The sequence below is a fragment of the Oncorhynchus kisutch genome, unplaced genomic scaffold (genome assembly GCF_002021735.2).
Source record: "Oncorhynchus kisutch isolate 150728-3 unplaced genomic scaffold, Okis_V2 scaffold780, whole genome shotgun sequence".
In the NCBI taxonomy this organism is placed as follows: domain Eukaryota; kingdom Metazoa; phylum Chordata; class Actinopteri; order Salmoniformes; family Salmonidae; genus Oncorhynchus; species Oncorhynchus kisutch.
Genome location: NW_022262725.1, coordinates 1 through 129,896, shown reverse-complemented (window position 1 = coordinate 129,896; position 129,896 = coordinate 1). Strand labels below are relative to the sequence as shown.

General features: G+C 42.1%; 2 protein-coding genes, 1 long non-coding RNA gene, 92 other non-coding genes and 3 pseudogenes across 97 annotated transcripts; 4 read left to right on the top strand and 94 right to left on the bottom strand.

Annotated features, from left to right (window-relative positions):
• Positions 1–17,184: 17,184 nt before the first annotated feature.
• LOC116361921 (uncharacterized) lies at positions 17,185–19,587 on the bottom strand. Its single transcript, XR_004207683.1, has 2 exons — positions 19,262–19,587; positions 17,185–18,500 (listed from the first exon to the last, which is right to left on the bottom strand). It is a non-coding gene; the product is annotated as an uncharacterized LOC116361921 (long non-coding RNA).
• A 28,655-nt stretch (positions 19,588–48,242) lies between these two features.
• On the bottom strand, positions 48,243–48,361 carry LOC116361925 (uncharacterized; annotated as a pseudogene).
• Positions 48,362–48,972: 611 nt separating this feature from the next.
• LOC116361922 (uncharacterized) lies at positions 48,973–49,091 on the bottom strand (annotated as a pseudogene).
• Positions 49,092–49,340: 249 nt separating this feature from the next.
• On the bottom strand, positions 49,341–49,459 carry LOC116361923 (uncharacterized; annotated as a pseudogene).
• A 1,043-nt stretch (positions 49,460–50,502) lies between these two features.
• LOC116361919 (equistatin-like) lies at positions 50,503–52,693 on the top strand. The gene is made up of 5 exons (XM_031816317.1): positions 50,503–50,628; positions 51,142–51,207; positions 51,885–52,016; positions 52,139–52,226; positions 52,303–52,693. The coding sequence occupies exons 2-5, from the start codon at positions 51,156–51,158 to the stop codon at positions 52,316–52,318; spliced, it is 288 nt and encodes a 95-aa protein (XP_031672177.1). The 5' UTR covers positions 50,503–50,628; positions 51,142–51,155; the 3' UTR covers positions 52,319–52,693.
• Positions 52,694–59,574: 6,881 nt separating this feature from the next.
• On the top strand, positions 59,575–70,916 carry LOC116361920 (uncharacterized). Of its 3 annotated transcripts, none has more exons than XM_031816319.1 (21): positions 59,575–59,819; positions 59,918–59,976; positions 60,067–60,147; positions 60,247–60,371; positions 60,970–61,110; positions 61,404–61,502; positions 61,607–61,768; positions 61,908–62,007; positions 62,186–62,406; positions 63,038–63,194; positions 63,380–63,603; positions 63,891–64,011; positions 64,332–64,528; positions 64,643–64,757; positions 64,968–65,137; positions 65,233–65,330; positions 65,498–65,628; positions 65,959–66,148; positions 70,373–70,514; positions 70,624–70,720; positions 70,798–70,916. In XM_031816319.1, the coding sequence occupies exons 1-21, from the start codon at positions 59,797–59,799 to the stop codon at positions 70,887–70,889; spliced, it is 2,745 nt and encodes a 914-aa protein (XP_031672179.1). In that variant the 5' UTR covers positions 59,575–59,796; the 3' UTR covers positions 70,890–70,916. The 3 variants fall into 3 exon arrangements, with proteins under 3 accessions (XP_031672179.1, XP_031672180.1, XP_031672178.1); XM_031816318.1 differs by having other exon boundaries at positions 59,584–59,819; positions 60,967–61,110; XM_031816320.1 differs by lacking the exons at positions 61,607–61,768; positions 61,908–62,007; positions 62,186–62,406 and having other exon boundaries at positions 59,578–59,819; positions 60,967–61,110.
• Positions 70,917–76,503: 5,587 nt separating this feature from the next.
• On the top strand, positions 76,504–76,577 carry trnai-aau (transfer RNA isoleucine (anticodon AAU)). The gene has a single exon. It is a non-coding gene; the product is annotated as a tRNA-Ile (tRNA).
• An 82-nt stretch (positions 76,578–76,659) lies between these two features.
• Positions 76,660–76,732, top strand: trnaf-gaa (transfer RNA phenylalanine (anticodon GAA)). Its single transcript has one exon. It is a non-coding gene; the product is annotated as a tRNA-Phe (tRNA).
• Positions 76,733–77,098: 366 nt separating this feature from the next.
• trnal-cag (transfer RNA leucine (anticodon CAG)) lies at positions 77,099–77,181 on the bottom strand. The gene has a single exon. It is a non-coding gene; the product is annotated as a tRNA-Leu (tRNA).
• Positions 77,182–78,062: 881 nt separating this feature from the next.
• On the bottom strand, positions 78,063–78,144 carry trnas-aga (transfer RNA serine (anticodon AGA)). Its single transcript has one exon. It is a non-coding gene; the product is annotated as a tRNA-Ser (tRNA).
• Positions 78,145–78,415: 271 nt separating this feature from the next.
• trnal-cag (transfer RNA leucine (anticodon CAG)) lies at positions 78,416–78,498 on the bottom strand. The gene has a single exon. It is a non-coding gene; the product is annotated as a tRNA-Leu (tRNA).
• An 890-nt stretch (positions 78,499–79,388) lies between these two features.
• On the bottom strand, positions 79,389–79,470 carry trnas-aga (transfer RNA serine (anticodon AGA)). Its single transcript has one exon. It is a non-coding gene; the product is annotated as a tRNA-Ser (tRNA).
• A 271-nt stretch (positions 79,471–79,741) lies between these two features.
• Positions 79,742–79,824, bottom strand: trnal-cag (transfer RNA leucine (anticodon CAG)). Its single transcript has one exon. It is a non-coding gene; the product is annotated as a tRNA-Leu (tRNA).
• Positions 79,825–80,718: 894 nt separating this feature from the next.
• On the bottom strand, positions 80,719–80,800 carry trnas-aga (transfer RNA serine (anticodon AGA)). The gene has a single exon. It is a non-coding gene; the product is annotated as a tRNA-Ser (tRNA).
• Positions 80,801–81,071: 271 nt separating this feature from the next.
• On the bottom strand, positions 81,072–81,154 carry trnal-cag (transfer RNA leucine (anticodon CAG)). The gene has a single exon. It is a non-coding gene; the product is annotated as a tRNA-Leu (tRNA).
• Positions 81,155–81,787: 633 nt separating this feature from the next.
• On the bottom strand, positions 81,788–81,869 carry trnas-aga (transfer RNA serine (anticodon AGA)). Its single transcript has one exon. It is a non-coding gene; the product is annotated as a tRNA-Ser (tRNA).
• Positions 81,870–82,140: 271 nt separating this feature from the next.
• trnal-cag (transfer RNA leucine (anticodon CAG)) lies at positions 82,141–82,223 on the bottom strand. The gene has a single exon. It is a non-coding gene; the product is annotated as a tRNA-Leu (tRNA).
• A 633-nt stretch (positions 82,224–82,856) lies between these two features.
• Positions 82,857–82,938, bottom strand: trnas-aga (transfer RNA serine (anticodon AGA)). Its single transcript has one exon. It is a non-coding gene; the product is annotated as a tRNA-Ser (tRNA).
• A 271-nt stretch (positions 82,939–83,209) lies between these two features.
• trnal-cag (transfer RNA leucine (anticodon CAG)) lies at positions 83,210–83,292 on the bottom strand. Its single transcript has one exon. It is a non-coding gene; the product is annotated as a tRNA-Leu (tRNA).
• A 633-nt stretch (positions 83,293–83,925) lies between these two features.
• trnas-aga (transfer RNA serine (anticodon AGA)) lies at positions 83,926–84,007 on the bottom strand. Its single transcript has one exon. It is a non-coding gene; the product is annotated as a tRNA-Ser (tRNA).
• A 271-nt stretch (positions 84,008–84,278) lies between these two features.
• On the bottom strand, positions 84,279–84,361 carry trnal-cag (transfer RNA leucine (anticodon CAG)). Its single transcript has one exon. It is a non-coding gene; the product is annotated as a tRNA-Leu (tRNA).
• A 633-nt stretch (positions 84,362–84,994) lies between these two features.
• On the bottom strand, positions 84,995–85,076 carry trnas-aga (transfer RNA serine (anticodon AGA)). Its single transcript has one exon. It is a non-coding gene; the product is annotated as a tRNA-Ser (tRNA).
• Positions 85,077–85,347: 271 nt separating this feature from the next.
• Positions 85,348–85,430, bottom strand: trnal-cag (transfer RNA leucine (anticodon CAG)). Its single transcript has one exon. It is a non-coding gene; the product is annotated as a tRNA-Leu (tRNA).
• A 633-nt stretch (positions 85,431–86,063) lies between these two features.
• On the bottom strand, positions 86,064–86,145 carry trnas-aga (transfer RNA serine (anticodon AGA)). Its single transcript has one exon. It is a non-coding gene; the product is annotated as a tRNA-Ser (tRNA).
• Positions 86,146–86,416: 271 nt separating this feature from the next.
• Positions 86,417–86,499, bottom strand: trnal-cag (transfer RNA leucine (anticodon CAG)). The gene has a single exon. It is a non-coding gene; the product is annotated as a tRNA-Leu (tRNA).
• A 633-nt stretch (positions 86,500–87,132) lies between these two features.
• trnas-aga (transfer RNA serine (anticodon AGA)) lies at positions 87,133–87,214 on the bottom strand. The gene has a single exon. It is a non-coding gene; the product is annotated as a tRNA-Ser (tRNA).
• Positions 87,215–87,485: 271 nt separating this feature from the next.
• Positions 87,486–87,568, bottom strand: trnal-cag (transfer RNA leucine (anticodon CAG)). Its single transcript has one exon. It is a non-coding gene; the product is annotated as a tRNA-Leu (tRNA).
• Positions 87,569–88,201: 633 nt separating this feature from the next.
• trnas-aga (transfer RNA serine (anticodon AGA)) lies at positions 88,202–88,283 on the bottom strand. The gene has a single exon. It is a non-coding gene; the product is annotated as a tRNA-Ser (tRNA).
• Positions 88,284–88,554: 271 nt separating this feature from the next.
• trnal-cag (transfer RNA leucine (anticodon CAG)) lies at positions 88,555–88,637 on the bottom strand. Its single transcript has one exon. It is a non-coding gene; the product is annotated as a tRNA-Leu (tRNA).
• Positions 88,638–89,270: 633 nt separating this feature from the next.
• trnas-aga (transfer RNA serine (anticodon AGA)) lies at positions 89,271–89,352 on the bottom strand. The gene has a single exon. It is a non-coding gene; the product is annotated as a tRNA-Ser (tRNA).
• Positions 89,353–89,623: 271 nt separating this feature from the next.
• Positions 89,624–89,706, bottom strand: trnal-cag (transfer RNA leucine (anticodon CAG)). Its single transcript has one exon. It is a non-coding gene; the product is annotated as a tRNA-Leu (tRNA).
• A 633-nt stretch (positions 89,707–90,339) lies between these two features.
• On the bottom strand, positions 90,340–90,421 carry trnas-aga (transfer RNA serine (anticodon AGA)). The gene has a single exon. It is a non-coding gene; the product is annotated as a tRNA-Ser (tRNA).
• Positions 90,422–90,692: 271 nt separating this feature from the next.
• trnal-cag (transfer RNA leucine (anticodon CAG)) lies at positions 90,693–90,775 on the bottom strand. The gene has a single exon. It is a non-coding gene; the product is annotated as a tRNA-Leu (tRNA).
• Positions 90,776–91,408: 633 nt separating this feature from the next.
• Positions 91,409–91,490, bottom strand: trnas-aga (transfer RNA serine (anticodon AGA)). The gene has a single exon. It is a non-coding gene; the product is annotated as a tRNA-Ser (tRNA).
• A 271-nt stretch (positions 91,491–91,761) lies between these two features.
• trnal-cag (transfer RNA leucine (anticodon CAG)) lies at positions 91,762–91,844 on the bottom strand. Its single transcript has one exon. It is a non-coding gene; the product is annotated as a tRNA-Leu (tRNA).
• Positions 91,845–92,477: 633 nt separating this feature from the next.
• trnas-aga (transfer RNA serine (anticodon AGA)) lies at positions 92,478–92,559 on the bottom strand. The gene has a single exon. It is a non-coding gene; the product is annotated as a tRNA-Ser (tRNA).
• Positions 92,560–92,830: 271 nt separating this feature from the next.
• Positions 92,831–92,913, bottom strand: trnal-cag (transfer RNA leucine (anticodon CAG)). Its single transcript has one exon. It is a non-coding gene; the product is annotated as a tRNA-Leu (tRNA).
• Positions 92,914–93,546: 633 nt separating this feature from the next.
• Positions 93,547–93,628, bottom strand: trnas-aga (transfer RNA serine (anticodon AGA)). The gene has a single exon. It is a non-coding gene; the product is annotated as a tRNA-Ser (tRNA).
• A 270-nt stretch (positions 93,629–93,898) lies between these two features.
• Positions 93,899–93,981, bottom strand: trnal-cag (transfer RNA leucine (anticodon CAG)). The gene has a single exon. It is a non-coding gene; the product is annotated as a tRNA-Leu (tRNA).
• A 633-nt stretch (positions 93,982–94,614) lies between these two features.
• On the bottom strand, positions 94,615–94,696 carry trnas-aga (transfer RNA serine (anticodon AGA)). Its single transcript has one exon. It is a non-coding gene; the product is annotated as a tRNA-Ser (tRNA).
• Positions 94,697–94,967: 271 nt separating this feature from the next.
• Positions 94,968–95,050, bottom strand: trnal-cag (transfer RNA leucine (anticodon CAG)). The gene has a single exon. It is a non-coding gene; the product is annotated as a tRNA-Leu (tRNA).
• A 633-nt stretch (positions 95,051–95,683) lies between these two features.
• Positions 95,684–95,765, bottom strand: trnas-aga (transfer RNA serine (anticodon AGA)). The gene has a single exon. It is a non-coding gene; the product is annotated as a tRNA-Ser (tRNA).
• Positions 95,766–96,036: 271 nt separating this feature from the next.
• On the bottom strand, positions 96,037–96,119 carry trnal-cag (transfer RNA leucine (anticodon CAG)). The gene has a single exon. It is a non-coding gene; the product is annotated as a tRNA-Leu (tRNA).
• A 633-nt stretch (positions 96,120–96,752) lies between these two features.
• trnas-aga (transfer RNA serine (anticodon AGA)) lies at positions 96,753–96,834 on the bottom strand. The gene has a single exon. It is a non-coding gene; the product is annotated as a tRNA-Ser (tRNA).
• Positions 96,835–97,104: 270 nt separating this feature from the next.
• Positions 97,105–97,187, bottom strand: trnal-cag (transfer RNA leucine (anticodon CAG)). Its single transcript has one exon. It is a non-coding gene; the product is annotated as a tRNA-Leu (tRNA).
• Positions 97,188–97,820: 633 nt separating this feature from the next.
• Positions 97,821–97,902, bottom strand: trnas-aga (transfer RNA serine (anticodon AGA)). The gene has a single exon. It is a non-coding gene; the product is annotated as a tRNA-Ser (tRNA).
• Positions 97,903–98,172: 270 nt separating this feature from the next.
• trnal-cag (transfer RNA leucine (anticodon CAG)) lies at positions 98,173–98,255 on the bottom strand. The gene has a single exon. It is a non-coding gene; the product is annotated as a tRNA-Leu (tRNA).
• Positions 98,256–98,888: 633 nt separating this feature from the next.
• trnas-aga (transfer RNA serine (anticodon AGA)) lies at positions 98,889–98,970 on the bottom strand. The gene has a single exon. It is a non-coding gene; the product is annotated as a tRNA-Ser (tRNA).
• Positions 98,971–99,241: 271 nt separating this feature from the next.
• On the bottom strand, positions 99,242–99,324 carry trnal-cag (transfer RNA leucine (anticodon CAG)). Its single transcript has one exon. It is a non-coding gene; the product is annotated as a tRNA-Leu (tRNA).
• Positions 99,325–99,957: 633 nt separating this feature from the next.
• trnas-aga (transfer RNA serine (anticodon AGA)) lies at positions 99,958–100,039 on the bottom strand. Its single transcript has one exon. It is a non-coding gene; the product is annotated as a tRNA-Ser (tRNA).
• Positions 100,040–100,310: 271 nt separating this feature from the next.
• On the bottom strand, positions 100,311–100,393 carry trnal-cag (transfer RNA leucine (anticodon CAG)). The gene has a single exon. It is a non-coding gene; the product is annotated as a tRNA-Leu (tRNA).
• Positions 100,394–101,026: 633 nt separating this feature from the next.
• Positions 101,027–101,108, bottom strand: trnas-aga (transfer RNA serine (anticodon AGA)). The gene has a single exon. It is a non-coding gene; the product is annotated as a tRNA-Ser (tRNA).
• Positions 101,109–101,379: 271 nt separating this feature from the next.
• trnal-cag (transfer RNA leucine (anticodon CAG)) lies at positions 101,380–101,462 on the bottom strand. Its single transcript has one exon. It is a non-coding gene; the product is annotated as a tRNA-Leu (tRNA).
• Positions 101,463–102,095: 633 nt separating this feature from the next.
• On the bottom strand, positions 102,096–102,177 carry trnas-aga (transfer RNA serine (anticodon AGA)). The gene has a single exon. It is a non-coding gene; the product is annotated as a tRNA-Ser (tRNA).
• Positions 102,178–102,448: 271 nt separating this feature from the next.
• trnal-cag (transfer RNA leucine (anticodon CAG)) lies at positions 102,449–102,531 on the bottom strand. Its single transcript has one exon. It is a non-coding gene; the product is annotated as a tRNA-Leu (tRNA).
• Positions 102,532–103,164: 633 nt separating this feature from the next.
• On the bottom strand, positions 103,165–103,246 carry trnas-aga (transfer RNA serine (anticodon AGA)). The gene has a single exon. It is a non-coding gene; the product is annotated as a tRNA-Ser (tRNA).
• A 271-nt stretch (positions 103,247–103,517) lies between these two features.
• trnal-cag (transfer RNA leucine (anticodon CAG)) lies at positions 103,518–103,600 on the bottom strand. The gene has a single exon. It is a non-coding gene; the product is annotated as a tRNA-Leu (tRNA).
• Positions 103,601–104,233: 633 nt separating this feature from the next.
• trnas-aga (transfer RNA serine (anticodon AGA)) lies at positions 104,234–104,315 on the bottom strand. The gene has a single exon. It is a non-coding gene; the product is annotated as a tRNA-Ser (tRNA).
• A 271-nt stretch (positions 104,316–104,586) lies between these two features.
• trnal-cag (transfer RNA leucine (anticodon CAG)) lies at positions 104,587–104,669 on the bottom strand. Its single transcript has one exon. It is a non-coding gene; the product is annotated as a tRNA-Leu (tRNA).
• A 633-nt stretch (positions 104,670–105,302) lies between these two features.
• trnas-aga (transfer RNA serine (anticodon AGA)) lies at positions 105,303–105,384 on the bottom strand. Its single transcript has one exon. It is a non-coding gene; the product is annotated as a tRNA-Ser (tRNA).
• A 271-nt stretch (positions 105,385–105,655) lies between these two features.
• trnal-cag (transfer RNA leucine (anticodon CAG)) lies at positions 105,656–105,738 on the bottom strand. The gene has a single exon. It is a non-coding gene; the product is annotated as a tRNA-Leu (tRNA).
• A 633-nt stretch (positions 105,739–106,371) lies between these two features.
• On the bottom strand, positions 106,372–106,453 carry trnas-aga (transfer RNA serine (anticodon AGA)). Its single transcript has one exon. It is a non-coding gene; the product is annotated as a tRNA-Ser (tRNA).
• A 271-nt stretch (positions 106,454–106,724) lies between these two features.
• trnal-cag (transfer RNA leucine (anticodon CAG)) lies at positions 106,725–106,807 on the bottom strand. The gene has a single exon. It is a non-coding gene; the product is annotated as a tRNA-Leu (tRNA).
• A 633-nt stretch (positions 106,808–107,440) lies between these two features.
• trnas-aga (transfer RNA serine (anticodon AGA)) lies at positions 107,441–107,522 on the bottom strand. Its single transcript has one exon. It is a non-coding gene; the product is annotated as a tRNA-Ser (tRNA).
• A 271-nt stretch (positions 107,523–107,793) lies between these two features.
• Positions 107,794–107,876, bottom strand: trnal-cag (transfer RNA leucine (anticodon CAG)). The gene has a single exon. It is a non-coding gene; the product is annotated as a tRNA-Leu (tRNA).
• Positions 107,877–108,509: 633 nt separating this feature from the next.
• On the bottom strand, positions 108,510–108,591 carry trnas-aga (transfer RNA serine (anticodon AGA)). The gene has a single exon. It is a non-coding gene; the product is annotated as a tRNA-Ser (tRNA).
• A 271-nt stretch (positions 108,592–108,862) lies between these two features.
• On the bottom strand, positions 108,863–108,945 carry trnal-cag (transfer RNA leucine (anticodon CAG)). Its single transcript has one exon. It is a non-coding gene; the product is annotated as a tRNA-Leu (tRNA).
• Positions 108,946–109,578: 633 nt separating this feature from the next.
• trnas-aga (transfer RNA serine (anticodon AGA)) lies at positions 109,579–109,660 on the bottom strand. The gene has a single exon. It is a non-coding gene; the product is annotated as a tRNA-Ser (tRNA).
• A 271-nt stretch (positions 109,661–109,931) lies between these two features.
• On the bottom strand, positions 109,932–110,014 carry trnal-cag (transfer RNA leucine (anticodon CAG)). Its single transcript has one exon. It is a non-coding gene; the product is annotated as a tRNA-Leu (tRNA).
• Positions 110,015–110,647: 633 nt separating this feature from the next.
• On the bottom strand, positions 110,648–110,729 carry trnas-aga (transfer RNA serine (anticodon AGA)). The gene has a single exon. It is a non-coding gene; the product is annotated as a tRNA-Ser (tRNA).
• A 271-nt stretch (positions 110,730–111,000) lies between these two features.
• Positions 111,001–111,083, bottom strand: trnal-cag (transfer RNA leucine (anticodon CAG)). Its single transcript has one exon. It is a non-coding gene; the product is annotated as a tRNA-Leu (tRNA).
• Positions 111,084–111,716: 633 nt separating this feature from the next.
• On the bottom strand, positions 111,717–111,798 carry trnas-aga (transfer RNA serine (anticodon AGA)). Its single transcript has one exon. It is a non-coding gene; the product is annotated as a tRNA-Ser (tRNA).
• A 271-nt stretch (positions 111,799–112,069) lies between these two features.
• On the bottom strand, positions 112,070–112,152 carry trnal-cag (transfer RNA leucine (anticodon CAG)). The gene has a single exon. It is a non-coding gene; the product is annotated as a tRNA-Leu (tRNA).
• Positions 112,153–112,785: 633 nt separating this feature from the next.
• trnas-aga (transfer RNA serine (anticodon AGA)) lies at positions 112,786–112,867 on the bottom strand. Its single transcript has one exon. It is a non-coding gene; the product is annotated as a tRNA-Ser (tRNA).
• Positions 112,868–113,138: 271 nt separating this feature from the next.
• Positions 113,139–113,221, bottom strand: trnal-cag (transfer RNA leucine (anticodon CAG)). Its single transcript has one exon. It is a non-coding gene; the product is annotated as a tRNA-Leu (tRNA).
• A 633-nt stretch (positions 113,222–113,854) lies between these two features.
• trnas-aga (transfer RNA serine (anticodon AGA)) lies at positions 113,855–113,936 on the bottom strand. Its single transcript has one exon. It is a non-coding gene; the product is annotated as a tRNA-Ser (tRNA).
• Positions 113,937–114,207: 271 nt separating this feature from the next.
• Positions 114,208–114,290, bottom strand: trnal-cag (transfer RNA leucine (anticodon CAG)). Its single transcript has one exon. It is a non-coding gene; the product is annotated as a tRNA-Leu (tRNA).
• Positions 114,291–114,923: 633 nt separating this feature from the next.
• On the bottom strand, positions 114,924–115,005 carry trnas-aga (transfer RNA serine (anticodon AGA)). Its single transcript has one exon. It is a non-coding gene; the product is annotated as a tRNA-Ser (tRNA).
• A 271-nt stretch (positions 115,006–115,276) lies between these two features.
• On the bottom strand, positions 115,277–115,359 carry trnal-cag (transfer RNA leucine (anticodon CAG)). The gene has a single exon. It is a non-coding gene; the product is annotated as a tRNA-Leu (tRNA).
• Positions 115,360–115,992: 633 nt separating this feature from the next.
• trnas-aga (transfer RNA serine (anticodon AGA)) lies at positions 115,993–116,074 on the bottom strand. Its single transcript has one exon. It is a non-coding gene; the product is annotated as a tRNA-Ser (tRNA).
• A 271-nt stretch (positions 116,075–116,345) lies between these two features.
• Positions 116,346–116,428, bottom strand: trnal-cag (transfer RNA leucine (anticodon CAG)). Its single transcript has one exon. It is a non-coding gene; the product is annotated as a tRNA-Leu (tRNA).
• A 633-nt stretch (positions 116,429–117,061) lies between these two features.
• Positions 117,062–117,143, bottom strand: trnas-aga (transfer RNA serine (anticodon AGA)). The gene has a single exon. It is a non-coding gene; the product is annotated as a tRNA-Ser (tRNA).
• Positions 117,144–117,414: 271 nt separating this feature from the next.
• trnal-cag (transfer RNA leucine (anticodon CAG)) lies at positions 117,415–117,497 on the bottom strand. Its single transcript has one exon. It is a non-coding gene; the product is annotated as a tRNA-Leu (tRNA).
• A 633-nt stretch (positions 117,498–118,130) lies between these two features.
• Positions 118,131–118,212, bottom strand: trnas-aga (transfer RNA serine (anticodon AGA)). The gene has a single exon. It is a non-coding gene; the product is annotated as a tRNA-Ser (tRNA).
• Positions 118,213–118,483: 271 nt separating this feature from the next.
• Positions 118,484–118,566, bottom strand: trnal-cag (transfer RNA leucine (anticodon CAG)). Its single transcript has one exon. It is a non-coding gene; the product is annotated as a tRNA-Leu (tRNA).
• Positions 118,567–119,199: 633 nt separating this feature from the next.
• Positions 119,200–119,281, bottom strand: trnas-aga (transfer RNA serine (anticodon AGA)). Its single transcript has one exon. It is a non-coding gene; the product is annotated as a tRNA-Ser (tRNA).
• Positions 119,282–119,552: 271 nt separating this feature from the next.
• On the bottom strand, positions 119,553–119,635 carry trnal-cag (transfer RNA leucine (anticodon CAG)). Its single transcript has one exon. It is a non-coding gene; the product is annotated as a tRNA-Leu (tRNA).
• Positions 119,636–120,268: 633 nt separating this feature from the next.
• On the bottom strand, positions 120,269–120,350 carry trnas-aga (transfer RNA serine (anticodon AGA)). The gene has a single exon. It is a non-coding gene; the product is annotated as a tRNA-Ser (tRNA).
• Positions 120,351–120,621: 271 nt separating this feature from the next.
• Positions 120,622–120,704, bottom strand: trnal-cag (transfer RNA leucine (anticodon CAG)). Its single transcript has one exon. It is a non-coding gene; the product is annotated as a tRNA-Leu (tRNA).
• A 633-nt stretch (positions 120,705–121,337) lies between these two features.
• trnas-aga (transfer RNA serine (anticodon AGA)) lies at positions 121,338–121,419 on the bottom strand. Its single transcript has one exon. It is a non-coding gene; the product is annotated as a tRNA-Ser (tRNA).
• A 271-nt stretch (positions 121,420–121,690) lies between these two features.
• On the bottom strand, positions 121,691–121,773 carry trnal-cag (transfer RNA leucine (anticodon CAG)). The gene has a single exon. It is a non-coding gene; the product is annotated as a tRNA-Leu (tRNA).
• A 633-nt stretch (positions 121,774–122,406) lies between these two features.
• trnas-aga (transfer RNA serine (anticodon AGA)) lies at positions 122,407–122,488 on the bottom strand. The gene has a single exon. It is a non-coding gene; the product is annotated as a tRNA-Ser (tRNA).
• A 270-nt stretch (positions 122,489–122,758) lies between these two features.
• Positions 122,759–122,841, bottom strand: trnal-cag (transfer RNA leucine (anticodon CAG)). Its single transcript has one exon. It is a non-coding gene; the product is annotated as a tRNA-Leu (tRNA).
• A 632-nt stretch (positions 122,842–123,473) lies between these two features.
• trnas-aga (transfer RNA serine (anticodon AGA)) lies at positions 123,474–123,555 on the bottom strand. The gene has a single exon. It is a non-coding gene; the product is annotated as a tRNA-Ser (tRNA).
• A 271-nt stretch (positions 123,556–123,826) lies between these two features.
• On the bottom strand, positions 123,827–123,909 carry trnal-cag (transfer RNA leucine (anticodon CAG)). Its single transcript has one exon. It is a non-coding gene; the product is annotated as a tRNA-Leu (tRNA).
• A 2,066-nt stretch (positions 123,910–125,975) lies between these two features.
• On the bottom strand, positions 125,976–126,057 carry trnal-cag (transfer RNA leucine (anticodon CAG)). The gene has a single exon. It is a non-coding gene; the product is annotated as a tRNA-Leu (tRNA).
• A 1,717-nt stretch (positions 126,058–127,774) lies between these two features.
• On the bottom strand, positions 127,775–127,856 carry trnal-uag (transfer RNA leucine (anticodon UAG)). The gene has a single exon. It is a non-coding gene; the product is annotated as a tRNA-Leu (tRNA).
• A 1,010-nt stretch (positions 127,857–128,866) lies between these two features.
• On the bottom strand, positions 128,867–128,947 carry trnas-aga (transfer RNA serine (anticodon AGA)). The gene has a single exon. It is a non-coding gene; the product is annotated as a tRNA-Ser (tRNA).
• Between the last annotated feature and the right edge of the window lie 949 nt (positions 128,948–129,896).

Sequence of the window (129,896 nt, the reverse complement as noted above, 5' to 3'; positions counted from 1 at the left end):
ATTGGAGTGGCCATCACAAAGCCCTGACTTCAATCCTATAGAAAATGTGTGGGCAGAACTTATTGTGGGAAGCTTGTGGAAGACCAACTGAAACGTTTGACCCAAGTTAAACAATTTAAAGGCAATGCTACCAAATACTAATTGAGTGTATGTAAACTTCTGACCCACTGGGAACGTGATGAAAGAAATAAAAGCTGAAATAAATAATTATCTCTAGTATTATTCTGACATTTCACATTCTTAAAATAAAGTGATGATTCTAACTGACCTAAGACAGGGATTTTTTACTAGGATTAAATATCAGGAATTGTGAAAAACTGAGTTTAAGTGTATTTGGCTAAGGTGTATGTAAACATCATACTTCAACTGTATCTAGAAGTGCACACTATTCTTATTATTTTTTAATGTATGTATATAGTCAACTATACAACTTCCACTACTACTACACTTTATATCATCCAATAATATATAATGAAAAACACTCAACATGAAGAATTAATGCAATTATGTTGATTTCAAATATTTATTTTGAAATATAGATTAGGTGCTCTTCTTTTTATAGCAGGAAGTAAAGGGACTGGACAAGGCTTTGCCTATAGCTGAAAACATCCTGGAAATGAGCGAACGCTTCCTTGGTTTCTTCTTGGTGGAGCACACACTCTCTGTTCGGCAGGATTGTTGATCATTGACAATTGCTGGAAAAAATTTAAACATAACATTTTCTTTAACTGACCCTAGTTAGTGTGAAGAATTAGTATTGCATTATTATTATTTAAATTGTAATATTCTACATAATTTACAAATGTCGGGCGGCAGGTAGCCTAGCAGTCTCAATCCGCCTATTTAACGCAGAAGTGTTACATAGGCCCCCCCAGGGCTTAGACTGTTTAGTGCCAAAAAGAAGGGGATAAAACCATGCAAAAAAAAAATATATATATATATATATATATATATTTCGTCAAATTTCTTATATCTCTCAGATTTAGGACAGACACTTCAGTTCCATGTAGTGAATCTGTTATTCAATGCGTTTGTATGGGCAAATAGCAGTAAGGCCGATACAAACCCCTCGGCCCAGACAGGGCGTAGACTCTTGTGGGTTAAAAAGCATGATCATTACAAAGGTGCAACTCGTGCTGGAGGCAATAAAAGGCCACGCTAAAATGTGCAGTTTTGTCACACCACACAACGCCACAGATGTCTCAGAGACAGAGACTGAGAAAAATAGGAGCAAGGAAAAACGCTGGTTGACTTGTTTTGAGGGAGCGTGCAATTGGCATGCTGACTGTAGGAATGTCCACCAGAGCTGTGGCCAGAGAATTTAATGTTTATTTCTTTACCATAAGCCGCCTTCAATGTCGTTTTAGAGAATTTGGCAGTATGTCCAACAGGCCTCACAACCACAGACCAAGTATATGGCGTCGTGTTGGCTGTAGGGTTATGGTGTGGGCAGGCATAATCTACGGACAACGAATACAATTGCATTTTATCAATGGCAATTTGAATGCACAGAGATACCGTCACGAGATCCTTAGGCCCATTGTCGTGCCATTCATCCGCCACCATCACCTCATGTTTCAGCATGGTAATGCATGGCCCCATGTCGAAAGGCCTGCATACTCACCAGACATGTCACCCATTTAGCATGTTTGTGATGCTCTGGATTGACGTGTACAACAGCGTGTTCCAGTTCCCACCAATATTCAACAACTTCGCACAGCATTTGAAGAGGAGTGGGACAACATTCCATAGGCCACAATCAACAGCCTGATCAACTCTATGCGAAGGAGAAGTGTCACGCTGCATGAGGCAAATGGTGGTCACACCAGATACTGACTGGTATTCTGATCCACGCCCCTACCTTTTTTTAAGGTATCTGTGACGAACAGATGCATATCTGTATTCCCAGTCATGTGAAATCCATAGATAAGGGCCTAATGAACGTATTTCAATTGACTGATTTCCATATATGAACTGTAACTCAATAAAATCTTTGAAATTGTTGCATGTTGCGTTTATATTTTTGTTCAGTACACATTTGAGTGTATTGACTTACCTGTTTCACAGACGGCAGGGGTCTGGTTCTGGGAAGGTGTTGGAGTGCAGTGGTTCTTCTTGTTGACCTTCTTTGTACACTGGGTAACAAACAGTCATTTATACAGTAGGAGAAATTGCACACAAAGGGTATCAGTGTTTACCATCATACTGTACGTAATGAATAAAAATAATCTCAAAAATGTGTATTTTGATGACATATACCTTTTGGTTGAGTCCACAGAGAGCGCTGAATCTTCCTCTCTTCTTTTCCTTTCTACAAGTTGTTGGAAGCCCAGAATTACCTACCTTGTCACTGCCAAGTACATTGTGTGATGACAACTGTGTCATGGAGGGAGGTGAAGAGCTAGCCTCATTGCATTTAGCTAGTAGTTCCCTAGTTAATGATTTGACCAGGGCATCGTCAAATGCATAATCCGTTGACTTCATTGCAACCTGGAGCATCTTCTCTGACCCAAATTCTTGAAGAAGCCCCTTGTAGACAGCCTTGAAAATCTTTTTTATTTTCAGATTCTGGGGGTAGGCTTGAGTTGGTTCAAGGCCTGAGGTGCCACAGAACTCAGACAGAATCCTCTTTGTGAGAACTCTTGATGTTTCACCAATGTCAGAGGATTCCAGTAATGTGAAAGGGGTGATCATTGACAGCAATCTAACAATCAGTAAAAGTACCAAAGAGGTGTCATCATTGCTAGTGTCAAATGATGCATGTGTATCAGAGTCCATGGCTGATGGAGTTGATGGATGCACAGAGACACTAGACATCTCCAGATCTTTGTTGTCCATCTTAAATTCCACCTCTCCTAAAACTTGAATATCCACAGTTCCACCGTTGTGTGTGCTGCTGCCAGACAGAGAGGGTCTAGGCAATGATTTGGAACTAGACTGACGGCAAGTGGTCATGAGAGCCGGTCTGTCAGAGTCAAGTGTTCCAGCATCAGTTGGGGACAACCCATTGATTATGTTCATCAACTCTGATAATTCTTCTGATGAATTGGAGGCCACAGAACAGGTATCCATGACCTGATCGACCATTATATTGGTGAAAAGGCTCTTTGTGTCAAAGTAAACCTGTGAGGAACTAACGGAGATGGCAGAAGAGCTCGGCATAAGCCAACTTGTTTCCTGCAGAGAATCATCAGAGATGATAGTTTGGCAGAAATCGGATCCTTGTGATGGTGGAGGAAGCCAGAAGACAATCTGCTGTAGCAGACGTTTTATTGACTCCGTAGCAAAGGAGTATACAAGGTCAGATGGAAACTCCCTGGATTCTTCAGAAGCATTCAATCCTGTCTTCAGCTTCAAAAGAATAGAGTCAGACACGCTCTTGCCAGCTGGCACAAAAAGAGCCTGGGGGGTGTTGTGACTTTTTATGAGCTCATAAACTTTGTCAGTGAGCTCATGTGAGAAGTTCTGAAGACCGTCCCTGGGGCTGAGTCTCGCAAGTCTTCTTGTAAAAGAAGTGACATCATCTGCAGTGGCTATGTGTTCCGTATCTTCTCTTGGAATGACCTCCATAACAGTGTCAACTATGGCAGAGATGGTTTGCCTTGTGTAATTTGTTGACCCTTGTAAATGAGTTGAGGAGTCACTCATATCAATGACCGAACTCCTAATGATAGGACAATAGATTTCAACAGGCCACTCATTGGGGACTGGAGTGCCTGGAAGAGAATTTGTAAAATCACTCTGGGACCCTCTGGTCATGGCAGAGGTGATGGACAGGGAGGACTTTGAGGAGGATGGCCGGTGTATCTCGTGTCCATCAGTTCTCACCATGTCAACATCCTCCAACATGGAGCCCACGATGGAACGAGTCAAGAGGCCTTTCTCTGAGGTGCTCATCCTCTCTGACATAGACACTCTCCTCTGGATTGTCATCAGAGTCTGACTAATTAAGGCTTTGGAATAATTTACCATGCTGGTCTGGCTGCCTTCATGTTCACTGTAAGTCATTTGTGTAGAAGTAGCTGTTCTGCATATGGATTCGGCATGTTTGGGGTCCTCAACCACATTGTCTAGGAGGACCGGTTGTTGCTGGGCAAAAAAAATCCTTAACCTTGATGAACACATTGTTGAACAGGTTTACAGTGCCTGGCCAAATGATCTTTCCTTTCACATTGGCCCCATTCTGAACACTGACAGGAAGGGTTGAAGCTGACAGGGATCTCTCTAATTGGCCAGACTCTGAAGCATCAGACATTTTAGTGATCTGGGTGAAGCTATTAAGGTCTTTAGTGATGCTTATGACGATGTTGGATGCTGCAGAATTGGTGTGCAGAGAAGAGGTGAACAAAGGTGGAGTTCCACTCTTCTGAAGGATTTTGACATCTCTATCATCACCATCGTTACTGGACTCTGCACAAATGTCTGCACTTCTACCATCAAGGCTGGTATTTACAATGCCAATTAACCCTGATTGAAGGATCCCACCAGCCATATGTGAGGCTTTCGTTTGAAACTCATCAGTACATAGTTTGTCAAAGGCTGTGGATTTAAGACTTCTAGAGGATGCCACCTCCTCATCATTGTTGATCTCACCATGCAAATTGTCCTGTGTATTGACAGCATAGTCATCAACAGATAAATATGATTTGGAGGCGGCAAGGACGTCAATCTGAGAAACAACGGCATCCAAAAGCTTGGACAGGTCTTCTGTATCTCCTTTTAGGCTAGAGAGGCATTCCTCCATGGATTCCTCAGAGTGATACACAGTGAGGATCTGACTAATGACCTCCTTGGTACAGGTTTGAAGGTCCGCTTGGATTTCAAGAGAATCCCTATTACATGTCACCTGAGAATCTAAACTTTCCCTAGGAGCCTGTTTGAGAGTCTCATCATGTATTGGTGTAACACCATCGATGACCTTTACAGAGTCTTGGCAGGGAGTGAGGAAACGCCTCAGCATTTCTCGAAATCTATGATATATAATACGAGCAGCATGAAGGGTGCTCACTTTTGAAATTCTGAAATGTTCAGAGTGATGTGCCTGCATGGACTGAACAATAGTCTCCACATCTGTTACAAAAGTGTCCAGCAATTTAGATGCTTCAGAGTCTCCCAGTAAGCTGTTTGTAAAGGGGTTGACAGATCTCAGAGCTTCGCTCACTGCCTTTCCAGCCTTTGTCTGGAAAGACACACTGGAGAGTTTCTTCATATTTATAACTGGAAGACTCAGGGTAGATTCACTGTTGGTGGTGCTGTCCTGCAGACCAAGTGGAAAAGTGAGATGGGAGAGACATTGTTCACTGTCTAACAACTCAGATGGTGAGGGGGAACACGAACTGGTGAAATCATTCAAGTCAGACATGATGCCATCCACAAATAGAATGGCCTCCAGAGACTCTTCAGAATCACACTCTCCAACAGAAGATGAGAACTTCTCCATTACCTCAGTCTTACACAAGACAAGAACCTGGCTGGCAATCGCTTTTGTGGTGTCAAGGAGGACTTGGTCTTGCAAATACTTTTTGAGAGCCAAGAGAGGTTTTGGGGTCTCACTTTGTCCTTTTTGTTCATTCATAGATGAGGGGGTTATTAAAAGTGGTTTACAAGAAATGGAGTCCGATGTGTCAGCCTCACCATTACTGGAATGACCGATGTCTAGGCACAAAGTTGGAACCATTGTGAAATAATCTTTTGTGCTCTCCACAAATGTACTTGCGAGATACCCTTTTTCTGGACAGGTAAGAATCCTCTTCAGCGTATTTTTCATGTCGTAGTAACAGCCAACAGTGTAAGACCAGATCTTATTCTGATGGTTTTCAAGAAGGATCTGCTCACTCTGTGCAGGAGAGCAGGATGCCCTGATAGACTGGGTAAGATTGTCCATGTCTGAAACAAAGGTACTTACCAACTCAGAGGCCTCAGGGTCAATCATAAGGTCACTGATCTCACCTATCCGGGGAGTTGGACAAGATGATCTAGTGCCAGAACAACATGATGTACAACCCCTGAATCTTTTAACAATCTCCCGGATCGTTTCAGTTGCCTTGGTCTGAAACTCCTCAGTGAGTAGTCTATCCATACTTTGTGTTGACAGACGAAGACTAGATTTGGCACCTTTGATATTGAGGTTGCTCTCTCCTTGTTTTAGCATCTCCTCAGGACTTTTACAAGCTTCAAGCATCTTCATATGGTCAGCAACAACACAAAGCAGTTCCCTCTTGTCGGGGTCATTTTCCTCCTTAATGCTGAAGTTCAAAACAGTGCCACTGAGGGCTGTCATGACCTGTCCTGTTAAATGTGTCATATCCACCTCAACACCATCCTCTCTGAGAACAACAATCTGCTCAACACTCTTCCCATTAATATACATCTGAAGTATGTTGGAAACGCCAGACACCATCTCCTCAACAACCTTGGTTCTGGAGACACCACCACTGGCAAAAATAACAGGGGACATTCGGCCAGAGATGGGAGTTTGGATGGCCACAGAGATTATGGAATTGACCTTCTTTGACACTTCTCCAACAATAACCCGGGATAGACTTTGAGTGTCTACCTGGTCCTCTCTTTGGATACAGAGGACATTGTTCAGCAACTCTTTGAAGGAATCCTGGACACCAGTGAGGAGACTGTCCTCAGTAATCCCAAAAAAGTCCCTGAGTGGCTCAGATGATATAGACTCACCATCTCCCTGAGTATTTGGCAACACTGTCTGAGACCTTTGAGAATACAAAGCAAACAATACAGCATTCCATATTCAATAGTAGACACGGTAGTGACATTAATACATCATTCAGTAATCAGTTAAACTGGTCATTAAGAGTAAACTGTTATACAGATAACAAAACATATTTTCACAAAATGGGTTATGAATAGTTAGGTGAAACCGGTTTCTTTAGGAATGACTGAACATACCCATTACGTGAGGAGCTTGATTTGGCCGTGCAACACCTTGAGGATTTGCTGCTGCCTCTCTTGCGATCCTTCAGGTTTGTGCTAGAGGATCTCTCTGATTCTGTCAGAGACTTGCCGGATACTGGAGACACATGGCTGTATATCCGTACAAAACGGAAAATTGCAGGGATGATGACCTCCAGGATGGCCTCAGATACAAACCGCACAATCTCCAGGCACATCTCTGCAAGCAATGCCCTCATCACCTGTAGGACCGAAACAGTGTAGGTAGATTACTCATAGCCGGGCTCTGAAACCAGGCTCCTCGAAGAGATACCAACAATCTCACATATGTTCATGAGAATCATGAAAGTGGCATACATTGGAAAGCATGAAAAGCAGTAGGCTACTAAAAAGCTCTTTGAATGAAACTGTTTGTGATAATGTGGATGATACTGTAGATAGATAAAAGGTTTGTATCTAATATTCTTGAAACATCTATTAATATATCTATGAATCATTTTCAGGGTTAAGGGACTTACAGGGTCCATCCTGCCAATGCTTAACTGCCTCCATTGCCTATAGGAGATAATTAGATGTTTTTAGCACCAAAAAGCACACCAACACACATACAATTTATAAAATCCTCCAGATGACATTGCATTCAAATACTACAATAGAAGTTTGGACATACTCCTCAGTAAGTTTTTCCAGAAACCGGATGATAATCGGGTTGAAAGCATCCGGATCGATTGGCGGGAGGTCAAGAGCCCTGGTCTGACAGGCCCTGGAGACACACTCACTTAGGATCTTCTCATTAGATTGTCCCTGGTGAGATGTCCCCTGAACTGCCATCCCAGAGAATTCCACAGATGTAGAGGGACCTGTGTGCAAAGCAGCATTCACCAAGGTAAAGAAGTCAGAAAACATGTAACCTTCTGAGGCAAATATGTATTAGCCAACTTTGTGTACTTTATGAAGTTAAGTAGCCAAGAAAGTATAACATGTGCACTCTGCTATTAGTCCTCTGCTCAATAGATGTCCATACTAAATTACATTTACATGCAAAAGGATTATATTCAGTGAAATTAGAGTTTCATTTATGACCTGCATCAGTGATCTGCTCCACTTTGTTTCTCTTGGTCCTCTTGGCCTAAAAAGACAATACAGTCAATGATATACACGTAGATACTGTATGAAGCCATTCCAATACAGCCCTTTGAGTAGAGCAAGGGTAAGACAGATTGCAGGGCTGTCCCCGACAAAAAAAAAATTTGTCGACCGAGAGTCATCCTGTTCTAATGTTAAAATGTATTTTTCCATATCAGACACAGCCTATGTGTTTGAATACAATCACCTACATAGGCACTGAGCTTGGCTGATGCTTTAAGCACACTGTCTAATTAAATAATTAAGACACACAAATGACCAATTCATCCCAAAACATCTCAATTGGGTTGAGGTTGGGTGATTGTGGATGTCAGGTCATCTGATGCAGCCCTCCATCACTCCTTCTTGGTCAAATAGCCCTTACACAGCCTGGAGACGCAAACCAGATGGGATGGCGTATCACTGCAGAATACTATGGTAGCCATGCTGGTTAAGTGTGCCTTGAATTCTAAATAAATCACAGACAGTGTCACCAACAAAGCGCCCCCACATTATCACACCTCCTCCATGCTTCATGGTCGGAACCACACATGCGGAGATCATCTGTACGCCTACTCTCACAAAGACATTGTTGGAATTTGGACTTATCAGACCAAAGGACAGATTTCCACCAGTCTAATGTCCATTGCTTGTGTTTCTTGGCCCAAGCAAGTCTCTTCTTCTTATTGGTGTCCTTTAGTAGTGCTTTCTTCGCAGCAATTTGACCACGAAGGCCTGATTCACGCAGTCTCCTCTGAACAGTTGATGTTGAGATGTGTCTGTGACTTGAACTCTGTGAAGCATTTATTTGGGCTGCAATGTGAGGTGCAGTTAACTCTAAAGAACGTATCCTCTGCAGCCGAGTTAACTCTGTCTTCCTTTCCTGTGGCGGTCCTCATGAGAGCCTGTTTCATCATTGTGCTTGATGGTTTTTGCGCTTGATGAAAAGTTCAAAGTTCTTTAAATTTTCCGGATTGACTGAACTTCATGTCTTAAAGTAATGACGGACTGTTGTTTCTCTTTGCTTATTTGAGCTGTTCTTGCCATAATATGGACTTGGTCTTTTACCAAATAGGGCTATCTTATGTATACCAACACTACCTTGTCACAACACAACTGATTGGCTCAAATGCATTAAGAAGGAAAGAAATTCCTTTACTTAATTTTTAACAAGGCACACATGTTAATTTATGAAATGCATTCCAGGTGACTACCTCATGAAGCTGGTTGAGAGAATGCCAAGCGTGTGCAAAGCTGTCATCAAGGCAAAGGGCTACTTTGAAGAATCTCAAATGTAAAATATATTTTGATTTGTTTAACATTTTTTTGATACCTACATGATTCCATATGTGTTATTTCATAGTTTTGATGTCTTCACTATTATTCTACAATGTAGAAAATAGTAAAAATAAAGAAAAGCCCTTTCGACTGGTAATATATACACTGCTCAAAAAAATAAAGGGAACACTAAAAAAACACATCCTAGATCTGAATGAATGAAATATTCTTATTAAATACTTTTTTCTTTACATAGTTGAATGTGCTGACAACAAAATCACACAAAAATTATCAATGGAAATCAAATTTATCAACCCATGGAGGTCTGGATTTGGAGTCACACTCAAAATTAAAGTGGAAAACCACACTACAGGCTGATCCAACTTTGATGTCATGTCCTTAAAACAAGTCAAAATGAGGCACAGTAGTGTGTGTGGCCTCCACGTGCCTGTATGACCTACCTACAACACCTGGGCATGCTCCTGATGAGGTGGCGGATGGTTTCCTGAGGGATCTCCTCCCAGACCTTGACTAAAGCATCCTCCAACACCTGGACAGTCTGTGGTGCAACTGTTGGTGGATGGTGCGAGACATGATGTCCCAGATGTGCTCAATTTCCATAGCAACAATGCCTTCCTTTTGCAGGAACTGCTGACACACTCCAGCCACATGAGGTCTAGCATTGTCTAGCATTAGGAGGAACCCAGGGCCAACCGCACCAGCATATGGTCTCACAAGGGGTCTGAGGATCTCATCTCGGTACCTAATGGCAGTCAGGCTACCTCTGGCGAGCACATGGAGGGCTGTGCGGCCCCCCAAAGAAATGCCACCCCACACCATAACTGACCCTCCGCCAAACCGGTCATGCTGGAGGATGTTGCAGGCAGCAGAACGTTCTCCACGGCGTCTCCAGACTGTCACGTCTGTCACATGTGCTCAGTGTGAACCTGCTTTCATCTGTGAAGAGCACAGGGCGCCAGTGGCGAATTTGCCAATCTTGGTGTTCTCTGGCAAATGAAAAACGTCCTGCACGGTGTTGGGCTGTAAGCACAACCCCCACCTGAGGACGTCGGGCCCTCATACCACCCTCATGGAGTCTGTTTCTGACCGTTTGAGCAGACACATGCCTGCTGGTGGTCATTTTGCAGTGCTCTGGCAGTGCTCCTCCTGCTACTCCTTGCACAAAGGCGGAGGTAGCGGTCCTGCTGCTGGGTTGTTGCCCTCCTACGGCCTCCTCCACGTCTCCTGATGTACTGGCCTGTCTCCTGGTAGCGCCTCCATGCTCTGGACACTATGCTGACAGACACAGCAAACCTTCTTGCCACAGCTCGCATTGATGTTTCATCCTGGATGAGCTGCACTACCTGAGACACTTGTGTGGGTTGTAGACTCCGTCTCATGCTACCACTAGAGTGAAAGCACCGCCAGCATTCAAAAGTGACCAAAACATCAGCCAGGAAGCATAGGAACTGAGAAGTGGTCTGTGGTCCCCACCTGCAGAACCACTCCTTTATTGGGGGTTTCTTGCTAATTGCCTGTTGTCTATTCCATTTGCACAACAGCATGTGAAATGTATTGTCAATCAGTGTTGCTTCCTAAGTGGACAGTTTGATTTCACAGAAGTGTGATTGACTTGGAGTTACATTGTGTTGTTTAAGTGTTCCCTTTATTTGAGCAGTGTATATGGATGATTTACAAAGCCAGGCACATTTAACAATTATGCTTTTGATTATACACCTAATTTAGTTGGGTTTTCCTCTCTCCTCAATTGTCTTAGACAATTAGGCTAAGGCCAGGGCTGTTTCCCCGTCTCTGCTACTGCTGCTGCCTCTGCAGCATTGTTCTCAATCCCAATATGCTGGTTAACTTTGTTATTATGCACATAGCAACATAGGAAAGGGCGGCAATTCTACGGAGCACTGAAGATTATGTTTCAGAACCATGGACAGCGACCGTATCCAATGCAGGAGAAAGCGTATTTGTTATAAAATTATATTTGATTTATTAGTGTTGCACCATTATTTTTACATGATATAACCATATACAATGTCAGTATCACGTCTTAGCGTGATGGACTGTGCCATCCCTGTGGCCTCGGCAATGGATTAGTCAACTGAGACAGGCGCGAATCAGACAGGTGTCCATGTGCACCATGAAGAAAACAAACTTTTGCGGCTGCTCGACTTAAGAAATCCCAGTCAACCAACAGCCTATCGACCAAACTGTCGACCAAATGGGGTCAGCCCTAGATTTACTATTAGGAGATAAAAGGGTATTGCATGGGCAATTTACCTTCCTCGGAACAACATGCTGTAGGGGCAGGTTATAGATATGAAAGATATCACAAATATCCACATCTCTGCTCAATCTATTCCCTTACCTTGACTTTATTTATTTTCACGGCATCCTGCTGCATCTGAGGCAGGGGATCCTTCTTCACCTTTTCCTCATCTTCATCATTCTGATTATCAACAAAATCTCTCTCAGCCGCATCACTATCAGTGCTCTGTTCAACTGTGGACCTGTTGGCACTGGTCCTCCTCTTGGTCTAAAAAGACAATACAGTCAATGACATACTGTATGTTGCCGTTGCTATACAGACCTTTGAGAAGAGCTACAGTAAACAATTGGTGATTGAATATTAAGAGATGGAAGTCTGTTGTAAGGACAATTTACCCTCCAACCTCACAACAACATGTTATATGGCATATTGGACAGGTTTAAAGTGTGGACATGTAAGACCCCAGATTTCCCTTTCTCTCCTCAGTCTATTCTCTCACCTTAACTTTTCTCCTTGTCACAGCCTTCAGCTCGATCTGAGGCAGGGGATCCTTCACTTCACTATCTTCTGGATAGTTTAAACCCAGGATATCATTCTTCATTTTCTGGACTTGACCTTCCAAACTTTGATGATCATGTGGATCATCTTCATTTAAACTCTGATTGGAAGAAATTAGACCATTCTTTAAATGCTCATGGATATGGACAATATACCACAGCTAAGAGCTGTTCTTACACGTGACACAACGCACAGTTATTATAAACTGTTTACCAACTTAATTAGAAGAGGACAAATAAATGTTTTACGCTCTGATATACCATAGCTTTCAGCCAATCAGCATTCAGGGCTCAAAACACCCAGTTTATAATGGCCAATATATAAAAAAAATTAACAGAACAGGTTTTCGCTATAAATATACATAGATTCTATTGCCGCCACACCGCCACCCAGCTGCCACTACTTGCGGCACCCCTACGGTCATGTCCTGTAAACCCTGTGGGTTTACAGCGGTTCCTGCACCACTGCATGGGGCTTCTCTGTTAGCAATTCATAGGCTTACCTTATTATCCTCCATGGTTAAAGTCTATGGCTGGAGCCTATGTTCCCATCATGTAAAACTTTACCAAGTGATTACCAAAGAGATAAACTATCGCATTTTATACGGTAACTCAGCCAACGTCATAATGTGAATGCACTTTGACGTAATAAAACAACTTCAGGGATGATCTGTCAATCAATGCAATCAGCGACGCAATACTGGATCCCCATACCACTAAAAAGACCATTCGAAACAATAAATACTGGTGTATTAGCTACGTTTCTGTTTTTTTGTACAATAATGTTATGAGACAACAAATAAATAAGTAAACACCAGCCGTCACCAATGATGAGCAATACATAACATTGTAAATAACAATGCGTTCTTAACTGACTTGCCTCGTTAAATAAGGTTAAATCATTTAAATCATTTTTTTTTTTAAATCAAATGCAGTAATTTGAGAAGAACGCTTGAGGGCGACTACAAACCAGTTTTGAATAAACGAGGACAGAAGCATTACATGTGTTGTTGGGTCAGAGGCGAAGGGTCATAGTTGAAATGAGAAAAAATGGTGGCGCACGCAGAAATACACGTGGTTCACCGTGGTGGCAACAAAATAAACTTCAGAGAGACAGTTATTACAAATGATTCCAACTACATTGTAGCTGACATCAGCTAAACCTGAATTAACTGTATGACACAAGTATGTCATGGATGCAAACTGTAGCCCTGGCTAGCTACTGTGGCTAGCACGTTACCTAACGTGTTACTGTGTAGCTACAACACAAGTATTCTAATCTTGAGAGAAACGTAACGTTGACTATTGTTGTCTGTGGTCCTGCAAGAATTATGGGTTCGATTCCCGGGAGCACCCATACGTAAAATGTATACGTGCATGGTCATTGCTTTGTCCCGCAACGAACTATTGTTGATACAGACGACTCTTTTGCAGAAGCTTCCGTACGTGTCCTTGGATCAACCAACTCAAACGAAAATAACGTTTCCACTTAACAGCGACATATTCAGTGTCTCTAGGAACAATACTTTGGGGGACGAAGCAAACATGATCTTAGCAAAGTCGCTTTGGGTAAAAGTTATTATTAATGGCTTATACACAGAACCAGTGCAGTGGTGGGAAAAGTACCCAATTGTCATACATGACTGAGTCATTTTCTATTAAGGTATCTTTACTTTTACTCAAGTTAAAGTCACCCAGTAAAATACTAGAGTAATAGTCTAAAAGTATTTGGTTTTAAATATACTTAAGTATCAAAAATGTAATTGGATAAAATATACTTATAAACCTATAAATAATTTCAAATTCCTTATATTAATAAGCAAACCAGATGGCACCATATGCTTGTTTTTTTTCATTTATGGATAGCTAGGGGCTCCAACACTGACATAATTTACAAATTAAGCAGATATAGATTAGAATGTTAGATTAGAACATTGTGCAAGGTTATTGTCCATTGTGCCAATGAAGCTGTTCTTATGCTACACCCTCGGGAGTGTGGTGTCAGGAAAATAACCTCACGCTCAACGTCAACAAAACAAAGGAGATGATCGTGGACTTCAGGAAACAGCAGAGGGAGCAACCCCCCCTATCCACATCAATAGGACAGTAGTGGAGAAGTTGAACGTTTTAAATTCCTCAGCGTACACATCACGGACAAATTGAAATGGTCCACCCACACAGACCGCATGGTGAAGGAGGCACAACAGCGCCTCTTCAACCTCAGGAGGCTGAAGAAATTTGGCTTGTCAACAAAAACGGTCACAAACTTTTACAGATGCACAATCGAGAGCATCCTGTCAGGCTGTATCACCGCCTGGTACAGCAACTGCACAACGCATCACCGGGGTAAAACTACCTGCCCTCCAGGACACTTACACCACCCGATGTCACAGGAAGGCAAAAAAGACCATCAAGGACAACAACCACCCGAGCCACTGCCTGTTCACCCTGCTATCATCCAGAAGGCGAGGTCAGTACAGGTGCATCAAAGCTGGGACCGAGAGACTGAAAAACAGCTTCTATCTCAAGGTCATCAGACTGTTAACCAGCCATCACTAACATTGAGTGGCTGCTGCCAACATACTGACTCAATCTCTAGCCACTTTAATAATTACAAATATGATGTAATAAATACATCACTAGTCACTTTAAACAATGCCACTTTATATAATGTTTACATACCCTATATTACTCATCTCATATGTATATACTGTACTCTATACCATCTACTGCATCTTGCCTATGCCGTTTGGCCATCGCTCATCCATATATTTATATCTACATATTCTTATTCATTCCTTTACACTTGTGTGTATAAGGTAGTTGTGAAATTGTTAGATTACTTGTTCGATATTACTGCACGGTCGGAACTAGAAGCACAAGCATTTCGCTACACTCGCATTAACATCTGCTAACCATGTGTATGTGATTTGATTGAATGTTTTCCCCATAAAACCTATTTGATCATTATTGGTTTATGCTGTGTTAAAATTTGTGTTTAAGCAATAAACACGTTTAAAAAAGAAAAACTCCTGGTTGTAAACTGACTGCAGTAGCTATGTTTTTGGTATCGCTCATGTCATACTGCGTGTCATTCCTCAACTGTCTGGATTTTACATTCATTTTGGACCTCCACAAAACTGACACACTAAATCAACAAACTGTTTTTGTACATATTCAAGTAGCGATTCATAACTTACAAATACAATCAGTACATGGCTTTCCATTAATTTCTTAAACTCATTGGAAATGAAATGGAATTCAACTATGCTATAATCCCACTGATTTTAAATGGTCCTTTACACACCAGCTCCGTGGGAAAATTGGATCCTGGCCAAAGGCACAAGTTCATTCAAAAAGTGTGAGACATCTAGGATGAGTTTTTGACTATATTAATGTCAACTGCCATATGTTGATGTACATGTCCAACTGGTTTCCTCCTATTTTCAGACTACTGATGCCAGACTAGTGTTTTATCATGTGGCCACAGATACTCCCCTATTCTGTCAGTGGTTCCAGATCTACAACAGACAACTGTGTGCGAATAGCATACAGTATTGAGCAACAGAGAAGTAAAATTCCATTGTTATGAGAAAATCATAATAATTTTTTTAAGTGTCTTGTGCCGTCCCAAACAAAGTACAATAAAATGAAATTGAAATGAAAGCTAAAGGGCATATGCAGTAGGGTTGATAAAGGTCAAAATAAGTTTGACTGGGACTAATGGAAGCGTAGGATGTTTGGTAACATTTGGCATCCTAAACTTGTTTACATGTGACAAAGTAGGCTACAGGACCATATAGTGCTTCTACCCAAGTGGTGGCCCATCATGTCTTTAGGAGCTACAGTCTTTTTCATTTTTTCCAACCAGGCATTAACCAAGACATATAGCTAGAATGTTATGGAGTGATATTAGTGCCAACATAAACTGAATTTCAGATTCAACATCATATCGCTCCATAGACTCTAGTGTGCCTGGTTTGGCCAAAGATTACTACACATTGTGGCCCTCCAGAAAAAATAGTAAACACTCTTGAAGTCTATGACTTCCTCCCTATAGGCTGTCTCATCGTCGTTGGTGATCAGGCCCTACCACAGTCGTGTCATTGGCAAACTTAATGATGGTGTTGGAGTCGCAGGTGAACATGGAGTACAGGAAGGGACTAAGCAGGCACCCCTGAGGGGTCCCCGTGCTGAGGGTCAGCATGGAGGATATGATGTTGCCTACCCTCACCACCTGGGACGGCCTGTCAGGAAGTCCAGGATCCAGTTACAAATTGTTGCCTACCCTCACCACCTGGGGGCGGCTCGTTAGGAAATGACAGGATCCAGACGCAACTGGTTTCAAGTGGCCAAGAGAACTCATGTGATCTCCGACTGCTAGCGAGTGGACGAACTGGGAATCAGACAAGGGAATGTTTACATCAATGTATGGATAGAGACTTCAGCTTTCTTCTCATGTGTATATCCTGTCAAACGATAAACGTTGCACAAACCCCGCACTTTTAAAATGGCTCTGTTCCTATGGAAATGTGCACATGTTTAGAGAGAGTAATTGGTTACATATTTCATGTCAAACCTAGACTTTCAAATCTCTTATTCCCCAACAACTGACAATTGGGACCTCCCCCCTATCTCGGGCTCTGTAATAGTCACATTGTTTCTGACGCTTATCAGAATCCCACAGTTCTTAGCTTTCTAACAGTACTTAACTGTCGTTCTGCCCCTGAGCAAGGGAGTTAACCCACTGTTCCCCGGGCGCCGATGACGTGAATGTCGATTAAGGCAGACCCCGCACATCTCTGATTCAGAGTGGTTGGGTTAAATGCGTAAGACACATTTTAGTTGAATACATTCAGTTGTACAACTGACTAGGTATTCCCCTTTCCCTAAGCATGTTTCTGTAAGGACCGAAATGTACTTTATGAGGGCAGTATACAATATTATGCATCGTTTATAAAATGCCACCAGAGGGCGTCAGAGTTGAACAGGTTAAGAACAGCTATGGCTACAGACAAACAGGTATTCGTTGGTATAAGTACTTTAAGGAATGAGCAGCAAGGCAGCATGATTTCAACAAGCACTTCACCTGTCATTGCAATACAATTCTAACTAGGCCTCTACATAGACAGCAGTAGAGCTAAGTATTGCTTTCCCCCCCAAAAAACACAAAGTTCTACGTAACAAATACCCAGTGTTTTTAATCCAAACCATGAAACAGTGTTTTTACTATGAGGAGAAAACAACCTTTTGTGTCTAAGACACCAAAACCAGTTTGACTTAGGGTAATATATTAACATTCCAGTTTGATCCGGTTAAGATCTGAAGAGTTCAAAAGAGGTTTGAATGTTAAATACAATGATATACATTCTCAATAAGTTAACACTGTAGGCTGCTGTTGTGTATAGCGTATTAGACTTGGAGGGCTATAGTTGTTTTCTCCAAGGCACAGGTATGGAACAAAACATGCAAGGAGGAGGACTAAAATTAACTTAAAAATATCAAGGAAGTGGGATTCAAACATGTGTTAAATCATACAGAAATATGCATGCCAGAGGGACCATTTGAAACAAAATAGTAAAATAATTTCTTTGTGGGAAGCATTACATACATTTTTTTTGTGTGAAATCATACAAATCTGCCATTTCAATGAAAATACAGTACTGCATTCAAAAACCCATCTCGTAGAATTTGATTAGGGTTATTAGTCATAATTTGCAGGAGTAGAAAGGTTCATGTTCCCTTAAAGAGTTCAAGTATGCCCCATAACTTCCTCCAGTAGCCTCTAACATCAACCTAACTCCAAACTGCAGTAGTGAGTGAAACTCGTCTATAGTTGATGCCTGATAGTTGTGCTGGTTTGCAGCATATGCATTCTCCATCTTGTGTCAACATGCGCCAGACTGTAGAAAACCCACTCAAACGTGTTTCTGTAAAACACGAGTAGCAGCAGAGAAAAAAAAAGATCAAATTTCAGTACAAATAAATAGGATCGATTGAGCATGTCACACCTGAAGAAAGGACTCTCACGATGGCCGTCTTCGACACTCTGCCAGCTGACATCCAAGCAGGTGAGTAACACTTAGAGAGCACTCTGACAGGTGCCGTTTGTCATGACATCTTAGCAGAACCTTTCAACTGGCCAGTGTTTAGAAGCTACGGTTTGCATTTGTTTACATCCTGATCCTCTTTTTTCCCTTTCCAGAGGATGTTGCTGTGGTCATCCCGGATGTCACCCCACACGTCACCAAGGACGTGACACTGGATGTTCCATGCAGAGCTAGGAAAGGGGCAGTCCAGCGATTATTTTGCAGGCTTTGGAGGGCAGTGTGCTGCTGCGCCTGCCACAAGGAAGAGGAGGAACAATATTAATTATTCATCAGACCTTCAGAAATGGGATTGAACCATAGACCATTAAATTATTTGCATTATAATTGGACTCAATTCTGCTTTTCTTCTGTTTACTACTTAATTTCAGAATTTCTATAAACTTTCACTTTGTAAGTGTGGATTAGGTTGTGTAAATAAGTGGGAAACATCACAATTTTAATGCTTTGAATAATTTACTTTGTACATTAAAAAATATATGTATTATTTGACAACAAAAAAACAGAGGGCGCTCAACCAACGTTGAGTTGAGGTGCAACCAAAAATATGATCATCATCATAGAAAAGGAAAAAGCGCAACTCTTGCTCACTATAAAAAAAATGCATTGTTTTATTCAGGCAAGGTTAAAAGATTAACGTTTCGGCCTAGTCTATGATGATATGCAAGTTGTGTTTGCCCAGTAAAAGGGTGACCCAGACTAACCCTGGTTCCTAAGGGTTGAAGACAGTGAAAAATGATCATTAAGTAAATGGGACTTTTCTATTCCTGATTAAAAATCTTTAATGAACATGAATTTAAATACAATTGACTTGAGGATCAGAGCAGGCAGGCTGACTGGCTAGCGCTGAAAGCCCTCTGCCTCTAACGCTGTGTGGTTCATCTCAACCAAGAGGTTGTGTGGGTTGTCTTTCTCTCTGTGGGTGTGAATCACTATGACCTCTCCCTCTGCCTGCCATTTGGCTGACCAGAAGCCTTCTGCTTTTTCTTGCTCACATCCTCTATCTAACACCTCTTCCACCTCCTCTTTCTGGCTGTGTTCGACTGAGGTCACTCGTTCTCTCTCCCTGGGTGTTGGATAGTTCCTCCTCCTCTGTGTCTTTGTGATGGTGGAGGGAGTTATCCTGTTCCGGCTCCCTCTAAGGGGGTATATCGTAATCTCTTTCGGTGTGTTGAGGGGTTCAGTGGTTTTGGAGGGAGTCTGAAGTTCGATCTCTAGCGATGAGTGTGGGGTCTGTCAAATCAAATCAAATGTATTTTTATAGCCCTTCGTACATCAGCTGATATCTCAAAGTGCTGCACAGAAACCCAGCCTAAAACCCCAAACAGCAAGCAATGCAGGTGTAGAAGCACGGTGGCTCGGAAAAACTCCCTAGAAAGGCCAAAACCTAGGAAGAAACCTAGAGAGGAACCAGGCTATGAGGGGTGGCCAGTCCTCTTCTGGCTGTGCCGGGTGGAGATTATAACAGAACATGGCCAAGATGTTCAAATGTTCATAAATGACCAGCATGGTCAAATAATAATAAACACAATAGTTGTCGGGGGTGAAGCAAGTCAGCACCTCAGGAGTAAATGTCAGTTGGCTTTTCATAGCCGATTATTAAGAGTATCTCTACCATCCTGCTGTCTCTAGAGAGTTGAAAACAGCAGGTCTGGGACAGGTAGGACGTCCGGTGAACAGGTCAGGGTTCCATAGCCACAGGCAAAACAGCTGAAACTGGAGAAGCAGCACGGCCAGGTGGACTGGGGACAGCAAGGAGTCATCATGCCAGGTAGTACTGAGGGATGGTCCTAGGGCTCAGGTCCTCCGAGAGAGAGAAAGAAAGAGAGAATTAGAGAGAGCATACTTAAATTCACACAGGACACCGGATAAGACAGGAGAAGTACTCCAGATATAACAAACTGACCCTAGCCCCCCGACACATAAACTACTGCAGCATAAATACTGGAGGCTGAGACAGGAGGGGTCAGGAGACACTGTGGCCCCATCCGATGATACCCTCGGACAGGGCCAAACAGGAATGATATAACCCCACCCACTTTGCCAAAGCACAGACCCACATCACTAGAGGGATATCTTCAACCACCAACTTACTGAGACAAGGCCGAGTATAACCCACAAAGATCTCCGCCACGGCACAACCCAAGGGGGGGCGCCAACCCAGACAGGAAGATCTCATCGGTGACTCAACCCACTCAAGTGACGCACCCCTCCTAGGGACGGCATGAAAGAGCACCAGTAAGCCAGTGACTCAGCCCCTGTAATAGGGTTAGAGGCAGAGAATCCCAGTGGAAAGAGGGGAACCGGCCAGGCAGAGACACCAAGGGCGGTGCGGTTCGTTGCTCCAGAGCCTTTCCGTTCACCTTCACACTCCTGGGCCAGACTACACTTAATCATATGACCCACTGAAGAGATGAGTCTTCAGTAAAGACTAAAAGGTTAAGACCGAGTCTGCGTCTCTCACATGGGTAGGCAGACCATTCCATAAAAATGTAGCTCTATAGGAGAAAGCCCTGCCTCCAGCTGTTTGCTTAGAAATTCTAGGGACAATTAGGAGGCCTGTGTCTTGTGACCGTAGCATATGGGTAGGTATGTACGGCAGGACCAAATCAGAGAGATCGGTAGGAGCAAGCCCATGTAATGCTTTGTAGGCTAGCAGTAAAACCTTGAAATCAGCCCATAGTGGTGTCCCCATCCCTCCTAAGGAGGAGCCACTGAGACATGTGATGAGGCCAAGGAAGATCACTCTGAATAGGACACATCACAACACTGCTGCTCATTCATATTCAAACACACCTCAGAGTACGGACACAAACATGGATGCCCCCCCCCCCCCCCACACACACACACACAATGAACTTACCTGTACATATCAGAATCATACATTCGACAGCCACCTCTTCCCACACATGTATTGATCCCCCACCTCAAACATGATGAGTCAATTCCAGATGCTGGAATGGTGCTGGAATGCAGGTGCAGTAGGGCCTAGTATGTAATGATGTGATACCATGTGTACCCCATATCCTGTGTTTGTGTTGATGTTTTTTTATTTTATTTAAACAGGGAGTCACACTGAGATTAAACATCCATTTTACCACAGTGCCCTGTAAAAGCTGTAAAAGTTGTAGTCATATTGAACAACTACCAGAGAGAACCTTCTCTACATAGGAATTGACATATGCTGACCAGGTGAATCCAGGTTAACGCTATAATCCCTTATGGATGTCACTAGTTAAATCCACTTAAATCAGTATAGATAAAGAGGAGGGGAAAGGTTTAAAAAATATATTGTAAAGCTTGAGACAATTGAGACATGGATTGTGTGTGTGCCATTCAGAGGGTGAATGGGCTAGACAAAATATTTACGTGCCTTTCAACGGGGCATGGTAGTCGGTGCCAGGGGTACCAGTTTGTATCAAGAACTGCAACGCTGCTGTTTTTTTAATGCTCAACAGTTTCCCGTGTGTATCAAGAATGGTCCACCACTCAAAAGACATATAGCCAACTTGACACAACTGTGGGAAGCACTGAAGTCAACATGGGCCAGCATCCCTGTGAATGTTTTGTACACTCAGTACATTAATAGGATTGGTACGTGTTCTTGCCGTAACCTGTAAAGCTGGAGGAGCCTGCGAGGCAGGGGGAGGTGTAGGTGATGCCGTTGTCTGAACACTCAGGGTGCCACTCCCCAGCCAAGCAGGAGCATTCTCTGTTACACTCTGACAACAGGCTGCCATCGTACACCAGGGGACCTGGGGGACAGAGAAAATGGCTGGTAATAATGATGTTTAAATAATTGTTGCTGAACTATCATTGACACAGGCACAGTGACAAAACAGCCAGGAATCCTGGATCAGTAACAACCATACTGTATATTCCCACAAGAGGGAGCCCCGGCACAAGCCCATGTGTGTTTTGGTCAAACGCTCCCTCATATTCCACTGATCAAAACTTTTGTTTTTATCAACCCACCAACCAACCAACCAATCAGATGTCATATTTTCCCGTTGTAGGACACGGTCAGACCAGCCACCTGAACGTTGTCACACTTAGTGCCAGACTGCAGAGGGAGGAGGAGGTAGGGCATGAAGGAGGTGACGAAAGACAGCTGGACTCCAGACACAACGCCAAGCTTATACCTCTTCATCAGTAGACCTCCCAGGAACATCCCCACTGCACCCACAGGCAGGTTCAACTCACCTGGTAAAGTTATACTCACACGTCTTTAGTGCTACCAGTGTGCTGGAGTTTCATTTCCACTCATGTTCAACAAACCTACAGGGGATGGGAGAGAACAAAAAAAGTGTATTTAATGCCATTCAACATCAGTGCTGACAGGAGCGAACATTTCAGTTGGAGCATGTCCAGGTTTCTATGGCTTCGTTGAGACAGGCAGCCCAATTCAGTCATTGTTTTGAGTAATTGTTGTAACTTTAATGTGTTCATGTTTAAGTTAATTCATTGAGCTGTAATTAAAGATATTTCTTTCCAGTTATTTACATATGTAATTGTATTGGTTAGTATTGAATTACGCTTTTGACTGCAAGTTCCAGAATGCCTTGCGACAGGAATGAGAGTGAGAACGCGTCAAGTTATGTGCTGGTGCAAAGTGATTAGGCTGACCTTTCCGCTAGCATCTTACCTGCATTGCTCTGTAGAATCTAAAGTTCTTAAATGTAACGTGAACAAGTAATATTACTAAAAGAAGCGTTCATATCCACCCCAACGTCCCGAGTCATTACTTTGAAGACAGTTATTCTAAAAGTAATTGCTCTTTTGACCAATCAGATATGCTCTGAAAAAGAGCTGATGCGAAAATATCTAACGTGATAATTTCCATCATTATTCAACAGGCTAATGGGTCTCCAGTTGTCTATATAAAGAGTATCCTTATTAAGTTTGGGAATCAAAGTAATCACACCTTGTTTTAAGGAAGCCGGAAACTCCCCATTTTCTATTGATTCGTGAAACATAGCAAGAATGAAAGGAATCAATTTATCATTGAATGCTTTATAAAACCCGCTTATTAAACCATCATTTCCAGGGGACCTATTGTCCTTAAGGCTTTTAATACAGTCTTTTATCTCAATTTCAGATAACTCATCATCACAAAAATCCCTGAAATCATTATCTATCTTCTTAGCAATGTTTGCAACACGTCATGCTCTTATCTTTTTTTTTTTAAATATTTTTTATTAACAACAAATCAATACATAAAGCACATGAGAGAACACAAGCATACATAGATTGTATGTATGCTGTATATGTATATGGATTGTATATACATGTATATGTATATATGTGTATATGAAATTTGGCCAAAAGAATAATGAAATTAATTACATAAAAATGATTCCGCTTATTTCTATTGTATGTAAAGAATCCAAACAGTACATCTCTCCACAATAGTGTCAAATCTTCATAAATGTGTTCAATTATAAACCTACTGATGTCTTGCCACAGTTTTCTTACATGCATACAATGCCAAAAAAGATGCACAACTGTTTCTGGGTGGTCATTACAAAAGGAGCAATTTGAGTTGATGTTTTCCTTAAACTTCTTCATATAGTGGTTGGCAGGATAATATTTATGAATAATTTTAAAGGAAACTTCCTTAATTTTGTTAACAAGTAGGTATGTGTGTGGCAACATCCAAACTTTTTTCCAACAGCTTATTAAACCATAATTTTGTCTTGTTTTCCCACACACCTGGTTTACATTAACCCTCTGTTCCCCCCATGTCTCTGTGTGGAATTGTTTGTTGTAAAGTGTATGTGCACTTCACACTGGTTTGCGATGGGTTATTCCATCCCATATTTTGTGCACAGGGTGCTGTTGGTTTTCTCCTCATTAAACTGCTCCCGTTATAACCCAGTTCTGCTCTCCTACGCCTGACTTCCCTGCAGCCCATTACGCACCTCCTAAAATATCAATATCTTAGGTCTTGTACCATTGATTTTTCCAAGCGCTGGGATGCGCAGAACTTAGAACGTGGAGTTAATGAAATGCCCAGGAAATGGCACAGAAAATGTGGGGCGGCCTCTCCATAAAAGTCAATGGCCACACACCAATACATGGATTTGACAGTCAAATGATTACTTAAATAGCAGTCAACTGTTGTCACTGTTGTTATTCTATAGAGGGTCGTGATTCGTTTAGGTTAACTAACAAAAAAAGTGGTCTGGTCCCTTTTCCATGATGAAAGCCTCCCGAAATTAAAATCCAATATTCCAAAATATAGATATAAGCCTTCAAGTACTCATCTAACCAACTTCTTCAGGGCCAGCCAGGCCCCCTGTCGCCCTGAAACCCAAACCCCATAAGAAGAAGCCCAAATACGATCTGCCCTTGCCCAGTATACATACAAGGTCAGGGGACAACACTGGTTTTTCATCTTGTAGTTCAACTTGTTTTATACACAGTTTAAAGGGATAATTCATCCAAATTACAAAATGACTTAAGTTACGTTTACATTTAATTTGAAATCCAATGCATCCAAAGTGTACATGAGTCTTTTCTGGTTCATAACATATTTTTTGGTCCCTTTCAGATCACAGTCATGTCAACAGTGGGCGTCAGGCTTGTAAGAGACATGAATTATCTGTGAGATTCAGTGAACAAGGCTAGAAGGTGAGATTCTGTCTCTCTTAACTACTCATTGTACTGAATAGATAATCATGAGCTAACATTGTACCACCTTATTTGCTGTAACAGACAGTTCGTATTTTAGGGAAGCAAGGCATTTGTGTAGAATGTGCATTGTAGAGTATGTTCTTTGCATTCTTTATCATGTATTTCTCATAGAAAGAGTCTGTTCTAGTCATTCATCTAATCTTGTCATTCGATTTCTATGGTATTTCTCTCCATTAGGACTGGGTATTGGCTCCTACAGGTTACTCTGCCTTCTACTGTGATGGAGAATGCCTCTACCCTCTGTGTTCCTGCATAAACTCCACCACCCACACTATGATCCAACTAGTGGTCAGTATGCACTACTACACCCTCTCTCACATGAACGCTCACATTACTGGTTTCAGTGGGAAAGACGGGAAATGGTTCAGACATTAATGGCAAATATAAAAAACTAAGATACCGAAGTTACCGGAGTCTACAATGGCAGACTTTTAATGTAGGGATAGTGAGAAGTAACATTCAAGACTGAAGCAATTATCCCCTCTAGTGGTATACTTTATACTGTACCAGGTTACTACACACACTGATAATACAAAACATTGAGGACACCTGCTCTTTCCATGACATAGACTGACCAAGTTAAAGCTATGACCCCTTATTGATGTCACTTGAATCTACTTCAATCAGTGTAGATGAAGGGGAGTTAAAGAAAGATTTTAAAACCTTGAGAAAATTGAGACATGGATTGTGTGTGTCATTCAGAGGGTGATTCAGCAAGAGAAAAGATTTAACTGTCTTTGAACGGGGTATGGTAGTAGGTGCCAGGTGCACCGGGTTAAGTGTGTCAAGAACTGCAACACTGCTGTTTTTTTTCATGCTCAACAGTTTCCCATGTGTCTCAAGAATGGTCCACCACCCAAAGGACGTCCAGCCAACACAACATGGGCCAGCACCCTTGTGGAACGCTTAGGGCAGCTTGTCGAGTCCATGCCCAGAGGAAATTAGGCTGTTCTGAGGGGAAAAAGAGTGTGCAACTCAATATTAGGAAGATGTTCCTAGTCTATTGTGGACTCAGTGTATGTCATCCTACATGTTTTTAAATAGTACAGTATTTTTTTATTTAACTAGGCAAGTCAGTTAAGAACAAATTCTTATTTTCAATGATGGCCAAGGAACAGTGGGTTAACTGCCTGTTCAGGGGCAGAACTACAGATGTGTACCTTGTCAGCTCGGGGGTTTGAACATGCAACCTTCCGGTTACTAGTCCAACACTCTAACCACTAGGCTACCCTGCCGCCCCAGTATCACAAACCACTGTACAAAACCATATAAAGTGTGGGCCTGTAGTATCTGTCAATCAACTAAACGTTGTTTTTTATTTCCATATGCAGATAATAAAGCATCATTGTTCATGTAATATTCTAATATATGCATTATACCTCCAGGAAGAGGAAATGGTCATAAAATCAAATAGATGAAAAGACAGAAACATTTATTTTTTTTGAACTACAACTTATTTTATTTAAAAAATGTCAAATTCAGTGCAAAGTAATGTAGTGCATTGGTGTCTAGATCCCTGTTGGGTGGCAAAGTGTCACAAGAATCCTGTGGGGAGAGAAAACAAGAGAATACATTAAATTAATGGGTGTTAACTAATCAGGGTTCAACAAAGCACTTCAAGTCCTCAATTCCTTCAAAAGAGAGAGAGAAGGAGAAAGGAGTATGGTCCCTGCAGTAGGACTACATGCTGGCCATGAGGTTCTCCAAGTGGTACTCCAGGAGGCTGGAGAGCTCAGTGACCAGAGACTCTGGGTTAAAGTACCAGGCCAGCTGCTGGCCAAACATGTCATCTAGCAGAGCCATCAGCCCGCCCTGAAGAGAACACCACACAACACATAGAAAATGGCTCTGAGTTACTAGCTTATCAAGAGGAGAGAGACAATTAGAAATACTCCCCCTAAAATGGCATTGAAACCTGGTTAACCATGAATAAGGAAGTCAAAAGGAAGTACACTAAGAATATGGAAGTAAACAGGAAGTAACCTCTTGACTCTTACATTGAGCAGCAGTAGGATTCTATCAGCCTCTGGCTCCATGTTGGCAGCAGTGGGCAGGAAGGAGTACAGGAGAGCGTACAGACGCTCCACGAACCCACCAGGGTGCTAAAGGAAACAAAGGAGGAGAAAAGAGAAGAGATGAGGAATTTAAGTGAAACTGCTAATAGAGAGATATCAAAACATGTTCCAGTGAGATGCTACTTACCACCATCAGGGACTTCTGAGCTGTCATCAACCCAAACAGCACCAGCTCAAAGAGGACATCTATCATGTTCACATGATGGATCTAGGACAAGAAAACACGTTTGGAGAAAATAGGAATGATTTCATATAGATCAGCTACTGTGATGTATAAAAGACATGCATGTGGAAGAACTCAGTGAGACTTGAAAGAGTTAATGAACTCACCTTTGCCTCAGCCAGCTCCCTCTCAATGTCATTCCGCTTGGAGGGGTCACTCAGGTAGTCCACAAAGTCATTATAGGTACGGATGAATTTGGCCTCGTCCTATGACAAAGAAAAGAGCATCTTAGTGAACAGAACACATTTCCCCTCAGGGACGCTCTCTTTCCCTTGAAAGAGAATGAGTTAGTGAGTTACCATGTGGTTGGCCTGAACAAGGCCGCCCAGGAGGACCTTTCCCGCCACAAACAGATGGTTCCTGCTCAGGGTGGAACCAAGCAGGGTCTAGGGAAGAGGGAAGAGTTAGGGTGAGACCTCTTCCTCTTGGAGACAGAACAAGAAGTCACAGAGACAAAAAGAACAGTGGGTCCACTCACAGTGAAGGCCTGGCGCAAGGAGACGAGCCTCAGGGCGATGTCCTCCACTCTCTTGGTGGTAAGGTAGAGGCTGTGAAAGGGAGGGAATGAAGCATGTCAACCATTAGAGTCAATGGGGGATAACAGCATTATGACCACTATCCTTCAGCATTTGACAAGCTCAGACTACACAGACATTTAGAGGAACTCACTTTAGCAGAGGAAGCTCCCTCTCCTCAGGCAGCAGGTCCTCCTCCCAGCCCTACGACAACAAAACAAGCATTCAAAATCAGTGACCAGTGCAATGACATAACAAACAATCGGTCAATGGAAGGATCTTAATGCTCCTAGTCAATAGTATGTGTGTGTAACGTCTGACCTCATAGCAGTTGTGGCCCTCAGGCTCTGGGTCAGTGAACTGCTGAGTGGTGGGAGTAGAGAAGGAGGCAGCCTCCGACCACGCTGAAGAGGAGAGAAGCCCGTCCAGCCCCATGTGGAGAGTGGCGTACACCACTGAGACATCAGTCTGCTGCTCAAAACACACACAGCACACCGGTTTACCACACACACACACACGTTATTAGAAAACACACCAAATCGAATGCAAAAATGCCCAGTAATGTCTAGTCTATATACATAGGAAATCGTTTATTTACCTGGTAGCAGCCAAGCGTCACGTCCACAGACGTCTCGTGGCGGAGGTGAGACGCATAGTGGGTCACCCTGCCAGCCACACGCTGACAAAGAGAGAATACATATTAAGGCCAAATGGAATAAGTGAAGAAAAGCCTAATCTACTACTGTTTCAGTAGTATTTACATCTTACCTGGATCCAAGTGATGGACTGCACTTTGGTGGCACAGTAGGGGATGCCCTCTGGACTAAGCCTGGCTGTCTCCTTGGAGATGGCCCACACCAGTTGAGTCTCCAGGTCTCTCACCCTACTCACGTGGTGCATCCTCACCACCACCTGCTGTTGAGATAAACAACAAGACAACATCAACAAAACCACTTCAGCAATTGCTGTGACACATTTCCATCAAGATCAAATGACTGACAATATAGATTATGATTAGGTTGTTACAAAGACACATACCTGGGATCCCCCACGCATGTAGGTGATGATGGGGCCGATGAACTGGAAAGTTTTCCAAGCTTTAACCACCGGACCGGCATTGTTCTGCACATTACAATACATTCATGTTGGAAACAGTAAACATTGTAACCGTGATGTGACTGTGTGTGTGTGTGTGTGTGGGGGGGGGGGGGTCTCTTAACCTGATCACAACAGGCCCACAGTACTGGGGGCTGAACCTAATCGGAATCAACTGCCAAATGCCAGTGGCCTCCTAAAGCAGAAAGCAGACAAGAGATGTGTTTCATGTTAAAGAGACACAACTTGAATATCTGGGATATTTTTCAAACATAAAACCCCAAACTTTCAGAAAATTGTACCTCAAGGATAGTCTGCACATCTGGCACATCCTCAAGGATGATAGCAGCATTCTGGACATCAAGGAGGACTGGCAGCTGTGGAACATCTAGCACATCATCCAATGGCACATCCAACTGGACCTCATCCAGGACAGTTGTTTCTAAAATGAGGAACATTGGAATATAAAACAAACTATTGTTAGGACATTAAAACATAGCAAGATTGCTAATATTAGCTAGCTAGGTAGCAAAAGTTGATTGCTTAGCAACAGTTACTAAAGTTAATGTTAGCTAGCAAGCTACAACATCTCGAGCACAAGCATTTTTGCCAAGTCTGAATGATAGAAATACACAACATTTCGCAAATTATAATGAAATTGTTAAATGTAGTAAAATAAGAGTTGTAAACTCCACATACCCTCTTCGAAGTCGCTGTCCCCCTGTCGACGATCACGAACCCTGCAAAACAGAAAAAGACAAGAAAAACAAGCCACAAATGAATTTGAACAACCTGTCGACGCAGTAGGCCGCCGACGTCCACGCACTCTCTCCGCCAGTCTTGAAAAGCACCCAGGCATTTTCCAGTCGATTGTTCTCAGGTCTCAAAAATCAAACAAGTTTGTTGTCAGCAGCAAAGTTGTTGTTTTCGCACAGAAAACGTTCCATAGAACGTCGGTTAGATGTCTCTTGGCAACACACGTTCGAAAATGATTGTTTACAAAATTGACAACTGTGTTGCCATAGAAATTAGTTTGGAATTCTGATTCCCTTTAGAATCCCTTAAAATTGCTTGTCATCATTCTAGTGACTTCGACGTGCTCCTTCGTAGCTCAGTTGATAAGAGCATGACGTGTTGCAAACATTGCTAAGATAGATAATGATTTCAGGGATTTTTGTGATGATGAGTTACCTGAAATTGAGATAAAAGACTGTATTAAAAGCCTTAAGGACAATAGGTCAACTGGAAATGATGGTTTAATAAGCGAGTTTTATAAAGAATTCAATGATAAATTGATTCCTTTCATTCTTGCTATGTTTCACGAATCAATAGAAAATGGGGAGTTACCGGCTTCCTTAAAACAAGGTGTAATTACTTTGATTCCCAAACTTAATAAGGATACTCTTTATATAGACAACTGGAGACCCATTAGCCTGTTGAATAATGATGGGAAATTATCACGTTAGATATTTTCGCATCAGCTCTTTTTCAGAGCATATCTGATTGGTCAAAAGAGCAATTACTTTTAGAATAACTGTCTTCAAAGTAATGACTCGGGACGTCGGGGTGGATATGAACGCTTCTTTTAGTAATATTACTTGTTCACGTTACATTTAAGAACTTTAGATTCTACAGAGCAATGCAGGTAAGATGCTAGCGGAAAGGTCAGCCTAATCACTTTGCACCAGCACATAACTTGCGCGTTCTCACTCTCATTCCTGTCGCAAGGCATTCTGGAACTTGCAGTCAAAAGCGTAATTCAATACTAACCAATACAATTACGTATGTAAATAACTGTAAAGAAATATCTTTAATTACAGCTCAATGAATTAACTTAAACATGAACACATTAAAGTTACAACAATTACTCAAAACAATGACTGAATTGGGCTGCCTGTCTCAACGAAGCCATAGAAACCTGGACATGCTCCAACTGAAATGTTCCCTCCTGTCAGCACTGATGTTGAATGGCATTAAATACACTTTTTTTGTTCTCTCCCATCCCCTGTAGGTTTGTTGAACATGAGTGGAAATGAAACTCCAGCACACTGGTAGCACTAAAGACGTGTGAGTATAACTTTTCCAGGTGAGTTGAACCTGCCTGTGGGTGCAGTGGGGATATTCCTGGGAGATCTACTGATGAAGAGGTATAAGCTTGGCGTTGTGTCTGGAGCCCAGCTGTCTTTCGTCACCTCCTTCATGGCCTACCTCCTCCTCCCTCTGCAGTCTGGCACTAAGTGTGACAACGTTCAGGTGGCTGGTCTGACCGTGTCCTACAAGCGTAAATATGATATCTGATTGGTTGGTTGGTTGGTGGGTTGATAAAAACAAAAGTTTTGATCAGTGGAATATGAGGGAGAGCTTGACCAAAACACACATGGGCTTGTGCCGGGGCTCCCTCTTGTGGGAATATACAGTATGGTTGTTACTGAGCCAGGATTCCTGGCTGTTTTGTCACTGTGCCTGTGTCAATGATAGTTCAGCAACAATTATTTAAACATCATTATTACCAGCCATTTTCTCTGTCCCCCAGGTCCCCTGGTGTACGATGGCAGCCTGTTGTCAGAGTGTAACAGAGACTGCTACTGCTTGGCTGGGGAGTGGGACCCTGAGTGTTCAGACACCGGCATCACCTACACCTCCCCCTGCCTCGCAGGCTGCTCCAGCTTTACAGGTTATGGCAAGAACACGTACCAATACTATTAATGTACTGAGTGTACAAAACATTCACAGGGATGCTGGCCCATGTTGACTCCAATGCTTCCCACAGTTGTGTCAAGTTGGCCGTATGTCTTTTGAGTGGTGGACCATTCTTGATACACACAGGAAACTGTTGACCGTAAAAAAACAGCAGCGTTGCAGTTCTTGACACAAACTGGTACCACTGGCACCTATTACCATAACCTGTTTAAAGGCACTTAAATATTTTGTCTTGCCCATTCACCCTCTGAATGGCGCACATACACAATCCATGTCTCAATTGTCTCAAGCTTTTACAATATATTTTTAAACCTTTCCCCTCCTCTTTATCTATACTGATTTAAGTGGATTTAACTAGTAACATCCATAAGGGATTATAGCGTTAACCTGGATTCACCTGGTCAGCATATGTCATGGAAAGAGCAGGTGTTCTTAATGTTTTATACACTCAGTGTAAATAAGTTATTTTCAACCATTAACTGGGGCCTTGTTGAGGCCTTATCTAAGTAAGTAATGGCTGATTGACAATAAAGTATTATTTTGATGTATGGAAAAAAATATGGTATGCAATTCCTATGTAGAGAAGGTTCTCTCTGGTAGTTGTTCAATATGACTACAACTTTTACAGCTTTTACAGGGCACTGTGGTAAAATGGATGTTTAATCTCAGTGTGACTCCCTGTTTAAATAAAATTAAAAAAACATCAACACAAACACAAGTATGCTCTCTCTAATTCTCTCTTTCTTTCTCTCTCTCGGAGGACCTGAGCCCTAGGACCATCCCTCAGTACTACCTGGCATGATGACTCCTTGCTGTCCCCTGTCCACCTGGCCGTGCTGCTTCTCCAGTTTCAGCTGTTTTGCCTGTGGCTATGGAACCCTGACCTGTTCACCAGACGTCCTACCTGTCCCAGACCTGCTGTTTTCAACTCTCTAGAGACAGCAGTATGGTAGAGATACTCTTAATAATCGGATATGAAAAGCCAACTGACATTTACTCCTGTGGTGCTGACTTGCTGCACCCCCGACAACTACTGTGACTATTATTATTTGACCATGCTGGTCATTTATGAACATTTGAACATCTTGGCCATGTTCTGTTATAATTTCCACCCGGCACAGCCAGAAGAGGACTGGCCACCCCTCATAGCATGGCTCCTCTCTAGGTTTCTTCCTAGGTTTTGGCCTTTCTAGGGAGTCTTTCCTAGCATTGCTTGCTGTTTGGGGTTTTAGGCTGGGTTTCTGTACAGCACTTTGAGATATCAGCGGATAAAAATACATTTGATTTGACAGACCCCACACTCATCTCTAGAGATCGAACTTCAGACTCCCTCCAAAACCACTGAACCCCTCAACACACCGAAAGAGATTACGGTGCACACCCTTAGAGGAAGCCGGAACAGGATAACTCCCTCCACCATCACAAAGACACAGAGGAGGAGGAACTATCCAACACCCAAGGAGAGAGAACGAGTGACCTCAGTCGAACACAGTCAGAAAGAGGAGGTGGAAGAGGCATTAGATAGAGGAGGAGGTTACCCCAGAGGCCATTCCTCCTGTTCATGTGAGTAAGAAAGAGCAGAAGGCTTCTGATCAGCCAAATGGCAGGCAGAGGGAGAGCTCATAGTGATTCACACCCACAGAGAGAAAGACAACCCACACAACCTCTTGGTTGAGATGAACCGCAGAGGTAGAGGCACAGGGCTAGCCTGCCTGCTCTGATCCTCAAGTCAATTGTATTTAAATTCATGTTCATTAAAGATTTGTATTCAAGAATTGAAAAGTCCCATTTACTTAATGATCATTTTTCACTGTCTTCAACCCTCAAGAACCAGGGTGAGTCTGGGTCACCCTTTTACTGAGCAAACAGAACTTGCATATCGTCAAAGATCTTTTAACCTTGCTTGAATAAAACAATGCATTTTTTATAGTGAGCAAGAGTTGGGCTTTTTCCTTTTCTACGATGATTGCAAATATTTGGTTGCACCTCAACTCAACGTTGGTTGAGCGCCCTCCGTTTTTTGTTGTCAAATAAGACATGTTTTTTTTTAAATGTACAAAGTAAATTATTCAAAGCATCAAAATTGGGATGTGTCCCACTTATTTACACAACCTAATCCACACTTGCAAAGTGAAAGTTTATAGAAAAGTTCTGAAATTAAGTAGTAAACAGAAGAAAAGCAGAATTGAGTTCAATTATAATGTGAATAATTTAATGCTCTATGGTTCAATCCCTTTTCTGCAGGTGTAATGAATAATTCATATTGTTCGTCCTCTTCCTTGTGGCAGGCGCAGCAGCACACTGCCCTCCAAAGTCTGCAAAATAATCGCCGGACTGCCCCTTTTCTAGCTCTGCATGGAACATCCAGTGTCACATCCTTGGTGACGTGTGGGGTGACATCCGGGATGACCACAGCAACATCCTCTGGAAAGGGAAAAAAGAGAATCAGAATGTAAACTAATGCAAACCGTAGCTTTGGAGAAGGACTGACTGGCCAGTTGAAAGGTTCTACTAAGATGTCATGACAAACGACACCTGTCAGAGTGCTCTCTAAGTGTTACTCACCTGCTTGGATGTCAGCTGGCAGAGTGGCGAAGGCATCCATCGTGAGAGTCCTTTCTTCAGGTGTGACGTCCACAACCTCCAAGAGGGAAGAGATGGGCTCTGCCTCAGTAGAAGGGGTGATGTCCACCACATTCAGGTGGGAAGAAGCCGGATCTGCCTCTGTATTAGGGGTGATGTCCACCACATTCAGGTGGAAAGAAGCCGGATCTGCCTCTGTGTTAGTGGTGATGTCTTGAACCTCCAGGTGGGAAGAAGCCGGATCTGCCTCTGTGTTAGTGGTGATGTCTTGAACCTCCAGGTGGGAAGAACCCGGATCTGCCTCTGTGTTAGTGGTGATGTCCACAACCTCCAGGTGGGAAGAAGCCGGATCTGCCTCTGTCTTAGGGGTGATGTCCTCAACCTCCAGGTGGGAAGAAGCCGGGTCTGTATTGTGGGTGAAAACAACAATCCTGATGAGCTCTACTACTACAAGGCACCAAGATGTCATCAGAACAGGCATCTGTCAGAGTGCTCTCTATCATTTCTACTCACCTGCTTGGATGCCAGCTGGTAGTGTGGTGGAAACGGCCACCGCGAGCACAGGGGGGACTGGTAGGGTGGCTGCAGGGGGCTGGAAGCAGCTCTGCACCTTGTCAGCCACAAAGCCACAGACAGAGCTCATATAAAAAGGGCTCTGCAGGTCATCTGTGGAGAAGGACTGACTGATTCTCCCGAGGATCGACCGCACAGAGTCAAAAGCAGCAGCCCGGGAGAAAGGGATGTGAGGGGAAGGGTCCTTTAACATGCAGGAGAGCTTCTCCACTACGGCCGCCACCATGCCCACGGCCATCCCGCTTATTAGGATTGGGTGCTCTGAATGGCCTTCCTCTGGCTGAAGCCACAGGGCCAGGAGGAGCCTGGGCACCACCTCCACCACCACCTGAGATGGGCTGAGCAGGTTGCTACGGGGCTCATTGAACTGCTCGCCCGGAATGCTTCTCACAGCTTTTGCCACGATGCTGTGGACCTTAGGATCGCTGAAATCAACAAAAAGGAGAAGACAACGCTAAACGATGTGCAATGTGCTCACAGAGAACACTGTCTTAGTCTGTTTCTGCGTAGTTCCAGATGTGTAGATAAATGGATCAAGTCATATGCAGGGCAGTACATGGAACTCACATGTCAGCTGGCGAGGTGGGGTGCATGGAGCGGCGGAGCTTGCAGAAAGCCTCGTGCTCTATGTTCATCATTTTTAGGCAAGTGTTTACTTCCCAGGCCTGCAGTATGAAACAGGAAGTCCCATTGGTGTAATTTCACAACAGATCTATTCTGCTGTGCTAACTCGTTGTTGAAAGGCTAGTAAAGAGCTCACTAACTTGTAGTATGTCTCTAACTCTCATTCTCTTACCAGCCGAGCGAGGTCGTTTCCTTCCTCCAGGGTTTCCTTCCACACCCTTCAAATAAAACACAGAGCAATTCAACTTTCCTGGCTTCTGATTTTTCTGTTGTTTATTTTACCCACACCTCCTGGAGTGCTGCTGGTGGCAGGGAATGGCAGTGAATGTGAGTGCTGACGTGGTACTCACCTCTCCCTAAGAGATTTTTTGCCCTGAGACACCAGCCAGTTGCTCATGTGCTCCGTGGTGACATGGGGAGGGACCTGGCCTTGACTCTGGAGCAGCAGATAGTGGACCATGAGCTTCTTCTGCAAGATGAGGTAAGGTGTGAGTCCGTGCCACGAAATACCATATCATGTGCTTTCAGAATGGCCTCTCGCAACATTTCACAACTGCTCATGCCTCACAATTTGCAAGTGATATTAAGAACTCTTATGACCACCTTCTCTAAACTGTCTTGAAATACAACTCTCTTTCTGTTGTTTATGTTTTTGTGGGATGAATCTTACCTGTTTATTGTAATATGTTTCCTCCCAGCAGGCCTGGCAGAGTCTGAAAATAAAGGCTGCTTCTACAGAATCCTTTGAAGATCATGAAAATAATGATGCTTTGTTATGCACATTATGCACAGGCATTTACAGTGTGCTAAAATGAATTTATCCTAAGATTACCTTTGTGGGACCATAAGTGAACTCCGGAATGCACCAAACCCTATCCATGGTAAGATGAGGAAGAAATGCAGCGCTATAGATATACGGGATGCTCTAGAGTTAACAGGAATGACTTAAAGTCGCGAATGATCAATGACTGTGGAGTCGTCCAATATGCTGCACTTAGAATTGAGTTGTAGGGATGTTTGGCGCAAAATAGAATGTTTACATTCTATTGCCATGGAGAAATGGAATGTGTAGAACCTGTATAAATGGGTATGCTTCTATGTCTTTATTTCGTGAAAGATTAAACTCCTTATTATGTCATAATGTGTATATGAGGATGTAGGACCCCGTCCCGATTCATGACGCGATTATCCAGGTGCATGTTGTTTAGACCAACTAACCCAACCTTGCCTTACAAGTTAAATACATTGTTTATATATGCCTATGTAGCGTGGTTAGTTCTGCATTGTGTACTTTTAATTGGGACGCTGCCACAACTGGAGGTCTGCTTAGTTGAATTATTTTTTATTTGCCCTGCACACGAAGAGACAACACACATTATGTTAACCCTTGGCGCAGTCCTGGCTCTCAGGCACCTGCGCAAGCACATGGACACTCACTCAAACACTGTCCCAAGTACTCACAAGTTACAATAGATACCCTAGTTAGCGAGCTTTGTGAACCTTGTTAACATAAATCTTTATATTACCCACATTGTAACAAATGTATGGTGCATAACAGTACCTTGTGTAACATTACCACGGTTTTATATTGAACAATTTCGGAGCAAAGGGCAACATACCTTGCAAGCCGAAGGTCAGGCAAAAGAGAACAATAAGGGGGTATGGAAATACAGATAACCAGCGATGGACCAAACCAAAATATACAATCACATGTATGTACAATATTGATATGAAAAAGTGTTTTTACACCAAAGAAAAACATTAGCTATGCAGCTGTAATTCAAGAAAAAAAATACACTGAATTATTATTATTATCAAATTATTAACATCCCCTCTTGACCTGGCCTATTTGAATTGGTCCTTGTTTGCAATTTGGTGCATAATCTAGGGGAACAACATCACACTGCTCCACCTATACAAATCTATCGACCACATCCATTTAAAGCAATGATTGTCAATTGAAAATGTGGTTGTTGTGTTATCCTGTTATCCTCTTAAGCACATTATTACAATATTTCCAAGCTCTGAATTGACACAAGGAACACCTTTGCAAAGATATTCGGTTAAAAATAAGAGTATGAATGACAATAAACGTATGATTTGGATTGTATGCATAATAGTGTAGTAAACAGTATCGCTCAGCGCGGGAACTTTTGGTGTTTGGAAAGTATCCGTTATAAGTCTCCATGACACGTATCACTTCGTTGTCTTGTTGGTAATAGTAAAAATGCATGACAGTCCACATTGTAATGATCTAACAGGTGTTTTTCATGTTGTTTCTCACATTAAACAGACATTTGAGATCGGAATTGCTTACAGTTGTACCTACGACCTCAACACCCAATCTACTCACACGCGAAAATACTCACATTCAGACTCATACATACAGCTGTCCTTCTCTCCCCTTACATTCTTTGGTCTCAATTTTTTTTTACATTTGTCAGAGAAAATGACCATTTTGTGTATATTGCACCTTGCACTGACTTTACTGAACTCTGGAGAAAACGAACATTGCTGCTGGGTGAGGACATCTGACAATGTGCTCTCCCGTCCATTAGACATTTTGTCTGCAGGAACTCGCTCTTTTTCACTCGGTCCACTCGTCCAAGTGCCGATGTATTTGTGGCATGATGTGAACAGTACACATTTGTTGCACTACCAAGGTCTAATGGTTTTAAATGACTGTTTTGTATTGTCTGGAAACTCACTTGTAGAATTCGCTTGCGGTAGGTCTCTTAAAAAAGAGAAGCCGTACAATGTTATTAAACCGAGGTGCCTAGTTATTCTTCTTTTGTTGATATCAGGTAACGTGCAACCTAACCCTGGCCCTGATATACAATGTCTCCAAACCCCCTCTGATTTTAAATCAAGATCTGGTTTTGGTATTTTTCATTTAAATGTACGCAGCCTGTTGTCAAAAATTGATGGGGTTAGGATTTGGGCTAAATCAACTGATGCTGATGTAATTGTGTTTTCTGAAACCTGGCTCAGCAAGTCTGTTTTTGTGGTTACAATGTTTATCGCACTGATCGTTTTAAGAAAGGTGGGGGTGTGGCTATATGTGTAAATACTGTGACGACCCTCCCACTCTGTCTGCCGTATTCTGTCTTTGTTCTTGTTCCTTATTAGGATGCCGGTGGGTGGAGTTGGGAGGGTCGTCATCTTCATGGGAAACACCTGGGCCAGGTGTCTCCCAGGATAAATAGACCTCTTCCACATTCATGGAGGAGACTCTCTCCATGCAGACACCTTTGTAGATTGTGTTGGGGTTCTTGGTGGCCTTTTGTTTGTTTGCTTTGGCACCTTTCAACACCCTGCAGTATCACATTCATGCATACAAAACACTCACTTACACTACTGATTACTGCTTACACACACCATTGTATATTTTCCTTAGTTGCTTTAGTTAATAAATATATATTTTGTTACTCCTTATCTCCACGTTGTCTCCCTTTGTTACGGGCTTTGAGCCGGTTTGTGACAATACTAAAATTCCCTGTAAGTGTGGCAAAGTCTGAAACTATATGTAAACAGTTGGAATTTCTTTCTTTGAATATTGACGTTTCAAAGGGTCTCTCTAACTCTCTATAACTGTGATTGGCTGTTATAGACCCCCCTGTGTTCTCGATGATGCATTTTCTTCTTTGACACACCTTATGTCTGAACTTCTTTACAGTGAAATGATCTTGATTGGTACTTGTCATGTCCTGACCTTAGTTCATTTTTTAATGTCTCTATTTTAGTTTGGTCAGGGCGTGAGTTGGGGTGGGCATTCTATGTTTTGTTCTGTGTTAGATTTCTGTGTTTGGCCTGGTATGGTTCCCAATCAGAGGCAGCTGTCAATCGTTGTCTCTGATTGAGAACCATACTTAGGCAGCCTGTTTTCCCACTATGGGTTGTGGGTAGTTTTCTGTTTTGTGTGTATTGCACGTTGCAGAACTGTTCGTTTGTTGTGTTGTTGTTTTGTTCAAGTATTCGTATTTATTAAAAGTATTATGAATACTTACCACGCTGCACCTTGGTCCTCTTCTCCTTCTCCCGACGACAATCGTTACAGACCCTAGAAAGTTTTGGAAGGCTATTAAGTCTATGTCTGGTAACAGTAATGTTAATGAATTACCGTCATGTGTTTTGAAGGACTCTGTTGCTGAATATGACAAAACTAAAATGCTGAATTGTTTCAATGAGTTACTTTGTATCATCTGGTAGGCTGTTTGATTCAGTGTCCTCTGTCTCTGTACAACCCTGTGTGGATGAACCAGTGAGAGCTGGTCAAACTTTTAGCTTTTTGCCATTCTCAGTGCAGGTGGTACATAAACCCCAGAAATCCTTAGATCAGAGAAAGCCTGCAGGTCCTGATCTTTTGGATCCCTGCTTTTTAAATTTGGCAGCTGATTTCATAGCTGAACCACTTACATATCTGTTCAATCTAACCCTGGAATGTAATGAAATTCCAAAGATCTGGAAATCAGCATTTGTCCTACCACTTTTAAAAGGGGGAGATCCAACTATTTTAAATAATTATAGGCCAATCTCAAAGCTGTCACCCCTGGTGAAAATACTTGAACCCCTTGAGTGAACAGCTAAATGAGTTTTTATTTACTAACTCTATTTTATTAATGTACCAATCGGGCTTCAGGAAGAAGCATACCACAATTACAGCAGCCATGAAGGTTGTAAATGATATCACTGAAGCCCTTGACAAAAAACAGCACTGTGTCTCACTTTTTATTTATTTCTGTAAGGCTTTTGATACAGTTGATCATGCTATACTAAGGCAGAGATTGTCGAGTGTAGGTCTTTCAGAGCATGCAGTTGCATGGTTTGCTATCTGTCTGATAGAACTCAGTGCACTCAATTTGATGGGCTTATGTCTGTTAAATAGTCTGTCTTTAATGGTGTGCCCCAAGGTTCTGTACTTGGTCCTCTCTTATTCACTATTTATATAAATAATTTAGACAAAAATGTCCAAAATGCGCAACTTCATTTTTATGCTGACGATACTGTTATTTACTGTTGTGCCTTGTCTCTTACAAAAGCTTTCCAGAACTTGCAAACTGCTTTTTATACTGTTCAACATACCTTGTGTCAATGGAAGCTTATCCTCAATACTGACAAAACTAAACAAATGGTGTTTTCTAAAGCAAGAAGTAGACCTCTAAATCTTTCACCTATTACCACCTGTCAGGGCAAAGAGATTGAGGTTGTAACCTCATATAAATATCTTGCAATTTTAATTGATGACGGCCTCTCTTAAATTGCATATTCAACAACTTACAAAATAATTGAAGCTGAAATTGGGATTTTATTTTAGGAATAAGGCCTGTTTTTCTTTTGAAGCCAGAAGGAGGCTAGTAGTATCATCTACATTTATGCCTTTACTAGACTATGGGGATATTTTATATATGAATGCTTCCGCTCAGTGTTTGAGATCAATTGACACCCTTTACCATGGCACTTTGAGATTTATTTGCAAAACCCTTACGCACCACTACACTTTGTATACCAGGGTTGGCTGGCCTTCTCTAGTAACTCGTAGGCTCAGTCACTGGTATACTTTTATTTACAAAGCCAGTTTGGGTTTACTACCCTTTTATTTGGGCATTTTTATTGTTCAGAAATGTGGTGGGTACTCTCTTCGTTCGCTGGACTTTATCCTGCTAACTGTTCCAAATGTCTGAAATGAATTTGGTAAAAGGGCTTTTGTGTATAAATAATGCACAGACACGCTAAAGCTGTACAGTGTAGTTTGAGTAGTCCGTTCCGTTTCAATTATTTGCAGATGTATTCCCTATTATTTACAAATCTAAAGATGTAACATTTGAAATGAATGTGGCAGAACAGTTTAGCATAGAGTTCCTGTGGGAGTCTTCTCCTTCAGTCTTTTTTCCTCCTTGGCCTCGTTTCTCATTACATGGGATTTCCCCAGTGCCAACTTCACATGAGATGGCCGCTGTCTACTGTCATGTAGTGCTGGATGACAGATATCGCTATGTCGCTGCTGTCCATGGTCCTGAAATATACAAACAAGGCTATTTGCATATGTACGACGGTCCAAACTTGACCCCACACACAAACACACACATTGATGCTAATTTTTCACACACTTTTGAACATTGCACAACCTGCAACAAAACACTGAAAGAGCATTTTATTCCAAATGTGTTTGTGTTTGAATAAAGAGCCGAAGAATGAAATCAATGTGTGGATGTTGATTGGACAATGTATATGTGCTTTGCGGAAGCCATTTTTTTTGCATTCCCTGTAGCGTGTATTTTACTGGAGTATGATCAGATTGCTTTGTTTAAATCAGAAAAGTCTGGACACACCTACTCATTTAAGGGTTTTTCTTTCTTTTAAATTTTTTTACATTTTAGAATAATAGCGAAGACATCAAAACTATGAAATAGCACAATTGGAATCATGTAGTAAGCAAAAAAGTAGCCATCCTTCTCCTTGACCACGTTGCACACTCTTGGCATTCTCTCAAACCTGTTCATGAGCTAGTCACCTGGAATGCATTTCAATTAACAGGTGTACCTTCTTAAAAGTTAATTTGTGGAATTTCTTTCCTTCTTAAAGCGTTTGAGCCAATAGGTTGTGTTGAGACAAGGAAGGGATGGTTTACAGAAGATATCCCTATTTGGTAAAAGACCAAGTCTCAAATAAGCAAAGAGAAACAACCGTCCATCGTTACTTAAGACATGAAGGTCAGTCAATAAGGAACATTTCAAGAACTTTGAAAGATTCTTCTAGTGCAGTCGCAAAAACCATGAAGCGTTATGATGAATCTGGCTCTCACGAGGAAGACCCCAGAGTAACCTCTGCTCCAGAGGATACGTTTAGTAGAGTTAACTGCACCTCAGATGGGAGCCCAAATAAATGCTTCACAGAGTTCAAGAAACACACAACTCAACATGCACTGTTCAGAGGAGAATGTGTGAATCAGGCCTTCATAGTCGAATTGCTCCATTGAAACCACAACTAAAGGACGGACACCAAAAATAAGAAGAGACTTCTTGGGCCAAGAAACAAGAGCAATGGACCTTAGACTGGTGGAAATCTGTACTTTGGTTTGATGAGTCCAAATTTGCGATTGTTGCCTTTCACTGTTTGTGTAAAGAATCCAGGGTGTTTAGTTGTGTCACGACTTCTGCCGAAGTTGGTGCCTCTCCTTGTTCCGGCGGCGTTCGGCGGTCATTGTCACCGGCTTTCTAGCTACCACCGATCTATGCTTCTTTTTCCATTTGTTTTGTCTTGATTGTACACACCTGGTTCCCATTACGTTATAATTATTTCCCTATTTAACCCTCTGGTTCCCATGATGTTTTGTGCGTGATTGTTCCTTGTTGAGTGTTAGTCTTCTGTGTCATTGTGTGTTTTTCCCTGCGTGGAATTTATGATTGTTTATTTTTCGAGTAAACTACGTTATTTTACTCAGTTCTGTGTCCTGCGCCTGACTCCGTGCTCACCTCTGCACACGGACACTTGACAGAATCACGCACCAAAAATATGGAATCAGCAGGTGCACCCAGTCCTCCTGTACCAGTAGAGGAACGCGTCCAGCAGCACGCGACTATGCTCCAACATCTTGGCACAGCCATGGATTGCGTGCTGCTCACCATGAAACGATGGGAGAGAGGGGGTTTTCCCACACCTCCATCAACTTCACCCCAACCAACACCACAACCCACACCACTGTCCACCCCTCCGTCACCTGGACTTCAGGACCCTGGCTGCCAGCGTGGGATGGAATGAGAGGGCCCTGATCAACCATTACCGGTGTAGTCTATGTGGGGACATTCGTCGGGAGCTGGCCTGCAGGGACACCACCCTTACCCTCGACCAGCTGGATAACCTGTTGGCCACCACCGGACGTCCGGATCAGGGTCCGTCCATTCCATCCCCCAGTACCTCCGATCCTACACTGTACTTTTGGTAATACTTTGTGAGTAGGCAACAAATACAATCATCTTAAATTGACATGTTGAATTTCTTTGCCATAGTAAATTGTATATTGCGCAAATTTCCCTAATGCGGACAGTGTGTGTTACTACCTTACACAAGCTTGCATTTTCACCCTATAAATCTAAGTGGAATTACACAAAATGTTAACCTCAGATTGGTGATGTTAGTCTAAACGTTTATAGACATCACAATGACAAGATTGATTGTTTTAAACAGATCTGTCACGACTTCCACTGCTTTCGGCGGTCGACATCACCGATCTTCTAGCCATCGCCGATCCACCTTTAATTTTCCATTTGTTTTGTCTTGTTTTCCCACACACCTGGTTTACATTCCCTCATTACTAGACCGGGTCTGGCTCTCGACCCGAAACCTGCCCCTCCGCCTGCCCTGCCGAAAGTTGGGTCCGCGGTTTGTGGGGTCGTTTAATGTCCTGAGGAGACTGAACGAGGTGTGTTACAGGTTACAGCTCCCACCCGATTACCGTATTAACCCCTCAATCATGTGTGTCACTTCAGGCTGGTGGTGGCTGGTCCGCTCCAGGAGTCTGAGGTGCGGGAGGTTCCTCTGCCCCCTCTGGACATCGAGGATTCGAGGCATCGGGCGAGGGGCCTTCAGTAACTTGTGGAGTGGGAGGGGCACGGTCCATAGGAGGCATGCTGGGTTCTGGTGGAGGACGTGTTGGACAATTCAATTCTGCGGGATTTCCACCGTCTCCGTTCGGATCGCCCTGCACCTCGCCCTCTGGGTGGTCCCCGAGGTTGGTGTCGGTGCGCTGCTGGAGCCCCACGTCAAGGGGGGGGGGGGGGGGGGGTACTGTCACGACTTCCCCGGAAGTCAGTTCCTCTCCTTGTTCAGGCATCGTTCGGCGGTAGACTTCACCGGTCTTCTAGCAATCGCCGATCCACCTTTCATTTTCCATTTGTTTTGTCTTGTTTTCCCACACACCTGGTTTACATTTCCTCATTGCTTGACGTGTATATAACCCTCTGTTCCCCCCATGTCTGTGTGTGGAATTGTTTGTTGGAAAGTGTATGTGCACTTCAGACTGGTTTGCGATGGGTTATTTCAACCCATATTTTGTTGTTCTGGGTGCTGTTGGTTTTCTCCTCATTAAAATGCTCCGGTTTTAACCCAGTTCTGCTCTCCTACACCTGACTTCCCTGCAGCCCATTACGCACCTCCTAAAAGATCAATATCTTAGGTCTTGTACCATTGATTTTTCCAAGCGCTGGGATGCGCAGAACTTAGAACGTGGAGTTAATGAAATGCCCAGGAAATGGCACAGAAAATGTGGGGCGGCCTCTCCATAAAAGTCAATGGCCACACACCAATACATGGATTTGACAGTCAAATTATTACTTAAATAGCAGTCAACTGTTGTCACTGTTGTTATTCTATAGAGGGTCGTGATTCGTTTAGGTTAACTAACAAAAAAAGTGGTCTGGTCCCTTTTCCATGATGAAAGCCTCCCGAAATTAAAATCCAATATTCCAAAATATAGATATAAGCCTTCAAGTACTCATCTAACCAACTTCTTCAGGGCCAACCAGTCCCCCTGTCGCCCTGAAACCCAAACCCCATAAGAAGAAGCCCAAATATGACCTGCCCTTGCCCAGTATACATACAAGGTCAGGGGACAACACTGGTTTTTCATCTTGTAGTTAAACTTGTTTTATACACAGTCTCAATGTCATTCCGCTTGGAGGGGTCACTCAGGTAGTCCACAAAGTCGTTATAGGTACGGATGAATTTGGCCTCGTCCTATGACAAAGAAAAGAGCATCTTAGTGAACGGAACACATTTCCCCTCAGGGACGCTCTCTTTCCCTTGAAAGAGAATGAGTTAGTGAGTTACCATGTGGTTGGCCTGAACAAGGCCCAGGAGGACCTTTCCTGCCACAAACAGATGGTTCCTGCTCAGGGTGGAACCAAGCAGGGTCTAGGGAAGAGGGAAGAGTTAGGGTGAGACATCTTCCTCTTGTAGAACAAGAAGTCACAGAGACAAAAATAACAGTGGGTCCACTCACAGTGAAGGCCTGGCGCAGGGAGACGAGCCTCAGGACGATGTCCTCCACTCTCTTGGTGGTAAGGAAGAGGCTGTGAAAGGGAGGGAATGAAGCATGTCAACCATTAGAGTCAATTGGGGATAACAGCATTATGACCACTATCCTTCAGCATTTGACAAGCTCAGACTACACAGACATTTAGAGGAACTCACTTTAGCAGAGGAACCTCCCTCTCCTCAGGCAGCAGGTCCTCCTCCCAGCCCTACGACAACAAAACAAGCATTCAAAATCAGTGACCAGTGCAATGACATAACAAATAATCGGTCAATGGAAGGATCTTAATGCTCCTAGTCAATAGTATGTGTGTGTAACGTCTGACCTCATAGCAGTTGTGGCCCTCAGGCTCTGGGTCAGTGAACTGCTGAGTGGTGGGAGTAGAGAAGGAGGCAGCCTCCGACCACGCTGAAGAGGAGAGAAGCCCGTCCAGCCCCATGTGGAGAGTGGCGTACACCACTGAGACATCAGTCTGCTGCTCAAAACACACACACCTGTTTACCACACACACACACACACGTTATTAGAAAACACACCAAATCGAATGCCAAAATGCCCAGTAATGTCTAGTCTATATACATAGGAAATCGTTTATTTACCTGGTAGCAGCCAAGCGTCACGTCCACAGACATCTCGTGGCGGAGGTGAGACGCATAGTGGGTCACCCTGCCAGCCACACGCTGACAAAGAGAGAATACATATTAAGGCCAAATGGAATAAGTGAAGAAAAGCCTAATCTAATACTATTACAGTAGTATTTATGTCTTACCTGGATCCAAGTGATGGACTGCACTTTGGTGGCACAGTAGGGGATTCCCTCTGGACTAAGCCTGGCTGTCTCCTTGGAGATGGCCCACACCAGTTGAGTCTCCAGGCCTCTCACCCTACTCACGTGGTGCATCCTCACCACCACCTGCTGTTGAGATAAACAACAAGACAACATCAACAAAACCACTTCGGCAATTGCTGTGACACATTTCCATCAAGATCAAATGACTGACAATATAGATTATGATTAGGTTGTTACAAAGACACATACCTGGGATCCCCCACGCATGTAGGTGATGATGGGGCTGATGAACTGGAAAGTTCTCCAAGCTTTAACCACCGGACCGGCATTGTTCTGCACATTACAATACATTCATGTTGGAAACAGTAAACATTGTAACAGTGATGTGACTGTGTGTGTGTGTGAACCTAATCGGAATCAACTGCCAATTGCCAGTGACCTCCTAAAGCAGAAAGCAGACAAGAGATTTGTTTCATGTTAAAGAGACACAACTTGAATATCTGGGATATTTTTCAAACATAAAACCCCAAACTTTCAGAAAATTGTACCAGACAGGACTGCCAAAATTGGACCAGACAGGACTGCCAAAAAGTGCTCTTCACTGACGAGTCGCGGTGTTGTCTCACCAGGGGTGATGGTCGGATTTACGTTTATCGTTGAAGGAATGAGCATTACACCGAGGCCTGTACTCTGGAGCGAGATCGATTTGGAGGTGGAGTCATGGTCTGGCGCAGTGTGTCACAGCATCATCAGACTAAGCTTGTTGTCATTGCAGGCAGTCTCAACGCTGTGTATTACAGGGAAGACATCCTCCTCCCTCATGTGGTACCCTGCCTGCAGGCTCATCCTGACATGACCCTCCAGCATGACAATGACACCTGCCATACTGCTCGTTCTGTGCATGATTTCCTGCAAGACAGGGATATCAGTGTTCTGCCATGGTCAGTGAAGAGCCCGGATCTCAATCCCATTGAGCACATCTGGGACCTGTTGTATTGGAGGGTGAGAGCTAGGGCCATTCCCCACAGAAATGTCTGAGTACTTGCAGGTGCCTTGGTGGAAGAGTGGGGTATTTGTCTGTGAGTATAACAGAACTGATATTGCAGGCGAAACCCTGAGGAAAATCAAAACAGGAAGTGGCTTCTATTTTGAAAACTCCATGTTCCATAGCCTCCCTTTGCACCATTTAAAGGGATATCAAGCAGATTCCTTTTCCTATCGCTTCCTCAGGGTGTCAAGTCTTCAGACATAGTTTCAGGCTTTTATTTTGAAAAATGAGCCAGAAAGATAACATTGCGGCAAGTGGTCACATGAGTTTTGCTTGCGCAACAGAGTTTGGACAGCTATTGCTTTTCCCTCTCCTACTGTGAAAGACATTTGCGGTTGATATATTATCGATTATATATATTTTTTAAAACCTGAGGATTGATTATAAAAAACGTTTGACATGTTTCTGTGGACATTATGGAAACTATTTGGAATTTGTCCACGTTGTCGTGACCGCTCTTTCCTGTGAATTTCTGAACATAACGCGCCAAACAAACAGAGTTATTTTGGATATAAAAATAACCGAGCTACTTGATGCTAAGTGTACTTAATGTTTTGTCGAGCGATCGATAAACTTACACAAACGCTTGGATTGCTTTCGCTGTAAAGCATAATGTCCTGACCTTAGTATTCTTTGTTTTCTTTATTATTTTGGTTAGGTCAGGGTGTGACATGGGGGATATGTGTGTTTTACTTATTCTAGGGTGTTTGTAGATTCCGAGATCAGACGAGATCAGGCGTACTCAGGCCGGTGTGGTCGTAAGCGAGAAATGATCTCTTGGTGCACTCTATAAAGTCAAAGTGAGTCTGATTAACAGCTGTTGCATTTTCACCATTTAGATAAGCATCTTTGTGTCACTCAAAAAGTGGAAGAAATTGCATATACTGTAGACATAATTTGTAGCACAGATTGTTGGATGACATACAAACTAACCTTGCTTACTTATTTCAAAGCAAGGGCACATGTTTCAGCCTTGTGGGAAAAAACGGACAAAGAGTTGAAATTCCACAAGGCAGTGACAAAAAGTAAACAGCACCTGGTATTACCAGGTGGTCTCCCAACCAAGTACTAACCAGGCCCGACCCTGCTTGGCTTCCGAGATCAGACGAGATCAGGCGTTCTCAGGCCGGGGTGGTCGTAAGCGAGACATTATCTCTTGGTGCACTCTATAAAGTCAAAGTGAGTCTGATTAACAGCTGTTGCATTTTCACCATTTAGATAAGCATCTTTGTGTCACTCAAAAAGTGGAAGAAATTGCATATACTGTAGCCATAATTTGTAGCACAGATTGTTGGATGACATACAAACTAACCTTGCTTACTTATTTCAAAGCAAGGGCACATATTTCAGCCTTGTGGGAAAAAACGGACAAAGAGTTGAAATTCCACAAGGCAGTGACAAAAAGCTTACAGCACCTGGTATTCCTAGGCGGTCTCCCATCCAAGTACTAACCAGGCCCGACACTGATTAGCTTCCGAGATCAGGCGTACTCAGGCCGGTGTGGTCATAAGCAAGAAACTCTCTATTGGTGCACTATATAAAGTCAAAGTGAGTCTGATTAACAGCTGTTGCATTTTCACCATTTAGATAAGCATCTTTGTGTCACTCAAAAAGTGGAAGAAATTGCATATACTGTAGCCATAATTTGTAGCACAGATTGTTGGATGAAATACAAACTAACCTTGCTTACTTATTTCAAAGCGAGGGCACATATTTCAGCCTTGTGGGAAAAAACGGACAAAGAGTTGACAAAAAGCTTACAGCACCTGGTATTCCCAGGCGGTCTCCCATCCAAGTACTAACCAGGCACGACCCTGCTTAGCTTCCGAGATCAGACGAGATCAGGTGTACTCAGACCGGTGTGGTCGTAAGCGAGACATTATCTCTTGGTGCACTATATAAAGTCAAAGTGAGTCTGATTAACAGCTGTTGCATTTTCACCATTTAGATAAGCATCTTTGTGTCACTCAAAAAGTGGAAGAAATTGCATATACTGTAGCCATAATTTGTAGCACAGATTGTTGGATGAAATACAAACTAACCTTGCTTACTTATTTCAAAGCAAGGGCACATATGGGAAAAAACTGACAAAGAGTTGAAATTCCACAAGGCAGTGACAAAAAGTAAACAGCACCTGGTATTACCAGGTGGTCTCCCAACCAAGTACTAACCAGGCCCGACCCTGCTTGGCTTCCGAGATCAGACGAGATCAGGCGTTCTCAGGCCGGGGTGGTCGTAAGCGAGATATTATCTCTTGGTGCACTCTATAAAGTCAAAGTGAGTCTGATTAACAGCTGTTGCATTTTCACCATTTAGATAAGCATCTTTGTGTCACTCAAAAAGTGGAAGAAATTGCATATACTGTAGACATAATTTGTAGCACAGATTGTTGGATGACATACAAACTAACCTTGCTTACTTATTTCAAAGCAAGGGCACATGTTTCAGCCTTGTGGGAAAAAACGGACAAAGAGTTGAAATTCCACAAGGCAGTGACAAAAAGCTTACAGCACCTGGTATTCCTAGGCGGTCTCCCATCCAAGTACTAACCAGGCCCGACACTGATTAGCTTCCGAGATCAGGCGTACTCAGGCCGGTGTGGTCATAAGCAAGAAACTCTCTATTGGTGCACTATATAAAGTCAAAGTGAGGCTGATTAACAGCTGTTGCATTTTCACCATTTAGAAAAGCATCTTTGTGTCACTCAAAAAGTGGAAGAAATTGCAGCACAGATTGTTGGATGAAATACAAACTAACCTTGCTTACTTATTTCAAAGCATATACTGAAATACTGAAGTATTAAAATTAATACAGGTAATTTATCAAATATACTTAAATATCAAAAGTAAAATCATATATAATTTCAAATTCCTTATATAAAAAAAACAGACGGCACCATTTTCGTGTTTTTGTTGTTGTTGTTGATATGATTACAGATAGCCAGTGCCACAGCAACTCTCAGACATAATTTGCAAAGGAAGAATCTGTGTTTAGTGAGTCTGCCAGATTAAAGGCAGTAGGGTTGACCAAGGACGTTCTCTTGATAAGTGCGTGAATTGGACATTTTTCTGTCCTGCTAAACATTCAACATGAGTACTTTTGGGTGTCAGGGGAAATGTGTGGAGTAAAAAGTACAATATAATCTTTGGGAATGTAGTTCAGTGAAAGTTGTCAAACATATAAATAGTAAAGTAAAGATACCCCCAAAAACTACTTTAGTAGTACTTTCAAATATTTTTACTTTAGTACTTTACACCACTGGCTAATGGCCGACATCGGCAACTCTCGTTGGGTTAATGAGGCAACTAGTCACACCTGTGAAAGGTCCTTTAAAAGGAGAGGTGGAAGAAGTAAACCATAACTCACAGACAACAGAGACACCCAGTGAATCCCTTGGAAGAGTGCTGAAGGTGAGATTGTGTCATTATCTAATAGACTATCTGCATCTCAAATGGCAACTTAATTTTATGTGACCCTGGTCAAATGTAGTGCACTATATAGGGTGCCATTTTGTGGAGTGACCCCCTGAATTTAAGAGCATAGACTAATAGTTACCTTTGCAGTAAAGAGGTAATCTATGACTCGCTCTAGGATGCTTCCCCTTCCCTATCTAGTGCACTGTGGGCCTTTGTCAAAGCTGGTTCACTACAACAGGAATGAGGAGCCATTTGGGAAGGATAGATTTTCCTGTGTGCCATGCTCTTCAACCACATACAATAGATTAGATGATACCTGAATTTTGGCGGAAGAATCGTAGCGCCGTGTTGCCAATACTCTGTTCTTGAGGTCCTCAGGACTGGGTTTAGCAATTGTTGCTTAAGTTTTGTACTTAACACAGGGTTTCCTTAACCTCTCCTCTAGTACCCACAGCCATTCCAAATGTTTTAAAATGCTCAGCTAATCTCACTCTCGTTCTCTCTCAGGAGACTATATCACCATGGCGACATTAACCATCATTCTGCTTTTCAGCATGGGTTTTGCTCTGGGAGGTAAGAGTGATGTACCTCACACTTACTCACCAACATTTTAATAAACATTAGTGGGTGTTGATCTGTCCTCCACAAACACATGTACGTATTAATGTTTTGTTTCATAACCAGTTGTCCCATGGACACCCTCGGAGGCCAGCCATTAGTGACATTTGAGAGAAGATCGTCTTGCTCAAGGGCACAGACAGATATTTCAACTTGTCATCTCAGGGATAAAAACTAGCAACCATTCAGTTACTGGCCCAACTCTAACTTCTAGGCTACCTGCCACTCCTCTAGTTCCAGAGATGTATATTTGTGTCTAGATGCTGGCCTGAATGGTTGGATCATTCAACTGGATGTATGATTGGATTGTTTACCAACTATCAGGAAAGAACACTGATACCCCCACTTTCAGTCTTAGTTTCATCAGCTGTTATAAAAAAGACAGAATCTGAATTGACTGCACAGGGCTTTTAAACAAGTAGGAGAATTTCAATATTTAGCTAGCAAGTACCTAGGTTACATCTGAAATGGAACCCTATTCCGTATAAACTACTTCTGACCAGGTGGAGTAGGTTCCAATATGGGACGCAACCCAAGATTCTGGGCTCTTGGCTGTCCAGTCATGTATATTCTGTCCATATATTGTCCTGAGATGTTATGTCCACATTACAATCCATGTTACCTGTGTCCAGATGATACGATACAACCCAAGACCCCCTGTGAGAGTGCTAGAGATGCTGCGATAAATGGCCCAATTGGAGCTTACATCCCAACGTGTGACGCCGCTGGACAATACACCCCTAAGCAATGTTCGGGCTCTACAGGTTAACACGGTGGCACATACACACACACACACACACACAATGCACCAATTCAGTTGAGTGTGACAATTCGATGTGATGGGGTAATATGTGTATTGTTTATGCAACATGTCTATTTCTGATAGGTTACTGTTGGTGTGTGACCAGTACTGGACAGAAGATTCCGGGCACTGAGACTCCTCCAGGCACTGCTCCAATCAAATGTCCATGCAGGTACACACTCATTCACTACATGTTTGATCTTTACAGTTGGTTCTGAATGTTAATATTTGTGTTTGTCTCATTGTAGTGGTCCTCGCAGATGAAAGATGTTGGAATGAAGACGTTGAGAAGACTTTGCTAATACTTTGACAGTTGTCTTTACTGTACTGAAGGAGATGCCTCTCGCCATACACATAATGAAGAAATGTATTTACTTTGTTGGTTTTACATGTTGAACAATGTATCTGAACTGTCCATTTCTGGGAACTGGAGGAAGGGATTTTACTGTATTACCTCCACACGGGTGTTCATAAAGGTAGTCAAATGGTAATTAGGCTCTCCAAGCTATGATGCTGCTGATGGTCATTAGTAGCCTACTACGCTTGCTAACTGCCTGGTACTCAGCTCTTTATTGCCCTGTAATCACTATCAATGTAATTGCAAATAAACTATTGGTCACAAATGTGCTTAGCCGAGGATATTGCGGGTGTAGTGAAATGCTTGTGCTTCTAGCTCCGACAGCGCAGTAATATTGAACAAATCCACAACGTGTGTACACACACTCAGTATGCATGAATTAACTATATACATATTGAAGACCGCCGTCAGAACAGACTAGGATACAGAATATACACTCGTGGCCAAAATATTTGATGGACCCAAATATTAATTTAGATAAAGTTTGCTGCATCAGTGTCTTCAGATATTTTTGTCAGATGTCACTACGGAATTCTGAAGTATAATTAAGTTGATGTAAAGAGTCTATTTGCAGTGTTGACCTGTTTTCAAGACCTCTGAAATCTGCCCTGACATGCTGTCCATTAACTTCTGGGCCACATCCTGACTGATGGCAGGCCATTCTTGCCTTACCAATGCTTGGAGTTTGTCAGAATTTGTGGGGTTTTTGTTTGTCCACCTGCCTCTTGAGGATTGACCAAGTTCTCAATGGGATTAAGGTCTGGGGAGTGTCCTGGCCATGGACCCAAAATATCAGTGTTTTGTTCCCCGAGCCACTTAGTTATCACTTATGCCTTATGGCAAGGTGCTCCATCATGCTGGTAAAAGCATTTGTCACAACTGTTCCTGGATGGTTGGTCGAAGTTGGTCTTTGAGGATGTGTTTGTACCATTCTTTATTCATGGCTGTGTTAAGCAAAATTGCGAGTGAGCCCACTACCATGGCTGAGAAGCAACCCCACACATGAATTGTCTCAGGATGCTTTACTGTTGGCATGACACAGGACTGATGGTAGTGCTCACCTTGTCTTCTCCGCACAAGCTCTATTCCGGATGCCCCAAACAATCGGAAAGGGGATTCATCAGAGATAATGACTTTTCAGCAGTCTAATCCCTGTACCTTTTGCAGAATATCAGTCTATCCCTGATTGTCCTGGAGAAAAGTGGCTTCTTTGCTGCCCTTCTGACACCAGGCCATCAAAGTCTTTGCTGCACTGTGTGTGCAGATGCACTCCCACCTGCCTGCTGCCATTCCTGAGCAAGCTTTGTACTGGTGGTGCCCCGATCTCGCAGCTGAATCAACTTTAGGAGATGGTCCTGGTGCTTGCTGGACTTTGCAATTCAACTGATCACTCTTCATAACATTCTGGGAGTATATGCAAATTGCCATCATACAAACTGAGGCATGAGACTTGGTGAAAATTTATATTTGTGTAATTCTCAACTTTTAGCGAAAACTGTACATATGAGATGAGTAAATGAAAAAAAAGTGACTGGTTTTCAATTCTGGTGGCCAATGATTCCTATTATATGCCTGTAGGCAGCAGCCTCCATGCTCGTGATGGCTGTTCAACAGTCTGATGGCCTTGAGTGAGAGAAGCTGTTCTCAGTCTCTCTGTCCCAGCTTTGATGCTCCTGTACTGACCTTGCCTTTTGGATGATAGCGGGGTGAACAGGCAGTGGCTTGGGTGGTTGTCCTTGATCTTTTTTGCCTTCCTGTGACATTGGGTGCTGTAGGTGTCCTGGAGGGAGGTAGTTTGCCCTCGGTAATGCGTTGGGCAGACCGCACCACCGTCTGGAGAGTTGTTGCGGGAGGCGTAGTTGCCGTACCAGGCGGTGATACAGCCCGACATGATGCTATCAACCCCCACCCGGGGGTGGCCCGGGTAAGCACCGTGCTGGGTTCAGAGCCTCAAGCTTAATGATGAGCTTGGAGGGTACTATGGTGTTGAATGTTGAGCTAGAGTCAATAAACAGCATTCTTACATTCAGTTGCAACTCCTTTAAAAGTTGTGGGACACCTTTCGTGCTACCGCAGAATTCTGTGGCACGTCATTTAATTCTCAGCCATTTTTTCTGTTACCGCTAGTTTGACCACCAGAGGGCACAATTGAGAAGAATTTGATAGAATTCCGTATTGGCATTACCAGAGAATTTTTAATTTTTTTGTAACAACATAGTATTTGGGATTGATTTTAAGAAATTTCCCTTTAATAATTTGATTAATATTATGGTCTTTCTATTCAGAGTTTCCGTTAGGATGGAATGGAAAATATGGCGCTGTACAACGTGACGGTCGGGAGTAGGCTACAGGATTGGATGATTCTAAATTGTTTGCCTTAGTTAGACAACTTTGATCCAATATTTCTGTAAATCAGTGATAAGTATTTCCAAAGTAAATTATCAGAACATTAACCATGTGTGTTCACTTCTTCTGTAGTTTCGACCCAGTGATTCGTCTGACAAACAAAGAACTTTGCGTCCTGCAGGCCCAGGCATGGATTATGGCTGGCAAGCCATTCAATAAAGTCATCTTCACAGACGAATCAACCGTGGCCCTTGTTTCTTTGACATCTGTTGGGAAAAATTACTGATTTACAGTTCATGAGGGTTGTTTAATCAAACATATGAAGTTTGAAAAAGATCTGACCTTTTTAACCCTTCGAAACAGCACCTATGACACCATTTTAAGGCACTTCCGGTTGGCACAGGAAGCTAAACGTGAACACATATCCTCATTGGGGTAGGCTCTTACGGAATCATGAGTTTTAAGTCTTTATGTTTAGAATTGACTGATCTACACAGGGTTGAATGCAGTCATTTTCACATTTGCAGGTTATGTCCATCAAAATAACTTTTGGGTTAATTTAACCACTTCCGGCTTCCATCCTTGCTGTGTGTGTGTGTGTGTGTGTGTGTGTGTGTGTGTGAGAGCTATAAAATACAGCGCGCCCTCACGGAATCAACTACACCCCAAAATCGACATGTCTTCCGTTTTTCCCAGACCTCAAAAGTGGTTTCCTGCTAGGGGTTTTAAATGTTGTCTTGGACATAGAAATATAACACGATTAGATGTTCTATTAAAAAGGTGTACTTTTGAGAGCGAAAACCTGCAGAAGCAGGGACAAACGGTTAACGGGGAATAGGGGGAAGTACTTTAATTATTATTATTTGATTTGATCAGGGCAGGGCAGGGAAGCACTAACAAACTGCATTTAGTCCAATAAAAAGACACAACGTTATTAGGGTGATAAATAAAAGGGAGTTGCTCCACGCATGACACAAGAGAACCCTTGTGTTGGATTGCGCGGACTAGCTTTTCACCTGTCTACCGGAAGTTGATGCTGTTGCTATGCAACCTCTTGCTAGCTATCTAGCATAACAAATTACTGGTTAGACATTATACAACTTCAGGTGTGTTCTTAATTTCAATCAGGAGTTCCAGAATGCGCTCATGAATTCAGAGCGTTGTCAGATTGTCTGTTTGTAAATTCAGAGCAGAGTAGGCAGCCAGAGCGAATTTACGAAAGCACCCGAATGTCCATTGAGAACGCACAATGACTATACCATTTAGCTAAGCTCAGAATGACGGGAATAATCACGTCAAACATTGGGTAGTTAGTTAGATAGCCTATAGTTATTATACTGTCAAGTTTGATCTATAAGTAGCCAACTAACATTAGGTATCTAGCTAACAACATACCGGTACATACTGCTGTACTGATACGCTATGTGGTTCGTAAGACCAGTGTAGCTAACAAATTGTCAGCCAATATAACGTGTAAGTGAACTTATTTAAAAAGTAATTACTTTATTACATTGCTCAACATTTTCTTAATATTTGTCATAATTAGTTAAAGCAATGAATTTATATCCACTCTCGTTGTACTTCGACTGCATATTTTCCGCCATTTTCAACAAATCTGGAAACGATGTGAAGCCACGCCCATTTCCTGAAGAATTGCATTATTGGCCCTAAAGTACGGAAACAGTGTCCTCTTCGTGTATTTCTCATATTTTGGCGAATTTAGTACGACATCCTGGAACATTTGGCATACTAAATATATCCATAGTATATTTTTATTTCTATTTTATTTCACCTTCATTTAACCAGTTAGGCTAGTTGAGAACAAGCTCTCATTTACAACTGCAACCTGGCCAAGATAAAGCAAAGCAGTTCGACACATACAACAACAGAGTTACAGATGGAATAAACAAACATACAGTCAATAATACAGTAGAAAAAGTCTATATACAGTGTGTGCAAATAAGGAAAGGATAAGGGTGGTAAGGCAATAAATAGGCCATGGTGGCGAAGTAATTACAACATAGCAATTAAACACTGGAATGGTAGATGTGCAGAAGATGAATGTGCAAGTAGAGATACTGGGGTGCAAAGGAGCAAAATAAATAAATAAATACAGCAAGGGGATGAGGTAGTTGGATGGGCTATTTACAGATGGGCTATGTACAGGTGCAGTGATCTGTGAGCTGCTCTGACAGCTGGTGCTTAAAGCTTAGTGAGGGAGATCTGAGTCTCCAGCTTCAGTGATTTTTGCAGTTTGTTCCAGTCATTGGCAGCAGAGAACTGGAAGTAAAGGCGGCCAAAGGAAAAATTGGCTTTGGGGGTGAACAGTGAGATTCTCCTGTTGGAGCGTGTGCTATGGGTGGGTGCTGCTATGGTGACCAGTGAGCTGAGATAAGACGGGGCTTTACCTAGCAGAGACTTGTAGATGACCTGGAGCCAGTGAGTTTGGCGACGAGTATGAAGCGAGGGCCAGCCAACGAGAGCATATAGGTTGCAGTGGTGGGTAGTAAATGGGGCTTTTAGATCGGAGATGCTTAATGTAAGTTTGGAAGGAGAGTTTACAGTCTAACCTGACACCTAGGTATTTGTAGTCCACATATTATAAGTCAGAACCGTCCAGAGTAGTGATGCTGAACGGGCGGACAGGTGCAGGCAGTGATCGGTTGAAGAGCATGCATTTAGTTTTACTTGCATTTAAGAGCAGTTGGAGGCCACAGAAGGAGAGTTGTATGGCATTGAAGCTCATCTGGAGGTTAGTTAACACAGTGTCCAAAGAAGGGCCAGAGGTATACAGGTATACTATGATATATTTATACAGGTATACTATGACCAATAAGCATACTAAATACTCAATTCATGTCACAAACAGTACAGTTAGTGCGAGTATTCGAACACAGCTAAGGCCAAATCAGGAAGTGCAGTCACCTTTTAATCCTGAATGACAATTGTCTTGCCTCATAGAGATAGATACATCTTCTTAGGGCTGATCGATGTGACAACAGCCAGTGAAAGTGCAGGGCGCCAAATTCAAAAGAACAGAAATCTCATAATTAAAATTCCTCAGACATACAAGTATTTCACACCATTTTAAAGATACACTTCTTGTTAATCCCACCACAGTGCCCGATTTCAAATAGGCTTTACGGCGAAAGCAACACAAACAATTATGTTAGGTCAGAGCCAAGTCACAGAAAAACACAGTCATTTTTCCAGCCAAAGAGAGGAGTCACAAAAATCTGAAATAGAGATAAAATGAATCACTAACCTTTGATGATCTTCATCAGATGACACTCATAGGACTTCATGTTACACAATACATGTAGGTTTTGTTCGATAAAGTTATCAAATGTATATCAAAAGAATCTCAGTATACGTTGGAGCGTTATGTTCAGTAGTTCCAAAAACATCCGGTGATTTTGCAGAGAGCCACATCAATTTACAGAAATACTCATAATAAATGTTGATGAAAATAAAATTGTTATGCACAGAATTAAAGATATATTTCTGCTTAATGCAACCGCTGTGTCAGATTACAAAAAACCTTTACGGAAAAAGCAAACCATGCAATAATCTGAGTACGGCGCTCAGAGCCCAAACAAGCCAAAAAGATATCCGCCATATTGTGCAGTCAACAGAAGTCAGAAAAAAAATTATAAATATTCACTTACCTTTGATGATCTTCATCAGGATGCACTCCCAGGAATCCCAGTTCCACAATAAATGTTTGTTTTGTTCGATAATGTCCATCATTTCTGTCCAAATAGCTACTTTTCTTAGCGAGTTTTGTAAACAAATCCAATCTCACGAAGCGTGTTCACTAGGAGCAGACGAAATGTCAAAAAGTTCCGTTACAGTCCGTAGAAACATGTCAAACGATGTATAGAATCAATCTTTAGGATGTTGTTCAAATAAATCTTCAATAATGTTCCAACTGGAGAATTCCTTTGTCTGTAGAATTGCGATGGAACAGAGCTCGCCCTCATGTGAACGAGCATCACGAGCTCAAGGCATTCTGCCAGACCTTTGACTCATTCCCCTCTCATTCGCCCTCACTTCACAGTAGAAGCATCAAACAGGTTCTAAAGACTGTTGGCATCTAGTGGAAGCCTGTTGACATCTAGGAAGTGCAACATGACCAATATCCCACTGGGTCTTCAATAGGGAATGGGTTGAAAAACGACCAACCTCAGATTTCCCACTTCCTGGTAGGATTTTTTCTCAGGTTTTTGCCTGCCATATGTGTTCTGTTATACTCACTCTTCAGAGTGTGTTCTATCCACATATACTAATGATATGCATATCTTAGCTTCTGGGACTGAGTAGCAGGCAGTTTACTCTGGGCACCTCTGGACAAGAAGATAATAAGAAGCCATAAGAAGATAAAAGACTCATCTATGTATCTGTGCCAATATAGTGTCTGTGACAGCATGGGCAGCGCCATTGAGGCTATCTTCATATTAAAGTAGTAACATTTCTTCTTCACAATTGTCTGAGCCCTTCTGATGACCCGATTGGACATGACTTCAACAGGGTCACCAGTAGGGCTCAGCCAATGAAGTTGGTAGTCCCACCCAGTTGACTACATTCAAATTGTGAAAGTGCATGCAAATACAGCATTTTGGCCATTAGAGGCCAATATCTTTCTCTCTGTCTGGGCTACAATTGTAGACGGTTGGGTAATTATGCTTTTCATCTGTGAAAGGCTGTTGTGCTGCTAATGAGGGAGTTCTATTAACCTGAGCCGAGCGGTGAGGGCGGAGCACCCTTCTAAAATTGAACAGTAGCCTTACATTTAGGTTTTTGTCCTAACACTACACAGCTGATTCAGATTAACAAAGCTGGATGATTATTTGAATCAGCTTTGTAGGGCTCGGGGAATAAAAAGAGAATGTGCAGCCCTTTGGGCTTCAGGTGACTGAGTGTGGGAAGCCTTTGTCATAGGGTAAAAGTTGCATACCCCTGGGCTGTAGGCTGCACACTTTGGGTCAAATATCAGGTTCTGTAGCTGTGTATTTTATCAGAATAAATCTGTTCTACAATGATTATTTTCCTTAGCTCAGGGTAAGTAGTAGCAGGCCTATGAGAGTCTTGTGCGAAGCAAACATTTGAGTTGTGTTCTTCCTCCTTTTAATCATAATAATTTGTCAAATGCCTTACAGGTTGTTTTGCCTATTGATGGCAGCTGTGGGCATACAAGCACAACAGACACCTTCTATAAGTATGCATTTTGTACCTTGCAAATTTAAGCACTAAGCGTTTGACAAGATTAAAAAAAAAAAAAAAAATTAACTAACCTTTCCTATTCCAGATGACCTCAACGCTGAATGCCTTGGTAACGTTATTCGTTTGAGTGTCGCTCCTCTTTTTGAAGATGTTGACGCTGTCTTCAGTGAGTTTGCCTCTTATGATTCTCTTTCTCTCCTTTCATAATTCATGGCTTGATATTGCTTGTCAACTATTGTGTTCACACCATCTCCATCCCTTCCAGATGACACACAAATCATAAACCTGACGCCTGGCCTTGCTACTCAGTGTGGATTCAGCTTTAAATTTGACCCCATGGGGAATGCCATGTTTTTTGCTTCTCTTCAAAACTGCTTTTCCCAAAACATGGTAACCTTAAGAACTGTAGTGTTTGCTTGTACTTCAAATGGAAAGTTTGCCTTTCAGTGTCACTGCATTTGCAACTCATTCTGTAGCAATTTTATTTACCTTTGACATGGAGTCATGCTGAGACAGGCTCTTTTACAGATGAGCCCTGTCTACACAAAGATACAAGTCAATATTTGCATTACTAGATGGAAAAATGAAATAACTGAACCCATTCTTCAGTAAAAAGGTCCTCAATAAGCCTGAGTTGCCGAAGTCCGGTTCCAGAAACATTGACGCAGTTTTAATTAACTCTGTGGATATCAAAAGGATCTCCATTGTTAGCCACCCTTTGGTCTGGTATCTCTTACCTCTAAGTTAACGATGACGTAAGGTACAGCAGAAGTTTATGGAGGGCTTTCAGAGGGCCAGCCAACTTTCTGATACAGACTGCAGTGATGTGAACTATTGAGCTCTACTCCTGTAGTGTGGCTTCAATACAGTGGCAGCTGCATTCATATAGCCCATTTTGCCACAGTCTATAACTTGCATGAATGTCACCAGATGTTTTTTTTTTGCTATATAATGAAGGCTTTTTTCCCTTCCCCCTTCATTTTAGGATGATAAGATGTTCAGCTTGGTCATGCAGTTCAGGCTGCCAGGAAACCACATGACTGAAGACCCTGTTTATAGAGTTGGCAAAACCTGTAGCTACACCCCCTGGACCTCCCGAGAGATTCTGTGCGACCGCAACTACATGGAGGCAAGTGAGCAGAGCATGCCCCAATGGACATGTTTATAGTCCCGCTTGTTGTACTGCCTGTATAAATGATCTGTCTAGAGCTACAACTGTCCCGTGTTTCATTTCTTCTGCGACACAACGTAGAGGTCTTGACTCTCTCAATTCCACTCGCGTCTTCAAAATGCACATAGGAGAACTTTAGCCTATTCTCAATGCATTTAAGGAGGCGAGTGGACAGATTGAGAACTGGCCCTTGATTTCCTATTGTATGGGAGGGAGAAAATACATAGGGAATAATGGCCTTTCTTCTCTAGGTGTCTGTCAGAAGGACTCTACCAGACATCCAAACCATCCCCAAACAGCCCACTGGGGGCCCGAAAGCAAGGAGCGGCAACTTCCGGAGGGGAGCTGAGGTTTATATGTTTCTGTAATTTCACTACAAAATGACAGGATGGCGCTAAACAATGTGCGTTTGTTGACAATTTTGTTTAATTCATGTTTCCATTTCCTGAGACAGGCTGTTGCTTCAGGATACAAAATGACAGCAGTCGTCTTTAGTCCTAGCAAGAATGTCATGAATGTGGATGAGGTCCAAAGAAAGGGCTATGCAATAGCCAACACTCCCACACGGCTGGTGTTAAGAAGCCCTCATAATGCAGAGGAGACATACCTCCAGAATGTAAGCTGACCTCCATGAACTGGGTCATGTTCAGTAGAGCAAACATTTGGAAACGGTGGCCCTACCTGAACTCTGCAACATATTGTTAATACGGTGTGTCCTACTGAACACTGCCCTGGTGTGGTTGCCCCCTGAACAGGTAGCTGGGGTTCCGATGCGGGTGCTCTCAACCTCAACCTTCTTTGAGCAGAAGTGGCTGGTTACTCGAGTAGATGCCACGGCTGTTTGTCCAACACCAGGTTGAGTGTGAAATAATTTAAGAGCCTATAAGCCCAGTTCTTAATTGGCTCCAGACAAGACATTCATGTAGTGTTCAGTTGGGAAAATGTTTTGGTGAACTTTTTCCAAATAATGGCACAGTTTTCAGTTGCAAAATGTTCTGTTTTGATGTGCACTTGGCTTCTTGTGTCACTGCAGAGGCAGTGGCCTTTACTCCAGAAGTGATCACCTGGTACATGCCCAAGCACATAGACCCACTTTTCTCCTCTGATGCCTTCACCATGTTGGAGGTGTACATGGGAATTGACGCTAAGAGGCTGGACACTGAGGAAATGGCTGCCAGAAACTACTCGGTTTTAGTCACAGAGGCTCATATTATTGTTGAAATTCCGGTGGGGGCGGTTGGCGGCTACTTCAAGGTCAGCATTGGAAGAGTAAAATGTTCCTGTCTTATTTGTAGAGCCCTTTATACTATAGCAGTTGTCAGTGCTTTGCAGTAACCCTTTACCATCTCTCATGGGTAAACTCCTAGAAACGTTGTCTTGTGTAAAACGTTTCTTATTGAGCAATTGTTTGCTTAACCAGGCTAATATACAATGGTTTGCAAAATTGTGAGAATTTTGCATAAAATTACACTTAAACATACTCTACCTCTTGTCTTTGCAGTTTGTCCTTTAGCCGCTTGAAATTTCAGACCAAATATCCACACTAAAGTATTGTTTACCTGACTTTTTAGGGAGGCGGTAGCTTTGCCACTGTCAACTGAATGCAAGCAACACTCGGCTGCTGTTTACATATTGCGCAAGTGTTTACTTTGCGTGTCAGTTGCTTTGTAAATGCACACCGCCAGAAATGCAAGTTGACAACCATACACCTACCAGCTTTCTAAATACCAATACTTTCCTTTGGATATTGTGTCTTAAATTACGAGCGGCAAAGACAAGTGGTAGAATAATTGTAGTTAACATTCTGGCTTATAAGGAACATTTACCTGTTTTTGCACTCAAATTGTGTATTACAGCCTGACTGCATCACTCGTCTCCCTTACAGAGCCATATTCAGGATGACCAGTACTTTGTCACTTACACCATTGAGCCCATGCTTGAGTTGCTGTGGATCGAGGACGTCGCACACGAGAACACCAGCTATAAAGTCCTCTTCCCTATCACAACACCTCCGATGGCCAGACCTCCACAAGTTCGCAACTGTGAGTCTGGTTTAGTTAAATAGTGCCTATGGTAATTTGGGATGCCTGGGTTGTTCGTTAGGCACAAAACAGAAAATGTACTGAAACAGGGAGGCAATACCTGGACTTACCCAATAACAAATGTCAATTTTCAACTTCCATTGTACCGCATTTCAAAATGGTTTCCTTTGTTTGCCAATGAACAGACACGCCCTTAGACACAGTTCCTGAGCAGGCAGTGTTTGTGCTTGAGTTGGGGACCTTCAACCTTGATGTGGAGCTGCTGAACATCACCTTTCCCACCATGGTGCTAACTGTTGCAGAGTGCAACGCCAGGGGCTTCAATGTTCAAGAGCAGAGATCCCCGGACAACACCTTGAAGACCTTCAGGATGGAGGTGCCCTTCTCAGACCCGGTGGTCTTTAAGGAGGTGTGTTTCTGTTAAATGCAAAGCCACACGCAGTGATTTGTTCATGCCCTAATAAGTGGGCCACCAACAAAATATAAATAATGGCACAAATGTACTTTGTATCCCTCATTTACTCAAGTGTTTCCATTATTTTGGCAGTTGTATGCATTTGATTTAGAGGAATGAGGGCAACATTACTATAAGTATATAGTTTGTTTTAATAGTCCCCATATGTACTTAGTTGTCACTTGATGTTGAATAGAGTTCTGTTGCAACAATGCTGACCAATGCTTTTAACTTCACTACAGAGAAGGGCGGAACAAGGTGTCACAACCTTCACTCTTCAGCTGATCTACGGCCTGGTCATCTTTCCAGAGTACGCTCCTTTCTCTCACTCTGCCGTTGTGGACGCTGTACTGCTGGACATTGGTATGCCTCTGGACTACGCCAAACTACTGTTGAATGGTTTCCTCTCGTTAATGATTGCCCTGAAGGGAAATTGGCAGTGAAAGACCAACTAGCCATACTGTAGGGTTTTCCTATGCGGTCTTTCTACAAAGAAAATGTTAAGCTTTAGAGTATTTGGACCCAGTTTCCCTGTTCCTGATTTGCCAGGATTGTGTTTATTCAGTCCCACCGTAGCAAAACATTTTGCAATCTAAACAAGGGTTTCTTCTTGGACCAGTTCAAGTAGTACCTTCCTGTTTTTTGTGCTTAAATAATGAACACAACCCTGTTTGTCCTTGCAGTGCCACCCTCAGTCACTGGCAACTGTGATCAGGAGAACTTCCACATCACTGTGGACTACAGGAACCAAGAGCCCTTTTTTGTGGTCTTGGTTGGCAAGCGGCTGCTTAATCATGAGTTTGCTCAACAGTATTTAACAGAGGGCGACACAGACTTCACCATCACGTTGCCCTTCTCTTCGCCGGACGCAGTGTTTGAGGTACGACGCTCTCCCAAAACATGTTAACCTAAATTGCTGCAGCTAGCCTTGCATTCCTTACCCTGTATACATGCATACAATATTGGACTAATGAACTCTCCCATTGGTTCCCAGTCGGTTCACTCGTCCTCTGTCAGGAGCAGACTGGATGTGGCTCTGTTGAATCCTTACAACAACATGACCATCAAATACTTTTCCCTGGCTTGCAGCTTCCTCAAAACGCTGACTGGTTGGTTCTCAAACAATTACTTACGATAAATTGTCGTTTAACATGGTTACCAAACCTGGGTTCCTTGCAAATACCGTGAGTCTAAATGGTAGTGCCAGATGGACATGGTTTGCATTTTTGGTGCTATTCCATTGGTTCAAGCTCAATAAGTGTAACAACTACAGAACCCAGGTCTGATGGCTACCTGTCTTTTGCTCTCCCACCTCCAAGAGTGTTTCTCTAACGGAACGATGACTGCGCTGGCAGTGAAGGTGGAGTCTGCTCCCGGTCTGAACCCCGGTCAGCTGACCCTGAGCGACCCCGCCTGTGGTCCCACCTACAGTGACGATCGCTTCGCCTACTTCCACTTCACTGTGAACTCCTGTGGCACCACCAGGAAGGTAAAATGACTATTACCCTGAGGTGATGGGTACTGTGTATTTATGGACCGTTTGCTTCTGCAGGCTGTAATAAGCAATTCCCCTCTACTACATAGTTTATCAACAATGTCATGCTGTATGAGAACGAAATCTCCTTGCCAGATGAACTTGAGGTGAAGCTGAATGCCACAACGTCTTCAGAGGAGGAATATCAGTAAGTGCATTACGCATCACAATTGTAGCTATTAGCTTTCATAAGGTTTATTTTTCTTCATACATTGCTCAATACTTTGTATACAGGGAAAATGTGCCTCTACTACCAGTGTCCACTCCACTGCTTGACGTTTCCCCTATTGAAGTTGCTCACATCCCTCTTTTTAGGTTAAAGGTTTCCTGCTACTATGTGGCCAACATCACTCGCACATTGGCCTTTCTGACCAGGCCGCGTGACAACGAGCCTTTTGCAGAGACTGGGACGGGTCGACTAATGGTCAGAATGAGACTCGCTCAGGGTAAGCGTGCACAAATTCAGAATTTCAACTTGACCCCTAGCCTCTAAAAGAATCTTGGAAGGTCTCCTTTACAAAACCATTCCCAAAAATGTAAGCCTTGTGATATATTACTCTTGCGTTCTGAGATCTACAGGTGTGGCTATGTAGTAACGGTGAGGAGCTGATTTGGGAATTTGTCAGAAGCCTCTAGTGGGGGGTGGGTAGTGTTGGCTATAAATGGCTTGTGTTCATTGGGGCACAACAGGATATGATAAACAAGCATTTCTTAATGGACAAGTTCAGATGGTGCCCACTGAACACAACCCCCGGTTGTCTTGTTCTGTGTTCCAGACGCCTCGTATAACACGTTCCACCAGGAGGAGGACTATCCAGTGGTGAGGTACCTTAGACAGCCTCTGCACTTTGAGGTGGAGCTGACCACGTCCTCTGATCCCAAGGTAGCGCTGGTGCTTGACCACTGCTGGGCCACCCTCAACGAGGACCGCGACTCCCGACCCCGGTGGAATCTCATCATTAATGGGTAACATGTTGTTTTTGGGCCTAAACAAGTTTTATTCCACAGGTGTGGTTCCTGAGTAATTAGCAACCTATCATGCTTGGCAGGCCATTTACTTTGGCTACCGTGGCTATGCCCCCATCCATAGGTCGAGTGGTCACAATGCTTAAAAACGATGTGAGCCATGTGTGGTCTGTCAGATCTCCACCCAATTTCACATGCTTGTTATCACTGAGTGGTCCCTGCAGCATATCATTGGAACGGAACGTATGCTGCATCAAACGACTCTAAACCGCGTTGTCTGAAAAGCATCTAAACAATGTTTTGTGGCATTGAGAAAAAGTTCTTCACAACTTTATTCCAGCTTTGCTTGTAAAATATATCAATGTTAACGTTATCATCTAGTCTAAATAACAGGTTGACTTGTTTTACAGTATGATGCGGTACAAGGGAGCCATGTAAATCTAGTATAGAAAGTATGGCAGCCATGTTTGTCAAGCAAGAACTCCTAGAATGCTGTTCACTGCGCCCGTTGCCTGAGATCTAAACTTAGTTTGGCCACTTCAGCATGTGATAATGTTTGTACTTGTTACGGCGTACACATGACAAGTAGTTTAAAGGTAACTATACAAAACGCCAATTGTTGTCACTTAGCACGAAAGCGAAACAGAGTTGCAAGATATAGCACAATCCATTATTGGGGGTTAAGTCCTTGGAAGGTATTGTGAAGAGGATGATGCAGGAAATATGACTAAGATCTGGGAATTTATCAACAATAAATGGTGAGGCAGACAGTTTTTCTAAGCTATATACCCCTGGAAAGGGGGGTCTGATCTGGCAACCCTGAGGTACCATAGTTTACACTCTGATGCCGTGTTCAAATCAACTGACGACTTCAGTGCATTCAAGACAATGGGGGTACTCCAGTTGAGATCACCACAAGTCTGACAGACGCTTACGTGATAACCCGACTGCATTGTATGGTGTTAGCTCATATTCAGTACCACCTTCAAGTGTTTTACACATGTGTCCATTACAATCTAGGCAAGAATCAGAAAGCATGAATAAAACGCTAAGTACATTATACCTATGGTACGATGCAGTAGAAACGACAACACGTGACACAGAAAATAAGGCACTTTAATAGGAATACACGCATGTCCACAGTTATTTGTAAGGAAGGCAATAAATGTTCAAGGACTGTATACTTGATCTGGGGAAGTGCTTGGGCTTTCTTTTGAAGGAAAGTTTGTCTGGCTCATTAAATTCTCAAATATAAATGGTCTGCAACAGTGAAATGGGCTACTTTTGTGAATGAATGAGGCAAAATTAGAAGTTGAAACGGCCTCTAGAAAATTAGCAGGTAGTGTGCCTTGGTCTGAGGTCAGCGCGGGTTAAATGTCCACATGTTGGAACGGTGAGTGCATTCTGACATCACGCGCATAAAATCAACTCCCACTGGGGCGACTGTTGAAGATATTTGGAACTTGTGTGTGTGAAAAGGTTAATGTTGGCATTACCTACACCTTTTTACTCAATGTTATCCTTTTGGTTTGCTACAGTTCAGTGTTGTGCCAAGCTGATGGTCATTCGAATGGAAATCAAGAGCGGCTGGCAAGCTTGGCTTGCCTTTCCGATTTGGTTTCATACAACTGCTTTTAACACTGACTGAATAGTTGTTGGTTTTGGGTTGAATTCAGGCACAAGTGACCTCTTGTGTTTAAAACAGTTATTGCACTAAACCTAAAGGATGGTTCAGATGCCTGTGCAGCATGGATGTTTGAAACTGAATAGGATCAGTTGACAGGATCCCCAGAAGTTGATGCCGCTTTCAATGGAATTTCCTGTCCTAGAGGAATGCGCTAATTGGAAGTTGCTAAACATGAACAAATACCACAGTCAAGTGTAGCAGCATCTTGCTAACCTTATTTAGCTAGCTAATGATCATATTTAAAAAAAATGTTACTACATTTTTCTTATTTGGGTGAGCACTTTGCCACAGACGGACATGCTGGCCTAATTTTTATCTCAAGAATTTAAATTGGGTTACTATAGAAAGATGACTTATTTTTCCTACCTTGTAATGGGCTACAATGACTTTGCCCATGATTATGCACGCTGCAAATGACACTTTATTTTGCGGGTGCCTTTTCAGTATCTGGCTGCATGTTACACCAAGCAGTGTAGTGAAGCAACTTTATTTGTCAAAACCGTTCATTTGGGGGATCGGGTTTGCTTTGAAATCATGCAATTTTACCATTTTTATGAATTGGTATCAACCTAAATTTGGCCATGTGGACACGGCGTAACTGTTTATTAAATCAGCAATGTCATAGCAGTTTAAAAAAAACAGGCTGAAATTATTATTTTTTTACCTTTATTTTACTAGGCAAGTCAGTTAAGAACAAATTCTTATTTTCAATGACGGCCTAGGAACAGTGGGTTAACTGCCTGTTCAAGGGCAGAACGACAGATTTTGTACCTTGTCAGCTCGGGGATTTGAACTTGCAACTTTCAGTTACTAGTCCAAAGCTCTAACCACTAGGCTACACTGCCGCCCCAGTCACATGGAGGACTTCAAATGTTTTGTATATCATAGGAAAAGACAACATTCACATGGCTGTGCACAAAATGGGTTGTTCAGATTTGTCACTTCAGCTGCAACTATATCGTTGTGCAAAATCCTTACTATCGTCTGTCAGCTCAAGTGATTTGTACTGGTGTGGGTGTTTCTCTTAATGTAACGTCTTCAGATTTCACAAATTCCTTTTTGCTAAGATCTGGCAGTTAAACCGTAAAAGATAAACCTCCCAAAGATGCAAATTAAAAAAGTAGGCCTAAACTGTCAATGCGTAGGTTACTTTGTATAGTAGAGCTGCGCCCTTCACAGAAGTCCTCCATGTGACTCCGATGCCGTGGGTGTGGAATTTATTTTGTGACCAATTTTTCTCCAACAGCGGAAGAATTGCTCTGTCGCATTGCATGAAATTCTTGTTTAAAATGAAGTACTTGTGTTGCAAAATATGATTGCCTTGTTGATGATACCGACTGTCTATTCGGCAACTTTGGTTAAACCACGATCAATATTCTGGTCAGACTACAGGCGACCTTTCTGGATCATTTAGAATTTTAAGAACCATTTAGAGGGACATCTCACCTCATGTCAAACATGTATATTCTATTCCATTGACATCTGTCATTTTAACAAGCCATTGCAGTAGACCAAAATAAATATTGTTGACGGAAAGCCCAATTTCTGTTCTTTAAAATAAAAACATAGGATTTGGGGTGCCGAGGAAGCGGTTTTAAAGTTACCGTCTCCCGACTTAAACTCTAGACGGTAGAAATCTATTAAATTGATAGTCAACTTATTAACTTTACATCGTATCCTCCTTGCAGCTGCAAAAACCCCAGCCTTATGATTCAGTACTATACAAGTTGGTTTAATTGAATTACTAGCTAACTAAATAACACAGGCTAAACACACAGGTGACACAATGACAGCTTGTTACAAGGTTTCTCTTCACACCCCCACCGTTCCGTAAGGGACGCTTATCATTGATACATTTTTGAACACAAGAACTGGCACCAGCTTGGAGTACAGGCATGAATGTATTTGTGGAAAGGTAGGTGGTTGGTCTTCTCTCTGATTGGCTACATGAGGTCAATGTTGTTGGTTGTCCGTGGCTCCAATGACTAGTCTTGAACAGAACTACAGGATGGATTTTCCTTTCACACGTTCTGGAAGATAGGCTAATCAACCCTGTCGCTGATTCCTCAGTGGGTGAGTAGGATGGTTTGGATGTGGTAGCAGAAGGGTCTTGAAGTTAATTTTCTAGGTTAGGAAAGTTCCAAACGTCTAGCTTGCGCCTCACGGTTTTCTGGTCTAATGTTACTTTCTGTTACCATTCCTTTTATGCACTCAGAGATTAGCTATAGAAAATGAATGTCATATTGGTTTTTATTTTGTGATTTTTACTAGAAACGTGCTTACTCTACAGGTAGGACGTCTCTAGCCTTTACATTGTATATGAAATATGTTTTTTCAAGACAAAGGTGATTGTTGCGTAAAGCCTGTTAGCAAAAACATTCCTTTAGTTCATACTGGAGGGGGAGAACCCACTTCTGCTGTAAATTGATCTGATCCTCACAGGACATGACACCACCACAAGACTTCGTACACAAGGCGGTTGGGGTTTGCAGCGTTTTCTTGTTCATAACTTAGTCCCTCTCTCTCTACACTGGCAGCTGTGAGAACCCCGAGGATCCATACCGTGTGGTCTTCCACCCGGTAGAAGTTGACGCCAGGGTCCACTTCCCCTCTCACGTCAAACGCTTTGAGGTCTATATGTTTTCCTTCGCCGAGGATGCGGTTGAGCAGAGTGGCCAGGTAACAAAGTTCACCCAACAATCTTTATTCTTTAATTTTGTGTGAGTGGCATTCATCCCTTAAATTTTTTTTTTTAAATAACTGACACCATCAAATCTTTGATTCCTAGGTCTTTGTCCATTGTGATGTGGTCATCTGTGATGCCAGTAGTCCCACTGGCGGCCCCTGTAGTGGACAATGTGTGAATCAGGACAACCTGAAAAGAGGTAGGTCTTGTTTTATGCTTTTCAGACCCTGGCAGACCATAACTGAACTAATAGGTTCGCTCTCTCTCTCTCAACAGGTCAACGACATGTCAAAGACCTCTTTGAGGAGCGTCATGTATATGTTTCTTCTGGATACATTACACCCAAAGAATGTATTGTTCTAACATGACAAATAAAGTGTTCTATATAAAACAATCCTAACCGTTGGAGCTACCTTAACACCATGTCGTAGGCTTGTCATCTGACATGTATCAATCAACCCTTTTGTAAGCATGGAACTCAACCATCCACCGGAGGGAGATAAGTGTTGAACACTGTTGCAGTGTTGGTAATTTTCAACTGAAATTACAACTTTCCTTGATACCTCTCACTAGCTTGGTTTCCATCCAATATGGACATTTCTTCTTCAATGATATGCATGTCAATCTCTCATGGCTCAAATGGGAAGAGCATGACTTCATCGCTACTTGTTTGTGTAAGAAGTGTTGACAAGCTGAATGTACCGAGCTGTCTGTTTTAAACTCGCGCACAGCTCGGACACCCATTCATTCCCCACAAGACATCTCTTCACAATCTCCAAGTCCGATCTACGAAGGTAGAGCCATGAATACGTTGCAATCTATTCCGCATCAGGATAAGATTTCAACACACACCGTACGGAACAGCGGGGACTGAAGACACTCCTTAAAGTTGCGAGCTTGCACCGTGGGACGGTTTCATTGCTCCAGACCACCACAAGGGGAGTTTGCGCAATCATTATGCATTTGGGTCCCAAAGACAAATTTTGACACGAGCCACACTTGCCTTGTGGCGCTCAGCGAAGATTGCTGACAAAACAGATGGAAGTTGTCTTAACGAGTCAAGCAAATGTACAATTTGAGAGGAATGTGATAATGTAGAGACGTGGCTATATAATATATATATAAAAAAAAAATATTTGTTAAATTACGAAAATCTCTTTAGCTTGTGTTAGGAGAATAAATTTGTAATTTGTCTTTCAGGGACTATTGAGAACCAACAAACCAGGATGTTGTCTTGTGAAACAGTGGCTGTAAAGCATCTAGCTGGTTAAAGCATTGACTGCACAAATGTAAGCTTGCCTTGCAATGCAGCTAAAGTAACATGGCTAGCTATTTACTTGCTTGAGTCGGATTAAAAATAACTGTTGCCGCTCTGGGTATGGACCCTAAAACGTAGTTCTGAACTAATATTCATACCAATCAATGAACCTCAAGTCTGAATGGCATTAATGAAGCCTAGAGTAGAATATACCTTTTGTGCCAAGGATGCAAGACCTATATACACATGTATTTGAGTTAATACCACGTATGAGATTCCCATCTTGTAGCCTGTACATTGAATATATTCACCGATCATGTACTCTTCCTTGGCAAATAAAAGTGTGGTTCTGGTATGACAGACACTTTCAGTCATATCAAACGATGCGGTGTCTGCATGTATGTATTACAATTGTACACTTCAAAAGTGTTTACTGCTCCTGGGATATCAATGTTTACACATTGTAACTATACAATAGACTAAACATGATTGATTTGTAATTCATATATACAGGAAAAAAACGTATGCATATCTAACTCCATTAATCTGAGGACACAGGATAGTATTTCAACCAGTGGAGAATGTGAAACACTTTACTGAAAGAAGTGCATTTTATAATATTATACGAGTTCAATCTTGGGCGGGCAGGTGGGTAGAGCGTTGGACTAGTAACCAGAAGGTCGTAAGATCAAATCCCTGAGCCGAGAAGGTAAAAATCTGCCCCTGAACAAGGCAGTTCCTAGGCCGTCATTCTTATCTGACATGCCTAGTTAAAGGGTAACTACACCCCAAAATCGATATGTCTTAATTGGTTTCCTGCTATATTGGCACAGATACATAGATGAGTCTTATCTTCTTATGGCTTCTTATCTTGTCCAGAGGTGCCCAGAGTAAAATGCCTGCTACTCAGTCCCAGAAGCTAAGATATGCATATATTAGTATATTTTGATAGAAAACCCTCTGAAGGTTCTAACACCGTTTGAATGATGTCTGTGAGTATAACAGAACACATATTGCAGGCAAAAACCTGAGAAAAAAATCCAACCAGGAAGTGGGAAATCTGAGGGTTTCGTTTTTCAACTCATTCCCTATTGAAGACAGTGGGATATTGGTCATGTTGCACTTCCTAGATGTCAACAGGCTTTAGAACCTTGTTTGATGCTTCTACTGTGAGGTGAGGGCGAATGAGAGGGGAATGAGTCAGAGGTCTGGCAGAATGCCTTGAGCTCGTTCACATGAGAGCGAGCTCTGTTCCATCGCAATTCTACAGACAAAGGAATTCTCCGGTTGGAGCATTATTTAAGATTTATTTTAACAACATCCTAAAGATTGATTCTATACATTGTTTGACATGTTTCTACGGACTGTAATCGAACTTTTTGACATTTCGTCTGCTCCTAATGAACACGCTTCGTGAGATTGGATTTGTTTACAAAACTTCAACTTGCATTTCTTTGGGAGACCGCACAGCCCTCTGTGCTCGCCAGAGGTAGCCTGACTGCCATTAGGTACCGAGATGAGATCCTCAGACCCCTTGTGAGACCATATGCTGGTGTGGTTGGCCCTGGGTTCCTCCTAATGCAAGACAATGCTAGACCTCATGTGGCTGGAGTGTGTCAGCAGTTCCTGCAAGAGGAAGGCATTGATCCTATGGACTGGCCCGCACATTCCCCAGACCTGAATCCAATTGAGCACATCTGGGACATCATGTCTCACTCAATCCACCACAGACTGTCCAGGAGTTGGCGGATGCTTTAGTCCAGGAGGAGATCCCTCAGGAGACCATCCGCCATCTCATCAGGAGCATGCCCAGGCGTTGTAGAGGTCATGGTTTTCCACTTTAATTTTGAGTGTGATTCCAAATCCAGACCTCCATGGGTTGATACATTTGATTTCCATTGATCATTTTTGTGTGATTATGTTGTCAGCACATTCAACTGTGTAAAGAAAAAAGTATTTAATAAGAACATTTCATTCATTCAGATCTAGGCTGTGTTATTTTAGTGTTCCCTTTTTTTTGAGCAGTGTATATTAGAAAGATTGAAAATGTATAGGGTGAAGTTGGCAATGATTATGTAGAGATATTATTATTATAGAGATAATTGCAGAGTTTTATAAAATATATAAAAGTTTTTAGCACCTATATTATTGGAAGTTTATCAATATATGGAGGATAATAATAATGTTTCAGAATCTATGGTGACAGGGCTGATAATGATTTTATATAAAAATAAGGGGAGCAAATTGAAACTGGAGAATTATAGGCCAATTAGTTTATTAAATTCAGATTATAAGGTTTTAACTAAGATACTGGCAAATAGAATGAAGCAAGTTTTAAATGATATTATAGCACCTACACAGAATTATAGTGTGCCTGGTAGAGATATTGCTGATCTAATTGTATGATAAATAAAATGGTTAAGCATAGATTTAAATAAAGCTTTTGATAGGGTGGAACATGATTTTATGTTTAGGGTAATGGATAAATATGGTTTTGGTAATACAATAATAGGATGGATAAAATTATATAAGGCGGCAAAAAGTAGGGAAATGTGTAATGGGGTTTTTACTGATTATTTTATTCTTGAGAGATCTGTGAGACAGGGGTGCCCTTTATCAGCTTTATTATTTGTTTTATCGGTAGAACCTTTAGCAGCATTTCTGAAAAAAAGATCTTATAAATTGTGTACAGACTCCACAAGGAGGTTTTAGTTTGATTCATCAAGACGCAGATGATACCACTATAACAGTTAGAGATGAGGGAAGTGTAAAAAGGGTGATGGCGTGTTTTAAAGTATATGGACAAGCATCAGGTGCAAAGGTTAACATGGAGAAGTCAGTAGTAATGAGTAAGATTAATGAGGGGAAATGTACTTTTAAGGTGGTAAAAGATTATTAAGATGTTAGGAGTGAAGGAAATGGAAGCTAGGGATTTGACATGGAGTGGTGTAATAAAGTTAGGAAGGTGGTAAATATGTAGAGGCGGGTAGTCTTTGAAATTAAAAGGGAAAGTAATTGTAATAAATTCATTGATGTCAATTTTGATTTATGTAATGAACGTTTCGGATATGCCAGAATGGGTTTTATCTGAAATGAATAAGATTTTAGTATTTTTTTTATGGGATGGGAAGGGGGTGAAAAATCGCTTGAAGTTGGTAGATTTAAGTGTAAGGAAAACAGCAATTAGAGTAAAAATGGAAATGTTAGGTAATATACTTTTGTTTTATAGAGAAGTGTTTGAGGATTGGGGGCAGTTTTTACCAAATATTTATTATGAATGTACCATTTTAGAAAATATTTTAAATCAGCCTATATTTTTAAATCCTAAGTGTAATATGTTTTGTAAATATTTTATGAGGCCTGGGATGAGGCAGATATTAATTCCCGGGTTCCTTCCATTTCAGGCAATATATGATAATGTGTGAGTAGATGAGATAGTGGGGCAAAAATTATTTAGTCAGCCACCAATTGTGCAAATTCTCCCACTTAAGATGAGGCCTGTAATTTTCATCATAGGTACACTTTCAACTATGACCGACAAAATGAGAAAAAAAATCCAGATAATCACATTGTAGGATTTTTAATGAATTTATTTGCAAATTATGGTGGAAAATAATTATTTGGTCACCTACAAACAAGCAAGATTTCTGGCTCTCACAGACCTGTAACTTCTTTAAGAGGCTCCTCTGTCCTCCACTCGTTACCTGTATTAATGGCACCTGTTTGAACTTGTTATCAGTATAAAAGACACCTGTCCACAACCTCAAACAGTCACACTCCAAACTCCACTATGGCCAAGACCAAAGAGCTGTCAAAGGACACCAGACCTAGTGAATGACCTGCAGAAAGCTGGGACCAAAGTAACAAAGCCTACCATCAGTAACACACTACGCCGCCAGGGACTAAAATCCTGCAGTGCCAGACGTATCCCCCTGCTTAAGCCAGTACATGTCCAGGCCCGTCTGAAGTTTGCTAGAGAGCATTTGGATGATCCAGAAGAAGATTGGGAGAATGTCATATGGTCAGATGAAACCAAAATGTTACTTTTTGGTAAAAACTCAACTCGTCGTGTTTGGAGGACAAAGATGTGATTTTGGGGAATGCGGGCATCGATCCCAATACCTATAGCATGCTAAGCAAACACAATACCAATTGATCAAATTCCCCAGCTGTTTGGAATTGCCACAAGGAGCAACTAAGAGTGTCCAGTCTTGTCAGTCTATGCTGTTGGTGGACTTGTTAGTTTGCGCTCCAGCACTTGCAGAGGCTCGGTGCATCTCAACAATTGTGCTCTGTAGCCAGCGGCCGGTTAGCTCAGTTGGTTAGAGTGTGTGATACGCTGCTCTCTGAAAGTAAGTAATGTCTTCTTTCTCATCTGACATTGTGACATCAGTATTACATGAGAGTTGCTTGTCATTGTTAAATGACAGTTTCTTGTCATTGTTTACATGACAGTAGGTTGTCGTAAGACAAGGCTGCATGAAGTGTGAACTGGAGTTGTCTTGGATCCATAAAACAATGTGATTTTGGAGCATGCGGGCATCGATCCCACTACCTCACGCATGCAAAGTATTTGAGCTAATTCCCCAGCCGTTTGGAAATTCCGCAAGAAGCAACCAAGAGGGTCCAGTCTTGTCAGGCTATGCTGTTGGTTGACTTGTTAGTTTACGCTCCAGCACTTGCAGAGGCTCGGTGCATCTCAACAATTGCGTCCAATAGCTAGTGGCCGGTTAGCTCAGTTGGTTAGAGCGTGGTGCTAATAACGCCAAGGTCATGAGATCGATCCTCGTACTGGCTATGATGTACTTTTTGACTGTCAAAATTGTGAGTCACATGCATGTGAATTGTCAAGGTTGCCACAGAATTGAATTTAGTGAATTGCCGAAATAGCTCAGTTGGGAGAGCGTTAGACTGAAGATCTAAAGGTCCCTGGTTCGATCCCGGGTTTCGGCATTTGTATTTGTTCTTTCTTTCTGCTCTGGCTTCAAGGAAACTATCCACAGCTTTGGATTTCTAGTCCATCGCCTTAACCACTCGGCCACGACAACAGTCTTGTCAGAAATGAATGGGCCACCAGGCATAGCCTACAGAAAGTGATAATTTTACAAGTGAAAGACAATGCAGTAACTCATTAACTCATTATAATGCAATAAAATGAATTGTTCCCCTCATTCATTATTAAGTACAGATGTTTTCTAATTTCCTTGATCTTTGGTCAGCTCCAGAAGGTTTTCATTTGAGAGTGTTTATTATAAATTGTTATTTCATCATCTTATTATTACTGCTAAGCAGCATGACTCCTGAGAGGCACTAAACAACTGTCAGAAGTGGGATTTGAACCCACGCCTCCATGGGAGACTGCGACCTGAACGCAGCGCCTTAGACCGCTCGGCCATCCTGACTACAGCACAGTACCTGGGTATCGGGTTAAAGAGTATGGGGTAAAAGTAGAACTAGGCACAGCAACGCAATCACCACAGAGACCAGTAAATGTATGCACGATACCGACTTGCACTTTCAATAGTCATTTGTTTTTATCAATGAAAAACTCCAGTCATTGATTTAACCTCAATATGGCCTTCAATGGAAAAGAGTAGTAAATCGTCATTGAATGAACGCTAAACTGGTCTCAGAATATGGCCATTCTGATATAAATGATAAAATTCCTCAGATAAGACCGAAAAAGTGTCTGTAAATATCAGCAATCATCAGGGTAAGAGTGACAACAGGTCCACATGGGGGAAATCTTAACAAATGGCTTAATGGGTATTTTCAACGGAATCGTGTTATTATTTATTTTTAGGGTTTAACAAGGCAGCTCACCTGTGACCTGTGGCTTGACTTTAGATGTGGCCAGTTCGATTACCCTGCAGACTTTAAGAGTGTCTTCAGAATATGGCCATTTTTGACATGAATTTAAAAATGCCTCAGATAGGACCAAAAAAGTGTCTGGAGCTATCCGTCAGGGTAAGAGTGACAACAGGTTTCCACATGTCAAAATGGGGGAAATCTTAGAAAATGGCTTAATGGTTATTCATGAGAATCGTGAGTGTATCATGGGATCTCACCTGAAATCTGTGGCTTGACTACAAACCTGTAACCTATGCTACTGTGGCCTATAGAGCTAGAAGGATGGATAACCAGGTGTGTAAAGGTGTGAGGTGGGATCCTATCCCAAATGGACAACTAATCCCTGTGTACTTGTGGAGATCTGAGAGGATATGATTGGTATAAGAAACACTACTCAACTTCAACCTCCGGAGGGGTCAAGAAAATTCAATTTCGTTGTCGGCAGGATTCGAACCTGCGCAGGAAGATCCTAATGGATTTCTAGTCCATCGCCTTAACCACTCGGCCACGACAACAGTCTTGTCAGAAATGAATGGGCCACCAGGCATAGCCTACAGAAAGTGATAATTTTACAAGTGAAAGACAATGCAGTAACTCATTAACTCATTATAATGCAATAAAATGAATTGTTCCCCTCATTCATTATTAAGTACAGATGTTTTCTAATTTCCTTGATCTTTGGTCAGCTCCAGAAGGTTTTCATTTGAGAGTGTTTATTATAAATTGTTATTTCATCATCTTATTATTACTGCTAAGCAGCATGACTCCTGAGAGGCACTAAACAACTGTCAGAAGTGGGATTTGAACCCACGCCTCCATGGGAGACTGCGACCTGAACGCAGCGCCTTAGACCGCTCGGCCATCCTGACTACAGCACAGTACCTGGGTATCGGGTTAAAGAGTATGGGGTAAAAGTAGAACTAGGCACAGCAACGCAATCACCACAGAGACCAGTAAATGTATGCACGATACCGACTTGCACTTTCAATAGTCATTTGTTTTTATCAATGAAAAACTCCAGTCATTGATTTAACCTCAATATGGCCTTCAATGGAAAAGAGTAGTAAATCGTCATTGAATGAACGCTAAACTGGTCTCAGAATATGGCCATTCTGATATAAATGATAAAATTCCTCAGATAAGACCGAAAAAGTGTCTGTAAATATCAGCAATCATCAGGGTAAGAGTGACAACAGGTCCACATGGGGGAAATCTTAACAAATGGCTTAATGGGTATTTTCAACGGAATCGTGTTATTATTTATTTTTAGGGTTTAACAAGGCAGCTCACCTGTGACCTGTGGCTTGACTTTAGATGTGGCCAGTTCGATTACCCTGCAGACTTTAAGAGTGTCTTCAGAATATGGCCATTTTTGACATGAATTTAAAAATGCCTCAGATAGGACCAAAAAAGTGTCTGGAGCTATCCGTCAGGGTAAGAGTGACAACAGGTTTCCACATGTCAAAATGGGGGAAATCTTAGAAAATGGCTTAATGGTTATTCATGAGAATCGTGAGAATCGTGAGTGTATCATGGGATCTCACCTGAAATCTGTGGCTTGACTACAAACCTGTAACCTATGCTACTGTGGCCTATAGAGCTAGAAGGATGGATAACCAGGTGTGTAAAGGTGTGAGGTGGGATCCTATCCCAAATGGACAACTAATCCCTGTGTACTTGTGGAGATCTGAGAGGATATGATTGGTATAAGAAACACTACTCAACTTCAACCTCCGGAGGGGTCAAGAAAATTCAATTTCGTTGTCGGCAGGATTCGAACCTGCGCAGGAAGATCCTAATGGATTTCTAGTCCATCGCCTTAACCACTCGGCCACGACAACAGTCTTGTCAGCAGTGAATGGGCCACCAGGCATAGCCTACAGAAAGTGATAATTTTACAAGTGAAAGACAATGCAGTAACTCATTAACTCATTATAATGCAATAAAATGAATTGTTCCCCTCATTCATTATTAAGTACAGATGTTTTCTAATTTCCTTGATCTTTGGTCAGCTCCAGAAGGTTTTCATTTGAGAGTGTTTATTATAAATTGTTATTTCATCATCTTATTATTACTGCTAAGCAGCATGACTCCTGAGAGGCACTAAACAACTGTCAGAAGTGGGATTTGAACCCACGCCTCCATGGGAGACTGCGACCTGAACGCAGCGCCTTAGACCGCTCGGCCATCCTGACTACAGCACAGTACCTGGGTATCGGGTTAAAGAGTATGGGGTAAAAGTAGAAATAGGCACAGCAACGCAATCACCACAGAGACCAGTAAATTTATGCACGATACCGACTTGCACTTTCAATAGTCATTTGTTTTTATCAATGAAAAACTCCAGTCATTGATTTAACCTCAATATGGCCTTCAATGGAAAAGAGTAGTAAATCGTCATTGAATGAACGCTAAACTGGCCTCAGAATATGGCCATTCTGATATAAATGATAAAATTCCTCAGATAAGACCGAAAAAGTGTCTGTAAATATCAGCAATCATCAGGGTAAGAGTGACAACAGGTCCACATGGGGGAAATCTTAACAAATGGCTTAATGGGTATTTTCAACGCAATCGTGTTATTATTTATTTTTAGGGTTTAACAAGGCAGCTCACCTGTGACCTGTGGCTTGACTTTAGATGTGGCCAGTTCGATTACCCTGCAGACTTTAAGAGTGTCTTCAGAATATGGCCATTTTGACATGAATTTAAAAATGCCTCAGATAGGACCAAAAAAGTGTCTGGAGCTATCCGTCAGGGTAAGAGTGACAACAGGTTTCCACATGTCAAAATGGGGGAAATCTTAGAAAATGGCTTAATGGTTATTCATGAGAATCGTGTTGTTGTATTGTTGAGTGTATCATGGGATCTCACCTGAAATCTGTGGCTTGACTACAAACCTGTAACCTATGCTACTGTGGCCTATAGAGCTAGAAGGATGGATAACCAGGTGTGTAAAGGTGTGAGGTGGGATCCTATCCCAAATGGACAACTAATCCCTATGTACTTGTGGAGATCTGAGAGGATATGATTGGTATAAGAAACACTACTCAACTTCAACCTCCGGAGGGGTCAAGAAAATTCAATTTCGTTGTCGGCAGGATTCGAACCTGCGCAGGAAGATCCTAATGGATTTCTAGTCCATCGCCTTAACCACTCGGCCACGACAACAGTCTTGTCAGCAGTGAATGGGCCACCAGGCATAGCCTACAGAAAGTGATAATTTTACAACTGAAAGACAATGCAGTAACTCATTAACTCATTATAATGCAATAAAATGAATTGTTCCCCTCATTCATTATTAAGTACAGCTGTTTTCTAATTTCCTTGATCTTTGGTCAGCTCCAGAAGGTTTTCATTTGAGAGTGTTTATTATAAATTGTTATTTCATCATCTTATTATTACTGCTAAGCAGCATGACTCCTGAGAGGCACTAAACAACTGTCAGAAGTGGGATTTGAACCCACGCCTCCATGGGAGACTGCGACCTGAACGCAGCGCCTTAGACCGCTCGGCCATCCTGACTACAGCACAGTACCTGGGTATCGGGTTAAAGAGTATGGGGTAAAAGTAGAAATAGGCACAGCAACGCAATCACCACAGAGACCAGTAAATGTATGCACGATACCGACTTGCACTTTCAATAGTCATTTGTTTTTATCAATGAAAAACTCCAGTCATTGATTTAACCTCAATATGGCCTTCAATGGAAAAGAGTAGTAAATCGTCATTGAATGAACGCTAAACTGGCCTCAGAATATGGCCATTCTGATATAAATGATAAAATGCCTCAGATAGGACCAAAAAAGTGTCTGGAGCTATCCGTCAGGGTAAGAGTGACAACAGGTCCACATGTCAAAATGGGGGAAATCTTAGAAAATGGCTTCATGGTTATTCATGAGAATCGTGTTGTTGTATTGTTGAGTGTATCATGGGATCTCACCTGAAATCTGTGGCTTGACTACAAACCTGTAACCTATGCTACTGTGGCCTATAGAGCTAGAAGGATGGATAACCAGGTGTGTAAAGGTGTGAGGTGGGATCCTATCCCAAATGGACAACTAATCCCTATGTACTTGTGGAGATCTGAGAGGATATGATTGGTATAAGAAACACGACTAAACTTCAACCTCCGGAGGGGTCAAGAAAATTCAATTTCGTTGTCGGCAGGATTCGAACCTGCGCAGGAAGATCCTAATGGATTTCTAGTCCATCGCCTTAACCACTCGGCCACGACAACAGTCTTGTCAGCAGTGAATGGGCCACCAGGCATAGCCTACAGAAAGTGATAATTTTACAACTGAAAGACAATGCAGTAACTCATTAACTCATTATAATGCAATAAAATGAATTGTTCCCCTCATTCATTATTAAGTACAGCTGTTTTCTAATTTCCTTGATCTTTGGTCAGCTCCAGAAGGTTTTCATTTGAGAGTGTTTATTATAAATTGTTATTTCATCATCTTATTATTACTGCTAAGCAGCATGACTCCTGAGAGGCACTAAACAACTGTCAGAAGTGGGATTTGAACCCACGCCTCCATGGGAGACTGCGACCTGAACGCAGCGCCTTAGACCGCTCGGCCATCCTGACTACAGCACAGTACCTGGGTATCGGGTTAAAGAGTATGGGGTAAAAGTAGAAATAGGCACAGCAACGCAATCACCACAGAGACCAGTAAATGTATGCACGATACCGACTTGCACTTTCAATAGTCATTTGTTTTTATCAATGAAAAACTCCAGTCATTGATTTAACCTCAATATGGCCTTCAATGGAAAAGAGTAGTAAATCGTCATTGAATGAACGCTAAACTGGCCTCAGAATATGGCCATTCTGATATAAATGATAAAATGCCTCAGATAGGACCAAAAAAGTGTCTGGAGCTATCCGTCAGGGTAAGAGTGACAACAGGTCCACATGTCAAAATGGGGGAAATCTTAGAAAATGGCTTCATGGTTATTCATGAGAATCGTGTTGTTGTATTGTTGAGTGTATCATGGGATCTCACCTGAAATCTGTGGCTTGACTACAAACCTGTAACCTATGCTACTGTGGCCTATAGAGCTAGAAGGATGGATAACCAGGTGTGTAAAGGTGTGAGGTGGGATCCTATCCCAAATGGACAACTAATCCCTATGTACTTGTGGAGATCTGAGAGGATATGATTGGTATAAGAAACACGACTAAACTTCAACCTCCGGAGGGGTCAAGAAAATTCAATTTCGTTGTCGGCAGGATTCGAACCTGCGCAGGAAGATCCTAATGGATTTCTAGTCCATCGCCTTAACCACTCGGCCACGACAACAGTCTTGTCAGCAGTGAATGGGCCACCAGGCATAGCCTACAGAAAGTGATAATTTTACAACTGAAAGACAATGCAGTAACTCATTAACTCATTATAATGCAATAAAATGAATTGTTCCCCTCATTCATTATTAAGTACAGCTGTTTTCTAATTTCCTTGATCTTTGGTCAGCTCCAGAAGGTTTTCATTTGAGAGTGTTTATTATAAATTGTTATTTCATCATCTTATTATTACTGCTAAGCAGCATGACTCCTGAGAGGCACTAAACAACTGTCAGAAGTGGGATTTGAACCCACGCCTCCATGGGAGACTGCGACCTGAACGCAGCGCCTTAGACCGCTCGGCCATCCTGACTACAGCACAGTACCTGGGTATCGGGTTAAAGAGTATGGGGTAAAAGTAGAAATAGGCACAGCAACGCAATCACCACAGAGACCAGTAAATGTATGCACGATACCGACTTGCACTTTCAATAGTCATTTGTTTTTATCAATGAAAAACTCCAGTCATTGATTTAACCTCAATATGGCCTTCAATGGAAAAGAGTAGTAAATCGTCATTGAATGAACGCTAAACTGGCCTCAGAATATGGCCATTCTGATATAAATGATAAAATGCCTCAGATAGGACCAAAAAAGTGTCTGGAGCTATCCGTCAGGGTAAGAGTGACAACAGGTCCACATGTCAAAATGGGGGAAATCTTAGAAAATGGCTTCATGGTTATTCATGAGAATCGTGTTGTTGTATTGTTGAGTGTATCATGGGATCTCACCTGAAATCTGTGGCTTGACTACAAACCTGTAACCTATGCTACTGTGGCCTATAGAGCTAGAAGGATGGATAACCAGGTGTGTAAAGGTGTGAGGTGGGATCCTATCCCAAATGGACAACTAATCCCTATGTACTTGTGGAGATCTGAGAGGATATGATTGGTATAAGAAACACGACTAAACTTCAACCTCCGGAGGGGTCAAGAAAATTCAATTTCGTTGTCGGCAGGATTCGAACCTGCGCAGGAAGATCCTAATGGATTTCTAGTCCATCGCCTTAACCACTCGGCCACGACAACAGTCTTGTCAGCAGTGAATGGGCCACCAGGCATAGCCTACAGAAAGTGATAATTTTACAACTGAAAGACAATGCAGTAACTCATTAACTCATTATAATGCAATAAAATGAATTGTTCCCCTCATTCATTATTAAGTACAGCTGTTTTCTAATTTCCTTGATCTTTGGTCAGCTCCAGAAGGTTTTCATTTGAGAGTGTTTATTATAAATTGTTATTTCATCATCTTATTATTACTGCTAAGCAGCATGACTCCTGAGAGGCACTAAACAACTGTCAGAAGTGGGATTTGAACCCACGCCTCCATGGGAGACTGCGACCTGAACGCAGCGCCTTAGACCGCTCGGCCATCCTGACTACAGCACAGTACCTGGGTATCGGGTTAAAGAGTATGGGGTAAAAGTAGAAATAGGCACAGCAACGCAATCACCACAGAGACCAGTAAATGTATGCACGATACCGACTTGCACTTTCAATAGTCATTTGTTTTTATCAATGAAAAACTCCAGTCATTGATTTAACCTCAATATGGCCTTCAATGGAAAAGAGTAGTAAATCGTCATTGAATGAACGCTAAACTGGCCTCAGAATATGGCCATTCTGATATAAATGATAAAATGCCTCAGATAGGACCAAAAAAGTGTCTGGAGCTATCCGTCAGGGTAAGAGTGACAACAGGTCCACATGTCAAAATGGGGGAAATCTTAGAAAATGGCTTCATGGTTATTCATGAGAATCGTGTTGTTGTATTGTTGAGTGTATCATGGGATCTCACCTGAAATCTGTGGCTTGACTACAAACCTGTAACCTATGCTACTGTGGCCTATAGAGCTAGAAGGATGGATAACCAGGTGTGTAAAGGTGTGAGGTGGGATCCTATCCCAAATGGACAACTAATCCCTATGTACTTGTGGAGATCTGAGAGGATATGATTGGTATAAGAAACACGACTAAACTTCAACCTCCGGAGGGGTCAAGAAAATTCAATTTCGTTGTCGGCAGGATTCGAACCTGCGCAGGAAGATCCTAATGGATTTCTAGTCCATCGCCTTAACCACTCGGCCACGACAACAGTCTTGTCAGCAGTGAATGGGCCACCAGGCATAGCCTACAGAAAGTGATAATTTTACAACTGAAAGACAATGCAGTAACTCATTAACTCATTATAATGCAATAAAATGAATTGTTCCCCTCATTCATTATTAAGTACAGCTGTTTTCTAATTTCCTTGATCTTTGGTCAGCTCCAGAAGGTTTTCATTTGAGAGTGTTTATTATAAATTGTTATTTCATCATCTTATTATTACTGCTAAGCAGCATGACTCCTGAGAGGCACTAAACAACTGTCAGAAGTGGGATTTGAACCCACGCCTCCATGGGAGACTGCGACCTGAACGCAGCGCCTTAGACCGCTCGGCCATCCTGACTACAGCACAGTACCTGGGTATCGGGTTAAAGAGTATGGGGTAAAAGTAGAAATAGGCACAGCAACGCAATCACCACAGAGACCAGTAAATGTATGCACGATACCGACTTGCACTTTCAATAGTCATTTGTTTTTATCAATGAAAAACTCCAGTCATTGATTTAACCTCAATATGGCCTTCAATGGAAAAGAGTAGTAAATCGTCATTGAATGAACGCTAAACTGGCCTCAGAATATGGCCATTCTGATATAAATGATAAAATGCCTCAGATAGGACCAAAAAAGTGTCTGGAGCTATCCGTCAGGGTAAGAGTGACAACAGGTCCACATGTCAAAATGGGGGAAATCTTAGAAAATGGCTTCATGGTTATTCATGAGAATCGTGTTGTTGTATTGTTGAGTGTATCATGGGATCTCACCTGAAATCTGTGGCTTGACTACAAACCTGTAACCTATGCTACTGTGGCCTATAGAGCTAGAAGGATGGATAACCAGGTGTGTAAAGGTGTGAGGTGGGATCCTATCCCAAATGGACAACTAATCCCTATGTACTTGTGGAGATCTGAGAGGATATGATTGGTATAAGAAACACGACTAAACTTCAACCTCCGGAGGGGTCAAGAAAATTCAATTTCGTTGTCGGCAGGATTCGAACCTGCGCAGGAAGATCCTAATGGATTTCTAGTCCATCGCCTTAACCACTCGGCCACGACAACAGTCTTGTCAGCAGTGAATGGGCCACCAGGCATAGCCTACAGAAAGTGATAATTTTACAACTGAAAGACAATGCAGTAACTCATTAACTCATTATAATGCAATAAAATGAATTGTTCCCCTCATTCATTATTAAGTACAGCTGTTTTCTAATTTCCTTGATCTTTGGTCAGCTCCAGAAGGTTTTCATTTGAGAGTGTTTATTATAAATTGTTATTTCATCATCTTATTATTACTGCTAAGCAGCATGACTCCTGAGAGGCACTAAACAACTGTCAGAAGTGGGATTTGAACCCACGCCTCCATGGGAGACTGCGACCTGAACGCAGCGCCTTAGACCGCTCGGCCATCCTGACTACAGCACAGTACCTGGGTATCGGGTTAAAGAGTATGGGGTAAAAGTAGAAATAGGCACAGCAACGCAATCACCACAGAGACCAGTAAATGTATGCACGATACCGACTTGCACTTTCAATAGTCATTTGTTTTTATCAATGAAAAACTCCAGTCATTGATTTAACCTCAATATGGCCTTCAATGGAAAAGAGTAGTAAATCGTCATTGAATGAACGCTAAACTGGCCTCAGAATATGGCCATTCTGATATAAATGATAAAATGCCTCAGATAGGACCAAAAAAGTGTCTGGAGCTATCCGTCAGGGTAAGAGTGACAACAGGTCCACATGTCAAAATGGGGGAAATCTTAGAAAATGGCTTCATGGTTATTCATGAGAATCGTGTTGTTGTATTGTTGAGTGTATCATGGGATCTCACCTGAAATCTGTGGCTTGACTACAAACCTGTAACCTATGCTACTGTGGCCTATAGAGCTAGAAGGATGGATAACCAGGTGTGTAAAGGTGTGAGGTGGGATCCTATCCCAAATGGACAACTAATCCCTATGTACTTGTGGAGATCTGAGAGGATATGATTGGTATAAGAAACACGACTAAACTTCAACCTCCGGAGGGGTCAAGAAAATTCAATTTCGTTGTCGGCAGGATTCGAACCTGCGCAGGAAGATCCTAATGGATTTCTAGTCCATCGCCTTAACCACTCGGCCACGACAACAGTCTTGTCAGCAGTGAATGGGCCACCAGGCATAGCCTACAGAAAGTGATAATTTTACAACTGAAAGACAATGCAGTAACTCATTAACTCATTATAATGCAATAAAATGAATTGTTCCCCTCATTCATTATTAAGTACAGCTGTTTTCTAATTTCCTTGATCTTTGGTCAGCTCCAGAAGGTTTTCATTTGAGAGTGTTTATTATAAATTGTTATTTCATCATCTTATTATTACTGCTAAGCAGCATGACTCCTGAGAGGCACTAAACAACTGTCAGAAGTGGGATTTGAACCCACGCCTCCATGGGAGACTGCGACCTGAACGCAGCGCCTTAGACCGCTCGGCCATCCTGACTACAGCACAGTACCTGGGTATCGGGTTAAAGAGTATGGGGTAAAAGTAGAAATAGGCACAGCAACGCAATCACCACAGAGACCAGTAAATGTATGCACGATACCGACTTGCACTTTCAATAGTCATTTGTTTTTATCAATGAAAAACTCCAGTCATTGATTTAACCTCAATATGGCCTTCAATGGAAAAGAGTAGTAAATCGTCATTGAATGAACGCTAAACTGGCCTCAGAATATGGCCATTCTGATATAAATGATAAAATGCCTCAGATAGGACCAAAAAAGTGTCTGGAGCTATCCGTCAGGGTAAGAGTGACAACAGGTCCACATGTCAAAATGGGGGAAATCTTAGAAAATGGCTTCATGGTTATTCATGAGAATCGTGTTGTTGTATTGTTGAGTGTATCATGGGATCTCACCTGAAATCTGTGGCTTGACTACAAACCTGTAACCTATGCTACTGTGGCCTATAGAGCTAGAAGGATGGATAACCAGGTGTGTAAAGGTGTGAGGTGGGATCCTATCCCAAATGGACAACTAATCCCTATGTACTTGTGGAGATCTGAGAGGATATGATTGGTATAAGAAACACGACTAAACTTCAACCTCCGGAGGGGTCAAGAAAATTCAATTTCGTTGTCGGCAGGATTCGAACCTGCGCAGGAAGATCCTAATGGATTTCTAGTCCATCGCCTTAACCACTCGGCCACGACAACAGTCTTGTCAGCAGTGAATGGGCCACCAGGCATAGCCTACAGAAAGTGATAATTTTACAACTGAAAGACAATGCAGTAACTCATTAACTCATTATAATGCAATAAAATGAATTGTTCCCCTCATTCATTATTAAGTACAGCTGTTTTCTAATTTCCTTGATCTTTGGTCAGCTCCAGAAGGTTTTCATTTGAGAGTGTTTATTATAAATTGTTATTTCATCATCTTATTATTACTGCTAAGCAGCATGACTCCTGAGAGGCACTAAACAACTGTCAGAAGTGGGATTTGAACCCACGCCTCCATGGGAGACTGCGACCTGAACGCAGCGCCTTAGACCGCTCGGCCATCCTGACTACAGCACAGTACCTGGGTATCGGGTTAAAGAGTATGGGGTAAAAGTAGAAATAGGCACAGCAACGCAATCACCACAGAGACCAGTAAATGTATGCACGATACCGACTTGCACTTTCAATAGTCATTTGTTTTTATCAATGAAAAACTCCAGTCATTGATTTAACCTCAATATGGCCTTCAATGGAAAAGAGTAGTAAATCGTCATTGAATGAACGCTAAACTGGCCTCAGAATATGGCCATTCTGATATAAATGATAAAATGCCTCAGATAGGACCAAAAAAGTGTCTGGAGCTATCCGTCAGGGTAAGAGTGACAACAGGTCCACATGTCAAAATGGGGGAAATCTTAGAAAATGGCTTCATGGTTATTCATGAGAATCGTGTTGTTGTATTGTTGAGTGTATCATGGGATCTCACCTGAAATCTGTGGCTTGACTACAAACCTGTAACCTATGCTACTGTGGCCTATAGAGCTAGAAGGATGGATAACCAGGTGTGTAAAGGTGTGAGGTGGGATCCTATCCCAAATGGACAACTAATCCCTATGTACTTGTGGAGATCTGAGAGGATATGATTGGTATAAGAAACACGACTAAACTTCAACCTCCGGAGGGGTCAAGAAAATTCAATTTCGTTGTCGGCAGGATTCGAACCTGCGCAGGAAGATCCTAATGGATTTCTAGTCCATCGCCTTAACCACTCGGCCACGACAACAGTCTTGTCAGCAGTGAATGGGCCACCAGGCATAGCCTACAGAAAGTGATAATTTTACAACTGAAAGACAATGCAGTAACTCATTAACTCATTATAATGCAATAAAATGAATTGTTCCCCTCATTCATTATTAAGTACAGCTGTTTTCTAATTTCCTTGATCTTTGGTCAGCTCCAGAAGGTTTTCATTTGAGAGTGTTTATTATAAATTGTTATTTCATCATCTTATTATTACTGCTAAGCAGCATGACTCCTGAGAGGCACTAAACAACTGTCAGAAGTGGGATTTGAACCCACGCCTCCATGGGAGACTGCGACCTGAACGCAGCGCCTTAGACCGCTCGGCCATCCTGACTACAGCACAGTACCTGGGTATCGGGTTAAAGAGTATGGGGTAAAAGTAGAAATAGGCACAGCAACGCAATCACCACAGAGACCAGTAAATGTATGCACGATACCGACTTGCACTTTCAATAGTCATTTGTTTTTATCAATGAAAAACTCCAGTCATTGATTTAACCTCAATATGGCCTTCAATGGAAAAGAGTAGTAAATCGTCATTGAATGAACGCTAAACTGGCCTCAGAATATGGCCATTCTGATATAAATGATAAAATGCCTCAGATAGGACCAAAAAAGTGTCTGGAGCTATCCGTCAGGGTAAGAGTGACAACAGGTCCACATGTCAAAATGGGGGAAATCTTAGAAAATGGCTTCATGGTTATTCATGAGAATCGTGTTGTTGTATTGTTGAGTGTATCATGGGATCTCACCTGAAATCTGTGGCTTGACTACAAACCTGTAACCTATGCTACTGTGGCCTATAGAGCTAGAAGGATGGATAACCAGGTGTGTAAAGGTGTGAGGTGGGATCCTATCCCAAATGGACAACTAATCCCTATGTACTTGTGGAGATCTGAGAGGATATGATTGGTATAAGAAACACGACTAAACTTCAACCTCCGGAGGGGTCAAGAAAATTCAATTTCGTTGTCGGCAGGATTCGAACCTGCGCAGGAAGATCCTAATGGATTTCTAGTCCATCGCCTTAACCACTCGGCCACGACAACAGTCTTGTCAGCAGTGAATGGGCCACCAGGCATAGCCTACAGAAAGTGATAATTTTACAACTGAAAGACAATGCAGTAACTCATTAACTCATTATAATGCAATAAAATGAATTGTTCCCCTCATTCATTATTAAGTACAGCTGTTTTCTAATTTCCTTGATCTTTGGTCAGCTCCAGAAGGTTTTCATTTGAGAGTGTTTATTATAAATTGTTATTTCATCATCTTATTATTACTGCTAAGCAGCATGACTCCTGAGAGGCACTAAACAACTGTCAGAAGTGGGATTTGAACCCACGCCTCCATGGGAGACTGCGACCTGAACGCAGCGCCTTAGACCGCTCGGCCATCCTGACTACAGCACAGTACCTGGGTATCGGGTTAAAGAGTATGGGGTAAAAGTAGAAATAGGCACAGCAACGCAATCACCACAGAGACCAGTAAATGTATGCACGATACCGACTTGCACTTTCAATAGTCATTTGTTTTTATCAATGAAAAACTCCAGTCATTGATTTAACCTCAATATGGCCTTCAATGGAAAAGAGTAGTAAATCGTCATTGAATGAACGCTAAACTGGCCTCAGAATATGGCCATTCTGATATAAATGATAAAATGCCTCAGATAGGACCAAAAAAGTGTCTGGAGCTATCCGTCAGGGTAAGAGTGACAACAGGTCCACATGTCAAAATGGGGGAAATCTTAGAAAATGGCTTCATGGTTATTCATGAGAATCGTGTTGTTGTATTGTTGAGTGTATCATGGGATCTCACCTGAAATCTGTGGCTTGACTACAAACCTGTAACCTATGCTACTGTGGCCTATAGAGCTAGAAGGATGGATAACCAGGTGTGTAAAGGTGTGAGGTGGGATCCTATCCCAAATGGACAACTAATCCCTATGTACTTGTGGAGATCTGAGAGGATATGATTGGTATAAGAAACACGACTAAACTTCAACCTCCGGAGGGGTCAAGAAAATTCAATTTCGTTGTCGGCAGGATTCGAACCTGCGCAGGAAGATCCTAATGGATTTCTAGTCCATCGCCTTAACCACTCGGCCACGACAACAGTCTTGTCAGCAGTGAATGGGCCACCAGGCATAGCCTACAGAAAGTGATAATTTTACAACTGAAAGACAATGCAGTAACTCATTAACTCATTATAATGCAATAAAATGAATTGTTCCCCTCATTCATTATTAAGTACAGCTGTTTTCTAATTTCCTTGATCTTTGGTCAGCTCCAGAAGGTTTTCATTTGAGAGTGTTTATTATAAATTGTTATTTCATCATCTTATTATTACTGCTAAGCAGCATGACTCCTGAGAGGCACTAAACAACTGTCAGAAGTGGGATTTGAACCCACGCCTCCATGGGAGACTGCGACCTGAACGCAGCGCCTTAGACCGCTCGGCCATCCTGACTACAGCACAGTACCTGGGTATCGGGTTAAAGAGTATGGGGTAAAAGTAGAAATAGGCACAGCAACGCAATCACCACAGAGACCAGTAAATGTATGCACGATACCGACTTGCACTTTCAATAGTCATTTGTTTTTATCAATGAAAAACTCCAGTCATTGATTTAACCTCAATATGGCCTTCAATGGAAAAGAGTAGTAAATCGTCATTGAATGAACGCTAAACTGGCCTCAGAATATGGCCATTCTGATATAAATGATAAAATGCCTCAGATAGGACCAAAAAAGTGTCTGGAGCTATCCGTCAGGGTAAGAGTGACAACAGGTCCACATGTCAAAATGGGGGAAATCTTAGAAAATGGCTTCATGGTTATTCATGAGAATCGTGTTGTTGTATTGTTGAGTGTATCATGGGATCTCACCTGAAATCTGTGGCTTGACTACAAACCTGTAACCTATGCTACTGTGGCCTATAGAGCTAGAAGGATGGATAACCAGGTGTGTAAAGGTGTGAGGTGGGATCCTATCCCAAATGGACAACTAATCCCTATGTACTTGTGGAGATCTGAGAGGATATGATTGGTATAAGAAACACGACTAAACTTCAACCTCCGGAGGGGTCAAGAAAATTCAATTTCGTTGTCGGCAGGATTCGAACCTGCGCAGGAAGATCCTAATGGATTTCTAGTCCATCGCCTTAACCACTCGGCCACGACAACAGTCTTGTCAGCAGTGAATGGGCCACCAGGCATAGCCTACAGAAAGTGATAATTTTACAACTGAAAGACAATGCAGTAACTCATTAACTCATTATAATGCAATAAAATGAATTGTTCCCCTCATTCATTATTAAGTACAGCTGTTTTCTAATTTCCTTGATCTTTGGTCAGCTCCAGAAGGTTTTCATTTGAGAGTGTTTATTATAAATTGTTATTTCATCATCTTATTATTACTGCTAAGCAGCATGACTCCTGAGAGGCACTAAACAACTGTCAGAAGTGGGATTTGAACCCACGCCTCCATGGGAGACTGCGACCTGAACGCAGCGCCTTAGACCGCTCGGCCATCCTGACTACAGCACAGTACCTGGGTATCGGGTTAAAGAGTATGGGGTAAAAGTAGAAATAGGCACAGCAACGCAATCACCACAGAGACCAGTAAATGTATGCACGATACCGACTTGCACTTTCAATAGTCATTTGTTTTTATCAATGAAAAACTCCAGTCATTGATTTAACCTCAATATGGCCTTCAATGGAAAAGAGTAGTAAATCGTCATTGAATGAACGCTAAACTGGCCTCAGAATATGGCCATTCTGATATAAATGATAAAATGCCTCAGATAGGACCAAAAAAGTGTCTGGAGCTATCCGTCAGGGTAAGAGTGACAACAGGTCCACATGTCAAAATGGGGGAAATCTTAGAAAATGGCTTCATGGTTATTCATGAGAATCGTGTTGTTGTATTGTTGAGTGTATCATGGGATCTCACCTGAAATCTGTGGCTTGACTACAAACCTGTAACCTATGCTACTGTGGCCTATAGAGCTAGAAGGATGGATAACCAGGTGTGTAAAGGTGTGAGGTGGGATCCTATCCCAAATGGACAACTAATCCCTATGTACTTGTGGAGATCTGAGAGGATATGATTGGTATAAGAAACACGACTAAACTTCAACCTCCGGAGGGGTCAAGAAAATTCAATTTCGTTGTCGGCAGGATTCGAACCTGCGCAGGAAGATCCTAATGGATTTCTAGTCCATCGCCTTAACCACTCGGCCACGACAACAGTCTTGTCAGCAGTGAATGGGCCACCAGGCATAGCCTACAGAAAGTGATAATTTTACAACTGAAAGACAATGCAGTAACTCATTAACTCATTATAATGCAATAAATGAATTGTTCCCCTCATTCATTATTAAGTACAGCTGTTTTCTAATTTCCTTGATCTTTGGTCAGCTCCAGAAGGTTTTCATTTGAGAGTGTTTATTATAAATTGTTATTTCATCATCTTATTATTACTGCTAAGCAGCATGACTCCTGAGAGGCACTAAACAACTGTCAGAAGTGGGATTTGAACCCACGCCTCCATGGGAGACTGCGACCTGAACGCAGCGCCTTAGACCGCTCGGCCATCCTGACTACAGCACAGTACCTGGGTATCGGGTTAAAGAGTATGGGGTAAAAGTAGAAATAGGCACAGCAACGCAATCACCACAGAGACCAGTAAATGTATGCACGATACCGACTTGCACTTTCAATAGTCATTTGTTTTTATCAATGAAAAACTCCAGTCATTGATTTAACCTCAATATGGCCTTCAATGGAAAAGAGTAGTAAATCGTCATTGAATGAACGCTAAACTGGCCTCAGAATATGGCCATTCTGATATAAATGATAAAATGCCTCAGATAGGACCAAAAAAGTGTCTGGAGCTATCCGTCAGGGTAAGAGTGACAACAGGTCCACATGTCAAAATGGGGGAAATCTTAGAAAATGGCTTCATGGTTATTCATGAGAATCGTGTTGTTGTATTGTTGAGTGTATCATGGGATCTCACCTGAAATCTGTGGCTTGACTACAAACCTGTAACCTATGCTACTGTGGCCTATAGAGCTAGAAGGATGGATAACCAGGTGTGTAAAGGTGTGAGGTGGGATCCTATCCCAAATGGACAACTAATCCCTATGTACTTGTGGAGATCTGAGAGGATATGATTGGTATAAGAAACACGACTAAACTTCAACCTCCGGAGGGGTCAAGAAAATTCAATTTCGTTGTCGGCAGGATTCGAACCTGCGCAGGAAGATCCTAATGGATTTCTAGTCCATCGCCTTAACCACTCGGCCACGACAACAGTCTTGTCAGCAGTGAATGGGCCACCAGGCATAGCCTACAGAAAGTGATAATTTTACAACTGAAAGACAATGCAGTAACTCATTAACTCATTATAATGCAATAAAATGAATTGTTCCCCTCATTCATTATTAAGTACAGCTGTTTTCTAATTTCCTTGATCTTTGGTCAGCTCCAGAAGGTTTTCATTTGAGAGTGTTTATTATAAATTGTTATTTCATCATCTTATTATTACTGCTAAGCAGCATGACTCCTGAGAGGCACTAAACAACTGTCAGAAGTGGGATTTGAACCCACGCCTCCATGGGAGACTGCGACCTGAACGCAGCGCCTTAGACCGCTCGGCCATCCTGACTACAGCACAGTACCTGGGTATCGGGTTAAAGAGTATGGGGTAAAAGTAGAAATAGGCACAGCAACGCAATCACCACAGAGACCAGTAAATGTATGCACGATACCGACTTGCACTTTCAATAGTCATTTGTTTTTATCAATGAAAAACTCCAGTCATTGATTTAACCTCAATATGGCCTTCAATGGAAAAGAGTAGTAAATCGTCATTGAATGAACGCTAAACTGGCCTCAGAATATGGCCATTCTGATATAAATGATAAAATGCCTCAGATAGGACCAAAAAAGTGTCTGGAGCTATCCGTCAGGGTAAGAGTGACAACAGGTCCACATGTCAAAATGGGGGAAATCTTAGAAAATGGCTTCATGGTTATTCATGAGAATCGTGTTGTTGTATTGTTGAGTGTATCATGGGATCTCACCTGAAATCTGTGGCTTGACTACAAACCTGTAACCTATGCTACTGTGGCCTATAGAGCTAGAAGGATGGATAACCAGGTGTGTAAAGGTGTGAGGTGGGATCCTATCCCAAATGGACAACTAATCCCTATGTACTTGTGGAGATCTGAGAGGATATGATTGGTATAAGAAACACGACTAAACTTCAACCTCCGGAGGGGTCAAGAAAATTCAATTTCGTTGTCGGCAGGATTCGAACCTGCGCAGGAAGATCCTAATGGATTTCTAGTCCATCGCCTTAACCACTCGGCCACGACAACAGTCTTGTCAGCAGTGAATGGGCCACCAGGCATAGCCTACAGAAAGTGATAATTTTACAACTGAAAGACAATGCAGTAACTCATTAACTCATTATAATGCAATAAAATGAATTGTTCCCCTCATTCATTATTAAGTACAGCTGTTTTCTAATTTCCTTGATCTTTGGTCAGCTCCAGAAGGTTTTCATTTGAGAGTGTTTATTATAAATTGTTATTTCATCATCTTATTATTACTGCTAAGCAGCATGACTCCTGAGAGGCACTAAACAACTGTCAGAAGTGGGATTTGAACCCACGCCTCCATGGGAGACTGCGACCTGAACGCAGCGCCTTAGACCGCTCGGCCATCCTGACTACAGCACAGTACCTGGGTATCGGGTTAAAGAGTATGGGGTAAAAGTAGAAATAGGCACAGCAACGCAATCACCACAGAGACCAGTAAATGTATGCACGATACCGACTTGCACTTTCAATAGTCATTTGTTTTTATCAATGAAAAACTCCAGTCATTGATTTAACCTCAATATGGCCTTCAATGGAAAAGAGTAGTAAATCGTCATTGAATGAACGCTAAACTGGCCTCAGAATATGGCCATTCTGATATAAATGATAAAATGCCTCAGATAGGACCAAAAAAGTGTCTGGAGCTATCCGTCAGGGTAAGAGTGACAACAGGTCCACATGTCAAAATGGGGGAAATCTTAGAAAATGGCTTCATGGTTATTCATGAGAATCGTGTTGTTGTATTGTTGAGTGTATCATGGGATCTCACCTGAAATCTGTGGCTTGACTACAAACCTGTAACCTATGCTACTGTGGCCTATAGAGCTAGAAGGATGGATAACCAGGTGTGTAAAGGTGTGAGGTGGGATCCTATCCCAAATGGACAACTAATCCCTATGTACTTGTGGAGATCTGAGAGGATATGATTGGTATAAGAAACACGACTAAACTTCAACCTCCGGAGGGGTCAAGAAAATTCAATTTCGTTGTCGGCAGGATTCGAACCTGCGCAGGAAGATCCTAATGGATTTCTAGTCCATCGCCTTAACCACTCGGCCACGACAACAGTCTTGTCAGCAGTGAATGGGCCACCAGGCATAGCCTACAGAAAGTGATAATTTTACAACTGAAAGACAATGCAGTAACTCATTAACTCATTATAATGCAATAAATGAATTGTTCCCCTCATTCATTATTAAGTACAGCTGTTTTCTAATTTCCTTGATCTTTGGTCAGCTCCAGAAGGTTTTCATTTGAGAGTGTTTATTATAAATTGTTATTTCATCATCTTATTATTACTGCTAAGCAGCATGACTCCTGAGAGGCACTAAACAACTGTCAGAAGTGGGATTTGAACCCACGCCTCCATGGGAGACTGCGACCTGAACGCAGCGCCTTAGACCGCTCGGCCATCCTGACTACAGCACAGTACCTGGGTATCGGGTTAAAGAGTATGGGGTAAAAGTAGAAATAGGCACAGCAACGCAATCACCACAGAGACCAGTAAATGTATGCACGATACCGACTTGCACTTTCAATAGTCATTTGTTTTTATCAATGAAAAACTCCAGTCATTGATTTAACCTCAATATGGCCTTCAATGGAAAAGAGTAGTAAATCGTCATTGAATGAACGCTAAACTGGCCTCAGAATATGGCCATTCTGATATAAATGATAAAATGCCTCAGATAGGACCAAAAAAGTGTCTGGAGCTATCCGTCAGGGTAAGAGTGACAACAGGTCCACATGTCAAAATGGGGGAAATCTTAGAAAATGGCTTCATGGTTATTCATGAGAATCGTGTTGTTGTATTGTTGAGTGTATCATGGGATCTCACCTGAAATCTGTGGCTTGACTACAAACCTGTAACCTATGCTACTGTGGCCTATAGAGCTAGAAGGATGGATAACCAGGTGTGTAAAGGTGTGAGGTGGGATCCTATCCCAAATGGACAACTAATCCCTATGTACTTGTGGAGATCTGAGAGGATATGATTGGTATAAGAAACACGACTAAACTTCAACCTCCGGAGGGGTCAAGAAAATTCAATTTCGTTGTCGGCAGGATTCGAACCTGCGCAGGAAGATCCTAATGGATTTCTAGTCCATCGCCTTAACCACTCGGCCACGACAACAGTCTTGTCAGCAGTGAATGGGCCACCAGGCATAGCCTACAGAAAGTGATAATTTTACAACTGAAAGACAATGCAGTAACTCATTAACTCATTATAATGCAATAAATGAATTGTTCCCCTCATTCATTATTAAGTACAGCTGTTTTCTAATTTCCTTGATCTTTGGTCAGCTCCAGAAGGTTTTCATTTGAGAGTGTTTATTATAAATTGTTATTTCATCATCTTATTATTACTGCTAAGCAGCATGACTCCTGAGAGGCACTAAACAACTGTCAGAAGTGGGATTTGAACCCACGCCTCCATGGGAGACTGCGACCTGAACGCAGCGCCTTAGACCGCTCGGCCATCCTGACTACAGCACAGTACCTGGGTATCGGGTTAAAGAGTATGGGGTAAAAGTAGAAATAGGCACAGCAACGCAATCACCACAGAGACCAGTAAATGTATGCACGATACCGACTTGCACTTTCAATAGTCATTTGTTTTTATCAATGAAAAACTCCAGTCATTGATTTAACCTCAATATGGCCTTCAATGGAAAAGAGTAGTAAATCGTCATTGAATGAACGCTAAACTGGCCTCAGAATATGGCCATTCTGATATAAATGATAAAATGCCTCAGATAGGACCAAAAAAGTGTCTGGAGCTATCCGTCAGGGTAAGAGTGACAACAGGTCCACATGTCAAAATGGGGGAAATCTTAGAAAATGGCTTCATGGTTATTCATGAGAATCGTGTTGTTGTATTGTTGAGTGTATCATGGGATCTCACCTGAAATCTGTGGCTTGACTACAAACCTGTAACCTATGCTACTGTGGCCTATAGAGCTAGAAGGATGGATAACCAGGTGTGTAAAGGTGTGAGGTGGGATCCTATCCCAAATGGACAACTAATCCCTATGTACTTGTGGAGATCTGAGAGGATATGATTGGTATAAGAAACACGACTAAACTTCAACCTCCGGAGGGGTCAAGAAAATTCAATTTCGTTGTCGGCAGGATTCGAACCTGCGCAGGAAGATCCTAATGGATTTCTAGTCCATCGCCTTAACCACTCGGCCACGACAACAGTCTTGTCAGCAGTGAATGGGCCACCAGGCATAGCCTACAGAAAGTGATAATTTTACAACTGAAAGACAATGCAGTAACTCATTAACTCATTATAATGCAATAAAATGAATTGTTCCCCTCATTCATTATTAAGTACAGCTGTTTTCTAATTTCCTTGATCTTTGGTCAGCTCCAGAAGGTTTTCATTTGAGAGTGTTTATTATAAATTGTTATTTCATCATCTTATTATTACTGCTAAGCAGCATGACTCCTGAGAGGCACTAAACAACTGTCAGAAGTGGGATTTGAACCCACGCCTCCATGGGAGACTGCGACCTGAACGCAGCGCCTTAGACCGCTCGGCCATCCTGACTACAGCACAGTACCTGGGTATCGGGTTAAAGAGTATGGGGTAAAAGTAGAAATAGGCACAGCAACGCAATCACCACAGAGACCAGTAAATGTATGCACGATACCGACTTGCACTTTCAATAGTCATTTGTTTTTATCAATGAAAAACTCCAGTCATTGATTTAACCTCAATATGGCCTTCAATGGAAAAGAGTAGTAAATCGTCATTGAATGAACGCTAAACTGGCCTCAGAATATGGCCATTCTGATATAAATGATAAAATGCCTCAGATAGGACCAAAAAAGTGTCTGGAGCTATCCGTCAGGGTAAGAGTGACAACAGGTCCACATGTCAAAATGGGGGAAATCTTAGAAAATGGCTTCATGGTTATTCATGAGAATCGTGTTGTTGTATTGTTGAGTGTATCATGGGATCTCACCTGAAATCTGTGGCTTGACTACAAACCTGTAACCTATGCTACTGTGGCCTATAGAGCTAGAAGGATGGATAACCAGGTGTGTAAAGGTGTGAGGTGGGATCCTATCCCAAATGGACAACTAATCCCTATGTACTTGTGGAGATCTGAGAGGATATGATTGGTATAAGAAACACGACTAAACTTCAACCTCCGGAGGGGTCAAGAAAATTCAATTTCGTTGTCGGCAGGATTCGAACCTGCGCAGGAAGATCCTAATGGATTTCTAGTCCATCGCCTTAACCACTCGGCCACGACAACAGTCTTGTCAGCAGTGAATGGGCCACCAGGCATAGCCTACAGAAAGTGATAATTTTACAACTGAAAGACAATGCAGTAACTCATTAACTCATTATAATGCAATAAAATGAATTGTTCCCCTCATTCATTATTAAGTACAGCTGTTTTCTAATTTCCTTGATCTTTGGTCAGCTCCAGAAGGTTTTCATTTGAGAGTGTTTATTATAAATTGTTATTTCATCATCTTATTATTACTGCTAAGCAGCATGACTCCTGAGAGGCACTAAACAACTGTCAGAAGTGGGATTTGAACCCACGCCTCCATGGGAGACTGCGACCTGAACGCAGCGCCTTAGACCGCTCGGCCATCCTGACTACAGCACAGTACCTGGGTATCGGGTTAAAGAGTATGGGGTAAAAGTAGAAATAGGCACAGCAACGCAATCACCACAGAGACCAGTAAATGTATGCACGATACCGACTTGCACTTTCAATAGTCATTTGTTTTTATCAATGAAAAACTCCAGTCATTGATTTAACCTCAATATGGCCTTCAATGGAAAAGAGTAGTAAATCGTCATTGAATGAACGCTAAACTGGCCTCAGAATATGGCCATTCTGATATAAATGATAAAATGCCTCAGATAGGACCAAAAAAGTGTCTGGAGCTATCCGTCAGGGTAAGAGTGACAACAGGTCCACATGTCAAAATGGGGGAAATCTTAGAAAATGGCTTCATGGTTATTCATGAGAATCGTGTTGTTGTATTGTTGAGTGTATCATGGGATCTCACCTGAAATCTGTGGCTTGACTACAAACCTGTAACCTATGCTACTGTGGCCTATAGAGCTAGAAGGATGGATAACCAGGTGTGTAAAGGTGTGAGGTGGGATCCTATCCCAAATGGACAACTAATCCCTATGTACTTGTGGAGATCTGAGAGGATATGATTGGTATAAGAAACACGACTAAACTTCAACCTCCGGAGGGGTCAAGAAAATTCAATTTCGTTGTCGGCAGGATTCGAACCTGCGCAGGAAGATCCTAATGGATTTCTAGTCCATCGCCTTAACCACTCGGCCACGACAACAGTCTTGTCAGCAGTGAATGGGCCACCAGGCATAGCCTACAGAAAGTGATAATTTTACAACTGAAAGACAATGCAGTAACTCATTAACTCATTATAATGCAATAAAATGAATTGTTCCCCTCATTCATTATTAAGTACAGCTGTTTTCTAATTTCCTTGATCTTTGGTCAGCTCCAGAAGGTTTTCATTTGAGAGTGTTTATTATAAATTGTTATTTCATCATCTTATTATTACTGCTAAGCAGCATGACTCCTGAGAGGCACTAAACAACTGTCAGAAGTGGGATTTGAACCCACGCCTCCATGGGAGACTGCGACCTGAACGCAGCGCCTTAGACCGCTCGGCCATCCTGACTACAGCACAGTACCTGGGTATCGGGTTAAAGAGTATGGGGTAAAAGTAGAAATAGGCACAGCAACGCAATCACCACAGAGACCAGTAAATGTATGCACGATACCGACTTGCACTTTCAATAGTCATTTGTTTTTATCAATGAAAAACTCCAGTCATTGATTTAACCTCAATATGGCCTTCAATGGAAAAGAGTAGTAAATCGTCATTGAATGAACGCTAAACTGGCCTCAGAATATGGCCATTCTGATATAAATGATAAAATGCCTCAGATAGGACCAAAAAAGTGTCTGGAGCTATCCGTCAGGGTAAGAGTGACAACAGGTCCACATGTCAAAATGGGGGAAATCTTAGAAAATGGCTTCATGGTTATTCATGAGAATCGTGTTGTTGTATTGTTGAGTGTATCATGGGATCTCACCTGAAATCTGTGGCTTGACTACAAACCTGTAACCTATGCTACTGTGGCCTATAGAGCTAGAAGGATGGATAACCAGGTGTGTAAAGGTGTGAGGTGGGATCCTATCCCAAATGGACAACTAATCCCTATGTACTTGTGGAGATCTGAGAGGATATGATTGGTATAAGAAACACGACTAAACTTCAACCTCCGGAGGGGTCAAGAAAATTCAATTTCGTTGTCGGCAGGATTCGAACCTGCGCAGGAAGATCCTAATGGATTTCTAGTCCATCGCCTTAACCACTCGGCCACGACAACAGTCTTGTCAGCAGTGAATGGGCCACCAGGCATAGCCTACAGAAAGTGATAATTTTACAACTGAAAGACAATGCAGTAACTCATTAACTCATTATAATGCAATAAAATGAATTGTTCCCCTCATTCATTATTAAGTACAGCTGTTTTCTAATTTCCTTGATCTTTGGTCAGCTCCAGAAGGTTTTCATTTGAGAGTGTTTATTATAAATTGTTATTTCATCATCTTATTATTACTGCTAAGCAGCATGACTCCTGAGAGGCACTAAACAACTGTCAGAAGTGGGATTTGAACCCACGCCTCCATGGGAGACTGCGACCTGAACGCAGCGCCTTAGACCGCTCGGCCATCCTGACTACAGCACAGTACCTGGGTATCGGGTTAAAGAGTATGGGGTAAAAGTAGAAATAGGCACAGCAACGCAATCACCACAGAGACCAGTAAATGTATGCACGATACCGACTTGCACTTTCAATAGTCATTTGTTTTTATCAATGAAAAACTCCAGTCATTGATTTAACCTCAATATGGCCTTCAATGGAAAAGAGTAGTAAATCGTCATTGAATGAACGCTAAACTGGCCTCAGAATATGGCCATTCTGATATAAATGATAAAATGCCTCAGATAGGACCAAAAAAGTGTCTGGAGCTATCCGTCAGGGTAAGAGTGACAACAGGTCCACATGTCAAAATGGGGGAAATCTTAGAAAATGGCTTCATGGTTATTCATGAGAATCGTGTTGTTGTATTGTTGAGTGTATCATGGGATCTCACCTGAAATCTGTGGCTTGACTACAAACCTGTAACCTATGCTACTGTGGCCTATAGAGCTAGAAGGATGGATAACCAGGTGTGTAAAGGTGTGAGGTGGGATCCTATCCCAAATGGACAACTAATCCCTATGTACTTGTGGAGATCTGAGAGGATATGATTGGTATAAGAAACACGACTAAACTTCAACCTCCGGAGGGGTCAAGAAAATTCAATTTCGTTGTCGGCAGGATTCGAACCTGCGCAGGAAGATCCTAATGGATTTCTAGTCCATCGCCTTAACCACTCGGCCACGACAACAGTCTTGTCAGCAGTGAATGGGCCACCAGGCATAGCCTACAGAAAGTGATAATTTTACAACTGAAAGACAATGCAGTAACTCATTAACTCATTATAATGCAATAAAATGAATTGTTCCCCTCATTCATTATTAAGTACAGCTGTTTTCTAATTTCCTTGATCTTTGGTCAGCTCCAGAAGGTTTTCATTTGAGAGTGTTTATTATAAATTGTTATTTCATCATCTTATTATTACTGCTAAGCAGCATGACTCCTGAGAGGCACTAAACAACTGTCAGAAGTGGGATTTGAACCCACGCCTCCATGGGAGACTGCGACCTGAACGCAGCGCCTTAGACCGCTCGGCCATCCTGACTACAGCACAGTACCTGGGTATCGGGTTAAAGAGTATGGGGTAAAAGTAGAAATAGGCACAGCAACGCAATCACCACAGAGACCAGTAAATGTATGCACGATACCGACTTGCACTTTCAATAGTCATTTGTTTTTATCAATGAAAAACTCCAGTCATTGATTTAACCTCAATATGGCCTTCAATGGAAAAGAGTAGTAAATCGTCATTGAATGAACGCTAAACTGGCCTCAGAATATGGCCATTCTGATATAAATGATAAAATGCCTCAGATAGGACCAAAAAAGTGTCTGGAGCTATCCGTCAGGGTAAGAGTGACAACAGGTCCACATGTCAAAATGGGGGAAATCTTAGAAAATGGCTTCATGGTTATTCATGAGAATCGTGTTGTTGTATTGTTGAGTGTATCATGGGATCTCACCTGAAATCTGTGGCTTGACTACAAACCTGTAACCTATGCTACTGTGGCCTATAGAGCTAGAAGGATGGATAACCAGGTGTGTAAAGGTGTGAGGTGGGATCCTATCCCAAATGGACAACTAATCCCTATGTACTTGTGGAGATCTGAGAGGATATGATTGGTATAAGAAACACGACTAAACTTCAACCTCCGGAGGGGTCAAGAAAATTCAATTTCGTTGTCGGCAGGATTCGAACCTGCGCAGGAAGATCCTAATGGATTTCTAGTCCATCGCCTTAACCACTCGGCCACGACAACAGTCTTGTCAGCAGTGAATGGGCCACCAGGCATAGCCTACAGAAAGTGATAATTTTACAACTGAAAGACAATGCAGTAACTCATTAACTCATTATAATGCAATAAAATGAATTGTTCCCCTCATTCATTATTAAGTACAGCTGTTTTCTAATTTCCTTGATCTTTGGTCAGCTCCAGAAGGTTTTCATTTGAGAGTGTTTATTATAAATTGTTATTTCATCATCTTATTATTACTGCTAAGCAGCATGACTCCTGAGAGGCACTAAACAACTGTCAGAAGTGGGATTTGAACCCACGCCTCCATGGGAGACTGCGACCTGAACGCAGCGCCTTAGACCGCTCGGCCATCCTGACTACAGCACAGTACCTGGGTATCGGGTTAAAGAGTATGGGGTAAAAGTAGAAATAGGCACAGCAACGCAATCACCACAGAGACCAGTAAATGTATGCACGATACCGACTTGCACTTTCAATAGTCATTTGTTTTTATCAATGAAAAACTCCAGTCATTGATTTAACCTCAATATGGCCTTCAATGGAAAAGAGTAGTAAATCGTCATTGAATGAACGCTAAACTGGCCTCAGAATATGGCCATTCTGATATAAATGATAAAATGCCTCAGATAGGACCAAAAAAGTGTCTGGAGCTATCCGTCAGGGTAAGAGTGACAACAGGTCCACATGTCAAAATGGGGGAAATCTTAGAAAATGGCTTCATGGTTATTCATGAGAATCGTGTTGTTGTATTGTTGAGTGTATCATGGGATCTCACCTGAAATCTGTGGCTTGACTACAAACCTGTAACCTATGCTACTGTGGCCTATAGAGCTAGAAGGATGGATAACCAGGTGTGTAAAGGTGTGAGGTGGGATCCTATCCCAAATGGACAACTAATCCCTATGTACTTGTGGAGATCTGAGAGGATATGATTGGTATAAGAAACACGACTAAACTTCAACCTCCGGAGGGGTCAAGAAAATTCAATTTCGTTGTCGGCAGGATTCGAACCTGCGCAGGAAGATCCTAATGGATTTCTAGTCCATCGCCTTAACCACTCGGCCACGACAACAGTCTTGTCAGCAGTGAATGGGCCACCAGGCATAGCCTACAGAAAGTGATAATTTTACAACTGAAAGACAATGCAGTAACTCATTAACTCATTATAATGCAATAAAATGAATTGTTCCCCTCATTCATTATTAAGTACAGCTGTTTTCTAATTTCCTTGATCTTTGGTCAGCTCCAGAAGGTTTTCATTTGAGAGTGTTTATTATAAATTGTTATTTCATCATCTTATTATTACTGCTAAGCAGCATGACTCCTGAGAGGCACTAAACAACTGTCAGAAGTGGGATTTGAACCCACGCCTCCATGGGAGACTGCGACCTGAACGCAGCGCCTTAGACCGCTCGGCCATCCTGACTACAGCACAGTACCTGGGTATCGGGTTAAAGAGTATGGGGTAAAAGTAGAAATAGGCACAGCAACGCAATCACCACAGAGACCAGTAAATGTATGCACGATACCGACTTGCACTTTCAATAGTCATTTGTTTTTATCAATGAAAAACTCCAGTCATTGATTTAACCTCAATATGGCCTTCAATGGAAAAGAGTAGTAAATCGTCATTGAATGAACGCTAAACTGGCCTCAGAATATGGCCATTCTGATATAAATGATAAAATGCCTCAGATAGGACCAAAAAAGTGTCTGGAGCTATCCGTCAGGGTAAGAGTGACAACAGGTCCACATGTCAAAATGGGGGAAATCTTAGAAAATGGCTTCATGGTTATTCATGAGAATCGTGTTGTTGTATTGTTGAGTGTATCATGGGATCTCACCTGAAATCTGTGGCTTGACTACAAACCTGTAACCTATGCTACTGTGGTCTATAGAGCTAGAAGGATGGATAACCAGGTGTGTAAAGGTGTGAGGTGGGATCCTATCCCAAATGGACAACTAATCCCTATGTACTTGTGGAGATCTGAGAGGATATGATTGGTATAAGAAACACGACTAAACTTCAACCTCCGGAGGGGTCAAGAAAATTCAATTTCGTTGTCGGCAGGATTCGAACCTGCGCAGGAAGATCCTAATGGATTTCTAGTCCATCGCCTTAACCACTCGGCCACGACAACAGTCTTGTCAGCAGTGAATGGGCCACCAGGCATAGCCTACAGAAAGTGATAATTTTACAACTGAAAGACAATGCAGTAACTCATTAACTCATTATAATGCAATAAAATGAATTGTTCCCCTCATTCATTATTAAGTACAGCTGTTTTCTAATTTCCTTGATCTTTGGTCAGCTCCAGAAGGTTTTCATTTGAGAGTGTTTATTATAAATTGTTATTTCATCATCTTATTATTACTGCTAAGCAGCATGACTCCTGAGAGGCACTAAACAACTGTCAGAAGTGGGATTTGAACCCACGCCTCCATGGGAGACTGCGACCTGAACGCAGCGCCTTAGACCGCTCGGCCATCCTGACTACAGCACAGTACCTGGGTATCGGGTTAAAGAGTATGGGGTAAAAGTAGAAATAGGCACAGCAACGCAATCACCACAGAGACCAGTAAATGTATGCACGATACCGACTTGCACTTTCAATAGTCATTTGTTTTTATCAATGAAAAACTCCAGTCATTGATTTAACCTCAATATGGCCTTCAATGGAAAAGAGTAGTAAATCGTCATTGAATGAACGCTAAACTGGCCTCAGAATATGGCCATTCTGATATAAATGATAAAATGCCTCAGATAGGACCAAAAAAGTGTCTGGAGCTATCCGTCAGGGTAAGAGTGACAACAGGTCCACATGTCAAAATGGGGGAAATCTTAGAAAATGGCTTCATGGTTATTCATGAGAATCGTGTTGTTGTATTGTTGAGTGTATCATGGGATCTCACCTGAAATCTGTGGCTTGACTACAAACCTGTAACCTATGCTACTGTGGCCTATAGAGCTAGAAGGATGGATAACCAGGTGTGTAAAGGTGTGAGGTGGGATCCTATCCCAAATGGACAACTAATCCCTATGTACTTGTGGAGATCTGAGAGGATATGATTGGTATAAGAAACACGACTAAACTTCAACCTCCGGAGGGGTCAAGAAAATTCAATTTCGTTGTCGGCAGGATTCGAACCTGCGCAGGAAGATCCTAATGGATTTCTAGTCCATCGCCTTAACCACTCGGCCACGACAACAGTCTTGTCAGCAGTGAATGGGCCACCAGGCATAGCCTACAGAAAGTGATAATTTTACAACTGAAAGACAATGCAGTAACTCATTAACTCATTATAATGCAATAAAATGAATTGTTCCCCTCATTCATTATTAAGTACAGCTGTTTTCTAATTTCCTTGATCTTTGGTCAGCTCCAGAAGGTTTTCATTTGAGAGTGTTTATTATAAATTGTTATTTCATCATCTTATTATTACTGCTAAGCAGCATGACTCCTGAGAGGCACTAAACAACTGTCAGAAGTGGGATTTGAACCCACGCCTCCATGGGAGACTGCGACCTGAACGCAGCGCCTTAGACCGCTCGGCCATCCTGACTACAGCACAGTACCTGGGTATCGGGTTAAAGAGTATGGGGTAAAAGTAGAAATAGGCACAGCAACGCAATCACCACAGAGACCAGTAAATGTATGCACGATACCGACTTGCACTTTCAATAGTCATTTGTTTTTATCAATGAAAAACTCCAGTCATTGATTTAACCTCAATATGGCCTTCAATGGAAAAGAGTAGTAAATCGTCATTGAATGAACGCTAAACTGGCCTCAGAATATGGCCATTCTGATATAAATGATAAAATGCCTCAGATAGGACCAAAAAAGTGTCTGGAGCTATCCGTCAGGGTAAGAGTGACAACAGGTCCACATGTCAAAATGGGGGAAATCTTAGAAAATGGCTTCATGGTTATTCATGAGAATCGTGTTGTTGTATTGTTGAGTGTATCATGGGATCTCACCTGAAATCTGTGGCTTGACTACAAACCTGTAACCTATGCTACTGTGGCCTATAGAGCTAGAAGGATGGATAACCAGGTGTGTAAAGGTGTGAGGTGGGATCCTATCCCAAATGGACAACTAATCCCTATGTACTTGTGGAGATCTGAGAGGATATGATTGGTATAAGAAACACGACTAAACTTCAACCTCCGGAGGGGTCAAGAAAATTCAATTTCGTTGTCGGCAGGATTCGAACCTGCGCAGGAAGATCCTAATGGATTTCTAGTCCATCGCCTTAACCACTCGGCCACGACAACAGTCTTGTCAGCAGTGAATGGGCCACCAGGCATAGCCTACAGAAAGTGATAATTTTACAACTGAAAGACAATGCAGTAACTCATTAACTCATTATAATGCAATAAAATGAATTGTTCCCCTCATTCATTATTAAGTACAGCTGTTTTCTAATTTCCTTGATCTTTGGTCAGCTCCAGAAGGTTTTCATTTGAGAGTGTTTATTATAAATTGTTATTTCATCATCTTATTATTACTGCTAAGCAGCATGACTCCTGAGAGGCACTAAACAACTGTCAGAAGTGGGATTTGAACCCACGCCTCCATGGGAGACTGCGACCTGAACGCAGCGCCTTAGACCGCTCGGCCATCCTGACTACAGCACAGTACCTGGGTATCGGGTTAAAGAGTATGGGGTAAAAGTAGAAATAGGCACAGCAACGCAATCACCACAGAGACCAGTAAATGTATGCACGATACCGACTTGCACTTTCAATAGTCATTTGTTTTTATCAATGAAAAACTCCAGTCATTGATTTAACCTCAATATGGCCTTCAATGGAAAAGAGTAGTAAATCGTCATTGAATGAACGCTAAACTGGCCTCAGAATATGGCCATTCTGATATAAATGATAAAATGCCTCAGATAGGACCAAAAAAGTGTCTGGAGCTATCCGTCAGGGTAAGAGTGACAACAGGTCCACATGTCAAAATGGGGGAAATCTTAGAAAATGGCTTCATGGTTATTCATGAGAATCGTGTTGTTGTATTGTTGAGTGTATCATGGGATCTCACCTGAAATCTGTGGCTTGACTACAAACCTGTAACCTATGCTACTGTGGCCTATAGAGCTAGAAGGATGGATAACCAGGTGTGTAAAGGTGTGAGGTGGGATCCTATCCCAAATGGACAACTAATCCCTATGTACTTGTGGAGATCTGAGAGGATATGATTGGTATAAGAAACACGACTAAACTTCAACCTCCGGAGGGGTCAAGAAAATTCAATTTCGTTGTCGGCAGGATTCGAACCTGCGCAGGAAGATCCTAATGGATTTCTAGTCCATCGCCTTAACCACTCGGCCACGACAACAGTCTTGTCAGCAGTGAATGGGCCACCAGGCATAGCCTACAGAAAGTGATAATTTTACAACTGAAAGACAATGCAGTAACTCATTAACTCATTATAATGCAATAAAATGAATTGTTCCCCTCATTCATTATTAAGTACAGCTGTTTTCTAATTTCCTTGATCTTTGGTCAGCTCCAGAAGGTTTTCATTTGAGAGTGTTTATTATAAATTGTTATTTCATCATCTTATTATTACTGCTAAGCAGCATGACTCCTGAGAGGCACTAAACAACTGTCAGAAGTGGGATTTGAACCCACGCCTCCATGGGAGACTGCGACCTGAACGCAGCGCCTTAGACCGCTCGGCCATCCTGACTACAGCACAGTACCTGGGTATCGGGTTAAAGAGTATGGGGTAAAAGTAGAAATAGGCACAGCAACGCAATCACCACAGAGACCAGTAAATGTATGCACGATACCGACTTGCACTTTCAATAGTCATTTGTTTTTATCAATGAAAAACTCCAGTCATTGATTTAACCTCAATATGGCCTTCAATGGAAAAGAGTAGTAAATCGTCATTGAATGAACGCTAAACTGGCCTCAGAATATGGCCATTCTGATATAAATGATAAAATGCCTCAGATAGGACCAAAAAAGTGTCTGGAGCTATCCGTCAGGGTAAGAGTGACAACAGGTCCACATGTCAAAATGGGGGAAATCTTAGAAAATGGCTTCATGGTTATTCATGAGAATCGTGTTGTTGTATTGTTGAGTGTATCATGGGATCTCACCTGAAATCTGTGGCTTGACTACAAACCTGTAACCTATGCTACTGTGGCCTATAGAGCTAGAAGGATGGATAACCAGGTGTGTAAAGGTGTGAGGTGGGATCCTATCCCAAATGGACAACTAATCCCTATGTACTTGTGGAGATCTGAGAGGATATGATTGGTATAAGAAACACGACTAAACTTCAACCTCCGGAGGGGTCAAGAAAATTCAATTTCGTTGTCGGCAGGATTCGAACCTGCGCAGGAAGATCCTAATGGATTTCTAGTCCATCGCCTTAACCACTCGGCCACGACAACAGTCTTGTCAGCAGTGAATGGGCCACCAGGCATAGCCTACAGAAAGTGATAATTTTACAACTGAAAGACAATGCAGTAACTCATTAACTCATTATAATGCAATAAAATGAATTGTTCCCCTCATTCATTATTAAGTACAGCTGTTTTCTAATTTCCTTGATCTTTGGTCAGCTCCAGAAGGTTTTCATTTGAGAGTGTTTATTATAAATTGTTATTTCATCATCTTATTATTACTGCTAAGCAGCATGACTCCTGAGAGGCACTAAACAACTGTCAGAAGTGGGATTTGAACCCACGCCTCCATGGGAGACTGCGACCTGAACGCAGCGCCTTAGACCGCTCGGCCATCCTGACTACAGCACAGTACCTGGGTATCGGGTTAAAGAGTATGGGGTAAAAGTAGAAATAGGCACAGCAACGCAATCACCACAGAGACCAGTAAATGTATGCACGATACCGACTTGCACTTTCAATAGTCATTTGTTTTTATCAATGAAAAACTCCAGTCATTGATTTAACCTCAATATGGCCTTCAATGGAAAAGAGTAGTAAATCGTCATTGAATGAACGCTAAACTGGCCTCAGAATATGGCCATTCTGATATAAATGATAAAATGCCTCAGATAGGACCAAAAAAGTGTCTGGAGCTATCCGTCAGGGTAAGAGTGACAACAGGTCCACATGTCAAAATGGGGGAAATCTTAGAAAATGGCTTCATGGTTATTCATGAGAATCGTGTTGTTGTATTGTTGAGTGTATCATGGGATCTCACCTGAAATCTGTGGCTTGACTACAAACCTGTAACCTATGCTACTGTGGCCTATAGAGCTAGAAGGATGGATAACCAGGTGTGTAAAGGTGTGAGGTGGGATCCTATCCCAAATGGACAACTAATCCCTATGTACTTGTGGAGATCTGAGAGGATATGATTGGTATAAGAAACACGACTAAACTTCAACCTCCGGAGGGGTCAAGAAAATTCAATTTCGTTGTCGGCAGGATTCGAACCTGCGCAGGAAGATCCTAATGGATTTCTAGTCCATCGCCTTAACCACTCGGCCACGACAACAGTCTTGTCAGCAGTGAATGGGCCACCAGGCATAGCCTACAGAAAGTGATAATTTTACAACTGAAAGACAATGCAGTAACTCATTAACTCATTATAATGCAATAAAATGAATTGTTCCCCTCATTCATTATTAAGTACAGCTGTTTTCTAATTTCCTTGATCTTTGGTCAGCTCCAGAAGGTTTTCATTTGAGAGTGTTTATTATAAATTGTTATTTCATCATCTTATTATTACTGCTAAGCAGCATGACTCCTGAGAGGCACTAAACAACTGTCAGAAGTGGGATTTGAACCCACGCCTCCATGGGAGACTGCGACCTGAACGCAGCGCCTTAGACCGCTCGGCCATCCTGACTACAGCACAGTACCTGGGTATCGGGTTAAAGAGTATGGGGTAAAAGTAGAAATAGGCACAGCAACGCAATCACCACAGAGACCAGTAAATGTATGCACGATACCGACTTGCACTTTCAATAGTCATTTGTTTTTATCAATGAAAAACTCCAGTCATTGATTTAACCTCAATATGGCCTTCAATGGAAAAGAGTAGTAAATCGTCATTGAATGAACGCTAAACTGGCCTCAGAATATGGCCATTCTGATATAAATGATAAAATGCCTCAGATAGGACCAAAAAAGTGTCTGGAGCTATCCGTCAGGGTAAGAGTGACAACAGGTCCACATGTCAAAATGGGGGAAATCTTAGAAAATGGCTTCATGGTTATTCATGAGAATCGTGTTGTTGTATTGTTGAGTGTATCATGGGATCTCACCTGAAATCTGTGGCTTGACTACAAACCTGTAACCTATGCTACTGTGGCCTATAGAGCTAGAAGGATGGATAACCAGGTGTGTAAAGGTGTGAGGTGGGATCCTATCCCAAATGGACAACTAATCCCTATGTACTTGTGGAGATCTGAGAGGATATGATTGGTATAAGAAACACGACTAAACTTCAACCTCCGGAGGGGTCAAGAAAATTCAATTTCGTTGTCGGCAGGATTCGAACCTGCGCAGGAAGATCCTAATGGATTTCTAGTCCATCGCCTTAACCACTCGGCCACGACAACAGTCTTGTCAGCAGTGAATGGGCCACCAGGCATAGCCTACAGAAAGTGATAATTTTACAACTGAAAGACAATGCAGTAACTCATTAACTCATTATAATGCAATAAAATGAATTGTTCCCCTCATTCATTATTAAGTACAGCTGTTTTCTAATTTCCTTGATCTTTGGTCAGCTCCAGAAGGTTTTCATTTGAGAGTGTTTATTATAAATTGTTATTTCATCATCTTATTATTACTGCTAAGCAGCATGACTCCTGAGAGGCACTAAACAACTGTCAGAAGTGGGATTTGAACCCACGCCTCCATGGGAGACTGCGACCTGAACGCAGCGCCTTAGACCGCTCGGCCATCCTGACTACAGCACAGTACCTGGGTATCGGGTTAAAGAGTATGGGGTAAAAGTAGAAATAGGCACAGCAACGCAATCACCACAGAGACCAGTAAATGTATGCACGATACCGACTTGCACTTTCAATAGTCATTTGTTTTTATCAATGAAAAACTCCAGTCATTGATTTAACCTCAATATGGCCTTCAATGGAAAAGAGTAGTAAATCGTCATTGAATGAACGCTAAACTGGCCTCAGAATATGGCCATTCTGATATAAATGATAAAATGCCTCAGATAGGACCAAAAAAGTGTCTGGAGCTATCCGTCAGGGTAAGAGTGACAACAGGTCCACATGTCAAAATGGGGGAAATCTTAGAAAATGGCTTCATGGTTATTCATGAGAATCGTGTTGTTGTATTGTTGAGTGTATCATGGGATCTCACCTGAAATCTGTGGCTTGACTACAAACCTGTAACCTATGCTACTGTGGCCTATAGAGCTAGAAGGATGGATAACCAGGTGTGTAAAGGTGTGAGGTGGGATCCTATCCCAAATGGACAACTAATCCCTATGTACTTGTGGAGATCTGAGAGGATATGATTGGTATAAGAAACACGACTAAACTTCAACCTCCGGAGGGGTCAAGAAAATTCAATTTCGTTGTCGGCAGGATTCGAACCTGCGCAGGAAGATCCTAATGGATTTCTAGTCCATCGCCTTAACCACTCGGCCACGACAACAGTCTTGTCAGCAGTGAATGGGCCACCAGGCATAGCCTACAGAAAGTGATAATTTTACAACTGAAAGACAATGCAGTAACTCATTAACTCATTATAATGCAATAAAATGAATTGTTCCCCTCATTCATTATTAAGTACAGCTGTTTTCTAATTTCCTTGATCTTTGGTCAGCTCCAGAAGGTTTTCATTTGAGAGTGTTTATTATAAATTGTTATTTCATCATCTTATTATTACTGCTAAGCAGCATGACTCCTGAGAGGCACTAAACAACTGTCAGAAGTGGGATTTGAACCCACGCCTCCATGGGAGACTGCGACCTGAACGCAGCGCCTTAGACCGCTCGGCCATCCTGACTACAGCACAGTACCTGGGTATCGGGTTAAAGAGTATGGGGTAAAAGTAGAAATAGGCACAGCAACGCAATCACCACAGAGACCAGTAAATGTATGCACGATACCGACTTGCACTTTCAATAGTCATTTGTTTTTATCAATGAAAAACTCCAGTCATTGATTTAACCTCAATATGGCCTTCAATGGAAAAGAGTAGTAAATCGTCATTGAATGAACGCTAAACTGGCCTCAGAATATGGCCATTCTGATATAAATGATAAAATGCCTCAGATAGGACCAAAAAAGTGTCTGGAGCTATCCGTCAGGGTAAGAGTGACAACAGGTCCACATGTCAAAATGGGGGAAATCTTAGAAAATGGCTTCATGGTTATTCATGAGAATCGTGTTGTTGTATTGTTGAGTGTATCATGGGATCTCACCTGAAATCTGTGGCTTGACTACAAACCTGTAACCTATGCTACTGTGGCCTATAGAGCTAGAAGGATGGATAACCAGGTGTGTAAAGGTGTGAGGTGGGATCCTATCCCAAATGGACAACTAATCCCTATGTACTTGTGGAGATCTGAGAGGATATGATTGGTATAAGAAACACGACTAAACTTCAACCTCCGGAGGGGTCAAGAAAATTCAATTTCGTTGTCGGCAGGATTCGAACCTGCGCAGGAAGATCCTAATGGATTTCTAGTCCATCGCCTTAACCACTCGGCCACGACAACAGTCTTGTCAGCAGTGAATGGGCCACCAGGCATAGCCTACAGAAAGTGATAATTTTACAACTGAAAGACAATGCAGTAACTCATTAACTCATTATAATGCAATAAAATGAATTGTTCCCCTCATTCATTATTAAGTACAGCTGTTTTCTAATTTCCTTGATCTTTGGTCAGCTCCAGAAGGTTTTCATTTGAGAGTGTTTATTATAAATTGTTATTTCATCATCTTATTATTACTGCTAAGCAGCATGACTCCTGAGAGGCACTAAACAACTGTCAGAAGTGGGATTTGAACCCACGCCTCCATGGGAGACTGCGACCTGAACGCAGCGCCTTAGACCGCTCGGCCATCCTGACTACAGCACAGTACCTGGGTATCGGGTTAAAGAGTATGGGGTAAAAGTAGAAATAGGCACAGCAACGCAATCACCACAGAGACCAGTAAATGTATGCACGATACCGACTTGCACTTTCAATAGTCATTTGTTTTTATCAATGAAAAACTCCAGTCATTGATTTAACCTCAATATGGCCTTCAATGGAAAAGAGTAGTAAATCGTCATTGAATGAACGCTAAACTGGCCTCAGAATATGGCCATTCTGATATAAATGATAAAATGCCTCAGATAGGACCAAAAAAGTGTCTGGAGCTATCCGTCAGGGTAAGAGTGACAACAGGTCCACATGTCAAAATGGGGGAAATCTTAGAAAATGGCTTCATGGTTATTCATGAGAATCGTGTTGTTGTATTGTTGAGTGTATCATGGGATCTCACCTGAAATCTGTGGCTTGACTACAAACCTGTAACCTATGCTACTGTGGCCTATAGAGCTAGAAGGATGGATAACCAGGTGTGTAAAGGTGTGAGGTGGGATCCTATCCCAAATGGACAACTAATCCCTATGTACTTGTGGAGATCTGAGAGGATATGATTGGTATAAGAAACACGACTAAACTTCAACCTCCGGAGGGGTCAAGAAAATTCAATTTCGTTGTCGGCAGGATTCGAACCTGCGCAGGAAGATCCTAATGGATTTCTAGTCCATCGCCTTAACCACTCGGCCACGACAACAGTCTTGTCAGCAGTGAATGGGCCACCAGGCATAGCCTACAGAAAGTGATAATTTTACAACTGAAAGACAATGCAGTAACTCATTAACTCATTATAATGCAATAAAATGAATTGTTCCCCTCATTCATTATTAAGTACAGCTGTTTTCTAATTTCCTTGATCTTTGGTCAGCTCCAGAAGGTTTTCATTTGAGAGTGTTTATTATAAATTGTTATTTCATCATCTTATTATTACTGCTAAGCAGCATGACTCCTGAGAGGCACTAAACAACTGTCAGAAGTGGGATTTGAACCCACGCCTCCATGGGAGACTGCGACCTGAACGCAGCGCCTTAGACCGCTCGGCCATCCTGACTACAGCACAGTACCTGGGTATCGGGTTAAAGAGTATGGGGTAAAAGTAGAAATAGGCACAGCAACGCAATCACCACAGAGACCAGTAAATGTATGCACGATACCGACTTGCACTTTCAATAGTCATTTGTTTTTATCAATGAAAAACTCCAGTCATTGATTTAACCTCAATATGGCCTTCAATGGAAAAGAGTAGTAAATCGTCATTGAATGAACGCTAAACTGGCCTCAGAATATGGCCATTCTGATATAAATGATAAAATGCCTCAGATAGGACCAAAAAAGTGTCTGGAGCTATCCGTCAGGGTAAGAGTGACAACAGGTCCACATGTCAAAATGGGGGAAATCTTAGAAAATGGCTTCATGGTTATTCATGAGAATCGTGTTGTTGTATTGTTGAGTGTATCATGGGATCTCACCTGAAATCTGTGGCTTGACTACAAACCTGTAACCTATGCTACTGTGGCCTATAGAGCTAGAAGGATGGATAACCAGGTGTGTAAAGGTGTGAGGTGGGATCCTATCCCAAATGGACAACTAATCCCTATGTACTTGTGGAGATCTGAGAGGATATGATTGGTATAAGAAACACGACTAAACTTCAACCTCCGGAGGGGTCAAGAAAATTCAATTTCGTTGTCGGCAGGATTCGAACCTGCGCAGGAAGATCCTAATGGATTTCTAGTCCATCGCCTTAACCACTCGGCCACGACAACAGTCTTGTCAGCAGTGAATGGGCCACCAGGCATAGCCTACAGAAAGTGATAATTTTACAACTGAAAGACAATGCAGTAACTCATTAACTCATTATAATGCAATAAAATGAATTGTTCCCCTCATTCATTATTAAGTACAGCTGTTTTCTAATTTCCTTGATCTTTGGTCAGCTCCAGAAGGTTTTCATTTGAGAGTGTTTATTATAAATTGTTATTTCATCATCTTATTATTACTGCTAAGCAGCATGACTCCTGAGAGGCACTAAACAACTGTCAGAAGTGGGATTTGAACCCACGCCTCCATGGGAGACTGCGACCTGAACGCAGCGCCTTAGACCGCTCGGCCATCCTGACTACAGCACAGTACCTGGGTATCGGGTTAAAGAGTATGGGGTAAAAGTAGAAATAGGCACAGCAACGCAATCACCACAGAGACCAGTAAATGTATGCACGATACCGACTTGCACTTTCAATAGTCATTTGTTTTTATCAATGAAAAACTCCAGTCATTGATTTAACCTCAATATGGCCTTCAATGGAAAAGAGTAGTAAATCGTCATTGAATGAACGCTAAACTGGCCTCAGAATATGGCCATTCTGATATAAATGATAAAATGCCTCAGATAGGACCAAAAAAGTGTCTGGAGCTATCCGTCAGGGTAAGAGTGACAACAGGTCCACATGTCAAAATGGGGGAAATCTTAGAAAATGGCTTCATGGTTATTCATGAGAATCGTGTTGTTGTATTGTTGAGTGTATCATGGGATCTCACCTGAAATCTGTGGCTTGACTACAAACCTGTAACCTATGCTACTGTGGCCTATAGAGCTAGAAGGATGGATAACCAGGTGTGTAAAGGTGTGAGGTGGGATCCTATCCCAAATGGACAACTAATCCCTATGTACTTGTGGAGATCTGAGAGGATATGATTGGTATAAGAAACACGACTAAACTTCAACCTCCGGAGGGGTCAAGAAAATTCAATTTCGTTGTCGGCAGGATTCGAACCTGCGCAGGAAGATCCTAATGGATTTCTAGTCCATCGCCTTAACCACTCGGCCACGACAACAGTCTTGTCAGCAGTGAATGGGCCACCAGGCATAGCCTACAGAAAGTGATAATTTTACAACTGAAAGACAATGCAGTAACTCATTAACTCATTATAATGCAATAAAATGAATTGTTCCCCTCATTCATTATTAAGTACAGCTGTTTTCTAATTTCCTTGATCTTTGGTCAGCTCCAGAAGGTTTTCATTTGAGAGTGTTTATTATAAATTGTTATTTCATCATCTTATTATTACTGCTAAGCAGCATGACTCCTGAGAGGCACTAAACAACTGTCAGAAGTGGGATTTGAACCCACGCCTCCATGGGAGACTGCGACCTGAACGCAGCGCCTTAGACCGCTCGGCCATCCTGACTACAGCACAGTACCTGGGTATCGGGTTAAAGAGTATGGGGTAAAAGTAGAAATAGGCACAGCAACGCAATCACCACAGAGACCAGTAAATGTATGCACGATACCGACTTGCACTTTCAATAGTCATTTGTTTTTATCAATGAAAAACTCCAGTCATTGATTTAACCTCAATATGGCCTTCAATGGAAAAGAGTAGTAAATCGTCATTGAATGAACGCTAAACTGGCCTCAGAATATGGCCATTCTGATATAAATGATAAAATGCCTCAGATAGGACCAAAAAAGTGTCTGGAGCTATCCGTCAGGGTAAGAGTGACAACAGGTCCACATGTCAAAATGGGGGAAATCTTAGAAAATGGCTTCATGGTTATTCATGAGAATCGTGTTGTTGTATTGTTGAGTGTATCATGGGATCTCACCTGAAATCTGTGGCTTGACTACAAACCTGTAACCTATGCTACTGTGGCCTATAGAGCTAGAAGGATGGATAACCAGGTGTGTAAAGGTGTGAGGTGGGATCCTATCCCAAATGGACAACTAATCCCTATGTACTTGTGGAGATCTGAGAGGATATGATTGGTATAAGAAACACGACTAAACTTCAACCTCCGGAGGGGTCAAGAAAATTCAATTTCGTTGTCGGCAGGATTCGAACCTGCGCAGGAAGATCCTAATGGATTTCTAGTCCATCGCCTTAACCACTCGGCCACGACAACAGTCTTGTCAGCAGTGAATGGGCCACCAGGCATAGCCTACAGAAAGTGATAATTTTACAACTGAAAGACAATGCAGTAACTCATTAACTCATTATAATGCAATAAAATGAATTGTTCCCCTCATTCATTATTAAGTACAGCTGTTTTCTAATTTCCTTGATCTTTGGTCAGCTCCAGAAGGTTTTCATTTGAGAGTGTTTATTATAAATTGTTATTTCATCATCTTATTATTACTGCTAAGCAGCATGACTCCTGAGAGGCACTAAACAACTGTCAGAAGTGGGATTTGAACCCACGCCTCCATGGGAGACTGCGACCTGAACGCAGCGCCTTAGACCGCTCGGCCATCCTGACTACAGCACAGTACCTGGGTATCGGGTTAAAGAGTATGGGGTAAAAGTAGAAATAGGCACAGCAACGCAATCACCACAGAGACCAGTAAATGTATGCACGATACCGACTTGCACTTTCAATAGTCATTTGTTTTTATCAATGAAAAACTCCAGTCATTGATTTAACCTCAATATGGCCTTCAATGGAAAAGAGTAGTAAATCGTCATTGAATGAACGCTAAACTGGCCTCAGAATATGGCCATTCTGATATAAATGATAAAATGCCTCAGATAGGACCAAAAAAGTGTCTGGAGCTATCCGTCAGGGTAAGAGTGACAACAGGTCCACATGTCAAAATGGGGGAAATCTTAGAAAATGGCTTCATGGTTATTCATGAGAATCGTGTTGTTGTATTGTTGAGTGTATCATGGGATCTCACCTGAAATCTGTGGCTTGACTACAAACCTGTAACCTATGCTACTGTGGCCTATAGAGCTAGAAGGATGGATAACCAGGTGTGTAAAGGTGTGAGGTGGGATCCTATCCCAAATGGACAACTAATCCCTATGTACTTGTGGAGATCTGAGAGGATATGATTGGTATAAGAAACACGACTAAACTTCAACCTCCGGAGGGGTCAAGAAAATTCAATTTCGTTGTCGGCAGGATTCGAACCTGCGCAGGAAGATCCTAATGGATTTCTAGTCCATCGCCTTAACCACTCGGCCACGACAACAGTCTTGTCAGCAGTGAATGGGCCACCAGGCATAGCCTACAGAAAGTGATAATTTTACAACTGAAAGACAATGCAGTAACTCATTAACTCATTATAATGCAATAAAATGAATTGTTCCCCTCATTCATTATTAAGTACAGCTGTTTTCTAATTTCCTTGATCTTTGGTCAGCTCCAGAAGGTTTTCATTTGAGAGTGTTTATTATAAATTGTTATTTCATCATCTTATTATTACTGCTAAGCAGCATGACTCCTGAGAGGCACTAAACAACTGTCAGAAGTGGGATTTGAACCCACGCCTCCATGGGAGACTGCGACCTGAACGCAGCGCCTTAGACCGCTCGGCCATCCTGACTACAGCACAGTACCTGGGTATCGGGTTAAAGAGTATGGGGTAAAAGTAGAAATAGGCACAGCAACGCAATCACCACAGAGACCAGTAAATGTATGCACGATACCGACTTGCACTTTCAATAGTCATTTGTTTTTATCAATGAAAAACTCCAGTCATTGATTTAACCTCAATATGGCCTTCAATGGAAAAGAGTAGTAAATCGTCATTGAATGAACGCTAAACTGGCCTCAGAATATGGCCATTCTGATATAAATGATAAAATGCCTCAGATAGGACCAAAAAAGTGTCTGGAGCTATCCGTCAGGGTAAGAGTGACAACAGGTCCACATGTCAAAATGGGGGAAATCTTAGAAAATGGCTTCATGGTTATTCATGAGAATCGTGTTGTTGTATTGTTGAGTGTATCATGGGATCTCACCTGAAATCTGTGGCTTGACTACAAACCTGTAACCTATGCTACTGTGGCCTATAGAGCTAGAAGGATGGATAACCAGGTGTGTAAAGGTGTGAGGTGGGATCCTATCCCAAATGGACAACTAATCCCTATGTACTTGTGGAGATCTGAGAGGATATGATTGGTATAAGAAACACGACTAAACTTCAACCTCCGGAGGGGTCAAGAAAATTCAATTTCGTTGTCGGCAGGATTCGAACCTGCGCAGGAAGATCCTAATGGATTTCTAGTCCATCGCCTTAACCACTCGGCCACGACAACAGTCTTGTCAGCAGTGAATGGGCCACCAGGCATAGCCTACAGAAAGTGATAATTTTACAACTGAAAGACAATGCAGTAACTCATTAACTCATTATAATGCAATAAAATGAATTGTTCCCCTCATTCATTATTAAGTACAGCTGTTTTCTAATTTCCTTGATCTTTGGTCAGCTCCAGAAGGTTTTCATTTGAGAGTGTTTATTATAAATTGTTATTTCATCATCTTATTATTACTGCTAAGCAGCATGACTCCTGAGAGGCACTAAACAACTGTCAGAAGTGGGATTTGAACCCACGCCTCCATGGGAGACTGCGACCTGAACGCAGCGCCTTAGACCGCTCGGCCATCCTGACTACAGCACAGTACCTGGGTATCGGGTTAAAGAGTATGGGGTAAAAGTAGAAATAGGCACAGCAACGCAATCACCACAGAGACCAGTAAATGTATGCACGATACCGACTTGCACTTTCAATAGTCATTTGTTTTTATCAATGAAAAACTCCAGTCATTGATTTAACCTCAATATGGCCTTCAATGGAAAAGAGTAGTAAATCGTCATTGAATGAACGCTAAACTGGCCTCAGAATATGGCCATTCTGATATAAATGATAAAATGCCTCAGATAGGACCAAAAAAGTGTCTGGAGCTATCCGTCAGGGTAAGAGTGACAACAGGTCCACATGTCAAAATGGGGGAAATCTTAGAAAATGGCTTCATGGTTATTCATGAGAATCGTGTTGTTGTATTGTTGAGTGTATCATGGGATCTCACCTGAAATCTGTGGCTTGACTACAAACCTGTAACCTATGCTACTGTGGCCTATAGAGCTAGAAGGATGGATAACCAGGTGTGTAAAGGTGTGAGGTGGGATCCTATCCCAAATGGACAACTAATCCCTATGTACTTGTGGAGATCTGAGAGGATATGATTGGTATAAGAAACACGACTAAACTTCAACCTCCGGAGGGGTCAAGAAAATTCAATTTCGTTGTCGGCAGGATTCGAACCTGCGCAGGAAGATCCTAATGGATTTCTAGTCCATCGCCTTAACCACTCGGCCACGACAACAGTCTTGTCAGCAGTGAATGGGCCACCAGGCATAGCCTACAGAAAGTGATAATTTTACAACTGAAAGACAATGCAGTAACTCATTAACTCATTATAATGCAATAAATGAATTGTTCCCCTCATTCATTATTAAGTACAGCTGTTTTCTAATTTCCTTGATCTTTGGTCAGCTCCAGAAGGTTTTCATTTGAGAGTGTTTATTATAAATTGTTATTTCATCATCTTATTATTACTGCTAAGCAGCATGACTCCTGAGAGGCACTAAACAACTGTCAGAAGTGGGATTTGAACCCACGCCTCCATGGGAGACTGCGACCTGAACGCAGCGCCTTAGACCGCTCGGCCATCCTGACTACAGCACAGTACCTGGGTATCGGGTTAAAGAGTATGGGGTAAAAGTAGAAATAGGCACAGCAACGCAATCACCACAGAGACCAGTAAATGTATGCACGATACCGACTTGCACTTTCAATAGTCATTTGTTTTTATCAATGAAAAACTCCAGTCATTGATTTAACCTCAATATGGCCTTCAATGGAAAAGAGTAGTAAATCGTCATTGAATGAACGCTAAACTGGCCTCAGAATATGGCCATTCTGATATAAATGATAAAATGCCTCAGATAGGACCAAAAAGTGTCTGGAGCTATCCGTCAGGGTAAGAGTGACAACAGGTCCACATGTCAAAATGGGGGAAATCTTAGAAAATGGCTTCATGGTTATTCATGAGAATCGTGTTGTTGTATTGTTGAGTGTATCATGGGATCTCACCTGAAATCTGTGGCTTGACTACAAACCTGTAACCTATGCTACTGTGGCCTATAGAGCTAGAAGGATGGATAACCAGGTGTGTAAAGGTGTGAGGTGGGATCCTATCCCAAATGGACAACTAATCCCTATGTACTTGTGGAGATCTGAGAGGATATGATTGGTATAAGAAACACGACTAAACTTCAACCTCCGGAGGGGTCAAGAAAATTCAATTTCGTTGTCGGCAGGATTCGAACCTGCGCAGGAAGATCCTAATGGATTTCTAGTCCATCGCCTTAACCACTCGGCCACGACAACAGTCTTGTCAGCAGTGAATGGGCCACCAGGCATAGCCTACAGAAAGTGATAATTTTACAACTGAAAGACAATGCAGTAACTCATTAACTCATTATAATGCAATAAAATGAATTGTTCCCCTCATTCATTATTAAGTACAGCTGTTTTCTAATTTCCTTGATCTTTGGTCAGCTCCAGAAGGTTTTCATTTGAGAGTGTTTATTATAAATTGTTATTTCATCATCTTATTATTACTGCTAAGCAGCATGACTCCTGAGAGGCACTAAACAACTGTCAGAAGTGGGATTTGAACCCACGCCTCCATGGGAGACTGCGACCTGAACGCAGCGCCTTAGACCGCTCGGCCATCCTGACTACAGCACAGTACCTGGGTATCGGGTTAAAGAGTATGGGGTAAAAGTAGAAATAGGCACAGCAACGCAATCACACAGAGACCAGTAAATGTATGCACGATACCGACGTGCACTTTCAATAAGTCATTTGTTTTTATCAATGAAAAACTCAGTCATTGATTTAACCGCATATGGCCTTCAATGGAAAAGAGTAGTAAATCGTCATTGAGATGAACGCCTAAACTGGCCCTCAGAAATGGCCCATCTGATATAAATGAGTAAAATGCCTCAGATAGGACCAAAAAAGTGTCTGGGACTATTCCGTCTAGGGTAAGAGTGACAACAGGTTCCACATGTCAAAAATGGGGGAAATCTAGAAAAATGGTCATTGGTTATGCTATGAGATCGTGTGTGTTGTATTGTTGAGTGTATCATGGATCTCACCTTAAATCTGTGGCTTGACTACAAACTGTAAAACTATGCTACTTGTGGCCTATAGGAGCTAGAAGGATGGATAACCAGGTTGTAAAGGTGTGAGGTGGGAGCCTATCCCAAATGGACAACTAATCCCTATGTACTTGTGTAGATCTTGAGAGGATATGATTGGTATAAGATAACACGACTAAACTTCAACCATCCGGAGGGGGTCTGAAAGAAAACTTCCAATTTCGTTGTCGGCAGGATTCGAAACCTGCGCAGGAAAGGAAGTCCTAATGGATTTCTAGTCCATCGCCTTACCACTCGGACCACGACCAACCAGTCCTTGTCAGCAGTGAATGGGCCACCAGGCATAGCCTACAGAAAGTGATAATTTACAACTGAAAGACAATGCAGTAAACTCATTAACTCATTATAATGCAATGAAAACCGAATTGTTCCCCTCATTCATTTAATTAAGTAAGCTGTTTCTAAATTTCCCTTGATCTTTGGTCAGCTCCAGAAGGTTTTCCTTTGAGATGTTTATTATAAGTGTTATTTCATCATCTTATTATTACTGCTAAGCAGCATGACTCCTGAGAGGCACTAAACAACTGTCAGAAGTGGGATTTGAACCTCCATGGGAGACTGCGACCTGAACGCAGCGCCTTAGACCGCTCGGCCATCCTGACTACAGCACAGTACCTGGGTATCGGGTTAAAGAGTATGGGGTAAAAGTAGAAATAGGCACAGCAACGCAATCACCACAGAGACCAGTAAATGTATGCACGATACCGACTTGCACTTTCAATAGTCATTTGTTTTTATCAATGAAAAAACTCCAGTCATTGATTTAACCTCAATATGGCCTTCAATGGAAAAGAGTAGTAAATCGTCATTGAATGAACGCTAAACTGGCCTCAGAATATGGCCATTCTGATATAAATGATAAAATGCCTCAGATTAGGACCAAAAAAGTGTTCTGGAGCTATCCGTCAGGGTAGAGTGACAACAGGTCCACATGTCAAAATGGGGAAATCTTTAGAAAATGGCTTCATGGTTATTCATGAGAATCGTGTTGTTGTATTGTGAGTGTATCATGGATCTCACCTGAAATCTGTGGCTTGACTACAAACCTGTAACCTATGCTACTGTGGTCTATAAAGCTAGAAGGATGGAAACCAGGTGTGTAAAGTGTGAGGTGGGATCCTATCCAAATGGACAACAATCCCTATGTACTTGTGGAGATCTGAGAGGATATGATTGGTATAAGAACACGACTAAACTTCAACCTCCGGAGGGGTCAAGAAAATTCAATTTCGTTGTCGGCAGATAGGATTCGAACCTGCGCAGGAAGATCCTAATGGATTTCTAGTCCATCGCTTAACCACTCGGCCACGACAACAGTCTTGTCAGCAGTGAATGGGCCACCAGGCATAGCCTACAGAAGTGATAATTTTACAACTGAAAGACAATGCAGTAACTCATTAACTCATATAATGCAATAAAAGAATGTTCCCCTCATTCATTATTAAGTACAGCTGTTTTCTAATTTCCTTGATCTTTGGTCAGCTCCAGAAGGTTTTCATTGAGAGTGTTTATTATAAATTGTTATTTCATCATCTTATTATTACTGCTAAGCAGCATGACTCCTGAGAGGCACTAAACAACTGTCAGAAGTGGGATTTGAACCCACGCCTCCATGGGAGACTGCGACCTGAACGCAGCGCCTTAGACCGCTCGGCCATCTGACTACAGCACAGTACCTGGGGGTATCGGGGGTTAAAGAGTATGGGGTTTTAAAAGTAGAAATAGGCACAAGCAACCCAATCACCACAGACCAGAGAGTAAATGTAGCACGATACCGACTTGCCACGGTCAATAGTCATTTGTTTTTATCAATGAAAAACTCCAGTCATTGATTTAACTCAAATATGGCCTTCAATGGAAGAGTAGTAAATCGTCATTGAATGAACGCTAAACTGGCCTCAGAATATGGCCTTCTGATATAAATGAATAAAATGCCTCAGATAGGACCAAAAAAGTGTCTGGAGCTATCCGTCAGGGTAAGAGTGACAACAGGTCCACATGTCAAAAAGGGGGGGAATCTTAGAAAATGGCTCATGGTTATCATGAGAATCGTGTGTTGTATTTGTTGAGTGTATCATGGGATCTCACCTGAAATCTGTGGGCTTGACTACAAACTGTAACTATGCTACTGTGCCTATAGAGCTAGAAGGATGGGATAACCAGGTGTTGTAAAGGTGTTGTGAGGTGGGATCCTATCCCCAAATGGACAAACTAATCCCTATGTACTTGTGGAGATCTGAGAGGATATGATTGGTATAAGAAACACGACTAAACTTCAACCTCCGGAGGGGTCAAGAAAATTCAATTTCGTTGTCGGCAGGATTCGAAACCTGCGCAGGAAGATCCTAATGGATTTCTAGTCCATCGCCTTAAATCTGGCCCACGACAACAGTCTTGTCAGCAGTGAATGTGAATGGGCACCAGGCATAGCCTACAGAAAGTGATAATTTTACAACTGGAAAGACAATGCAGTAACTCATTAACTCATTATAATGCAATAAAATGAATTGTTCCCCTCATTCATTATTAAGTACAGCTGTTTTCTAATTCCTTGATCTTTGGTCAGCTCCAGAGGTTTTCATTGAGAGGTTTATTATAAATTGTTATTTCATCATCTTATTATTACTGCTAAGCAGCATGACTCCTGAGAGGCACTAAACAACTGTCAGAAGTGGGATTTGAACCCACGCCTCCATGGGAGACTGCGACTGAACGCAGCGCCTTAGACGCTCGGCCATCCTGACTACAGCACAGTACCTGGGTATCGGGTTGTTAAAGAGTATGGGGTGTATAAAAGTAGAAATAGGCACAGCAACGCAATCACCACAGAGACCAGTAAATGTATGCACGATACCGACTTGCACTTTCAATAGTCATTTGTTTTATCAATGAAAAAACTCCAGTCATTGATTTAAACTCACTATGGCCTTCAATGGAAAAGAGTAGTAAATCGTCATTGAATGACCGCTAAACTGGCCTCAGATATGGCATTCTGATATTAATGATAAAATGCCTCAGATAGGACCAAAAAAAGTGTCTGGAGCTATCCGTCAGGGTAAGAGTGACAACAGGTCCACATGTAAATGGGGGAAATCTTAGAAAATGGCTTCATGGTTATTCATGAGAATCGTGTTGTTGTATTGTTGAGTGTATCATGGGATCTCACCTGAAATCTGTGGCTGACTACAAACCTGTAACCTATGCTACTGTGGCCTATAGAGCTAGAAGGATGGATAACCAGGTGTGTAAAGGTGTGAGGTGGGATCCTATCCCAAATGGACAACTAATCCCTATGTTACTTGTGGAGATCTGAGGGATATGATTGGTATAAGAAACACGACTAAACTTCAACCTCCGGAGGGGTCAAGAAAATTCAATTTCGTTGTGCGGCAGGATTCGAACCTGCGCAGGAAGATCCTAATGGATTCTAGGTCCATCGCCTTAACCACTCGGCACGACAACAGTCTTGTCAGCAGTGAATGGGCCACCAGGCATAGCCTACAGAAAGTGATAATTTTACAACTGACCAAGACTAGATGCCAGCTAACTCATAACTCATTATAATGCCAATAACAAGTGAATTGTTCCCCTGCATTCATTATTAAGTACAGCTGTTTTCTAACTGTTCCTTCCATCTTGCCGTCAAGCTCCAGAAGGTTTTCATTGAGAGGTGTATATAAATTGTATTTCATCCATCTTATTTATTACTGGCTAACGCAGCATGGACTCCTAGAGGCTCTAAGACGACTGTCAGAAACGTGGGATTTGAACCCCATGCGCTCCATGGGAGAACTGCGAACCTGAATCAGCAGCGCCTTTTAGACCGCTCGCCACTGACTACAGCACAGTACGGGTTATCGGGTTAAAGAGTATGGGGGTAAAAGTAGAAATAGGCACAGCAAGCAATCACCACAAGAGACCAGTAAATGTATGCACGATACCGACTTGCACTTTCAATAGTCATTGTTTTTATCAAATGAAAAACTCCAGTCATTGATTTAACCTCAATATGGCCTTCAATGGAAAAGAGTAGTAAATCGTCATTGAATGAACGCTAAACTGGCCTCAGAATATGGCATTCGATATAAATGATAAATGCCCTCAGATAGGACCAAAAAAGTGTCTGGAGCTATCCGTCAGGGTAGAGTGACAAACAGGTCCACATGTCAAAATGGGGGAAATCTTAGGAAAAAATGGCTTCATGGTTATTCATGAGAATCGTGTTGTTGTATTGTTGAGTGTATCATGGGATCTCACCTGAAATCTGTGGCTTGACTACAAACCGGTAACCTATGCTACTGTGGCCTATAGAGCTAGAAGGATGGATAACCAGGTGTGTAAGGTTGTGAGGGTGGGGATCCTATCCCAAATGGACAAACTAATCCCTATGTACTTGTGGAGATCTGAGAGGATATGATTGGTATAAGAAACACGACTAAACTTCAACCTCGGAGGGGTCAAGAAAATCAATTCGTTGTCGGCAGATTCGAACCTGCGCAGGAAGATCCTAATGGATTTCTAGTCCATCGCTCTAACCACTCGGCCACGACAACAGTCTGTCAGCAGTGAATGGGCACCAGGCATAGCCTACAGAAAGTGATAATTTACAAACTGAAAAAGACATGCAGTAACTCATTAACTCATATAATGCAATAAAATGAATTGTTCCCCTCATTCATTATAAGTAAGCTTGTTTCTAATTTCCCTGATCTTTGGTCAGCTCCAGAAGGTTTCATTTGAGAGTGTTATTATAAATTGTTATTTCATCATCTTATTATTATGCTAAGCAGCATGACTCCTGAGAGGCACTAAACAACTGTCAGAAGTGGGATTTGAACCCCACGCCTCCATGGGAGACTTGCGAAACAACGCAGCGCCTAGACCGCTCGGCCATCTGACTACAGACAGTACCTGGGTATCGGGTAAAGAGTATGGGGTTAAAAGTAGAGAAATAGGCACAGCAACGCAATCACCACAGAGACCAGTAAATGTATGCACGATACCGACTTGCATTTCAATAGTCATTGTTTTTATCAATGAAAAACTCCAGTCATTGATTTAACCTCAATATGGCCTTCAATGGAAAGATAGTAAATCGTCATTTGAATGAACGCTAAACTGGCCTCAGAATATGGCCATTCTGATATAAAATGATAAAATGCCTCAGATAAAAACCAAAAAAGTGGGTTGTCGAGCTATCCGCAGGGTAAGAGTGACAAACAGGTCCACAGTTCAAAATGGGGGAAATCTTAGAAAATGGCTTCATGGTATTCATGAGAATCGTGTTGTTGTTTGTTGAGTGGTATCATGGGAGTCACCTGAAATCTGTGGCTTGAATAAAACTGTAACCTATGCTACTGTGGCCTATAGAGTAGAAGGATGGATAACCCAGGTGTGTAAAGGTGTGTGAGGTGGGATCCTATCCCAAATGGACACTAATCCCCTATGTACTTGTGGAGATCTGAGAGGATATGATGGTATAAGAAACACGACTAAACTTCA

Coding starts and splice junctions, on each gene's coding strand:
- LOC116361919 (XM_031816317.1), top strand. CDS start 51,156: ATGGCGACATTAACCATCATTCTGCTTTTCAGCATGGGTTTTGCTCTG. Junction 51,208..51,884: donor CATGGGTTTTGCTCTGGGAG/GTAAGAGTGATG, acceptor ACCTGTGTCCAG/ATGATACGATACAACCCAAG. Junction 52,017..52,138: donor GCAATGTTCGGGCTCTACAG/GTTAACACGGTG, acceptor TATTTCTGATAG/GTTACTGTTGGTGTGTGACC.
- LOC116361920 (XM_031816318.1), top strand. CDS start 59,797: ATGATTATTTTCCTTAGCTCAGG. Junction 61,111..61,403: donor GCGACCGCAACTACATGGAG/GCAAGTGAGCAG, acceptor TTTCTTCTCTAG/GTGTCTGTCAGAAGGACTCT. Junction 62,008..62,185: donor GGCTGTTTGTCCAACACCAG/GTTGAGTGTGAA, acceptor GTGTCACTGCAG/AGGCAGTGGCCTTTACTCCA.